This window comes from Castanea sativa, chromosome 2 (assembly GCF_040712315.1).
Source record: "Castanea sativa cultivar Marrone di Chiusa Pesio chromosome 2, ASM4071231v1".
Taxonomy (NCBI): Eukaryota; Viridiplantae; Streptophyta; class Magnoliopsida; order Fagales; family Fagaceae; genus Castanea; species Castanea sativa.
The window spans coordinates 49,208,050-49,352,228 of record NC_134014.1 but is presented as its reverse complement, the minus strand read 5'-3'; the positions used below and the strand labels follow the sequence as shown (position 1 = coordinate 49,352,228).

Sequence of the window (144,179 nt, the reverse complement as noted above, 5' to 3'; positions counted from 1 at the left end):
TACGGGACCATACTTTCAGCATAGGCTAAAGATGAATGGTCAGGCACACTAACTGAGACATGGGATCCACCAAAAAATAATTGTAATAATTCAGGTTAGGACTTTGACAAAAAACCATACCCGGTTGCAGCAAAAAAGGCCAGAGGAATCATCATCTCCCACCCATTTATGGTCATACTGCCAATTGCCAAACGAGACAAATTGCATTAATCCACAAATTGGCAAATGATTATTCAATAACAGAGGTGTGGTTATATATATATATATATAAACTGATCACTCATTACTCAAGACATTGATAAAATTTGATATAGCCTTCTAAAAGTGAAAGTTTTTTATTCATAAAAAAAAAGTGAGTTTTTTTTTTGCTTGAAAAAAGTGAATGGTAACTTATTTTAAAAATAATTGCAGACTAAAATTTTTCACCAATCATCAGACACAAACATAGTCTATTGCCATGTAACAGATAAAAATTACCATATGGACAAAGCATCCACTGCAATCTCAGCATTCTTCAGATTCCCTGTCATCAGTACAAGTACTCTGTAATACCAATTCTCTAAGCTGCAAATTTGAATTAATCTTTAGTTATTCAGCCAAAAGAAACAAAAAGCACACGATAGAATGACACGACACTTAAAAAGGGATCATTTTTTTATAGATCAAAATAAAATAATAAAAAATTAAATTAAGACCCATTTTAATTAAAAATAAAAGTGTTAAAAAAATATTATAGGATTTTATTATGTCCCGGTTACATTAACATGTGTTCTATCCTAAGTGTGTGTTTGGCAAGAACCGTCCAGTGCAAAAGGGCGCAAGACCCTTGCCCAAAAAGAAGAAACGAACGCTCGGGTAAACATGCAAAAAGGAAAAATGAAAAAAACCATATGATTGCAAAAGCGATTGAATCATTGAATGCCTAGTTTTGAGAGAGAGAGAGAGAGAGGTACCAAAGCATGACGCCAGAAGCAACTGAGAGTTTGACAAACTCCCAGAGACCAGAAAATGCTTCAATGGAGAAACCAGTCCATGTAAGGGGGCATCCACCACAGATAGTATAAGCGAGAAGCCCAAACACCAAAACCCACCAAGAAAAGTTCAAAGTAGCGGCAGTTCCAACCACACCCAGCTTAAGTTTATACACAAACAGCCAACTCACAATCACATGCACCACTAGTGCAAGCAGAGACACCCAAGCAATTACCCCAGCCTTCATCTGGCTCTGCAAGAACCTCTGCAGAGGGAACTGAAATGCAAAGCTAAAATGAAGTGGTATCATCCACATAGCCACCAGCCCCGATAGCTCCGCCACTTCTGGAGGCTGTCCTAATAGCTTCAAAAACGGAGAAGCACATAGATAGAGAGGCAAAAGCAGGACACAACACACGAACAAAACGATCCATGAACGCTGCATATATACACCTAACATGTAATACTTTTTGGCCCCAAACGCTTGCCCACATAATGTCTCTAAGGCGCTTGCCATTCCCAGCTGATGCACAAAAAAGTGAAAAACAACCATCACATAAGCAACGTTAAACTATCGAATTCAAGATGTTCTGCTCTGTTCTGATACCTCCCAAAAGTTTGACTGAAATTTGTGAATTTATCCATTTAAACATAATTCTAACAATATATGAAAGCTTAAAGTGCAATATATACCAAAAACGAAACCAAAAACCCAAGTGAGCAATACATACCAAGAGGCCAAAGTCGAAGCCAATGATGACATTAGTGGCAATGGAGATTCCAGCGAGTTCAAGGTCACCCAAGTGACCAGCAAAGGCTTGGGTGATGACCAACATGGAGTAGGAAGCGATACGATTGAAGATTGAAGGACCCACTACGTGCCACAGCTTCTTTGATTCAATCCAAAACCTCCTAGCAAGATATTGGTCTTGATCATCAACATCCTGTCCATCATTTGATCGGACGGTTGAAGCCAAATTATCCAGTAAGGGAACCTTGGCATCCTCTAATGCCCCACTACTAGACATCTTTGATCTTTCAATCTGTTATCTTATATTTTTGGCTGTACTGAATAAAGGCCTCGTTTATCTTCTTACGAATCTCGGTATCCAAACAGAGATGCAGAGAGTTTCAGCAAAAAACACACAGAGAGGGTTCAAACTTCAAAGAATTATTTTTTGGGACAAGCATTTGGCTTTTGGTTTAATTATTATGGCAGTTGGTGAATTTGTTTATTTAAGTTGTCAATAAATTTTGCTATATATATCACGAATTATTAGGAGGGAGGTCTTGAACCACATGTGTACTGACGACTGACGAGCCAAGAACGTGTGTTTGGAGAGTTGAATAAAAATCCAATCATTGAAAAAAAATAAAAAATAAAAAAAACAAATATGGTCTACTAGATATTAGTATTATAACCATTAAACACAGCTTAGATACGTAGTTTTTATTTATTTATTATTTTAATGGATAGATAGTTACTTTATGATTATATTTACTTTATGGTTATATGAATGATGATAAAAAATGATAGAATCCAGTTATACCTAAGGTCTCATAAAAAAAAGGCAGTAATAGCTAAGGTAATAATATTACACCATATAATAATTTTTTATAAGATTAATATATTGAAAGTCCAACTGTTTAATTATATGTTTTTAATGTTTTTACCGAATTTTATATTATTGGACCCTTTTGGATATACACTATTATTAGTTTTTTTTAAATTTTCTCTCTTCTCTTCTTGTGTGCGTGTGTTAAAATACTTAATATTCTAAAAAATATATTTCATTTGAATTTTTTTTATATTAATTGATCCATAAACTTATCTATTATGCATATTTTTTTAATATAAAAACTTAAATTTTATACATTTTATAAATGAAATAATTATTGATCTTTAATTATCTTGAAACTTTGCTTGTATAGGAAGAAAATATAATCAAATGGTAAATTTGTTAAAATTCGCTTCCTATAAGAAAATGTTTAGTGATGATACATTGTTTAACAGTTATACACCAAATATAACTTAAATCTATTCAAATAAAAAAAATTATTATACTTCAATAAACTTGATTGACAAAAATATTAGTAGAAATCTTTAATTAATTTAATAAACTAATTATTTTTATGAGGACCAAGACAAATAAATAATTTTTTAGAATAACTATAAATTACTAATGGGATTGTAATTCCAAATAATTAAATGAATACAAGAAACCATAGATATTCTTATGGAAATTATACATAAAAAATTTTATTTATAGATACATAACCATTTAAATTAGGATTTGGAGATTTTAAGTAAATACAATTAATTTATTTAAAAAAAATCAGGAAATAAAAAATATATATTTTAAAGAATTTTTAACTTATAAAAAGGGTCCATGACACCCCTGGCATGTGCGAGCTTTAATTTTCATAGTTCATCGTTTTGTAGAGCAACTTATATAGCCTACGTTCTTCCACGAAGCACCCAAACACAGGACATGAGAGATTGACTCTTGCCAATCTTCATTTGGAAGCCAAAACCAGAAATATATACTGATTAGTCTGATACAGATATGATGTCACTTCTTACAGAACAATTTTGTAAGCATTTGTAGCCTGTTACCAACCATACAATTATACAATTACTTTATCTAGGGCATATTGACAAAATTTGACAAGAAAAATGAGTGTTTGTATCATTTGTCACCAGGGGCGCGGTGTGTAATGATGGACAGTAATAGTTGCACATCGCTTATTGCACACAACTAGTAAAATTGTGAAATCGATAGAGCATTTACATCCAGTTTGTAAAAGAAAGTTCCATTTTACCATTTCAAAAGTTACTTTATCATTTATAAAGTACCATTTTACAACACACACACAACATCCCAAACTTTTTTTTTTTTCAACTTTATTTAAATATTTTTTTTTTACTATTTCTCTTATTCTTCCTCTTCCTCTCTTCCTCCATCTTCCTCTAAGCAACCGGCAACCACAACATCACTACCATCGCCACTCACATCCTAGCAAACCACCAACCACCGGCCAACAACCACCACCACAACCACAATAGTCCATGCCAACCACCAAAACCCACACACACAACCACCAACCCAAAAACCCACACAACAACTTGCCGATCTAGAAACCTAGAAACCCACACTAATCTCCACCATCAGAAACCCACAAGAACGCATCGATCAATCTAGAAACCCAGAAACCAAATTGATCTCTACTGTCAGAAACCCACAAGAATGCCCCGATCTCCATCTCCTAAATCCCACAGCCCACCACACCAATCCACCACAATCCTCAGCCCCAGACCCACCAAAATCCGATTAGCAATCCTTAGCCCCTTGACCACAATGATCTCGCCTAGAAAAGGTCATTGGCAATGCCATCGGAGAGAAAGGGTCATTGGAAGTGAGAGGCAAGGGGAGAGAGAGGCTCAACGGAGAGAGGGGAGATGAGCTCTGTGACTTTGAGAGGTAGAACGAGAGAGGATTTGAAAGACAAAGGATTGAAAGGAGAGAGAAAATAAAAGGTGAAAAAAGATTTAAATAATATATTTTAGTTTACAATTGTGCTACAATGCCATCATACAATTAGGATGGCATTGTAGCATAATTGCAAACTTTTTTACGATTGTAAGATTTTGCAAGACCGGATAGGGGATTTTGGAGTTTTGATACTAAATATTACCAACATATGGCATTTACAAGACTCAATGTGAATGCGCTTAAAATAGTGTGCAACAAGATAAGCTATGAGCAATAAGATTTATCGAATAAGATTTTTGTGTGATTTGACCTTAGGAAGATAGGATGCAAATATAAAATAGTGATTTTTTTTTTCTTCTGAGAAGACATTTTCGTATTTTGATCATTGAAACTTTGAAAGTGATTTCAACCGGATATAATCTATACTACTATTTAAGAGGCTTCTCCTGTTTGGATTCCTCATTTCTTAGTTCAAAAATGCCCCTACAGTCCTATATTTAAGTAGAGACAAAACTAAAGGACAATCCGGTAAAAATGAAACTCTAACTCCCACTAACACATTGCCTAAAAAATAGGACCACCCTCCTATTAATTTTTAAATTTCTTTATCCACTTCTAAATTAGATTTTCAAAATTAAAATTATATATATATATATATATATATATATATATATATATATATAATCTACAAAATAGGACTACTAACAAAAAAAAAAAGTGAAAAAATAAAAACTCTCCACAATCCCCACTTTCTCCAAAAAAAACCATCCCACCTTCTAAAAAAAAACCACCCTACGGTTTTCTATTAAAAAAATCACCTATCATAAGTTCGGTAAAAAATATAAAAATAAAACTACCCCACCTTTTTTTTTTTTTTTTGAGAGAGTTTTAACCTATAGCATCCGCTCCTGATGAGCGCTCTTTGTCATCATACTAAGACACCAATCAGTTTTTGGTGTAGACGGGAATTAAGCCCCACACCTCTTATTCAACTATCAGAGACTTTACCAGTTGAGCTAACTGGAACCCGCACTACCCCACCTTCTTTAAAAAAATCCCACCCACGGTTTCTTATTAAAAAAAAAAAAAAAAACACTGCCGCATATCACATCAAAAAAAAATTAAACATATTTCAATGTTATTTTGTGTTCATTTTTTAGAGCTAGCCTTATTTTTTGGCCATATTAGTGGTTCTAAATCTGCAATTTTTGTGAAAAAATAAGTCTCATCACACGAGCGGAGCACATGTGATAAGGCTAGTAATACTAATGATAATAGTGTTTAAGCCTATTCAATTGGCTCCATATGGTGAAGTCACAACCAAAGAGAGATGTGATGTTCTTATTTTTTTTATTTTTTTTTAGGAGAAAGCTGATGATTTTATTAAGTAACCGAAACCAAGTTGGCTTGAAATATAGCTAAGAGATTTTGTAGAACATAATTCATCCAAACCTTTGAACTTGTGACATGTAAAACATTTTGAGCAAGGTATAAGTTGTGCTATTCTTAGAGATGTAATAAATTGCCTTTGCATTTTAGGTATAAGTTTCCAATAAGATAATTCATATGGCTTTATGAGTAATTAATGGTCCGTTTGGATTGAGGAGGAGGGAGGGGGAGTAGAGTAGAGTAGATTTAGCACAAAATTAGCTTAATTTTAATCAACACTACTCTACTCCCCTCCACTCCCCCTCCTTCCCACCTCCATCCAAACAGGCCATAAGGAATGCTAACTGTGGCCATGTTCAACACCATCTATAGTGATGGGTAGGAATTCTATAAATTTTACTATAAAATAAAAAAATAAAATAAAAAATAAAAAAAAAACTTACAAACTTATATATCAATAATTTCTCCTAGAAAAAATCAAATATATATTTATTATATGTTGAGTTGAAGTAACATCAATTACATTATACATAGGATTCAGTTTGTTTAACTAATAAAGTCTCTAAAAGTTGAATTAGAGATTTGAGTTCAATCCCCACTTACACCAAAAACCAATTGGTATCTTGGTCTGATGATAAAGAGTATTATCAGCAGCGGACACCATAAGTTGAAAATCCCTAAAAAAAAATTCATTATTATATTACTTTATAAAACTTTTATATTAATGTTAGCATTTATTATATGTTGAAATAACATTTTTTTTTTTTTTGAGAAGGAAGACTTTTATTAAGAATACTAAAGAGCAGCCAAACCAGCCTGAACAAAAGGTAAGGTGCAAGATGGAACATCCTCCATCCACACCGTAAAACTTTGTGTTGTCAAAGCTAGCCTAGCTAAACTGTGAGCAACTTTATTCCCATCTCTCTTTACATGAGAGTATGACAATTGAGAATAAGAACCGGAAAATAAGGACACGTCATTCAACAACTAGCCGTAAGGAGTCAACCCGAATTCCTTGCTTGTTAGGGACTTAACTACCACTGCTGAGTCACCCTCAATAATGGCTCTCCGAATACCCAACTCACTGCCAAACTCCACAGCCTTACTAGTTGCCATTGCTTCAACTTCCACGGGTTGGTAAGCTTGGTCCAGCTGCTGAATAAGTGATGCAATGACCTCTCCATGACAGTCCCGAACAACAATGCCAATCCCACATTTGTTGTCCGTAGTGGAAAGTGCTCCATCGTAATTGATCTTATAGCTGTCAAGTGTAGGTGCCGTCCACAGAATCTGATGCGTCGGGCTTGAGCTGAAGCGGTTCAGCTTAAGATTGTGTCTACGAATTTCTGTCCAGCTATCTTCTGCCATCTTTTGCAACTCTTTGGTAAGGCAGCAAGGTTGATTCAATCTCAGTTTATTTCTTTGGTTCCATATGCTCCACACCTGAATAGCAAACAGTTTCAGCGGCTTCCCATTTTCAAGAACCCACTTGCACAACTCTTTGAAATCTGCAAAACGAAACCTTGAGCGGAAATTCCATCTATCACCTACCCATACCTCATTCAAACTCGTGCAACTCCATAAAGCATGCAAGGTATCTTCAGCTGTATCCTTTGCTTGTAGGGAGCAACGGTCACAACTGGGATTTTGTATGATTGTTCGCCTTACCAAATTCTGCTTAGTTGGAAGTGAGTTTCTACATGCCCGCCACAGCAGATTTTTATATTTGTTTGGAATTTCCATGGACCCAAATGCCCTTCCAAAAATTCTTGTCCTCCTCCGAGTGAAATAACATTAATCGCATTCATTATTATACTACTTTATAAAACTTTTGTATTAAGGTCAGTAGCAACTTTAACATTTTTGTAAAGATTAAGAAGGAATGAATTGGGTTACCAACACTTTGGTCGACCTAGTGGTAAGGGCTTAGGCTAACATGCCACAAGCCATGGGTTTGAGTTCCCCCACTAACAACGTATTGCGACTCCATATGCCCCACCCACAAGCTGTTCATCCCACTTATCAGTGACTGTGGTGTGGGGTCTTACACTCTTAGCCTAAGAGTGGTTAAGATGCTACTATATAATCACGTCTAAATAGGAAAGCCACACTAGTCACCCCCTCTAATCATTTTTTATTTACCAAAAAATAAAAAGAATTGGGTTCACTCCCACCATTTCATTTTTCCAGCTATATCAGCCATATCCTAGAAATTGTATATAAGGATACACATATTGAAGATAGAACCAAAAATTATTGTCTTAATAGAATGGGCAATTATGAACATAGGTGCATTATTTAGTTTAGCATATGTGTATCTCAATGGAATGAGTTTAGTGATATCAATTTCTATAATTTGTTCAGGTAGTAGTTTGCGAGTGATAGAAAAATAAAATTTGTGTTAGTGGTAGATCCACGGAAAAGCGACTATCCACCACTCACATTACGACATTTCAAACAATCATAGAAAAAATTGTACTATTAAAGTTAAACTCAATAAGCTATGCCAAAAATAAAAAATAAAAAAAAAATATGTGAATTTTTGGTACCCAGGAATACACACCATGATATTATTATTAATCTATATATCTATATATATAATAATATGTGAAGTTGAGAGAAATTCAAATTAAAATTCCAAATTAGAGTTCCAATTTTGCGCCATGTGTCCTAAATTATTTACTTTTAAAGAATTTTATTTATTAATTTTAGAATCAAATGTGGGAACACATCATAAATATTCATTCAAGTGAGTTATTAAGTGCAAAAATCAAAGAGTCTAAAATAAATGAATCGTAAAAAAAAGGGTTTCACAATAAGTTTTTTAAAAAAAGGACAATTTACATTTTATACCTGATAATATCCTTACAAATTTTTTAAAAAGTTAACGAAACGTAAAAATGACTATCAATAATATTTAAATTATATATATAAGAATTATATTATGTATCTTATTATATATTTTTAAGGGTATCTATACATATGTATGGCTTACAAGCTAGTAATATATATAAGTGAATTTTTGTCATCAAGATTTTAGACATGGATTAAAAAAATTGATATAACATATATAATTGAATAAAACATATATTGTAGGGGTATTGGGCCCAGTAATTTATGAAGGATGGTCCAACGAAGTCTTTTGGGCTAGAAACCCAAATCCGAAGACATCAAAATGATCTTGGAGTATCTAAATGCCCAAATACGTCCGAGGAGTAGATTTGTCCTCGGATTGTTAAGCCGAAGACATAGGAAGAGAAATTCAGTGTCCCCGGGTTATGTTATAAAGAATCCTACGACTATGGGAATACACAGTACACGTGGAGGACAATAGAAAGAGCGGTGGAATATCTAAAGTAAAGCTGCTACCACCGCCCATACATTAAAAGCTCTGTAATTGATACGCTGACTGTATAGATGGAAGGATGGGACCTGAGCATGGAGCTTGGAACTTGGTCCCTAATCCCAGCGGGCTTTAGGGAAGAATGGATGAGACAAGTATCCGAAATCAGGCTTGCAACCATAAAGTGGAAGATGATGAAGAGAAGGAAAGGAATATAAATAGAAGGGAAGACATACGAGGAAGGGGGGAGGCTTTTTCAGGAAGAAAAAGAGCCAATAGTATATGATAATCAATATTTGTATCCAAACTTAAGGAAATACTATTATAAATTATCCTCGGATTTCGTCCGAGGAGTAATTCTCAATCTTACTCTTGCAAACAACTCTTTAATTTGTCCCATTGGGCCCAAAGCCCGTTCTTTTCCTTATTATCTAAACCATCCTTGAAATCTAGATTACAAACCCATCCTCTACAAGTTTATTGTAAAGAAAGGCCTTTCAAACCCATCTACCTCCAGTCATAGTTTGGGAATTTGAATTGTGTCCTTACAATTGGCGCCGTCTGTGAGAATTTAGTCTTTAAGGAAGTTTAGGACATCATGGTAGGATCAGGACCACAACGCAGCGCGGAGTCCGTGGGCTCCTAGCGTGAGGATCACTCTTTGCATCCTGATCACGGAGAGAACCGAGAAGGAAGTGTACATACTATACACACCATCAGAAGTGCAAGTCATTCGCAAGGAGGAAGTAGAGTTCCTTATGAAAGAAATGTCAGGGCCATGCAGAAGGAGATTGACGGCCTAAAGAGGAGATTGCGTCAAGAAAGGCGAAGGGGAACTCCTCCAGTCTCTGACCCCTCTTCGAAAGGATCCGAGGATGACAATTACGGGCAGAGATCCAGAACTCCCCTAGGTGAATATTTCTCTTCCGAAGAAGAAAATCTGCATGGGAGGCATGGCAGAGACTACCCCTCTAGGGGCTTGGGAAATGACGCAATGGGAAGAGCGTTACACCAAATCTCCAGGTCACCCTTCACGCGCAGATTGGAGGAAGGGAGGTTACCTCGGCGGTTCACACAACCGGCCTTCACTATTTACAATGGTCGGACGGATTGACGGAGACTTTGATGATGTAGCAATAAGGACCTTCAAGGTCGGCCTACCAACGGAGCATGACTTGAGGAAGTCCTTAACGAAGAAACCTGTCAGAAGCGTACGTCGACTGATGGATAGCAACGACGAGTACAAAAGGGTTGAGGAAGATCAGCAGCAGGGAAAAGGCAAGGCGAAGGTTATCCCACAAGAAAGGAGGGATTTCAGGTCAGACAGATACAACAACAATAGGCCTGCACGGGATTTTTCCAGGCAGGCTGGTCACATACCCCCACAAGTGGTCAACACCGTCTTCAGGGAGCCGGTGCAGCAGCTGTTGGAGAAAATAAGGCATGAGCCTTTTTTCAAATGGCCAAATAAAATGGCAGGGGACCCTTTGAGACGCAACCAAAATCTCCATTGCCATTATCACCAGGAGAGGGGTCATACCACTGAGGATTGGTGCACTTTGTGGAATCATTTGAAACAATTGGTTAAGGAGGGAAAGCTGAAGCAGTTCCTGTACCAACCTAATGGACGAGGAAACCAATCAGGAGTAGCAAACCACGACGGCCCTTCGTCGAGACCTCCTATAGGTACTATCAATGTCATTTTTGCAACACTTGGAAGGACTGGCTCAGCTCCTTTCAGGGTAATGTCAGTGGCTCGAACATTGGCCGAAGAGTCACGGGATCAGCCGAAGAGGATTAAGGCAAGCATTCTGCCAGTCCTAAGTTTCTCTGAAGAGGACAAGATGGGGACCATCCAGCCTCATGATGATGCCTTAGTGATAACCCTCAGAATAGGGAACTATGATGTAAAGAGGGTAATGGTTGATCAAGGCAGTGGCGCAGATATCATGTACCCTAACCTATTTAGAGGCTTGAATTTAAGAGTTGAAGATCTTATGGCATATGACTCACCCTTGATAAGCTTCGAAGGGAGAGCTGTCATTCCGAAGGTACAAATTAGACTGCCTGTGCAATCAGGTCCAGAGGTGGTAGACGTAGATTTCATCGTGGTCGATGCTTATTCTCCCTATACGGCTATTGTAGCGAGACCTTGGCTGCATGCGTTAGGGGCTGTTTCCTCAACCTTGCATGTCAAAGTCAAATTTCATTCTGGAGACCAAGTGGTGGAGTTACTTGGGAGTCAATCTGTGGCTCGACAGTGTGTCACGGCTACAATTCTGCGTCGACCAGAACCAGACTCCTCGGCCTCGGCTAACGGAGAAGCATAGCAATCAAAGTCTCTTGCCGCAGCCAAGGTAGATGAAGCGGTATGTGAAGAATTGGAGAAAATTCTCATAGACGATGACCCTGAGAAGTTCTTTCAGGTTGGAGTTCAATTGCCACAGGAAGAAAAGACGGAGCTGATTTTATTTTTAAGGAAAAATATGGATGTATTTGCTTGGAATGCGTATGAGGCCCCTGGGGTTGATCCGAGCTTCATATGTCATCATTTAAAGGTCAATCCAACTGTAGTACCGAGGAGGCAACCACCTCGGAGGTCCTCCAAAGAACATTCTGAAGCCGTAAAAGAGGAAGTGCTCAAACTCAAGAAGGTAGGTGCTATCAAAGAAGTGTTTTATCCTAAATGGTTAGCCCATACGGTGGTGGTGAAAAAGAAGAATGGGAAGTGGAGAGTTTGTGTAGACTTCACAGATTTAAACAAAGCTTGCCCGAAGGACTCATTCCCAATGCCTCGGATTGATCAATTGGTTGACGCTACTGTTGGACATCCTCGGATGAGTTTTCTTGATGCTTTCCAAGGTTATCACCAGATACCTTTAGCCGTTGAGGACCGGGGAAGCATTCGTCACTCCTACGGGAAATTATCATTATAAGGTAATGCCCTTTGGTTTGAAAACGCAGGGGCTACCTACCAAAGGATGATGACGAGAATGTTTGAGGCACGGCTAGGAAAAACTATTGAGGTATACGTGGACGATATGGTGGTAAAGAGTGAAGTTTACGCACGTACGGAAGATGCGAGCAACACTTTTCGGAAGCTAAGAGAGTATAAATTGCGGCTCAATGCCTCTAAATGCTCTTTTGGTGTGGGATCGGGCAAGTTTCTAGGATATATGGTGACTCACCGGGGAATTGAAGTGAATCAGGCTTAAGGCAATAAACGACTTACACCCACCTCGGAATCCTAAAAGTACGAGAGGCTAACAGGTATGAATGCTGCTCTCAACCGATTTATATCTCGATCCGCGGACAGATGCAGACCTTTCTTTCAATTATTGAATAAATGGAAGGGTTTTGAATGGACCGAGGAATGCGCGGTGGCTTTCCAATAGCTTAAAGAATATCTCTCGCGACCGCCAGTTATGTCTCGACCAGAAGTTGATGAAATTCTGTTTGCATATATTGCAGTGGCTAACCATGCAGTTAGTTTGGTTCTTATCCGAGATGACAATAATATCCAGAGACTGGTTTATTATGTAAGCAAATCTCTGCATGAGGCCGAGCTGAGTTATTTTCCACTGGAGAAAGCTATCTTGGCGGTGGTACATGCTACACGAAGACTTTCCCATTACTTCCAGTCTTATACGGTTGTTGTTCTTACACAACTCCCTCTTAAATCGATTCTGCGAAGTGCAGATTATATGGGAAGAATTGCCAAATGGGGAACTGTCTTAGGAGCTTTCGATATCAAATATATGCCTCGCACCTCTATAAAGGGACAGGTCATCGCGAACCTTGTGGCAGAATTTGCTGAGCCTTCGTTAGAAGACTATCAAGAAGGCATGGGTAAAAAGTCAGTAGGCATGATTTCATGCGAAGGGCCTCCATTATGGAAAGTCCATGTTGATGGAGCAGCAAATCAGAGGGGATCTGGTATAGGACTAGTTTTGATATCCCAAAGGGAATTACTTTTGAGAAATCTTTGAGATTAGGATTCTCGGCCACCAACAACGAAGCAGAGTATGAGGCCGTCCTCGCAAGGATGAACATGGTTCATAAAATGGGAGGAAAGATGGTGCAAATGTTCTCAGATTCACTGTTGGTGGTAGGCCAAGTAGAAGGGAAGCTAGAAGCAAGGGATTCCAGAATGCGAGAATACCTAACCCAGGTCAAGTATATGCAATCTAAATTTGAGTCTTTTTTACTATTACATGTATCCAGATGTGGCAATACCCATGCCGACTCATTAGCCACGCTCGCAACGTCCTCGGCACAAAGTCTACCACGAGTTATCCTTGTTGAAGATACGTTGAAACCTTTGGGACGGATGGTAACTCCACTCAAATTCTTCAAATTAGGACAGGGCCTAGTTGGATGGATCAAATAGTAACATTTCTCAGAAATGACATCCTGCCTGGAGAAAAAGCTGAAGCAGATAAAGTTCGCAGGAAAGCCACTCGTTTCTGGTTATCCGAGGACCAGAAATTGTACAAACGTTCCTTTTCAGGACCATATTTGTTATGTATGCACCCCGAGGCAACGGAGCTACTTTTGGAAGAGTTACAAGAAGGGATTTGCGGAAGTCACACAGGGGGAAGGTCTTTAGCTCACAGAGCCCTTACTCAGGGCTATTGGTGGCCAAATATGCAAAGGGAGGCGCAAGATTATGCAAAGAAGTGTGACCAATGTCAAAGATTCGCTCCAAATATACATCAACCAGGGGGAGTCCTGAATCCTCTATCTAGCCCTTGGCCTTTTGCTCAATGGGGCTTGGACATTGTTGGACCCTTCCCCAAAGCAACAGGAAACAGACGGTGGCTCCTCGTGGGAACAGATTATTTTACCAAATGGGTTGAAGCCGAGCCATTATCAAATATCAGAGACATGGAAGCAAAAAAGTTTGTATGGAAGAATATCGTTACCAGGTTCGGCATCCCTCATACTCTCATTTCAGATAATGGTTTACAATTTGATAGTAAAGCCTTTCGGAAATACTGCTGTGATCTGGGCATCACGAATAGATATTCCACTCCGGCTTATCCCCCGAGGAAATGGGCAAGCCGAGGCTGTCAACAAAGTAATAGTGAGCGGACTCAAAAAGAGGTTGGGTGACGCCAAGGGGAGGTGGGTGGAAGAACTGCCACATGTCTTGTGGACGTATCGAACTACACCACGAAGATCCACAGGTGAAACACCCTTCGCCATGACTTATGGAGCCGAGGCAGTAATACCCTTAGAAACTGGGTTCCCAACCCTGAAGAAAAGCTCCTTCATTCCAGATAGCAATGATGATCTATTAATGAGAAACTTAGACTTAGTTAAGGAACGACGAGAAAACGCCATGGTTCAACTAGCTTATTATCAACATAAGCTCAAGCAGGGGTATGATTCTCATGTGAAACTTCGACCTCTTGGACCTGGTGACTTAGTATTAAGGAAAGTTTTTGGCACGACGAAGAATCCTGCGTGGGGAAAATTGGGGCCCAACTGGGAAGGACCTTATCGTATTACTTCGGTCGCAGGAATAGGGGCCTACAATCTGGAAGATTTGGACGAACGTGTTGTACAACGTCCCTGGAATGTAAATAATCTACGAAGGTACTATTACTAAATAAAAGGCACTTCGGCCGTTTTTTGTTGTAAACTACATTACGTTCATTATCTTCGTTCGTCTAAATTGATATTCTTTACTAAAGTGTTAAACAGAACCTAAGTTACGTCTGGTCCTCGGATCATCTACTTTGGGAAAATTAGCATTTCAATTTGTTCGTCTAAGTATCAAGCTGAAGCATGGTATGCCTAGATCCTCGGACCACATACCTCGTCTAAATTGATATTCTTTACTAAGTGTTAAACAGAACCTAAGTTACGTCTGGTCCTCGGATCATCTACTTTGGGAAAATTAACATTTCAATCTGCTCGTCTAAGTATCAAGCTGAAGCTTGGTATGCCTGGATCCTAGGACCACATACCTCGTCTAAATTGATATTCTTTACTAAGTGTTAAACAGAACCTAAGTTACGTCTGGTCCTTGGATCATCTACTTTGGGAAAATTAACATTTCAATTTGTTCATCTAAGTATCAAGCTGAAGCTTGGTATGCCTGGATCCTCGGACCACATACCTCGTCTAAACTGATATTCTTTACCAAGTGTTAAACAAAACCTTAGTTAAGCCTGGTCCTCGGATCATTTACTTGGGAAGAATTAACATTTCTTTTCTTTTTGTCAAAACATCAAATCTTTGCATACCTAAGTCAAAAGACCATATGCCTTATTTTTACATAGTTCAACTAGAGATCCAAAATGAAGAATCAATTACTTAAATGCATCACTTAATGCAGTTCTCAGCATATTAAACCTTCCTGGAGTATCAATTTTAATTCAGGTTATTGCTATTAACTTTAGTAAAGAGCAAAAAGATGGTACTTTTGGAGTAATATGATCAAAACAAAGCAAAAAAGTAAGAATCATCTAAACAAGGAAAACAACATTCGTACTTATATTAGATTCCAATAGTACTTTTGCAATTACACTTAGAAATTACACTTAGAAATAAAATAAAATAAAAATAAAAAAGAGAAAGGCAACAAGCAAAAACTATGGAGAAGCAGTCACTGTTTCAGCTTAATCTTCAGAGGGCCTTTGGGGTCTTGAGGAGATGGAAGTTGAACCGAGGACTCAACGGCAATTCCTTTGCCTTTGGGATCATCTATCAAAGTTATTGGATTAGCTTGATCACCCAACTCATCCTTTGAAGATTCCTGAAGGTCACTTGAGGGCTGTACGTCTTCAAGTGCCTTTTCTTGTGCTGGATCAACTTGTTTAAGAGCATCTTCAGGAAGAGTTAAGTCTTCAGCCAAATCACCTCCCTTATCCTCAGATGATCCTTGGGTAGCTTCTTGGGCAGTTTCAGGAGTGGTAGAAGTTCGAATTGCAGGAGGATAGTAGACATTTTCTGCTTTCCAAAGAGTGGAAGAGGCTTCAACCCCAGCTTGGGAAAGTGCCTCATTCCACACTTGAAGGCAGTAGTGCCTACACACCTCGGGAACCTGAGCCTTGAAGGTTTCCGTTATCTCCTTCACACCTATATCGTAACCTTCCTGTTCAGCTCGGTCCCTTGAGATCTCGGCCTCTTCCTTTGCTTTTTCAGCTCTTTCCTTCTCCTCAAGGGCTTCCTCTTTGCCCTTAATGGCCTCCTCTTTGATCCTCTCAGACTCGATCAAGTCTTTCTTGAGGTCCTCAATTAGCCTTCGTGCTGCAGAGAGGTTGTCGTCGGCTTGGCGGAGCATTAATCTCTGGTCCTCGGCCTGTTTAGTTGTCGTTTTTAAGTCAGCCTCTAAACCTGCCTTCTCACTCTCTGCCTTAACCAACTTGGCTGAGACCTCCTGCAACTTCTTCTTCTGAAGGTCCGAAATCTTCTGGGCGGTTTCACGCCTTGACTCCTCGGCCTTCAGGGATTTGTAGGAGTTGATGGCAATCTCTTCTGCCCTATGGGCAGATTGAACGGCCTGAGAACGAAGATACAAGACTTATACATACATATAAAAAAAAAAAAAAAACAAAATATAGCAAAATTTTAGAGAACAAAACTTACTATTGCAAGCTCCTTCTTCAAAATCATGAATTCGTTATGGTCCCTTTTTCTTCTAAGTTCACCTATGTCCTCAGGGAGCAACGCACCTTTCCCGTGCGTACGCGACGCATGCGGCTGTCCCCTAAATCGGAATTTCGATGGACGCATCCAAGGTGATAGCTTTGGTCATCCATGGACATATCGGGGAAGCCACGGGCGTGCACGGCCATCTGTTGTTTGATCCTCTTTTCGAGCTGATGCACGGCCGGGCACCTTACTACCCCTTTCAATCTCGGGCTCCTTGGGAAGAGAACCCTTCCCTGCCTCCACCACTTCTTTTCCTTTTGACTGATCCCTTTTCCTTTTAAGGTCAGCTGTGTTAGTGCGTTGGGTCTGGGAAGGAGGGGGAGGAGGAGGGAGCCTAGTTTCAGGGCCTTTATCAGCACCCTTTTCTTGAGTCCGAGGGCGCACCTCTTTAGGAGATTCTTGGACTCTAGGGCCTTTGTCAGCGCCCTCGAGGACATCTTTTAGGCTGGGCTTAATCTTACGTTGAATGCCCATATTGTCAGGTTCTTGAGTAGTAGCCTTTGAGATTTGTGTAGAGGTGCCGAGGATGGGAGTTGAATCTTCAGGAGAGTAGGGTTGATTAAAAACCTCAAACTCGTCCTCGGAATCTGATACCTCAACTATTTCTTCTTTTTCTTCCTTTACGGTAGGGTGGGAAGACGCAGCTTCACCAGAGATTGATTGTGTGGAGAAAGGGACTGTGGGAATCCCAACTGGAACGAATTGTGGTGGTTGGATTGGTTGGGTGACCAAAGTGCCTTAAGGAATGGTAGTCCCCTCCGGTAGCAAGAAACCTTCAACGGCAACGCTAATCCGAGGAAGGCGAGGATCGTGGGCTTTGATCACGCACTTCGGCGCCTGAAAAGCTTTGGATATCGGAGTGTAGCCAGGGATCGAATGAGCCGCTCGGAGTTGGCCGTCAGTATGCACGAAAACCTCAGCTTGTAGGATCCTATCCAACCGTCCGAAATCAACAAGATTAGGATGACGATCCGCGGCGTGTGGATCTATAGAGTTATCCAAGTAAAAGAGGGTAAGAATAAGTAAAAAGACAAAGGATAATAGTATGTAAAAGAAACTTCACCTGGAGTCCCTTCCCTTGTCGGACAGGGGAGGCCGTCGTGCCAATTTCCTGATACGATCAGGAAGTCGTTTTAGGCCCTTATTTGATTCGGGCGAGACATTGAATTAACCTAACTTCTGGGTATCTAGATTTTAGGTAATATTCGTCTTTTTTGCTTAGGTAATGGAGGTTATAAACCCAGTTCACGTCGTGGTGAGTGAGCCCTAGGTTCATCTTCTCATTTAAGGCATCTATGGAACCTAGGATCCTAAAGACATTTGGGGCGCACTGGGTGGGAGCTAATCTAAAAGCCCTAAGATAATCCCTAGTCACGGTTCCCATGGGGATTTTCATTCCCCCTTCGATGAACGCAATCATCGGGATTACAACTTCCCCGTTTTTCTTTTTGTATAATATTCTTCCTCGTTACAGTACCTAATAGATACATCCGAGGGGATTTTGTACTTAACCTTAAACTGCTCTATTTTTTTGTTTGAATCCACCAGGGACGCAAATCTACCCATCTTTGAAAAAAGAGGGTGTGAAGAAAACTAACAAAGAACTACGCCGAGGATGAAAGATACAGAGAAAAAGAGAAGATGGGAAGGAAAAGAAACAAAAGAAACAAAAAGCTGATAAGGAGGGAAAAGAGTATTGAAGAACTTACTTTTAAAAAAGAAGAAAGCACGGTCACCTCGGACAGGGTACTTGATAGAAAGAGAAAGTATGGGGAGATGGAAAGTGTGGCAGGTACGTTATGAGGTTACTGTAGTGTGAAGAATTTTGAAGAAAATTAGTATTTATATATCAAAAGGAGTTTTGAAGCGGGCGAATTCCCGCCTCAACACAGGAATCGCTCTCGACCGTTGGATATGTGTCACATCATTGAAACGTGGGAGACATAGAGGCGCCAATAATTAATTCGGGGGCGTTTCGCATACCGAAGCATCGGGAACACGCGATGGGTAATTCAGAAGTTATTTCCGTCAGCAATATTGCCAAGATTCTGCAGGGTAAAAAGGTCTTTTAAGTCGAGATCCTATTTTCCTCCCGAGGTGAAAAAATAAAGAATCTCGAGGGGCTATTGTAGGGGTATTGGGCCCAGTAATTTATGAAGGATGGCCCAACGAAGTCTTTTGGGCTAGAAACCCAAATCCGAAGACATCAAAATGATCTTGGAGCGAGGAGTAGATTTGTCCTCGGATTGTTAAGCCGAGGACATAGGAAGAGAAGTTTAGTGTCCCCGGGTTATGTTATAAAGAATCCTACGACTATGGGAATACACAGTACACGTGGAGGACAATAGAAAGAGCGGTGGAATATCTAAAGTAAAGCTGCTACCACCGCCCATACATTAAAAGCTCTGTAATTGATACGCTGACTGTATAGATGGAAGGATGGGACCTGAGCATGGAGCTTGGAACTTGGTCCCTAATCCCAGCGGGCTTTAGGGAAGAATGGATGGGACAAGTATCCGAAATCAGGATTGCAACCATAAAGTGGAAGATGATGAAGAGAAGGAAAGGAATATAAATAGAAGGGAAGACATACGAGGAAGAGGAGAGGCTTTTTCAGGAAGAAAAAGAGCCAATAGTATATGATAATCAATATTTGTATCCAAACTTAAGGAAATACTATTATAAATTATCCTCGGATTTCGTCCGAGGAGTAATTCTCAGTCTTACTCTTGCAAACAACTCTTTAATTTGTCCCATTGGGCCCAAAGCCCGTTCTTTCCCTTATTGTCTAAACCATCCTTGAAATCTAGATTACAAACCCATCCTCTACAAGTTTATTGTAAAGAAAGGTATTTCAAGCCCATCTACCTCCAGTCATAGTTTAGGAATTTGAATTGTGTCCTTACATATATAAAAGTACATGAGGTATATTACTAAAATAAATAAGTAATCTATATATGTTAAGTCAACCTTATTGTATTTCAAAATTTCAATATAGTGGCATATATATGTTATATTTGAATAATTTAGTAAAATATTTTTTTTTAAAGTGTAAATAAGGGAATGGAAGAAAAGAAATATTCCAAAATGATTATTTTGGTTTTATTCATTTCTCTCATCCTAATCCAATCAGAGTGTTATAGTCTTTTATAGTTTTAGGAGTTCTTTTTTTAAATTCAAAATGAAATTTGTTATTTGACATTTATGACTCTATTTCTAAATGAAGTTACCCTTCATTAATGGGGTCATTTTTGAACCACATAAAAGTCCAACTGAAAGTAGGGAATCCTCTTATATATAGTATAGATATATACATATAGACATACCTAGAAGTCTCACATGACATACAAATAGAAATCCATGTATGTTTTAAAGTAAGTTAAATTTCATTAATGAAAAATTTGATTGTGTACTAATCTTTTTTTTTTCTATAGAAAATTTCAACCTATGACGTCCGCTCCTGATAATAACTCTTTATCATAAAACCAACTAATTAAGACACTTATCTATTTTTAGTGTAAGCGGAGATTAAAATTTATCTAATTAGTAAAAATCTAACTTGATATAATATTATTAGAAAGTGTGAATAAGGGCTTCTACGTAGGTCCTTATATTGAATTTATAATCAATAAAGGTTTTATCGCCATTACAGATTAATCATGATGAAAGTCTACTTTGGTCCATATAGTCGGCTATCCTTGCTAATATATATATATATTGTGCGTACCCAAATTTTGCTTAATGAACCAGGCTTAGAATTGGACTCACAACTTATTTGTATGGTGGACTTGGAGTTTCCTACTAAGGGTAGTTCTTTACCAAGTATTTTACACCTCTCAACTCTCACGAACTTCCCTCTTCCTCTCTTTAATTTCCTCTCTTTAGATAGTAAACTCACTTTATCACTCTCTGTTTCTTACCCAGAATCAACAACCCTTTCTCTTTACTCCTTCCTCCTATTTATAGCTTAAGGTTGGTGGGGTTTCCATGATTAGCTTCTGGTCTCACTCGTGTGGGTGTGGTCCAATTTGATTATTCTTGATAAGAAATATGCTCTATTGGAAATAGTGGTAATGGCATTGGAACTGATTCCTGCCTCCAAAAAATTGCTCGGCAGCAATACTCCCCAAGGCAAAACCAAGCTACCGAGGGCATTGGCCACTCCGAGCAAGCGCATTCTCAATCAGGTCATATTTGACTGGCGTGGGCTTGTCTATCATGCATTTGAAACGAAATGGGCTTACTATGAGGTTTGGGCCCGGTTGTGGCCCTAAATAATATGCGGGCCAAGGCTCAAGGCCGAATGGGCCTGGGATCATGCCCCGTACATAACCCCTCCCCCTTGATTTGTGTCCAGCTACCAGGAACGAATCAAGGACCATCCAAAAGGTGTTAGAGATTCCTCGGGAAGCTCAACCGTCAGCCATTAAATGAACAAGACGGCTATTAATGCCTACTTAAAAGGAGCGTTATGTTAGGCTGTCAAGTCTAACCATAATCATGGCCTGATGGTTTGTGAACCGAGGCCACGCATGTGGGAGTTACGAAAAAGAATTTAAAAATATTTTCCTGCTTCCTTTTTCATTAAATGTTTTCACCCTATAAATAGTTCATTCTGACTCTTCAAACTACTTTTTACTTCCTCTCTCCTTCAATTTTCTCTCTGCCGAGCATACTCTTCCCATGCATAGATTCTCCAACCAAGATCACCAATTCCTAGAGCCCACAGTAAGTTTCTTTATTCTTTCCTTCTCTTTTTCAATTTTTTCTTTTTTCCTCACTCTAGAATTAGGAATGGGCTACTCACATATTCTTTCCACCGAAGCGTCCTTAGCCAATTTTAGGGCAGTCTATGAGATTCCTAGGGATGTGGATGTTGCTTATTGTCATGAGGGCTCTTCAACGACGCTCTGGTTCTAACGCAGTGTTTTTTCCTTTAATGGTCATTTTAGAGGGAGGGGTTAGATTTCATGTGGACCCTCTCATACTTAGTACCCTTAGGTTTTATGGTTTATGCCCCGACCAACTTCCCCCTAATTTTTACCAAGTCGTAAGTTACGTCAGCAGATTAAACCGGATATACGAGCTACAACTAAACCATCATGATATAAACTTTATGTATAACTTATGCGGTAATATTATAACTTATGCGATAATATTAGGTCTGACTACTACCTGAAGGCTAAGGATGTACGGGTACAGCTAATATCGTGCCTTCTCGATTCTAACAGAAATTCGACGGGAGAGTATGTCCGGGTGAGCGGCAATTGACTTACCGACGAGCTCACTTGCCCAATTTCGCCACGTGATGTTGGTCGGTACCAAGCACTTTTAACTACTTTAAATTTAGTGTTTTACCTGTGCTTGTTTTGTTAAAACAGTCATTAACTAGTTTTAATATTATTTGGGTGCAGAAAGCAAAAGGTTTAAGCCAAACATTAGAGTTGTGCACGTGAGAGATATAAATTTTGTGTTCCAGTCAGAGATATTTGTGAATTCTGACGGGCACCTCTAGGCATCCCATCTCATACTTGGTTGCAATCCAGTCTACTCCACTTGGCAGTTTTTCGGACAAGCCTTACTGGTGGACAGCCCTTTGCTGTTGTATATTGACGTGCGGCATCCTAATCTCCTTCCCCCAAACCTAACTGTAGGGAAAGCCTGGGGACTTCAGCCCCCAAATAGCTAGAGCGAAGTCATTAATCCCCGTGAGGGACGCTTCAGTAGATATTGTCTCCCAAAGTCATACCGTCCACAAACCCGTTAAGGAGCCCCAAACCCAAGTTCAACCAGCTGAGCAAGCAGCAGCCGAGTCAGTAAACTCTTCAAAAGCAGAAGCCAGCCACGGTGAAGAAGAAATGTTGGTCAAACGAACAATGACCCTTGATCGTTTTTTTCCCGACGCCCATCCGGCGGTGCAACAGTAACAGCCCCAAGGTAGGAGTCCGACTCACCCTCCTCCTTCTCTTGCCAACACCCAAAAAAGGTAGCGCACAACGGTCCAACTTCCCAAGGGCTTGAGGGATGCTCCTTCAAAAACTCCACCTCCCAAGGCGTTAGGGGAAATAGTCATCCGGGAGCCTGTTGGTGACACCTAGCCAACCATGCGAGTTGGGTCTAATGTGGCATCCTCTTCTCAGCCAAAAGTGGGTTGGCAGACCACCTTTAGGCTTGGGAATGATCCTCTTCCTGTGACGGCTAGTGTCAGGACCTAGGCACAAGGCAAAGGTGGGCGGATCGCCCGGAGTTTGGCGAGGGCCTTCTACTGCCTTAGGATGTGCACTTCTTCTCGGGCGGCACTGATGGCTCCTTAGCTGCCTAATTGCAATGGCATACTATAGCGATAATACACTTTATTTTTTTTCTTGCATAAATGTTCCCATATTTTTCCTCCTTTCATGTCTATCGCTATTGTGTTGTCAGGCCGCGCAGCTGGCTTATGTTATAGATGACCAGCTGAAAGAGGCTGTTGAAGACGCTGAATGGGAGAAGGCCCTGAAGGATGTTGTTGTGGCCACTGCAAAAGACAAAGGCAAGGCAGTCGAAGCTGCCGAGAACAAGGCGCAGGTGTCTAAGAAGGCTCGGATACTGGCAGAGGAGAGGCTGACAGAAATGGATGTGAAGCTGGGCAGGATAAAGCTTAAATTGGCAGAAGTGAAGAGCCTGAACTTGGCACTTGTTCAGTGATTAGGCTTGAACCGAGCACAAGCTTCTATCCTTAGAGAAAATAGATGCAAGGTTTCCACCTGTTCGGTGATTAGGCTCGAACCGAGCACAAGATTCTGTCCTTAGAGAAAATACATGCAAGGTTTCCACATGTTCGGTGATTAGGCTCGAACAGAGCACAGGCTTCTATCCTTAGAGAAAATAGATGCAAGGTTTCCACCTGTTCGGTGATTAGGCTCAAACGGTGCACAGACTTCTGTCCTTAGAGAAAACAAATGCAAGGTTTTCACCTGTTCGATGATAATTCTCGAACTGGGCACAGGCTTCTGTCCTTGGAGAAAATAGAAGCAAGGTTTCCACCTGTTTGGTGATTAGGCTCGAACCGAGTACAGGCTTCTGTCCTTAGAGAAAATAGATGCAAGTTTTCCATATGTTCGGTGATCAGGCTCAACCTTAGCAGAGGCTTCTATCCTTAGAGAAAATAGATGCAAGGCTTCCACCTATTCGGTGATTAGGCTTGAACCGAGCACAGGTTTATGTCCTTAGAGAAAATAGATGCAACGTTTCCATTTGTTCGGTGATTAGGCTCGAACCCAGCACAAGCTTCTATCCTTAGAGAAAAGAGATGCAAGGTTTCCACCTGTTCGGTGATTAGGCTCGAATCTAGCACAAGCTTCTATCCTTAGAGAAAATAGATGCAAGGTTTCCACTTGTTTGGTGATTAGGCTCGAACCGAGCACAGGCTTCTGTCCTTAGAGAAAATAGATACAAGGTCTTCACTTGTTCGGTGATTAGGCTCGAACCGAGCACAGGCTTCTGTCCTTAGAAAAAATAGTTGCAAGGTTTCCACCTGTTTGGTGATTAGGCTCGAACCAAGCACAGGCTTCTGTCCTTAGAAAAAATAGATACAAGGTCTCCACCTGTTCGGTGATTAGGCTTGAACTGAGCACAAGCTTTTGTCCTTAGAGAAAATAGGTGCAAGGTTTCCACATGTTTGGTGATTAGGCTCGAACCGAGCATAAGCTTCTGTCCTTAGAGAAAATAGATGCAAGGTTTCCACCTATTCGGTGATTAGGCTCAAACTGAGCACAGGCTTCTGTCCTTAGAGAAAATACATGCAAGGTTTTCACCTGTTCGGTGATTAGGCTCGAACTGAGCACAGGGTTCTGTCCTTAGAGAAAATAGATGCAAGGTTTCCACATGTTTGGTGATGAGGCTCAAACGGAGCACAGGCTTCTTTCCTTAGAGAAAATAGATGCAAGGCTTCCACATGTTCGGTGATTAGGCTCGTACCGAACACAAACTTCTGTCCTTAGAGAAAATAAATGCAAGGTTTCCACCTGTTCGGTGATTTGGCTTGAACTGAGCACAGGCTTCTGTCCTTTGATAAATGTAGATAAGGATGGAAATTCAACTTCTATATATTACATGCACAAACAACGTTCTTTATACAACTATAATACATAACTTTTAACCCATTCTATAGTTAATGGTAAAATCTTCTCAAATTGTAAACATTTCATGGCCAGGGGAGTGGCCTCTCATCCATGTCTTCCAAGTAATATGCTAGCAGTAACTCTGTAAGGACCCTCCTAATTCAGAGCCAACTTTTTAGCACTAAGATCCAATGTAGTCCCCACTGCTTTCCGTAGTACCAAATCTCCGGCACTGAACTCCCTACTTCTGACATCCTTGTTGTATCAGCGAGCAAGCTTCTGCCAATACTCGGCTAACCTTATGGTTGCGAACTCTCGACATTCTTCTAATGAATCAAGTTGCTTCACCATTAGCTCTTCATTCCCGGTAGGGACAAATCTTGAAACCTGAACACTGCATAAGCTTATTTCAGCCGGTATTACCGCTTCCCCTCCGTACGTCAACGAAAAAGGAGTTTCTCCTGTGGATCTTCTAGGGGTCGTCTTGTAGGCCTATAATACGTTCGACAACTCCCAGGCCCACATCCCTTTAATGCCCTCCAACCTTTTCTTCAACCCATTTACAATTTCTTTGCTAACAGCCTCGGCGTGACCATTGCTCTGCAGATATGCCAAGGTGGAATATATGTTTTGAATACCATGGTCACTACAGAACTTTTGGAAAGTCTTGTTGTCAAATTGCAATCCATTGTCAGACACTAGGGATTCGGGCACTCCAAATCTTGTTACTATATTCCTTCAAAAAAACTTTTTAACATCTACATCTTGGATATTGGCTAGCACCTTGGCCTCAGCCCACTTTGTGAAGTAATCCATGGATACCAAAACAAATATTTGATTTCCTATGGCCCGAGGAAATGGGCTAATAATATCTAGGCCCCATTATGCAAAGGGCCAAGGGCTACTAATGGGGTTTAAACTCCTTGCCGGCTGATGGATCAATGGAACATGTTTCTAACATTGTTCGGTAGCATCGGTAGCATCCTTGTGCATTTATGGCCCCCAGAATCCCTGAGTCATTGTTCGATGGGCCAATGAACGTCCTCCAACATGACTACCGCATATCCCCTCATAGAGCTCGGTCAAGAGCCCTTCAACTTTGCAAAGGTGCAAACATTGCAGATACAGTCCCCTAAAAGACCTTCAGTACAACATATATTTTGCCGATAACCAATACTGAGTAGCCATATGGTTTACTCTGTCTGCTTGTTTTGTATCGGCTGATAGTCAATCTTCGGCCAGAAAATTAATAACTAGATCCATCCAACACGGCTTAGATATTGCCACCACTGAAAGACCAACCTTTGTATCAACACTAGATTCTGCCACCACCTCCACTTTGATTAGCCAAGGCACCTCTTCCGTCAATGATGACGCCAAAGTGGCTAGAGAGTCAGCATGCTAGTTCTACCCCTTGGCTATTTGAACCACATGTACTTTCTGAAACTGGCTCATAATCTGTTTTACTAACCGTAAGTACTCCATCATCCTAGGATCCTTGGCTTCAAAGATACCCTGCACATGATTAACCACCAACCGAGAATCCGAGTAAATCTCCACTTCCCGGGCACCCAGATTCAAAACAGCTCTCAATCCAGCAATTAGGGCTTCATACTTAGCTTCGTTATTGGAAACCTTAAAACCCAACCTAAAAGAATGTTCCACCCTTATCCCTTCCAGCATGATGATGACAATTCCAACCTCAGCCCCTAGTGCACTAGATGCACCGTCCACATATACTTTCCACGGGTGAACTTCCACATGACAAACTATCTCCATCTCCCTTCTCAGGGAAAACTCTGCAACAAAATCAGCAATAACCTAACCCTTCACTGAACTCCTAGGCCTGTACTCAATGTCAAATGAGCCCAACCGGGTTCCCCACTTAGGTTTCCTAAGCATGAAATCAGACCTCTTCAACAATGACTGTAGGGGATACTCGGTTAATATGTAGACAGTATGAGCCTAAAAGTAATGGGGCAACTTCCTCGTAGCATGTACTAGTGCTAACACCAACTTCTCCAAAGGCAAATATCTTGTCTCGGTGTCGACCAAATTTTTGCTGACATAATATACTGGCTGCTATACACCTTGATCCCTTAATAACACAGCACTTATGGCATGCTCGAACACTAAAGATACATGAACAAATCCTCAGCGAGCTCTGGAGCTGATAACATAGGTGCCTACATCAAATATTCCTCTAAGTCCTGAAAAGCTTTTTCACATTCCTGAGTCCACTGGAATCCCTTCCATTTTTTCAAAAGCTGGTAGAAAGGGTGGCACCGATCTACAAACTTAGAAATGAATCGATTCAGTGCAGCTAGCATGCCGATCAGCACCTGGACTTCCTTTGGATTGCTCGGCGACTTGAGGCACTCTACAGCTTTGATTTGATCGGGATTAACCTTTATTCCTCGGTAAGTAATCATATACCTAAGGAACTTGCCAGTCCCCACTCCAATAGCGCACTTGTTAGCATTAAGATGTAGCTTATGCTACCGAAGTACTTCAAACACTTCTTTAAGATCATTAATATGTCCCAACTCCTTTTTACTTTTAACCACCATATCGTCAATATACACCTCCACTGTACACCTAATCTTATCCCTAAACATCCTCATCATCATCCGTTGATAGGTGGCTCCAGTGTTCTTTAGACCAAATGGCATCATGGTATAGTGATAATTGGCATCAAAAGAGATGAATGTTGTCTTTTCCTAATCCTCAGCAGCCAGGGCAATTTGATGGTAACCCTAGAAAGCATCTAGAAAACTTATTCTCGGATGCCCGTACGTTGCATCTACTAGTTTATCAATCTTTGGCATAGGGAAAGGGTCCTTTGGACATGCCCGGTTCAAATCAGTAAAATCTACACAAACCCTCTATTTCACATTCTTCTTTTTTACCACCACGGTATTTGCAAGCCACTCTAGAAAGAAAATCTCCTATATAGCCCCTACTTCTTTCAACCTCTTGACTTCTTGCTTGACAGCCTCAATGTGCTCTTTAGCTGACCTTCTTGGCTTCTGCTTCTTGGGAGGAAATAATGGATCCATGTTAAGCCTGTGAACTATAAACTTAAGGTCTACCCCGGGCACCTCGTACGGGCTCCAAGCAAATACATCTACGTTTTGTACAAGTAATAGCAACATCTCCACCCTATCTTTGTCTTCCCTGCTCCTATCTGGAATCTCCTATCCTCATCCAACAATATCTTTACTCTTATTAAATTCTCGGCACAGCTAGCCTCTTTTTCCTCCTGGGATCCTGTAATTGCTATAAAGGAACCTCCTCAACTAGTTCTTTCTGCTTAATCTCCCTGTTAACGGCAACCACCAAACATTGTTGGGCCACTTGTTGGCTCCCCCTTACTGTAGCAATACTGTGATCGGTATGGAATTTGACATTTACATGCAACATAGATGGAATTGCTCCCATTGCATGAATCCACGGTCTTTCAAGAATTTCCATATATGGAGAGAATAAATTGACCACTATAAAGGTCACCATCACTTCTTTGCCCTCCATATTCACAGGAAGTGAAATCTATCCCTCCGGGACTACCATCCGACCATCAAACCCAACCAATGGTGTATCATACTTTGACAAATCCTCATTCTTCAAACCTAGCCCCCTGAACAAATCAGGATACATTACCTCGGCACCACTTCCTTGGTCTACCAACACTCTTTTCACTATAACAATGTATTCGCGCTGTGACCACCAACGCATCGTCATGTGGCTGAGTTGTTCCTTCCAAGTCATCATCATTAAAAGTAATGGGCTCTCGAGTATACTTCATCTTCTTTTCAGAGGGCTGCTTGTCCCAGCTACTTTCCACTGGAACCACTGTCAATACCCCTTTCTTCCAGGTTACTAAGGTACCCCTCGAAGCAGCATAAATGACCTCTATCACTCCTAAGGGGGGCGGAAGAGGATTCCCTTGGGGTCGAGTACCTTATCTGGTCTTTTGGTTCCTTAGCTCCACAATAAACTCTTTTAAATGCCCTACCCTTACCAACTACTCCAGATGATCTTTCAACACCCTACATTGCTCGGTGGTATTTCCTTTATCCTTGTGATAATTGCAGTCTAGATTCTGATTTCTTTTCATGGGATCTCCCCCCATCTTATTCGACCACTGAAAATACAGCTCACTTTTAATCCGATCTACAATTATGTGCACTAGTTCCTTAAACATCATGTTTACTTCCCTGGCTTGAGTGCTCGGCTTGAACCACCTCAGAGCAATAGGCCTGAGCCTCGAGGGGAACACCTTACACATTAATGCATCATCACAACTATGCAAAGACATCATCTGAATGTAATGACTTACGTGTTCTACAAGGCCCATCTTCCCATCATAGGAGTTGAACGAGGGCCTGTAAATCTGCTTGGCATTGGCGCCCACTCAATCTCTTCCAAAAAAGGTGATCGAGGAGTTCTACGTAAAGCATTTCTTATTGTGTCCATTGCCGCATTTCTGGGGCGTTGCCCTTCTAGGGAAATCAAATCCCTATCCCACTCCCGAGACCATTCCCTCTGTCGATGGGAACCAAATTGATGGGAGGCCTCCTCATAACCACTTCCAATACTCACTGACCCCTAGACATGCTCTCCGTGGTCTCTTCTCTGACGCCTACCTCGTGCCTCTAACTCCAATTCTCTAACCAATCTCCATAGACGTTCAGGCTTTTCATCCCTTCTGTTAGGACGTTCGTGTCCAGATGCGCCAGACATTGTCTGTGTGTTTGAAACGACCCCTCTCTAAGACCAGACTATTCTTCCCCCTACTCATACACCCTATCTTCTAGCCTCTTCTGCCTTCTTTCCCGCCAACTAGATCCCCGAGAAAATCCTCCAGCGCCACTTTCATCATAACTTCTTGATTTTCTTTCATACATTTCCTTTGTGTAGGTCTCGGCAGAACTACAGCTACGTAGGAAATTCCCACAGACGGTGCCAATTATGTGTACCCAAATTCTACTTAATGGACCTGGCTTAGAATTGGGCTCACATCTTATTTGTATGGTGGGCTTGGAGTTTCCTACTAAGGATAGTTATTTACCAAGTATCTTACACCTCTCAACTCTCACGAACTTCCCTCTTCCTCTCTTTAATTTCGTCTCTTTAGATTGTACACTCTCTCTATCACTCTCTGTTTCTTACCTAGAATCAAAAACTCCTTCTCTTTACTTCTTCCTCATATTTATAGCTTGAGGTTGGTAGGGTGCCCATGATTAGCTTCTAGTCTCACTCGTGTGGGTGGAGTCCAATTTGATTATTCATGATATGGAATATGCTCCATTGGAAACAGTGGTAATGGCATTGAAACTGATTCCTCCCTCCAAAACATTACTCGGCAGCAATACTCCCCAAGGCAATATCGAGTTGCCGAGGGCATGGGCCACTCCGAGCAAACGCATTCCCGATCAAGTCATATTTGACCGGCATGGGCTTGTCTATCATGCATTTGAAATGAAATGGGCTTACTATAAGGTTTGGGCCCGGTTATGGCCTTAGATAATGTGCGGGCCAAGGCCCAAGGCCTAATGGGCTTGTGATCATACCCCATGTGTGTGTGTATGTGTGTGTGTGTGTGTGTGTATCACCTAAAACTTAATATCCAAACCAAGCTTTTGGTACTTGCTAAGAAACCACCAAGAGATGTTGCCAAGTCAAGAATCCATTGAAGATGCTATTGAAGAGTCTCAAATAGTAGTTGAAGCCATAGTTTACACAGTGGTATAGGTCAAAATATATCCAAGGAAAATTTTTTGATACAATACCTTCATACTCTCTTAAATTTCAGTCATATATTTAGTTAAAAGCAAAACTTAGGTACAATACTTTAAGTACAATTCCTTAGATTCCTCTTTTAAAATTTTGACATTTGTCCAATTTAACAACCCAGACAAACAGTGTTAAAACCTTTTTTCCCTTCTTTTATACTACAAGAGAACCCATAGCATCAAATCTATTTGTTTTCGTCTTTTTTTTCTCTCTCTTTTATCGTCTTTTTTTCTCTCTCTTTTATTCCTCTACCCTGTGAGAAAACATAGAAGGTTCTACCTAAAACCCCATGGCATTAGATCTCTCCAACTTCTTACCCTTAATCTGCACCAAATTAAAGCCAATAAAGGGTAAGAAGGCCAGTGGGTAAAGGGTAAGTAAAAGAAGGTAAGGGTTGAGAAGGAGAAAATGCAGTGAAGAAGTGAAAGTGGTCCTTGATTTTGGAGATTTTGAGGAGATTCAAATGTGAGTTTGAAGAGATTTTGCGGATCAAATACTGGTGGTCCTTGATTTTGATACAATACCTTAAATACCACTTTCCAGGACCACCACTTTTTGATCTACAAAATCTCTTCAAACCCACATGCGAATCTTTTCAAAATCTCCAAAATCAAGGATCACTTTCACTTCTTCACTTGCTTCTTCTCCTTCTTAACCCTTACCTTCTTTTACTTACGCTTTACCTACTAGCCTTCTTACCTTTTGTCGACTTCAATTTGGTTTAGATTGAGGGTGAGAAGTTGGAGAGATTTAATGTCATTGAGTTTTAGGTATAACCTTCTAAGTTCTCTCATAGGACAGAGGAATAAAAGAGAAAAACAAAAACAAATAGATCTGAAGCCATGGGTTCTCTTGCTGTACAAAAGAAGGAAAAAAAAAAAAAAAAAAGGTATTAACACCATTTTTTTTGGGTTGTTAAATTGAACAGATGTCAAAATTTTAAAAGGAAAACCTAAGGAATTGTAGTTAAAGTACTGTAACTAAGTTTTGTGTATATATATATATATATTACCTAATACTTAATATCCAAACCAAACTTTTGGTACTTGTTGAGAAACCACCGAGAGATGTCGCCAAGTCAAGAATCCATTGGTGATGCTGTTGAAGAGTCTTAAAAAGTAGTTGAGGCCATAGTTTACATGGTGGTATAGGTCGAAATATATCCAAGGAAAAAAATTTGATACAATATCTTAAATATCTCTCTTAAATTTTAGTCATATATTTAGTTAAGGGTAAATCTTAGGTACAGTACCTTAACTATAGTTACTTAGGTTCATCTCTTAAAATTTTGACATCTATCTAATTCAACAACCCAAACAAGAGAAATCTATTTGTACTGCAAGAGAACCCACAGCTTCAGATCTATTTGTTTTCATCTTCTTTTTTTTCCTCTTTTATTCCTCCGTCCTGTGAGAGAATGTAAAAGGTTCTACCTAAAACCCCATGGCATTAGATCTCTCCAACTTCTCACCCTCAATTTGAACCAAATTAAAGCCAACAAAGGGTAAGAAGGCCAACGGGTAATGTTGTATATATATAGGTATATACATGGATAGGTTGTAATAATGATGTTTGAGTTTGGAGAATATTGTATAAAGTGAAAATTCAAGTTCTGAAATTTTCTAAGTGAAAATTCAAAATACAGCTTTTTTGATCAGTCGAAATTTTGGCTCGATCGATCGAAAATGGTAAAGAAAAAATCCTAGAGTTTCTGGATGTCTCGAACATTGTTCGATTCCTGTTCGACCGACCGAAAAGAGCATTCGATCGATTAAACGTAATTTTCGACCGATCGAAAATCATGAAACAGGATTTTCTGGTGACTATTCAAAAATGTTGTAGAGGTTCCAAGCCTTGTTAACAGTTATATGAAACATTTTAACTCTCCATACGCGCCTTTTGATAAAATATAACCCTATATGTATAAATAGAGGCTTATGTTCACTTGAAATTCTGTAGTTATTCTCCAGAATTGATATCTATAGAACCCAACATCTTGGTTGTATCTTGGGGACAAATTTGCGATAACCCTTTAGGAACATGAGTGTGGGGGGCAAATATTGTCTAAAGAAAACGATATAAAGCCTCCAAGTTATTTATTTTCTATATGTTTTTTGTGTTAACCTTGTTCGTTCATTATTATTTTGTGTAATATCCCAACAAGTAAAGGGCAAGTAGAAGTAGGTAAGGGTTGAGATGGAGAAGATGCAAGTGAAGAAGTGAAAGTGGTTGTTAATTTTGGAGATTTGAAGGGATTCAAATGTGGGTTTGAAGAAATTTTGCAGATCAAATACTAGTGGTCCATGATTCTGAAATAAGATAAACAAATTAGGACTGAAGGAGTATTTGTTTTAAGGCTTAATTGGATGCCATGCAGCCTTCATTTATATATATATTTTTTTTAAACTATGATAAAAAAAAAAACCATCAAAGTGAACTCATTTTATTTGCTTCAAAGCTCTTTAAAAAAAATGATTAAAGCAACATTCGAATTTCATATTCATAGATAATTGTGGGCCCCTTTTTTGTTTTGTCCGTTGACTTTGACTAAGGCTTTTCAATTTTGAGAGAGTTGGGTCTGTTTCTCTTCACAAGATGGGCCTTGTTTAACCAATCTGTGTACAAAAAAAAAAAAATACTCCAAGATGCTAAAGAAATAAATTTAGATAGCCCAATGGTTATTAGTTCAAATATCACTAATCCCTATATTCAAAGAAGCAAGTAAATACACTAATGCATATAATACAAATATAAGTAAAAAGTGCATGTTGCTTAAAATAAACTAAAAAGGTCTCTGCTCCACCTCACACCACCTTATTGCCAACGAGGAACCATAAAGCGGTGTGGTTTGGAACGTGAGTCAAGATAGTCATTCTAAACATTGGGAAGTCTACAAAAGGTATGTATTCCTTACTGAACTATGCAAATTCTGGTGTTGTTTGTATGTGCAAATTATTTTTTTCTTCTTTTATTGTTATTGATTTAAGTCCAATGGTGCTATTTGCACAAGGGATATTAGAGTCGATGGTTTGAGGGCAAGTGTTCATTATTGAGTCCCACTTAGTAGAATGGGGAAGACTCTCATGCCTCCACTTGTGATTAGCTAAGGGTTCTACTAGTGGTGAGTCAAGATGATAATGTATTGGTAACTCTCGTAATTGTGCAAGAAAGACTCACATGTATACCGCATGTATGCATGGTTAACTAAATGGCACACTATTGATGATAGTGACGCGTGACACTTGGATTGTCAAGAAAAATGCTTCTATACATGGGAGATACTAACAAAAATGTCACAAGTGATTTGTAGAAAGTTTACACGTGAAGGAAAAGATTTGTTGGAATATTGAAGTGTTAATAGTGTGGTTGGTTAAATAGTGAAATCTCACATATTAGATCCTAATGAGAATAATGAATTGTTACTATAACATAATTGAGATCATACTCTTTGAGTTTAAACCCAAGTAGTGTCTCTATATATTATATTAACTAGTGTATATCCATAAGTACAATTAAAAATAATCACAATTATACAATTTATATTATATATTTTCTTTTAGAAGATATTCAAATTATACTTGGTAATACATTCCTAAAATATGTAATAGTTTCTCATTACACACACACACGCGATTTTTAATAGGTTTTAAACTCATAAATTTTTTATTCCAATAATTCACTTTCCACCAGGGCCAATCCTAGACATTTTAGGGCCTTAGGCAAGAACTAAAATTGGGCCTTTTTATATTTATGTATTAAATTAATATTTATTTAATTTTTTTATATTATAATATATTTCATTTAAAATCTATTTTTCTTGCCTTCTGAGATGCAAATTGACTAATTAAATTTTTGTATTCAAGTTCTTCTAACATCTCATTTTCAATCGATAGTATAGCTAATCCACTTAATCTTTCTTGAGACATTGTCGATCTTAGATATGATTTTATTAATTTTAATTTTGATAAACTCCTTTCTGCAAAAGCAACTGTAACAGGTATTGTTAGTAAAATTTTATAAGTAATACATGTATTTGAAAATGAATCTAACATTTTTTATATAGTTTAGTATGTCAATTAGAATATATTCTTTTATTTGTAAAATTTCTTTTAGAACTTTTAATTCTGAAAATAAATTTAAACCATCATTATCATAATAAACGTCATATTTGAGAAAAGATTCAAGTCTAAGACAATATTTTTGCAAACTACCATCATCTAGCTGAGAGAGAGAGAGAGAGAGAGAGAGAGAGAGAGAGAGAGAGAGAGAGAGAGAGAGAGAGAGAGAGAGAGAGAGAAGGTATGAGTAAATTTTAGGGATTTGAGATTTTTGATTTGTTTTTATTTGAGACTGCTTTGTGGGTAATATTTTAGACCGGATTTGCATTTTATTCGATTGATTTTTGATTTGTCTAAAGGTTAATGATAATTTTTTTGGGATAATTGATTTTGTTTAGACCCAAGAATTTTTTGGGATACCAATGTTTACAAGGATGTATCAGATTTTTTGGAGTTCTATCTAAAACTTTTTTTTTTTTCTACTACCCCTTCTTTTTCAAAATTTTAGGCACGTGGGATCTTAGGCAATGTCCTAATTGGCCTAGTGGAAGGGTCAGCTTTGCTTTTCACAAAAATCAAAAACTTAGATTGACACATGGCAAAAAATTAAACTTCAATTAAAATCCGATTTAGAATCTAATTGAATTTGGACTCTTCAATTTTTACACTCAATAAATTACTTTGCACAAAATTAAAAATTAAATAAAATACGTGGAAAAATATGTTTCTCTCTCCAACAGAACCTTAGTTCATGAATATCAAATTAGTCAAGTCACCATGGGCCACAATAGGAAATTCAGATTCCCCGGGCTTTGATTTGTCAGGTGGTGTCAAGCCAAGAGTCAAGAATGGCTGAGCTGTTTCTCTCTCCAACAGAACCTTAGTTCATGAATATCAAATTAGTCAAGTCACCATGGGCCACAATAGGAAATTCAGATTCCCCGGGCTTTGATTTGTCAGGTGGTGTCAAGCCAAGAGTCAAGAATGGCTGAAGCTCAATCAATCGAGTGGAGTTGAGCCCGACATCAAGGTAGCAGAATTTCGACTCTCTTGAGCAATTTTCTTGTGTATTCGATTTAGTTTTTCAACACATATTTTGACACTAAAAACTACGGATTCAAGTACATCAAAAATACATTATGACTCGGATTCGCTTAGCACATACATGTCTGACCATAACATTTAAGATTCTATAAGAACGTTGATTATAATATAATCGTGTCATGTTATCAAATGAATAAGAGAAAAACAATATCACCGTGCACCTTTGGTGTGGTGATCACTCTACAAGTATAAATATTTGTGGAGTGTGGGGGCAAAGGCCAGGGTTCAAGTATCCAAAAGGGAGTTTCACACACATATATACTTAAATTAGACTAGAGTAAAAACTCTATCTTGTGTCAAAGAAAGAAAAAAAAAAAAAGAAATACAATAATAATCATACTAAATCATCCAATTAAGACCTTGGAATCTTGACGACTGAAAATAGTTTGCTTAATCATCCAACGCATTGCTAAACCACGAACATCAAGCAAATTTTCATACATTAAAAATTACATATTGCATCTATTATGTTAATGTGGTTAAATAAACTAGTAAAATTCTCCCAAAACTAATTTTATTTTGACATGGATATTTTGTTCGCATAGTATATACAATACTTTTTAAAAAAAAACATGATAACTTGCAAGTTAATTAATGTCCAACTTGATATTCAATTTTGGGAAGAACAGTCCCCAAATAATATCATTATTACACAACTCAGAGCAGCACAATTAAAAAAAGCAGCACTTTGAAATCCCACGTAGAAAGCATTGCTATTAATGCACCAGTGAATACATTCCTCTAATTGATTCATTTGATTGTGGAACATTTACGCTAAAATGGGAAAGTTATTGAATATTTTGGGAGTACTATAAATGCGTACTCCCTCCTCTCACATGAATTATAAGTCTCACTATAAATTTAATTAGTAGGACCCATAATTATGTGAGATACCAGTACCCAATAATTACCTCTAAAAATGTTAGACATAACTTAGTAAATAAAGCAGATAAAATAGAATGTAGAAGAATCTAATAAAATAAGTAAGTAGCTTGATGTTTAATGCACAAAAAGAACAGAAAAAATAACAAAAGGTAGTTATTTTTGTCTACGTATATTTGTCTAACACGACGGAATCAAGTTCTTTTCAGAGGATGATAAGCAAAATCATAGCATGGTTGATGAAATGATAATCTTTTTGGAAGCCCAAAGCTAATGCGAAGCCCAATAATAAGTGTCCATGGTAATTAATTAAGTTTTTATATTTTATTCGTTTATTATAGTGATAAGGGTATTTTAGTAATTTTACAAATACTATATGTGGGCCATAGTTAGGGCTATGAGTTTTATTTTATTATCAAGTTCTCTATATTTAGTTTATGAGTTTTTATGTATACGTTTTGCTTTAATTTTATTAGGTTTAATTTTACTAGACAACTAGCCGTCTTAATAGTAGTAAGAATCCTATTACTACTAGTACAAGTAAAAGTCCTTAGTTATATTGTGTTCAATGTATTCAAAGGTGATAGAATGAGTCAATTAATAAAATTATTGAGCATTTGAGCAATAGGCACATTGGTCTTTGTTGGTTCATTCAATTCTCCTTTTCTCTTCTCTTTCTTTTCTTCATCTTCTTTTTCTAAAGTTATTGTTCATAAGTACTATTCACCTAGCCCCTGAACAACCCTAATTTCTCTCTAATTTTTTTTTTTTTTAATAACCGTAAAGAGAATGATGCAGCCAAGGAAGAGTTCAAGAAAAAACAAGATTAAATACCAAAAGAATCAAGATTTGTGGTTTAGTTTTGATGTCAAACTTTCTTGACACCTTTAATAGGTGTTGAGGTCCAAAATATCACAAGCATTGTATCAAGACCCAAAACAATACAAAATTGAAATTTAAGAACCATTTGGACTTTCAAAGAAGGGGCAAGGCTCAAACCCGCCAATTAAGGGCTACTTAAAATAAGTAGGAAGGGGTCCAAACCCATGAATGGGTAAGCTTTGAGCCGTAGGAAATAAAGAAAAAGGAAAAATGAAGCTCAACCCAGCCCTTGTGAGAGAAAATTGCTAGGGAGCTCAGAGAGGAAGTTGAACCAGAATACCTGAGGGTTCCTAAAAATTTGGGATCCTCAGGATATGCAAAAGAGATCAGCTGGAATTGAGACAACTCAAGGAAGCATGCCCATGAACATAAAGAACGAGGGTAGATATGTCTTATCAGCCGCCCATGATTCAGGAAAAAAAAAAAAGCTAATGACTTAAGAATCAGCACTTCATGAAAAGAAGTCTGGTCTTGGGGAACGCAGGAAGATGGACCATGAAGGAAGGTGGTTAAGGATCTTTCAGCCTGACAAAGAGGAATCTGCCTATTTAGAGAAAATGACAAAAGGTGAAGCAGTCAAAAGGTGGGATTGAAAAAGTAGCATCTAGAAGTTTTGAAAAAAGAGAATTGAAAGTCAGCCCTTAGAACCTCCTAAAAGAGAAAGGTCAGCTAGGGACTTTTAGGGGGGAAACCTCAAAAGGGAAAAATAATGAGAAAATGAGGACATTACCAGCCACCAATGTTGCTGACATAACATTGGTTCTGATACTCAGAGCAGCAAATGGAGGGAATCAATGGTACACCAAAAATCCTAGGAATGCACTATAAAAGGGAATGGAGGCAACAGTAAAAACCATTCAGCAACAACTAATCAGAGCTAAAAAACCCTTTGAAAGACTTCCTCAAAATTTGAAAAAGGAGAAAAGAGGGAAAACACCATGAAGGATCCTGAGATAGACACTAAAAGATATACTTAAATTCAAAGGGATTCAAACCTCACAAGTCTTAAAAGCCTAAAAGAGTTAATTAAGTCTGTGACTTTTGAACTTATTCGAACTTTGTAACATATCCTAGTAGAGAAATGACATAACATATTAAAAATTTAAGAAATAATGAAACATTATTTATCATTCTGAAGATCCCTAACGTTTTATTTACCCATTTTTTTATATTATTCATTTACTGTTCCTTACTGTACAATACGTATATATTTTGTATGTATGAATGTGTATGTATTGTAGGATCAATGTTTTGTGAGCAAATTGGTTCGAAATTAACCCAACATTGCTGTAATGAACCAAGTCTAGTCCATCAAATAACAAGTATCAGGCCTAGGATCTTTATCCTACTTGAGCCTGGGTATTGTCAAAAAAAAAAACCCCCATAATAGGTTATTTTAGTTACTATTGAGTCTTTTAGGTTATGAAGCTATTGGATCACTTTTAATTAACTTTACTAAAATAAGGGCAATTTGGTAATTCTAGATTTCTTTTTAAATGGGCTGTTTTTGGCTGTACCAAAGGCCAATGAGTCATATTTCATGTTTTGAGCCCTTCTCCTATTTATTTTAGGAGTTATTAAGTCTTTTTTTTAATAGTATTCCTATTCATTCTAAGAATAGGCTATGTACAGTCCAAGTCCTTCTAAGAAAGGGATTAACAATAGTCTTAATATAAAGGCTCTATTGTAATCAATGTTGTTTGAATACTAATTGATTAATAAAATGTAGTAACTTATTTTAAGTTTCAAGGGTGTTATTTCCTTATCCTTTCTAAGTGTGATTGCTTAGGATGATCTAAGTGTGATTGCCTAGTGTTTTATTTATTTATTTAAATTTTCTGTTTGTCCCTCATTTCAGCCTTAAGAGTTAAGACAACTATCAATATTCATTCTTTTCTAATCTAAAACTCTTAAACATCAATCCTTACTCAATAACTCATCAAGATACCTAGTGCAGAGTTGAATTCTTAAAGATCTTGCATCAAATGTATTACCACTAAAACCTTTTGTTAAGCCATAATCACTGAGTGGTCATGTGTATCAAGAAATTTAATACCTTACCTTATAATTAATCTAATCATCATAAATTAAATCAAGAGATATATTAAAGGCATCCTAAGTTTGTACATTCAATCTATGTAGGACCAACCTACCTATTATAATAATAATTTAAGGCTCAAAATTTCTGTCAATTATTTAGCAAATCATTTGTATGTAAAACCAAAGCTAAGAGAAAATCCAATTGTGCATCACTCAAATGTTTAAATTTCAAGTTTTTGTAGTACAAAATTATGCCAAAAAAAAAAATATATATATATATGGATCGAATAGTAAATAACATTTAATTGACACAAAATTTGATGTGTGTTAACAACATAAAAAACATGAAATCTAATAATTAGATTTTTAATATATGTATTCATGTTAATTTCTTTAGTGGAGGTTGTAATCTTAAACTACAACTAAGTTTGTATCCAAATTTTATCTTTTTCCAGTCGCTTCACTAAAAAGAATATATTTCTTTTGGTTTTAAACCTCGAAATTCAATTTTGAATTGACAAAAAAAAAAAACTTTTGGGATTATTTCACAATCTCTTCGAAATTGTTGTTTGTCAATGGGTTTTTGGTAATTGTTTTGAGGATTAGACAATGGTTTGTTTTATAAATAAAAGTAATGCACATTTGCACAGGTACAGGCTAGATTGAAATTAATGGTGGGAGTAAATAATTCGTGTCCACCATAATCACAACTGTGAGATTATTATCTACAGAGCAAAATAATTAAGAGCTTAAGAGAAATATTTTAGGGACCTCTTAGTGGTCGGCTTTTGTGAAAAGTACATTTTTCATGCATGTGTACATTCATATAGACATGTTTGAACGCCATGATATATTGGCTCGTTGAAGTACACCAATTTCTCTTGATGAAATTTTCAATAGACTGAATAATACCCTCTGAATGCCCTCTATGACTTTTCTCTTTCGTATTCAATGCAATCATGAAATAGGAGAGGAAGCTTTTAACGTTTAGTAATATGAATAAGAGGGATTGGAACTGGAACGGGATGGTTAGGGATTTCACTATCAATTTGCACTTCATGGAGAATGAAGATAACTAACATCATCCCTAACAAAAGTTTTCTCATAAATTTACTATCCATAAATAATATACTTTATTGCTTTTCTTATTTTGAAGTTCAATTCAAAATGATAGTTACAACTTCAACTATTGTTTTTTATATACAATTAAATGACTCTAAAATTTTGAAATCCACGCAATTTAATACATAAATTAAATATTTTTTCTAATTTTTTCCTCAAATAAGTGGTGTCTAAGAATTTTAACTTTTGGAAGAATGAGAAATTTTAAATTAATTGTTTCATAATTTAAGTAATGTCTTTTTGCTCGTATCATTAGATTTTAATATAATTTTTTATCTTCACGGGTCTATTTTCACAAAAGTAATGTATTGCTAATAAAATGCATGACATCTCAGTGAATTTGTATGGTGGAACGAACCAATGATCATAATATATTTGATCATAACTTCCATTTAAAATGTTTTGAAATAAGATATTGGTTCAAAGTGTAATAAACAAGCCATATTAAATTATATGGTGCCCAAATAACCTTACTTCTAACTCTCAAAAAAAAAAAAAAAAAATCTTACTTCTAGTTATGAAAAGAACATTTATTGTTAAATGCTCATGTATAAGACTGCTAAAAAAATGCTTGTGTTTATTGAAAACTTATAGAAAAGGAGAAATTATTGTATACTTCTAGTGTACTATAAATGCATACTCCTTCCTCTCACATTAATGGTAGGTCCTACTAATTAAATTCATGGTGGAACCCACCTTTCATGTGAAAAGGCTGACTATGCATTTCTAGTACTCCGAGAATACCTAATAATTTTCCATAGAAAATATGAATTCTTCAAAGGGGAAGCCATAAACTCTAGAACTGTACACGGTGTGGTGCTAATTTTGGGGGATGTTTTGCACCGGAAATGCAGGGGTGGTTTCCCTACACGTCTGACCACATTTTAATTGTGGAGGGGTGGAAACTAGCCTACACAAGGTATGGTGCACCATACTAGTCTGGTGTGGTTAGTTTGATTATTCCTCCATTTTCTCAAGACAAACACAATAAAGTCAACACCTCAAACCACATCATATTAAAGTATATGGTGCCTAAATAACCTTACTTCTAGTTATGAAAAGACAATGTTTATTGTTAAATGCTCATGTATAAGACTTAGCTAAAAAAATGCTTGTGTTTATTGAAAACTTATAGAAAAGATGAATTCTTCAAAGGGGAAGCCATAAACTCTAAAACTGTACACGGTGTGGTGTGGCTGATTTTGGGGGATGTTTTGCACCGGAAATGTAGGGGTGGTTTCCCTACATGTCTAACCACACTTCAATTGTGGAGGGGTAAAAAAAACGCTTGTGTTTATTTAAAACTTATAGAAAAGATGAATTCTTCAAAGGGGAAGCCATAATAAACTCTAGAACTGTACACGGTGTGGTGCAGCTGATTTTGGGGGATGTTTTGCACCGGAAATGTAGGGGTGGCTTCCCTACATGTCTAACCACACTTCAATTGTGGAGGGGTGGAAACTAGCCTACACAAGGTGTGGTGCACCATACTAGTTTGGTGTGGTTAGTTTGGTTATTCCTCCTCAAGACAAACACAATAAAGTCAACACCTTAAACCACATCATAACCATTTTAAATGCTCCAAATATTTCCACACACATAAAACAAACAAGTTCTCTATCTTTATATCAACAATCCCATTTCAAATCACAAAAACTCAAATAAAAACCAAAAACAAAACATAACTCATAAAATATTTTTAAAATTAATAATAATAACAAAAATGCACATGCAAACTTGGTAGAAAGCATAGTAGGAATTAAGAATCAAAACCTTCTCAAAAAATTGAGAATCAAAACCTTCTCATATGAGGGGGGGCTTTAACCCTGTCACAAAAGGTTTCAAATCAAGGATCTTATGGATATTGTGAGATTTTAAGAACCACTAAGCAACTCCTTAGAGTTATTAATATAATTGTATTAGAATCACTAAAGAATAGCCATGTATTATTTTCATAAAAATAATGAATTTGAGTGTGGTTTTTATACCATTTGTATAATCTATGTAATCTCATTATATTTAAATTAAGATAATATAATTTTGTAACTTATTTTAGTTCCACATAAGATTTTTTTTTTTAAGATGAATTATTTTTAAACATTTGGGGGCTAGATGGGCAAGGGGGACGGTCCCCCTTGCCCATCCCCCCTTGCCCATCCTTAGCTTTGTCCCTGACAAGCATAAGTTGGCGTCATCTACTCATCATGCAAGTGTCAAAGGAGGCTCATTGGAAAGTCAATTGGCAATTTGGCATTACTACACCCCATTTCACCAAAGAGCCTTCAATTAGCCTATGATTAATGATGTGTCATAATTTCATTAGTCTGAATGAGGACACAAATGAAAGATCAAACATAAGAAAGTTTAATTCTAATAGATAACTTGTAGAACTATGAGTCTTGTAACTTAATTAATTAGCATTTCTAACCATTTTAACAAAGATGTTCATGATTGAAGCCCCCCTCCTCCATTGTGTTTATTAAATTATTTAAAAAATAATTAGATCTCTTAGAAATAAGTATTTATTTAAAATAAAACACTTTCAAATTATCAACTAGCATTACCTAACCAACTAAATTTTAGGTCTCAAAGTTGAATTGTACTTAAAAACTTATCATAAAAATGTCAAATTCACTAAAAATTTGAAATAGACCAACTTGGACTCATTTTGTAAACACCTCATTTTATAACTCTTATTTAATCTCATCATATATCATAACCATCACATCACATCTAATTGCATTTCATGAAATAAATTTTGAAGTTATAACTATTAGAATGATAATTCATAAACCTTAATCAGGCAACCGAATTAAAAGATCTCATATTTACAACGTACTCCAAAAGATTACCAACTCAACGGTTACGGAAAAATGTTCTCCCAAAAATTGTTAGCTAATTGCTTTTCAATTATTCTGGTTTTTGACTGAATAAAAAAGAAATTTAAGGGGACCAATTTTCTTGCAAAGGTACCAACCTTAGTTAAGTGGGGGCACTTGTGATTAGTGGTGGTTCAGGTGGGGAGGACTTTTCATTTCCTAGTTTAGAGTCCAGCATTGGAAGTAATTTGAAACAAGTAACAACCATATATAGGTAGCTGATCTCAGATCTTCGGCACGTATTGAAAAGAAAAAACAACATTTGTCAAAAAGCAGCCGACGAAAGAAGAAAATGGAGGTTCATTTGTTCAGCAAAAGTCTAATGGCTCTAAATCCTTTGGAAAAATAAAATGTAGAATTTTGCTCCCGTAAAATGATAACAACTTGGATACCAAAATGTCAAATCCCAAAAGCAGCAATTATATGCCACATGTGTCATAGATCATTAGGTCATAGAAAAGAATGGCAAACTGTTTTATTCAACTATTAATTGATGTACACCGAACTCATCTACAAATGGATACACGTGTCAACACAAATCATCATCATCATATAAATGAATCTCCCAAATAGTCATCATCATCATCATACAAATCCGACCCTAGAAAAGAATGGAAAACTGTTTTATTCAACTATTAATTGATGTACACCGGACTCATCTACAAATGGATACACGTGTCAACACATAGCAAATGAATCTCCCAAATAATCATCATCATCATACAAATCCGACCCTAGATGTCAAACCCAATATTGAATGATCAAACACAACAACAAAAAATAAAAATAAATATCGGAAAATTGAAAAAGAACATTAAAAAAAAAAAGAAAAAAAAAAAAAGAGAGAAATAAATAGATCTCATCCGTCCATCAAAAATAAAGATCTATAGTCATGAGTCTCCACGTGGACGAAACCTCCCAAAAGGAAAAACCCCTCATAGTCTCTTAAGCCAACACCACAGCGGCGAAGAAAGTTCCAACAAGAGCTGTTCCGGCAATCACAGCTTTGCTTGTAGAGAAAGCAGCATTGGGTGGCGGTGGTACTGTGTCAGAAGGCGGTGATGGGGATGGGGATGAGCCGGGTCCGGCGGGAGGGGGTGGAGAAGAGGCTGATGGAGTTGGAGCTGAGCTTGGAGCTTTGGGTGAAGGCGATGGAGCTGGGGTAGCTGAAGGAGTTGGAGCTGGTGGAGTTGAGGTTGGAGCTGGAGATGGAGTTGGAGATGCTTTTGGTGATGGGGTTGGAGCCGGTGGTGTGGCGGTTGGTGGAGTTGCTGTGGGTGGTGAAGCTGTTGGTGCAGCCCCTGGTGCTTGAGCTATGCATGTAGAGGCCAAAAGGCCCAAGATCATGAACACTTGGAACTTAGCAAAACCCATCTTCATTTTTCTTTGCTAATTCGAAAGAGAAAGTGAGAAAGTTCTGCGCTTTGAGAGAGAGAGAGAGAGTGTGTGGATGGTGAAAAGTTTGGGGAGAATATATAAAAAGGAGAGGATATAAAGTGGAGTTGAAGTACAGCGATTGATCAATAATGCTTTAAGATTCCTCGAATCGTTTTAAATCTTATGCTCATGTACCAATGTGTTATATATATATATATATATAAACATACACATGCACCCACCGATGTTGTGTCTTGGCTTTGATGAGCTAGCTATAGCTAGGTCCACCCAAGCAAAGGCGGTGTGAAATATTCAATAATGGGTCACTATTTCTTACATTTTTTTTTCCGTGGAACTTTCTTCAAGGATTCCGATACAGATGGTGCACCTAACGAAACCAGTACGACACCTGTCCATGGAAAAGGTTATATCGGTAACTTAATCATTCTATAAATATGTTTAAGTACTTTTTTGTCCTCTTAATTACAACCACGCCATTCCAGATTGGACATGTGGCAGTTGCCCAAGGTCAGTGAGATGTCTTTGTCTGTACACAAGTGTTGAGTTTTTTGACAATACTAAATTGTGGACTTTGTCTTCACAGTCTGTCTTCCGCGTTAACCTTTTCAACAACTCTTTAGCGTGGTCGGTTGATATTACAAAAATGCCAAGTGTTGAATTACTTTAATTCTATGCACGTTCCACACAAATCTAGAGTGTGAATAGCAAGACCGTATGTAACCTTCTAAGCTAAGGACTCAAATTGAGAACGTAATGAAAGGGTAACCATTTTGTCTTTTTGATCCTCCATTGTGGGCAATCACGGACCAAGTCAAACTTAGGGTCAGTACACGTGTCGTTTTACTGTGCTTTGGATCAAGAGCTTTTTATGTATTCCGCTACAGAAGATGATGGCTTATATTATATTCTATTCCCATTAGATTAATAGCTGGGTTTGTAGCCGTTAGGTATAGATAATTGGGGAGAGAGAAAAATGAATAAATAAATTATGAATGTAACCGTTACAAATGGAAAACAACTAATTACATGTTCATTTCAATCAAGAAAATTGTGGTGCATGGCTTAAATATATGCATGTCTTCCTGTCGTGTTCTGAATATGGAATTGAAAAAAAACAGAGTTGATAAACATGAGCCCCAGTAGTGTAGGTGAAACAGAAACACTGCTTTACTTGGAAGACACGTGTTAGGGGAGAATTTTTGATAGACACGTGGCAGATAGGGGAAAGCCATTGTATGAATCTTAGGTGAACCGGTATTATGAACTAGAATGATAGGGAAATAGTGGGAATATTTTATACGTGTATAATGATACTTTGTAGTGTTTCTAGTTGTATATGTTTACTTGAATGAAGTACAGAGCTGGCAAAAGCTGGCAAGACTAGAACGTCAATGTTGTGAAAGGCTGTGAGCATGTGAAATCAATAGTATTGAAATTAGGGGGCATGATTGCTGCTGAGTGATATGGAAATGGCGTTGTGATATCTCCAAATAACAACAAAAATGATGCTTTGACTAAAATAAATGTCCAAGGGTTTGATAAGAAATGTTTAGTAACTTTGCTTAATCGTTATGAAAATACATATGAGTAAAAAAGTGTTGTGGAAATATATATACTGTTGTTTAAACAACACTACCAAACCAGCTGTAAATATTATTGAGGGATTTGATTGGTTCTGCATAGATTAAATTCATTTGTTCTTAATTTTTATCATACTTTGAGTATTCATGAGGACTAGATTCAACCTAACTGAAAAGTGGAAACTATATACAGTTATTATTATTTCATTTATGAGATACAATCGGCAGGAATCTACAGTTTAATTAACAATAAAAATAGGTTCACAACCAAATTTACTCTAGTAAATGCTTTAGTTGTTTAATAAAGTACATGTGATCAGATCTAACTTACATTAAAAAATATTTTTTTAAAAAAAATTTTTAAAGTTTTTTGTTGTCGAGTAAAAGATATATTATCAAATCTTCTTATTTAAAATAAAGAAATAAAAAATAAAAACTCATTTTTATATAACGACCATCACATGTGTAGGGATAAAGGACCCAAATAAGGGTATTGAGCCATGGGACGTGTCTGAGGACCTCAAGTAATTCGAGGACAGGTAATAATGACGTGGGCTTATAGCATAATGGTCTATGGAAGAAGTTTGGTCATGAGGAGTTGAAAATGTTGTCCGATGAGAAGTACCTCCTCGGTTGAGCAGGGTAGAGGTCATACGTCTGACCCTTCGTCAAGAATAGGGCAACAAATGATCATTCTGTTAAGGATAGACATTAGGAGGGGATAAGACAAAAGAGATTTGTGAAATATCTGAGAAGAAAGCTGCTGCCACTGCATTAAATGCTCTGCAGCTAACCCCCTGGTCGCATTAATGTGAAGGTAATACCTGAACAATAACATCCAACCTTACAGCTACCCACAAAGACTTCAGGAATGTGCTGATTGGACAAGTATCAAAACTAGCAATTTGATCTACATGTGAAGGGTTGAGATGAAGTAAGGAAGGAGAATATAAGAAAGGAAATCCTTATTATAAGGGAATCATCAGATAATTTAGAGAAAAAAATACTGTACACTCAAAAACTGTAATTGTGGTTAAGTGTAGGAGAAATACATAAGAACAACCTTCCTCAGATTTTTCCAATGAGGATTTTCTTTGTTCAAACTGTTTGTTTTATGCTATACATTATTAGCTAACTTACTGTGATCAGTAAGCACCTAACTCGTTGAAAGTTCAGTTTCAAGCTCACTCTCTACAAATTCATTGATTTGGGCTTTTTGGGCCATTAACCTTTCTTTTGGGGCTTTGGGATTAAACGTGTCCTTACAACATGTATGAATCCTTTTTTTTTTTGTAATAATTGTTGATGTGAAGAAGAAAAGATGAGAGAATACATGAGAGTTTACATGGTTTGACCTTATGGCCTACACCCATGGGATAAGAACCCAAGGGATTACATTTTTCACAACCATACACCTTTCTTGGTAGTACATTACAATAAAATCTATATCTATATTTCGTCACCGATGTATTTATTTATTTACTTCAATTTCAATAAATTAGGTGATGAATTATTTCGTTAGCAATTTTTGCTTATAGTTAGATATTGGTGATGAAAATTTTCATCACCAATATTTTTATTATTATTTATGTTCTTTACATTTACCTGTCATTACATTAACCTGTTCATTTCCGACCACATCCATAAACAAAGCATCTATTCATTTTCGACCACATCCATAAAAAAATCATCCATACAATTTAAAAAGGAAATAAAGAGTCATTATACTTTTAAAACCATTGAACCAAGTTGTTCACAAAGTAATTACAACCATTTATATATAAATGATGTCTTCCATACTTTACAAAAAATGATTTGAGACCAAGTAGTGCCACGAAAACTGTCTTTTTCCCACCAATCCCATATCTACACAAATATAAAGAAAAATACATCAATATCATAACTATGAAGATGCATTATCAATGAAAAATGAAGAACCAAATTAGAAACTTAAAACTCTCAACAACACAAAGGCAAATAAAGTAATTACCAACAACAACAAAAGATTTATAGTCCAATTTGTTTAGATTGCAAACCTATATTCCAGATGAGACGTACAACAACAACAACAAAAAATACCAATATTAATATCTTTAGTGACAAAATATTGATTTCATCATCGTAATAAAATATTTTATCAAAATCGATGACAAATTTTTGTTTTCCTCACCAAATGTTATCATTTAGTGACGAATTTGGTTTTCCTCACTAGATTTCGTCACCATAACCCACTTTTGTTGTAGTGATTTACAATGAAAATTAGACACAAAAGTCATTGGTAATTTGAATTTAAAATGCATATTGCTAATTGTTTCAATCCCACAATCTTCTCTAGAAATCAATTCCTTGATTTATTAACCAATCTTATGATTTTCTCTAGCAATCAATATCTTGATTTGGTCCTTAATGACATGGAAATGGACTATAATTCCTAATATTCTCCTTGAAGTTGTGCATTAATCTTTGATGAAATGCACAACTTGCAAAATTGAATCTAAATTTTCATCTCTCTCTCTCTCTCTCTCTCTCTCTCTCTCTCTCTCTCTCTCTCTCTCTCTCTCTCTCTCTCTCTCTCTCTCTCTCTCTCTCTCTCTCTCTCTCTTTATATATATATATATATATAGAAGTTTAATATATCTTCCAAAGTTTTGTAAGAGCACTCTCATCAGGCATGCCAAATGTGTCAAATGTCAAAATATGGCACATTTGGCACACCAAACTCCAAAATATAAGCTTCATTAGATGTTCCAAATGCCAAAAATTTTAACATATATGCACAGTACCATCTCAAAGATGAGACGGTACGGAGATATATGCCAAACACTGTTTGGCTTATTAAATTCGTTCTCTTTCTCTCTCTCTCTCTCTCTCTCTCTCTCTCTCTCTCTCTCTCGTCTACAACACATCTCTCTCTCTCTCGTCTGCAACACATCTCTCTCTTTCTCTCTCTAACCACGCCAATGATCTCTTTTTTCTCATCGCCGTCTCACCACGCCGATCTGCCATCGCCGATCTCTCCATCGTCAATTTCACCACGCCGATCTCGCCATCGCCAATCTCGCCACGCCGATCTCGCCATCGCCAATCTCGCCACGCCGATCTCGCCATCGCCAATCTTGCCATCGCCGATCTCGCCACTGATCACTAACCCATTTTGCGACGAAGAGGAACTCCAATGTGAAGGACACGATGGACAAAAGTGAAAACTTCCCTCAGCGACGGCGACAGAGGCGTGGGTTTGTGCTGGTGGTGGATGTGTGCCGATCTCTCTGGTTGTGTGTGTGTGTGTGTGTGTGTTTTTTTTTTTTTTTGAGGTGGCGTTGGTGGATGTGGGTTTGTGCTGGTGGTGGCTGTGGCCGTTGTTGCGGCGGTGGTGGTGGTTGTTGTGGTGGTTGTTGTTGTGGTTGTTGATGATGATGATGATGGTGATAACAGGAGGAGTTTTTTTTTCTTTTTTTTTTTCTTTTTTGATGATCAAGAGGAGTTAATATATATTAGTTTAATGTATAGTAAATATTATTTCAATGTATAGAACTGAAAGATAAAACATCTGATAAATAAGACGTTGTAAAATGATGTGGTAAAATGATAAAGTAGGTATTTGATGTGTTAAAATGACATTTTTTTTGAAACATCTGATAAGAATGCTCTAATATGTTTTTCAGAAGAAGAAAACTGACAAAGTGAACTTGGTACGAAACAATATAGGTGCTTCAATAGCACATTAAAATAAGCTACCATTAAAATGGTAACTCCCCTCAATGAGAAATCTGCAAGATATATTCCGATGAAGATGCCACTGCATTTTTTACGTAACAAAATCCTTTTACTATGATGCAAAGTATTAAGAGTAAGAATTGCGTAGGTAAAATGTAAAATCACTACTATGCATGAACAAGTAATAGTATTTTCTATTGAAAATAGGAAGAAAATAAACAAAGTAAACGATAATACATTGATGATTGACAATGAGATTCTATTAGAAATCACCAACTAGAGGAAAATCTAAGTGAAGAGATTCAAGCAAAGGACCGATCGACCCGCTTTGATTCTATATTGAAATTTGTGAAAGGTTGATAGAGAAAAAGAAAGACTTTTTTTTATGGGAAAATTCAAAATCACTCCATTTTTTATCAGCTAATAATTTAGGATTCCGTGCAATTAGGTGAGTTGGAGACACAAGTCACACAAGTAACAAACCCATTGGACTGGCAAAGTCATCTTTTTTCTCACAAATTTTCCTCTTTTACCATCGATTAATGTGATAAATCTTCACCACCATTCTAGAAGTTCTCACCCGATGTCGGTTGGAAGGATTCCCGGTGATATAATCTCGAGATCACGTGATTATAGCCTTTTTTTTTTACCGGTGAGTCATGTGGTTTTAGTGGTTATAGCTACTTTGACAAGTTGTCCGTAAAAATAAAGCTTTTCTCATTTGCCGATGGTGGGTAGGTATTTGGTAAGAAGGTTTGAGATCACTGGAGAGTCACAAGTTTTCATTTATGAGATTAGCGCTAATTACAAAATGTCAAAGGAAATAGCCATCGGGAAATAGTTTTCGTATTTAATTAATTTGCCTGGAAAGCTACGTACGTTGATGTATCAATTAATGTAATATAAAAAAAACCATTCTATTCTGGAATCCGAAGAGAAACACCATGAATTATTTTTTACTCCTATGATGATTTATGATAGAGACTTTTCATTACGGGTGCTTGATTTGTACTACTCGGAGAAGAAAAAAAAAAATAGAACTGTAGTACATCACAATGACAGGACCTTGCATGTTGTACTTTGCATACGTACTGCCAACTATTTTTGATTCAAGCCAAGACAGATTCTAAGTACAAAAGCATGAGAAACTGTCAACCCACATAGGAAAGCTTCTTTCTATCCGAGCCAAGACAAATAATAAATTCCCTCAGAGGAGCAGAGAGAATGGGACTGCTAATTAATCAGAACTATTCAAGCCTCCACGAATATCCGTGGATATATATAGAATATAGTAATAATCTGAACAAGTCAAGGAAGAAGAAGACTCGTATATATCTGAATGAATAATAAGTGAGCTTAATTGAAACTCAACCGGGCAAGAGAAACGATGACAGCAAGTTTATCATTTTTTTTTATTTATAACATTTTAGTTAAAGATAAGACTAAGTGAACATCTGCTATATTGTGTTTGAGAGTGGGGAGGGGAAGAGCTTTAGGGGACCTTAAAGCTGTTTAACAAAATTTGCCAAAGATGAAAAATAGTTTTAAGCAAAAGCTGAAATTAAGGTAAATATTTACGCTTATTTCTCAAAATAACATTTGCAGTTGTTTTGCAACCACACATCTCTTTGAATGTCAATTTATATATAAGCCCACTATTAATATATGGTGAAATATAATCAAATATTCAAATTGCAAGTTAACATTTAAATAAGATGCGATAAAAGTTCAAAGCAAAAAAAGTTGTGATAATGTGAGTAAGGACTCAAATTGATCCAAAAGCCCAAAAGATTTGGACAAAGGCTCATCAAGCCCATAACAATAAATTTGTTAGAGAGTGGTTTTAATGCTGAACGTTTAATAAGTCAAGTGTGAATCACTACGGGTTAGTTTAGTGTTGGAATGGATGAGAATAACAAGTTAAAAAGAAAAACAATCCTTGGTCAAGTCCGAGGATAGTATGTTCTTATATTTAGCTCTCAAACTTATACAAATATTCAAGTTCTTCATCACAACGCTTGTAATGGAATCATTTCCCATTTATATTCATTCCCCTCTTCTCATCTTAGCCTTCTACTTGTTGATCAAATAACTCATCTCCTTGATACTTGTCTCATCAAAGCCTTCTTGAAGTCTTTATGGGCAACTGTAAGGTTAGAGGTCACTGTTCAGGCATCACCTCCACATTAATGCGGCCAATTGGTTAGGTGCAGAGCATTTATCACAACGCATGTAATGGAATCATTTCCCATTTATCAAAGTCTTCTTGAAGTCTTTATGGGCAACTGTAAGGTTAGAGGTCACTGTTCAGGCATCACCTTCACATTAATGCGACCAGTTGGTTAGGTGCAGAGCATTCAATGTAGTGGTAACAGCTTTTTTCTCAGATATTTCTCAATTCTCTGTTGACTTTCCTCTTTCCGAAGCTAAAATGGTTTTCCTAAGTTAAAATTGTCATCTGCCATGAATATGAATTCAATGTTATTACTATGATTGACTTTAACGCTGATATGAATTGTATTCAAAAATGAATAATTCCTTCCAAGTATTATGAAAAATCCACTGAGAAACTGTTTTTTGCTAATGGTACTCAAGTGAAAATCAAATATGAATTAAATAATGCTCATGTATGCCATGACAATGTTTGTTTTAAAATTCCTTCAGCTCTTGTTAAAAACATGACAAACAAAGTAATTCTTGGTATTCCTTTCATAAATTTTTTATATCCTTTTCTTTCGGAACATAATGGTATCACTACTGACCCTTTTGGGCAGAAGGTCAAATTTAAATTTGCCTCAAGATTTGAAATTGATACTGATGCTTCTTTAAACCTGATTCATGCTAAAACCAAACATATAAATTTTCTTAAGCAAGAAGTTAGATATAAGAAGATTGTTGAACAACTCTCTGATAAATTATTACAGACCAAAATTGATAACTTTCATAAAAAATTGGTCAATGATGTTTGCTCTGATATCCCTAATGCCTTTTGGTATAGGAAAAGACATGTTGTTAATCTACCCTATGTTAAAGATTTCAATGAAAAAAAAAATTCCTACTAAGGCTAGGCCCATTCAAATGAATGCTGAAACTTTTGAATTTTTTAAAAAAGAAATTCATAATTTGCTTGATAAAAAAACTAATTAGGAATAGTAAGTGCCCCTGGTCTTGTGCTGCTTTCTATGTTTAAAAAAATACTGAAATTGAAAAAGGGACTCCTCGCCTAGTTATTAATTACAAGCCTCTGAACAAAGTTTTTGAATGGATTAGATATCCTATATATATATATATATATATATATATATATATATATATATATATATATATATATATATATATAACTGAAGCCTTTGTTGCTCACATTTTTACCCCTTAGCATTATTTAAATAAATAAATAATCTTATTTATATTTTTAGAACCTGATAATTAAAAAAGAAAACACAAAATCTAATTTTATATTTGTAAAATCCAATACATAAATGCAAACCCCTTCTCTTTCCCCCAAAACAAAGACCCACGGCCAAACCTGCTCCCCAAACCACCGATCTACACCTTCTTCCAAAACAAAGACCCACGGCCAAACCCGCTCCGCAAACCACTGATCTCCACATTTGAGAGACAAAATGCAAACCCTTTCTCCTTCCTCCACTACTCCCCTTCTCCTTCCTCCAAAACAAAGACCCACGGCCAAACCCGCTCCCCAAACTACTGTTCTCCATCTTTGAGTGCTGACAACAGCCATCAACAGACTAAGAAGACAACTTTTGCCATTTTTTGTGTATCTGATGCTTCCTACCCATGGAAAACCCAACCCAGCCCACATATGGAGCCCAACCCAACCCATCCAAATCTAATTTACGGTCTATTTTATGTCGGTTGGCAAAGGTAACTAAATTTGATTAGGAATCCATAACCATAATCAATTTTGATTAGGAATTCATAACCATATATTATATTGTCGGCAAAGACCAAAGTTGATTAGGAATCCATAACCATGCATAACCAAATTTGATTAGGAATCCATAATCCTATATTATATTATAAATAGGTTTTTTTAGGGATTATTTTTTAAATAAAAGTTGTGATAATGTGTATATCAATTTGAGGAAGAGTGTATTATTACTATAGTTATAAACATTGTTCCACCTGATTAAATTAAAAGTGAATTCAACTCAAATATAAAAATATAATACACTTTTATATATGTTGGGAAATTTATACCCTAGTTGATAGAATTAATAAGTTTTAAACCCAAGTTGTTAATTAAATTTATTATGCATAAAACTTGTTAAAACAAACAAACATCAATATCATGTCAAAATCATATGCAGTGGAAAAATAAATAAGACAATATATGATGACCTAGGAAAACCAATGAAACTAACTAGTTTCACAGTAAAAAAATTGAAGGGAAACCTTCCCGAAAAACAATTCACTATAGTAAAGAAAAGGTTCTGATCTAGTTCAAAACTTTTGTCCTTAGACTCTGCAATCCCTGTAGATGAACTCATAACAGAAACCTTCTACCGCTTCAGAACCTCTAAACTCTTCAATATATGAACGCTACCTTTTGATGCACGGATCCCAGCACGTGACTAACTCCTTTACATGAATCCTAGTACGTGACTCACTCACCAACTTGAAGAAGAAGAATGTTGGCTGCAAAATTCTTCACTTCATCGACAATGAAGATCAAGAAGTACTTAGTTACAAAACTTTAAGACGCAAAGACGTAGTAGCTTCTTTCTAAGAGAATAAGACTTTGGTCACCTTTTGCATATGTTCTCCTTGTATTCTCTTCTTTGACGGCCTCTAAAATAAGCTTTATATATGTCTAAGATTGTGAGAAAAAAAACCCTATACAAATACAAAAGTATGGGCCGAAAATCATATCTGGAAATCTAAATTTCTATAACCTCGATAGATATCTTGATAGATAGTATCTGTCGAGCCTCATTAAACCTCGATAGATAGATATCTGTCTGCAGGTGTCGAGCTATTTGTCCGCAAGTGTCTGCGGGTGTCAAGCTATTTGTCTAGCTTTAGTGAACACATTTTTTTCACTTGTTTCTTGGTCCAATCTTCATGGCTTTAATACTAGACTTGAACAACATGTTCTTCGAAGTATTAAACACATCCTAGATCTACCCAAATACAAGTAAAGTGCGTTTTGTCAAAGGATTAGTCAATTACATAAAATATGTCCTTAACAATATAGGGTTCGGTTAACAGAGAATGCTAGCAACTAATGCAGGTTTTGTCAAAAAATTTTAAAAAAATTGCACATATAAAAAAATATTTATATTAAGTTAAAAAGTTTTTAATAAGACCAATATACCCTTATCCCATTTCTCTCTCACTCAAAAAAAAATTCTATGTCACATTCAGCACTACATAGAGCACAATTCTTAAGGCCAACTCAGGCCAACTCAACACGTTTATGGCTTAAAGGCAAAATTTAAAGTAAAACCATTAATGAAGAATTATTAGTTTCTTCTAATATCTCAATAGTGGTATCCATTGAACACTTCTTTATAAAACTATCAATTTGATACCTTTTTTTTTTTTTACAGCTTTAGACACGAATGAATTTGTTTCTTTATACTAATACCACTATAATCATACCAAAATTATGAAATATTAACTATAAGAATGGCATGTTAAATGCATGTCATGCAAAATATAGTTGAATTGCTATAAAGATTTTTTTTATAAATATTTGTAGAGTATTTTAATAATAAAATAAAAGGTTTTAAAATTTTGTAAATTCTTAAATGGTTAACCTTGATCAAATTAATTGTTCACAAAAATAGGGGTTAGCTTAGGGCAAACTCAACACATTTTGGAGCTAGATGTAAATGAAAAAAATATATTATTAGTTAATATTTTGTAAGCGATACATAAATTAGAAAAAAGGATCCAACATTTTCATATAATTTAATATATTAATTGGACTATTTTCATTTATTTATAAAACGTATTTTAAAACTTTTAATTATAAAGTATCAAAACAATCAGTATCATAATAAATATCATATTTTAGATGGTCATTGTCTCTTTTGGCAATATTAGACTTCAGCTATTGAAAAATGAATTTCAGTAATGAATTTGTCTCGAAAAATATTAATTATAATTATAATTTTGGGAGATTGAAAAATTTTACACTCTTAAACTACCTCAAATATAGTAAAACGTATTAATAAAATGTTGAAGAATTGAAAAGAGTATAATATTTAAGAATAATAATTTTTATTAATTAAATTTGTGTGCCCTAATTAAATTTTTTTACATCGTAAGGTAGATAGACAAACATTCTATCCGCCAATAGAATATGTCTATATATATATATATATATAATCTAAGTAAGACCTTTCTTTTTTACTACAGTATTATTTTTGTGCAATACTATAATAATATACTAGTCGTTAACTCGTGTAATACACGGAAAAACTATTGACTCTGAAAAAAAAAATCCAACAATGAGTAAATAGAAATTTTACTAGTTATTATTTTTGAAAAAAAAAATGAAGAAATATTTAACTTCTATACTTTTCCATAGTTTAGAAATGCTGTCTAACACTGAACATTATTGAGTTGCAAATGCATAGTTACTAAAACCTACAAAGTAATTTACAATTCTTAAATTAATAAAGCAAAACTCTCAATAGTTATATATACACGCACACTCAAAACTAATATAAACTACAAATATATAAACAAAGACCATGATATGAGGAAGACACACCAAGTTTCAAATTTGAGTAACAATATAACTTTTTCATAGTAATAATAATATAGACAATTCAAAACATGGAACAATATCAAAATTATAATACCTAATTCCATTATCTTTTATGTTAAATCCAAATAGAGGTGTTTTATCTGCCATGTATAATATAAAATATAAAAAAATAGTAAAAATATCAACCCAATAACGAAACTCATGATTATCAATGTGTGTCTTTTTTTTTTCAACGTTAGTCTCTTTTTTTTTTTTTAAATCCTATCATAATTTTTGTTTTTATATAGATTATTAATGTTTGAGTTTGAATTTATATATATATATATATAAAGTCTCTGAAACTCTCACAATATTTCACATCAACACAACATTTAAATAAAATTACAATCAGATAAGTTACATTGCTCGCGTAGCCACTCACCTGGTCCTAAATATGAAGTTATGATCGCCGGAATTTCTAGAACAAAAACAAACACCTTGCACAGTTGGAAGTTACCAAGAAGGCAACAAGAACATGCTTTCCAAAAACAAGAAGAAGAAGGTAAGAACAGAATTTATGTTGTTCCAATATTAAGATCCCAATCCGGTGCTTGTATGACCAAAACGCAGATCACCAAGTTTTCTTTGACCAGATTAAGCAAACCTTGGCAGTTGGCACTGTCGATACGTGCATCATGCATGTCCTCCAGCTAAGGGAACCAGGATTTTTGCACAAAAATATTTTCATACTTTGTTCATACCAGTTGGTCTGATCTTTTATTCTTAACCCTCAGATGGTGTAAGCATATACCAACTAAATGAAGTGGAACAACCACCAGATTTCATAACCAAGTGACATCTCATGCCCTTTCAAGGATTTATATGAGTTAAGGATTCTCAAATGCTTGGGAATACAGATGAAATAAAAAAAACCATGAATAACACCATGCTTATTGAACTACAGAGAATGGTGTACTCAGTTCTGCAATTAAAGGTCCAAGCATTAGATCCTCTTCTGCATAAAACTGATTCCTACAAATGAAAGGATGTATTGCTCTAGTGATATCAAATTAACAATACCATGGCATCATAAAAATAAGATAAAATAAAAAGGTGAACAGAGATGAGCCTCCTTCATATACATTTCAATGAATTCCATCCATTTTAAGTTCATGTCTCAAAACGATAACCTTTTAGGCATTGGCTAACATATGTAAGATGTTTCAAAGCGTAAGACAAGCCTGTTGGAGAATTTTAGTAAAATGTAGATATTGCAAAATGGGGGATGAAAAGTCTTGAACCCTTCATAAAATAGAGCTTCATAACTTTAGCTGTAAAGGAGGTGCTACCATGCAACCTGTATCATAATACCTGGATATACATTGATGACTACAAAAGACCCTTTAAATTCACAAGTAGCAGCTCCTCTGTTTTAGTGTAAACTAGGTTCTCATCTTCTAGCTAGCTTGGACAATAGGTAGACTACACTGAAACAAACTAGTCCAAAAATAATCACTTGCAAGATATGATTTGAACTGTGCTGGGTGATGGTCCTATTCAACCTCCTCATGCCATTTTTCACCCCTTCCCCAGCTTGACCCATTGCCATTTGCTGTGTTAAAAACCAGAAGCAATTTGTCAGAATGCAATATATTCATCCCTTCACCAAAATGGCAAATACTTTTAAGTGGAAGACCATGGCTTCAGCTGGTTCATATGCATGCGTGTGGGCATGTGCAATTGTCTGTGTGTTTCCTTAATAGTCATTAAGTATTAGTGCAAAAGAGGAAAATCAGATAAGAAGCTTCAACAATGATCTCAATCAAGGCACCTGGACTAAATGTCCTTGTGACATTGGTTTAGGAAGTAAAGGTTCAACCGTTCAAGCTATAAGTTTACCAAGTCAGCGAGGATGTCATTCTGAATTCGGGTTTCTGCTTCAATTTCTTGAGCCACCTGCAAACCAATATATAAATAGGAGTTTACAAGACTGAGGGAGAACAAACTGAAACGTCAATTGATAGATTAAAGGAAATTTCCATATATAGTAGGACTATTTCTTTTCTTTATAAGAAAAAAGGAAAACTGCCATATATAATAGGACTTTTTTTTTTTTTCCTTTTTAAACACAATGTGAGCCTTATTCTCAGAGGCTCAGAGCAGATTGGCCCAGCTGGGTTGATGGAAGTCCCATGATCTCCCCTCTAATGGGAAGGTGACTTAATGAATCAGAAACAGAGCCATAGGCAAGTCAGCAAACCAAGTACAAGGCTTACATTAAACAACGTAGTTCCAATTTTGAAACAACCATTTAGTATGAAACCACTTGACCAGAAGCAACAAGAACAACTCAAATTCTTATGGACATGCAATTACAGAATTTATGGGTTTTATAAAACAATGCTAGTATCTCTATATAATGAAATGCAAGCACATCACAGAACTCCAAGAGGAGATGGGTATACTACATCACTTCTTTGGGAGCAACGTGAGCATTGATGAATGCCAGGTATAGTTCATTGTCCATGATCAAATTTCTCCATGACTTCATTTTCCATGGGAGGAGTTTATATAATTGGGGGGGGCGGGGGGGTGCTCCCCCCTTTTTGACATTGCACGTGTTAAGGCTAGGAGTTCTTCTTCATCTTCCTTGCATGATTCATCACTGTCAGAGCTCTATCAGTAAATTAGGACTACCATGAAGTTTGCTGCAAGTGCAACTAAATCATAATATTCAACTTTAAAGTCTCAGCCTTCTGTAGCGGATGACTCATGGCTTCAAATTATGACACGTCTGTCATTCCATAATCAGGGATGTACCCTGGGTTAAGAAGCAGTTACACTTCAAAACCCCAAGCATGTCCATCTTCGTGTCAAACATGTTGGGGACACTTCTGCAAGAAAGTCCTTATTGTGTTGGAAGAAATAAATAATTTTTTATTAAAAACAATCCTTGGATTTTAGATATGTTTTAAAAGTTTTTGACAGTTGTTATTTAGTTTGAAAACTTAAAATAAAAATAAAATATACCTAGAAGTACATACATACATACATACATACATATATATATATATATATATATATATATATATATATTAATTGTGGTATCTCCACAGTGTTGTTTCCTAATTTTTCAAGAACTGTCATGTCGTCATGTCTCATGTCATGTCAGCGTCCGTGTCTGTGCTTCATAGATCCCAAGCCATACATCAAAAAGCGAATAACCTCCCCTTCCTCTAATGCCTGCCTTTGTGCCTTTGTCAAGCCCCCTCCCTTAATTTCCTTCCCATTTTTTTGTCCAAAATGATTTTCCAAGGTAGCCCATTTTTTGCATTATCTTCTTAGCAATAATGCCATAGCTAAAAAAATCTGACCTCCCTTCTGTAGCACTAGGCTCCACCTTCAAAGCTTACGTTTAAGCTACCATGTTTAATATAATGAGGCCCTTGGCCCCAATCTTTGGTATCATGAAGATACCTCCTCCAGATTTCTAAATTGACAAGTGGAACACCATAGGTGACCGAGGAAGACCATCTACAGGCATTGCCTGGGGGCCTTTTCTTCACTATCAGATGTGATGCTAATAGTTGCCACATTAGATGAGCTATTCCTATTTTTAACTGTGGAATGTCCAAAAGGGCTTAGAGCTCAGTGTTATAATAAATTCATAAGGTATTTCAATTTTTCTTATGGAAGGTGACAGATACTATACTCTTTGGGCTTCTGGGGTACTTTATCAAGATTGTGTCAGGGTCGCCTCTTCTTTTGAAATAGAGTTGTTAACTGAGACTAGATCATAAAGTTAGGAATCTGCATAATAAGCTTTGACATTAGCTTCCAATTTGCAAAGAAAATTCTGTTTGTACTTATTTTTTCCTCACTAACATATTTGAAGCACTGATGGTGGGTCAATGGAACAACAAAGCTCCCATGTGTCCGAGGGTAACCAGGGGTAATCACCTTTATCTTCGATTTGATAAACCAAGAATTTTGTAGTCAAAAAACATTGTGATTGATACCTAGATAGCTAAAGAACTAAAACTACGGTTGGACTTCCTTTGGGGTGTAGTCTCAGTTCCTATTCTTTAGGTACTGAAATTGGTAAGCGTGATTACGATTGTGGTAAAATGTCTAAGGTTTCAAGAAAATATTAGAAGCACAAAGAATATACAAGCATTGGATAGAAATAACAATAAGACAAGTAAACAACCCATATAATAGAATTACAGAAAATTTATGTACAAGATGCAAAAACCGATAAAGATATTCTTTTTACTCCAAAAATAATTGTATGTTCAACTATGACCAATGATGTTCTGGGTCTACGGGTGTGTTTGAATTAGCTGTTGGAAAACTAGTGCAATGGTGAATCGGTTGATCATCTTTTTCTCCATTGTCCGGTTGCAATGGATATGTGGGCAATGGTGTTTGGATTGTTTGGAGTTAGCTGGGTGATGCCGCAATCTATAGTGGGGCTATTAGCATATTGGCAAGGCAGATTTGGTTGTCATCGAAATGGGTATATATGGATGATTGTTCCACATTGCTTATTGTGGTGTCTTTAGAGAGAGAGAAATAGCAGGTGCTTTGAAGATAAGGAGAGACCAATCTCAGACTTGAAGCTATTTTTCTTTAGAACCCTTATAGATTGGTTGACTGCTTTGCGGAACCAATCATTTTTATCTTTTCTTGATTTCTTAGATTCTTGTAATTTTTGTTCTTGATTGTTTAACCCTTGTACACTCCCTGTGTACTAGGGTGTTTCCTTTTTTGATATCAATAAACATCTTACTTATCAAAAAAAAAAAAAAAGCTGTTGGAAAACTATGTTTTGAGGTTAAAATGAATGGGAGAAACCGATTCAAGGCTGGCTGAAACTCAACATAGATGGCTCCTATAGTGGCAATACCAGCTTGGCAGGTTGTGGAGGGGTAGTTAGGGATGATGCAGGTAGATGGATTAGGGGTTTTAGTAGGCGGATTGGCATGACAAGCAGCTTTGCTGCTGAACTTTGGGGTTTAAGGGAGGGGCTTTTACTTTGCAGCAACCTAAACATTAATCTTAAAATTGAGCTTGATGCCAAGGCTATTGTGGATGCTTTAGGAAATCCTTCATATGTAAATAACATCATTTCTCCTTTATTGGATGATTGCAGGCTTTTGATTTCTTGCATACCGCAAATTTGTATTAAGCATTGCTTCCGTCAGGCGAATAGATGTGCGCATAGCCTTGCAAGGATGAGTTGATGTTTAGATGCTGATTTTTCTATTTTTGATAGTCCGCCTGTGGACTTAGTTGATGTTTTTGAGGATGACCTCAATGGGATGTATTTTAATAGGATTTGCAAAATAAATAAAAAACAATGAATGTTTGTAAAAAAAAAAAAATTAAAAAAACAAAAACAAAAACAAAACAAAGTAGTGGTTGCAAAATAAAGTTTTGGCTTTTAAAAACGATCTTTTAGAGCCTGTTTAGTAATGTTATTATAATAACATTATTTGTATCTTTTGAAAATACGTATAGGTAAAAAAAATGTGCAAAAATAAGTATAATATTATTTAAACATGGATAAACACTGAAAATTATTGTGTAAAATACACTACCAAACAAGCCTAACCAAACGGACCCTATGTAATGCAACATCAACACACAACCAAAGAAGTAGAATCAAGCTATGTAATCCTGATGCAGAATCAAGCCGCATCAGGATATTAATGACCTTGAATGGCACTTTATTTTGTGTAATTTATAAAAATTGTGATTAACCAAACTCAAAACCCATGACTCAAATAAAAAAAGAAACGAAACGTACGGATTTAAGTCGTCGAACTTGGGAATGAAGGCCGGAGATTTCCTCGTCGAGGTCCCCATGCACTGGATCAATCCTTAATTGGACTTCATCGGAATTCGCAGCTTGTCTCACACTAAGACCTTCCCTGCACAACCCACAACACATTAAAAGTAGAGTCAGATAGATCGCAAACGAGGAAAAGTACTAAAAACAGGGATTTTGGTTTGGTCGCTTTTACCTTGATCGATAAGGATTTGCCATTCGGAATTCGGAATTGGATTTGGAATTGAGAATTCAATTCCTAAATCCTAACCGTATAACGGAACGGAACCAGGTTTGGAAACTTGGGGATCCAGCCTAGCCAGGGCTTGTGTTTTGGCAATATGACGAAGATTTTATAATTATCGGTTTGGTGTTCTGGACTGGGCCGAACAAAAATCATCATGCATCTCACTGTTTGTGATGGGCTGAATTTGCTAAAGACAAATGATATATCCATAATATTTTTACAACAAATTCTAAGTGGTAGGATATTACTGGTTGTTATTGTTGGGACAAAAAAGTAATCTTAGTGTTAGGTTCAAATTTGAACCAATAACAACTAACCACCTATGATTTGTTGTAAAAATGTTGTAAAAATATTGTGGACGTAGCACCTCTCCTTGCTAAATGTGTGTTTAGCTAGCATGGGTTCTTTTTTTTAGCTACAAACGTGGGTTGGGGTCTACTACTAGTTGTCCATCATCCTCTTCGTTATAAGCGTCTGGGTTTGAATCCATTTAAACTTGGGTCGATGGGCATACGATGTGTAGGTATATCACCGAGTAGGAAAGTGATTAGCCCTATTGTTACCACCCATGTCATGACATTGTCCGTTTTGGCTACACAAGCGGCACAATCTTGTGAAAAAAGACTCTGAGGGGGGGACGAGGATCCAAATGAAATGAAGTTCATGTGGAGGTAAACTTTGGGAAACATAGGTGGGTTGTCCTCGGAAAGTTACACTTAACTTGTATTTAAGCTGAACAACCATAACTGGCGAGGATGTCGAGGACATCTATCTAACCTCGAAAGATCGAGGGTCAGAGTTAAAGGGAGCACGTTGCAATCCGAGGGGGGACAAAGGTAACTTGGTATTGAACAAGGAAGAGAAGAAAAAGGAAGGACAAAGTAGTTATCCCCTCCACATTAAATGCACTGCAACCACTTAGCTGGTCGCATTAATGGGGAAATGATTATGAATAATATTCCCACAGCTAATATCCTAGTGTAAAAACCTTCTAGCAAGATCTTGATGAAACAAGTATCAGGAAAGTCTAATCATGACCCTCCAAATGTAAGATTCAGATGCATCTTTGCTAAATTATATAAAGCCAATAAGCACCTAGATCAGAAATGGTCTAATTTTTGAGAGAAAAGAGAGAGAAATCATCCAATTGTAACTTCTTCCTCAAACCAAACCCAAGGACGAACACTTAGCCATTTTTAGGCTATTTCCAATTGAATATTAACCACTACACACATAGTTTTGATCTGACTTTCATCATTTGTCATATCATGAGTACTTAATGGTTGACCTTGCATCCCACCTCTATAAATTAATTGTGTGAGCGAATAGTAACACGATTAAAACCAACTAGATTTGTCTATTTCACTTTTTGTCCGTCACAAAGACTTTATGACAATTATGAATTTGATTACAAAATCTCACAATCTGATCCCAAGTATATATAATTATAATTTTATACATAAATAAATGTAGACATAAGACATAATATATGTAGGGATAAAGGGCCCATAAGTGTATAATGGGCCTTGTTCGCCTTGTCCGAGAACGTCTATTAGTCCGAGGACCAAGAGATAACAAAGAAGAGGTACAAATCAGAGCGTAACAAAGAAGAGGTACAAATCAGAGCGTCACGAATAGTCTTTTAATAGAGAGACTTGGAAAGGTAGTCCGAGGAGGAGTGCCTCCTCGACTAAACAAGGCAGAGATTAGAGGTCAGAGGTCAGAGGGATTGGTCTATCCTTAAAGGCAACATTTCGAAGGGTTCTATTGATAAGGATAAACATTAGGGAAGCAAAAGATAGAAGGAAGCTGAGAAATATCTAAAGGAAAGCTACTATCACCGCATTAAATGCTCTACAGCTAACCCTCTAGCTACATTAATGTGGAGTTGATACTTGAACAGTGATAAGCAGCCTTACAACTACTCCCAAAAACTTCAGAAAGGTGCTAATAGGATAAGGATCAAAGACAACAACTTAACCTACACATGAATGATGGAAATGAGGAAAATGGGGATATATAAGGGAGAGGAAGTCCCCTTTATGAGGGGTATCTGAAATTAGGGAAGAAAAACCATTGTAGTATTAAAAACTAGACTTGTAACCAAATTCAAGAGAGGCATATATATAAAATTCAATCTCCTCGGACTGTGCTGAGGAGGACAGTTCATTTCGTGCAAAATAGTTTCATTCTTGTTTCCTTTTCATCTGGGCTCACTACAATTACTATCTGATTCATTAAAGCTTGATTTTGTTTAACCCACTATTTACAAATTTATTGTATTGGACTTTTTGGGCCTGAATCATTTTCCCTTTAGGATTGGGAACCAAATCTAGTCCTTACAATATATTATTCATATTTAAGTATTAGTTTATGAACTCATGCAAATATTTGAGCTCAATTGGTTTAATATTCAAGTTTAAATCTGAGTTTGAACTTTTATTTTTTTGAATGATGGCTTCAACCTATGATATCCGCTCACTAATTGGTTATGTGTGAGTCAAAAAATCTTATTATGGAAATATGAGTATGATTGTCAAGAATTTATGCAAACAAAACATCTAAAAAGAGTGAGATCCTAGGCAAAGAATGGTAGTGCAAACACAAGCTATATTATTCACAACAGGTCCTCAAGCGTGCCGATGATGGACTTTTGAATAAATTAGTTTCACTCTTGCTCACTTTTTACACTCACCCTATTATTGAGAATTTTCGGATCCCTTGCTCTTAGGATTCTGCCTTTATTTATAGGAAATGAGGCCTCCTCCCTACCGTCCACCTATAGAGTAGGTGACGAGGAAGGAAGATACTTGTCTTGTCTTATTTTTCCCTTTCTTTTAAGGTGAACGTTGGTGGAAGCATTAGTGTAGGATATTGTTCTAATGGGTCATTTCATAATAAATGCGATTTGACTAGTAAGTAGAAAACATTTAATACGAAGGTGATGGTTACTAAGGCCTCATTTGAGAGAAAAGAATGTAAAGGAAATGAATGTAAAGGAAATGAATGAAAAGAAAAATTTTGGAATATTCCTTCTTTCACTTGTTTGAGAGTTTTAATGGAAGGAATGAAAAATCCATTCACTTGTTTGAAAATTTAAGTGGCAAGGAATGAAGTAGGTAGGAGGGAACACTCATTTCTCTCAATGCCCTTAAAACCTCAAATTTTCACTCCCCCCAAAATTAGGAGGAATATGAGGAAATAGAATTAGATTTAATGATTTTTTTACTAAAACTCCCAAAATACCCTTATATATTCAATCATTTATTTTAAAATTAGAGTCTAATAGTAATATTTTCATAAAATGATTCCATTCCATTCATTTTAAAATGTTAGTCCCAAACAAGATTACTTACATTCCATTCATTTTCATTCGTTTATTTTAAAATATCCTATCAAGGTTACTTAATTCCATTCTTTTCCCTTACTTAAATACATTCTATTCCATTTCCTTATAATCATTATATTTTATTCCCTTATGAACTCTCAAACGAAACCTAAGTCTGAAAGTTATCTCTCTTAGCTTTGGAGATGTACTCCTTTCAATCGAGCACCCTTCTAATCTTTTATAACCTTTAGTGAGAATCCTCGGCCAAATGCCGAGGATTAAACGGTATCATTGGCTTGAATTTCCCGGTCGGGCCCTTTATTGCCATGTTTCCCCCTTTTATTCTCGGATCTTTGGTATGTCTTATGAGGCTTATGAGCTGGGCTTGCTTTGTTACCACGCTTATTTTCCTTCCTTCTTGTCAATAAGCCCATGGACTTACTGTTGCATCAGGCCTAATAACTGAAACCCACAAATCTGAGTTTGAATTTGACTCATTCGTCCTTAAGTCGAGTCTAAACTAGTCACAATCACAAACAGCCCAGTTTTGTGCTCGACTCTTTAGAATATGATCAATAGTTCTTGAACTGCCTTAAAGAAAAAAAAAAAAAGTATAAAATATCAAAGACCTTTTGCAAAATACGCTGATTTGTTTCATTTGATTATTCGTAAAGAAAAATAAAAAGTAGGGCCGTCGAAGAAAAGATTGTGTGTGTCTCAATTATTCTTATATTTATAATTTGTCCAAATCAATCAATTCGACTGATTAAAAATTAAACGCATAAGGTGCGATGGAACTTGAAATTGCTATGCACAATCGAATTTTTAAGTGCAGTTGCTTGCATACATCGCACAAGAAAGACAAATATGACCTTTTCAATGTCCATAAATAATATGGTATGCATTGTGCAATTCATATTCATGAGCTGGATAATGAGATAAGGTTCTTCTTATTCTTCTTTCTTGGGACAACTCTCTCACGCTCTTTTCTTTTGATTTCCTCCAATTGCGATGGAAAGTGATTTATTATTATTATTTAAATAATGGTTTGGATTGGTATAGCCAATTTGTTAGACATAAGGTTTTAACGAATTTGTTATATAAACAGGAAATACAAAATAAAATAGAAACCAAAGCAAACAGAAAGTGTAACATGTTTTTCATTGGGAAAAAAAAAGTGTAAGTTTTTTCTATAAAAAAAAAAACCAATAAATATAATGATGATAAAGGAAATTTGTTCCATAAATCATAAATGTCATAGAAACACAAAACTCTTGGCAATAGAAGTGTAGCATTAGCAAGTAGAATTACAATTAAAAAAATAAATTGCATTGAGGCACATTGTCTTGTAATAGATAATTAAATGAAAAACTAAATGCGAGATGCTACGTCCATAACATTTTTATAATAAATCACAGGTAGTTAGTTGTTATTGGTTCAAATTTAAATCTAACACTAAGATTACTTTTTTGCCCTAATAATAACTGTGGGGAGTAAAAGGACCCAAATGGGCATATGGGCCTTTGGACTGTAGCATGAAGGGCCGACCTGCTCCAGAATTAAACTCTACGAATCGGCCCATATGCCGAGGTTCCGAGGGTACAACCGAGGGTGAATTCCTCCTCGGACCGATCCAAGAGAACTCAATATATCATTATGAAGGTCAAGGCACAACTCTGGAAAGACTAATGGTTAAAGGGGGACATCCTGAACCTTCTAGATGCACCAGCGTTAAAGAAAATATCAAGGGCAAAGGTTGCCACCTCCGCATTAAAGGCACTGCACCTACCTCCCTGGCCGCATTAATGGGGAAGTGACCCCTGAACAGTAGGGCTGAAACTTCTAGTCACTGTCCAAAAAGTGTGACAAAAGGAAGTATTTAAGGGGGATGGAGGGCAGAGAGGAGGGGGATCGGTAACTAAGAAAGAAATTAAGAAATTGTAATTTTTAAGGAAGAAAGAGAAATAATAAAGAAGTAGTCCTCGGCTCGAGTCCGAGGAGATCCATTTGCAATTATCGTTCGTTATTTACCTGTATTTGTTTATAAAAGCCTGTTATCAAGCTTCCAGTACTTCTAACCTAGGTTTCAAGCCCACACTCTATAAATTTTATTGTTTAAGGCTCATTGGGCTTGAGCCCGTGATTGTCTTTAGGTCCAGGTGCAATTGTGCACGTACAATAACAACTAGTCGCTTAAGATTTGTTGTAAAAATATTGTGAAAATATTGTGGACACATTATTTCTCAAAACTAATTGAATGTTAGTTTAGAATGCATTTTTAAAAAATGTTTTATTAGAAAAGAAAAAAAGTAATTAAATTAAATTTTTTAAATTTCTCATCAAACTATTATAAATTAACTAGCCTCATCATATGTTTGCACATGCAAAGAGGTTTTTTTTTTTTAGTATCATAATTTTCTAAATTTTTTATAATTTTGGATAAATTTATTTTAAAAACATAAATTAGTAAAAGAGTGTTCTATTTAGTAGGAATTTTAAGTGGAATTAGAGATATATATTTACGTATTCAAGTTCTTTTTTATCTTAAATGTAAGGTTTAAGATAATTTTTGAATCACAAAAAAATATAATCTTAAAAAAAAAAAAAAGTTATCTTATAAATAATATGGATTTATTAAACTTACATGCTAATACCCTCTTACTATTTTTTTTCTTTTCGTAAAAAGACGTGTTTACCCTGAGTACTACTTCGCAGATCCTTCGGCCTGAAGCAAGTTGTTCTTGGCGGTAAAAAAAAGTCAACATCCTTTCTATAAGGCCATTACCGTCCTTAATCCATGTCTCCACAAATATTCAAACGCTAAAAATAAGAATCCAATTTTTTTTTTTTTTTAAGGAAAAAAAAAAAAAAAGCCCAAACTCACTGGCACAGATCATTCAAATCGAAAAAAACTCATGGAACAGGCAAAGCCAGAGACGGAGCAAGCCACGGGAAACGACCCGAAGCCGAAACCCGAATCGAAGGGTTCGGATCACGCCCCGAATGGAGACGGTAAGTGGACGAGTTTCGTGTTAGGATCGGAGTCTCAAACTCAGAGTCAGGATCAGGTTCAAAGTCCGAGGGAGGGATCACTGGCCAAAACGGCGTCGTCTGGGGCGAGGAAATCGGTGCATTGGAGCCCCGAATTGGTGAGGGAATCGTCCACGGTTTCATCACCTCACGGATCCAACAACAACAACAACAACACTTATTACGTTCCTCCTTCGCCTTCTGACCAATCTTCGTCTTCATTCAACGTCAAAGGTATACTACTATCTCTCTCTCTCTCTCTATACGTATCCGTATGTGTGTATTATACGTATTCGTATATGAATTGCGTATTTTTGTTTGGTTTGGGAGGGCAGATACGATGAATAGTGTACGGAATGTTCTAGGAAGATGGGGAAAGAAAGTTGGAGAAGCTACTAAAAAAGCTGAAGATCTCGCCGGAAACACCTGGCAGCACTGTAAGTTTTTTTTTTTTTTTTTTTAAATTACAATTCTGTGATCAAAGATTTGAATTTATAATCGTTTCTCTTTGATTTGTGTTGTGTTGGAATTACCTGCTTAATTTATTTGATTAGATGTGGTAGTTTGAAATTCAAAGCCTTGAATAATTTTTTTTTATATATATATATATTTTATTTTTTATTTTTGATTTGAACGCTGGTTGTCTATGTTCGAAACACTAGGAGGTGACAATTGAGCTAACTTTAAAAAGTATGAGAAACTTTTGAATTTTTGATTTTATAGGCTGATGTGTCCGGGTTTGTCTAGTTATGAACTTTATATGACTTTCCTATGTTATGGTGGATATCATAAAATGCTTGGTTCTCGTTTTTATGGTTTTGGGGATTATTAGGAATGTGGTTTTTAAGGATGATTAGAATTATATTTATTGGAGTGGCGACTGTTTTGGCGTTTTTGTGATTTGGTGTTTGTGTTTCTGTGAAAGAGTTGGGCAGGTAGATGCATGGAAAGAATGAAAGTATTAATCATTTGGGTTCTATCACTCAAGTGAATGATGTTTACATGAATGAATAGGAAGGTGATAATTAAATAAAGCAGAAGCTTCTTGTTGTTCCTTTTGTTTTCCTCATTGAAGAAAAAAATAGACTTATTTTGGGTGATTAAGTATGTATGGAAAATCAATCAATATGTTGGTCGTGCTTATAACATTTGAAGATGTGTTAGTGTTCTTACAAAAATTATTGGATATCTCAAGTCTTTTTTACCTCACTGAGGTAGCGCAGCTTCTTTTTATGTGTTGGAAAAATTCTTATTTGTGAACACAGAAACTAGTGTTTTGATGTGAACAGAAGTTGTTGCACGCAGTAATTAATCTGTGTCCTTGTGAAATTTCAAATATTATGTATATATGTTTGAGTATAACTCTGCCCATGTCTGTACTTAGTGTCATATATTTTGTTCACAGCCGGTCCCAAGCCTAGGAGGAGGAGGAGGGTTGCGGTAGGTTGATGGCTGACGTAAATTTAGTTACTCTACTATGAATGGATCTACTACATTTGAGTATCTCTTTGCATACCTAAGCTTATAAGACTTATAGATTGTAAAGCTGTCATGAAAGTTAATAATTTAGGATTTCTTTTGTGTATAGATGGTGAGATTTGCTAGGTTTCTAGATGAGTATCTAATATGGTTGTTTTGTCTTGAAGTGTCACAGAAAATATTTAGTGCCCAAAAAATCTTTGGACATACTCAACCTATGATTAGGGAATGGTGGTCTAAATTTGGGATTTGGAAGAATGGGAGTCATTTGCACAAGTTCTCCATTATAATTAATTTTGGCATTAAAGTTTGTAATAAAAAAGGAGAGATCCTTGCAACCCTGTAACCCTTTTTTTTTGGGGGGGGGGGGGGGGGGGTTGATAATAGATAATTCAAATAACTTCTCTTATTTGCAATATTATTAAGCATCATATTGTATTCAGGCAGACATCTGTAGTTAGGGCCATCATGCTCCTTCCACAATCTTGGTTCATGCACTTCTCTTCAATCAGAACAATTTGTCTAGGTTTGGACATGACTAAACTATCTATGCTCACTTTTCTTTACTAAATCAAATTATATTCTTTTTTGTTTCATAAAGTATCATCGAATAGCTTCTGCAAATGCTATTGTCTTTCTAATCTCATCTATATGCTTAGGTGACTAAATGCGTAATTGTTTACATAATTTTATTACTGAAAGAATGATATGCTCTCCGTCAATAATTTTTTAAACACGCACAGACCTTTTTCAAATATTTATAACCATTTTCCACATGTGATACATGAAATTACTAGTGATGTCTCTTTCTTTGATAAAGTATTAAAGTGACCTCCTTTTGTATTAAATTAGTGAAAACGGGCCCTAGTTTTGCTGAAGCTGCCATGGGAAGAATTTCACAGGGAACAAAGGTCCTAGTAGAAGGTGGTTATGAGAAAATTTTCCGACAAACTTTCGAGACTGTCCCTGAAGAGCAACTTCAGAATTCATTTGCATGTTACCTATCCACATCAGCTGGTCCAGTCATGGGAGTTTTATATGTATCTACAGCAAAGCTTGCCTTTTGTAGTGACGATCCTCTTTCATATAAAAACAATGACCAAACTGAATGGAGCTATTATAAGGTATGTTTGCTGGAGTCCTATATCCCTGCATACTGTAGGAGAGTCGTAGTTTCTTTTTCTTTTTTTTGGTTCCCTTGCTATAACAGTTTTTCCAGCAAATTAATCATCGATGCAGTTGTCAATGTAGTCAGGATTGGAGCTTAGAAACTTTAACTTTGTGGTGGGAAGGGGGGAGAGAGGAGGGGGTGGGGGGTGGGGGAAGGGTGTTTGAGGAGAGAACAATTATTTAGTTGGATGGGGTTATATACAATATACTAATCATTGGAGGTGCCAAGAAGTTTCAGGCCAAATTCTAACTAATGTATATCATCTAATATGGATAAACATGAGAGCATCCCCACATGCTTAGCCAAAATTTCATCCAAATTTTAGCTAGGAACTCACTTTTTCAAATCAGTCCTCAACAAACCCTTTATTCTTTCTCTATTTCGTTTTAAATATTCTTTTTCTTTACCCTTTCCTCTGGAGGGACACACACAGCCAAGCTAATACACAAAAACCCAATCACCCAACACAAAACCCAAAAAAACAACAAACTTAAACCCAACACGAGCTTAGAATTCTCCAGGTGAGGGAACTCCTTTTGTTTTTTTTCTTCCTTTTTTGGTCCATCAAACCAACCCAAATCCCCATTGCTAAAGCAACACCACAAATCACCAGCCCACATCCATAAAACCAAACAGACCCACTCAAACGCATCAGCCAGCAAACCCAAGTCACATTTTAAGCTACTGTTGCCCGTAATTGCTACCACACTGAAGCACATTGCTGCCATGATAAGTGCAAACCACTCAACTGAATCACATCACCACCGTGCCAAACTTAACCCATGGTAATGCAGTCATGGAAGATTGATTTGTTATTACTTTGCAAATTCGCCTATTCAATAATTTTTTTATGGGGTCCATGTGTGAAGTCCAATTGAAGTAAAATTCTTGTAGTTTTCAAGGTTTAGGTATTAGTCTTTGTGTTAATTGATAAAAATATTGAGTGAATTGATTTTGGCCTTTGTGTGTTCTTCTTTCCCTTTATCGCCTCTCCTTTCGTATGATAATATTCACAGGCACTGTTCAATACAGCCCTTAAACACCATAAAAACATCTCTTTCCCACCCAAATCAAGCAATTTATTTTAACGATCAAAACCATAAAACCCCCCACATACTTTCTTCTACCAAATAGCCATCAAATGACTCATCACTTGATTCCCGCCACAATCCCATAACCCTTTCTTCGACAACCCTAATTATAGATCCACAAATACTGATATTGAGTGCATTGATGTTGGCCTTTGTGTGTTCTTCTCTCTATTTATCGCCTCTCCTTTCTTATGGTAATATTCACGGACACTGTTTATACAGCCCATAGCTGCGTAAAATCCTCTCTTTTGCACCACAAATCAAGCACTTTCTTTTACCTACCAAAACCCTAAAACCCTACATACTTTCTTCTACCAAATATCCATCAAATCACATTTTAATTCCTACCACAATCCCATAACCTCTTCTACAATTCTTAACTATAGATCCACAAATAATCCTATTCCTAAACCCACCACAAGCATTCATATTTATGTAGACAAAGTATCTAATTTGTCCTACGTCTTGTGAGTCCTACCCATGTTCAGTACTCTACCATAAATCCTCACTGACCAAAAAGCCAGCACCAAAGCTCAACCAAGGTTTTATTTTGAGTACTAGCCTCTCTATTCTTGGATTTTCTGTTTCTTCTTCAACAGTGGTTAAGCCAAATAGAGGTACAGAGAGAGAAACATAGAAAAGTGGAGAGCGAAGGATCAAGTGTGGGTGTCACAATGCAAAATTTATTGCGTGGGTGAAGATAAATGAGTTATGGTGTCATGTGCCTTAGCAGTGGTGATTGTAGCAATGAGAACAAATGGCTACTTAGTGACTAGCCTGTTGGAAGCTTGTTTAAGTCGTGCTCTCAAAAAAAAGGCTTTGGAGAGGCTGTTGGTCACCTTATTACAGGCCTTGGGCGAGGTGGTATCTTGTGAAGCTGCTGTATGCAGCTGCCCCATAAGGTAAATATCACCCTTCTACCCCCAAGTCCTTTGACAGTAGCTTGTACTTTAGGTTTGAAGCAGCATTCCATGTTAGACACGTGGCTGGCCCCTCCCTTCCCCCAAAGTACTCTGACAGTAACTTGTACTAGGTTTTGAATCAGCATTTAATGTTAGACACCTGGCCCCCCTGCTTCCCCCAACTCCTCTGAACAGTACCTTGTACCTTAGGTTTCAACTTTCAAATCAGCATTCATTGTTAGAGTTAGACACTTCGAGGAGAAGTTCTTTGTATTCTGCCAACTTGATGGTGATGCTCCACACAGGTCTTGCCAACACTGTTAGAGTACTAGACTTGACAATAGTGGGGTCAATTCACATGCAGGAGTATTGTTTGTTATGGATTATCGTACTAGAATAAGATGTTAGACATCTATTTAATGATTTCAAGTTAATTTCTATCATCATCATGAGCTGCTATGGACCTATGTACAATAATTACCGAGTCCCATCTTACCTTGCCTTTTGTGTACATATTTAATTGGACATGGTGATAATTTTATGATAGCATGGGGTGTTTGTTTAAGGGGAATAGAAGTTGCTATGAAGTAAGGCTACCATGAGGTTGCGTTTTCTTAGAGGTTCTCTATTTTGTGGATTGAAGTTGCTGTCTCTCTCCCCTCTGGCGATGCTCTGCATTTGTCCAGAAGATTTTTCTTGATATTTTTAGTCTTAGTGGAAATATATCTTCTATAGTTCTATTAATTTTATTCAATTTAAAGTCACTATAATGAATGAGTTATTGATTGCCTCATTAAACATAGATCCTCCCATCCTGGCTTCATCCCTAATGAAAACTTAGGGGTTGATTATCCTCAAATTTTTTTTCTTAGCTGATGGGACTGTAGTGTTAATATTTTGCTCTGAAATTATGTTATCCTTGGTCATCAAGATGGAATGATTCTTTTCTGTTCTATCAATTGTCAAGCTCAAATTTGTCTCTTTTCAACTTTTTTTTTTTGGTTGAGTTTTTTGCTGTAATTTTTGACAGTTTTTACCTATTCCCTCTTTGATGTTAATAGGTAGTTATCCCATTACATCAGCTTAAAGCTGTTAATCCTTCATCAAGCAGAGCCAACTCTTCTGAGAAATACATTCAGGTTATCTCTGTTGATAACCATGAATTTTGGTTTATGGGCTTCTTAAACTACGATGGTGCTGTGAAAATCCTGCAGGAAGCTTTTGAAGTCAGGAACTTACAATTTGCTTGATACCTGTTTTTCTGGCTCATAGTTTCACTATATTGTAAGATGTGCTTCATGTAACTTAGAATTAAATAGATTAGATCATTTTAGCTGTCTTGCAGCATCTGTTGATTGCACATTAATTGTGGAGAATTCTTTGATATTCCTGTGGAAATGAAAACAAAGTTCTTTATAGTGTTTATATTTTGGGAGATAAGCTACAATGGTAGTATATTTATTATTGTTTTTCAATTTTTCAATCCATATGGATGTAATTGCTTGTTACAACATAGTTTTTTCCCTTGCCGCAAAGGAAAGATTAGAAGAGGGGAATAAAAAAAGAAAAAAGGGGGGGAAGGGGGGCGTTGTATCTGTAGTTTGATATAATTGGAGTGCTTTGGCTGTATCTGCACTTGGGTTATCTGCATTTTCCTTACTGTATCTGCACCTAGGTCCAATTTTTGTTTAAGGTTGGAGTGCTTTTGCTGTAAAATGAACAAATCTTTGTAATATCATTTAACAAAATCCTTTTAATTCGGTGGTATGGATAAATTCTTGTCTACTCCTAACCTCTGCAGATGATTCCTTGATACTTTTATCAGCATTATTTGTTATCCATCAAGGATTTTGCTAAAGTATGCTCAAGGGCACACAATAATAAATCACTTTTAGAAATATTTTCTCGAAAATTGAAAAAATATTCACAGTTTTTTCAATTTTCAAGAAAATATTTTCAAAAATTGAAGGTTTAATGTGTGCCTAAGTAAGGGCACACATTAACCGGATCCATCTATCAATATGCAAAATAGTAATGTAACTGCAACAAAACAAGACTTAACAAATTAATTACCATAGAATGCTCTTTGCTGTGATGATCAATGTCAGCTGAATTTGGAAATGATGGCGTAACGTGTTCTTAGTCCTTTGCCGGTACAATTGTCACATCTTGTTGTTGACCTCTTTAGCCAAGAAACATTATTGATAGAGAGATATATATTTTTTGGTCCCTTGATCTTTAAGGGCACTTTTCCAACTTGTCATTTGATTGCAAATCTGTGTTTGTTTTTTTGTAAGCAATTTCATTAATAAAAATGTTTTCAATATATTTCGTTGATTTCTTTTATATTTGTTAGCCCAGAGAATGAAAGCATTTTAGGTTTTGTTTGTTTTGATGTAAACATTCTACGAAGGAAAATTATTGCTTTTATTGTGTGATTAAGACCTTGAAAACAAAAACCAACACAAACTCAATAATAATTGTGGTTATAGGAAGAGAGAGAAGAGTGGCGTAGGGGGGAGGGAGGAGGTTGCAAAAGCTTGGTTTGGAAAATGGTATACACTTTCTGTGCAAGTAAAATTTCGTCTTCATTCTTCACAAATAATAACTTTGTAGTTCCATGACATTACACAGTCTCTCTTACCAGGAAAATTAGTGATCGAATTATCCTTCTCGCTTGTTATAATAATTATTTTTATATAAAAAAATCTCCCCTATGGATACAAATTATGGGTTTTAGGTTGACTACAATTGTCTTGATGAAAAAATATTTTTTAGAAAATATTTCCATTTTTTTTGGTATTTGGTGTGGCTAAAAATCTTGGTAAACAAAATTTTTTTACAAAGTTAATAGGAAATAACCCAAAACTAAAAAACGCGGTTGCCATCGCCTTCATTATTACCACAACCATTACCATCAATACCACTACCTCCACCGCACCGCTAACACAGCCACCCACAATACAAACATCGCTGCTGCTCCCACACCACTAATGCCACCACATCATCGGTGTCAACACCACCATACAATTCTCGTTACTACGGCCTTTGTTGTCACCACGCCTATAAAAATATTATTAACTTTTCATGCAAGTTAAACAAGAAATGTTTTTGGGATTATTTTCACACACAAAAACAATTTTATTTCCACTATTTTTGCTGGATCAAATGGTTCCAATCTAATCCAGCTATTTCTAATTGCCCTAAACTTCACAGAAAGTTATTTCCAAAAAGGTTTTTATGACCCCCAAAGTAACAAAACTTAACAGTACCCAAATTACTCTCATACGTCGGTTTAAACTTTAAAGGAAGTTGAGTTGAACATCTCTCTGGAACCCACCAATATCTGACATTTTCATTAGGAAGAAAATGTATGTGTAGGCCGGTGCAAATAGCGCAGCTTTATTTCCTAATACCATTTATCTGCTTTGGAAATTGGGGGTTTTGTTTTGGGTCATGGCCTACACAAGAGTTATAGGTCATCATCTCTATCGGCCTGAGATTAGTCCTATAGACCCAGACAACATGGTTTTGATGGTTTTTCACTTTTATCCTTTGACATTATTGAAGCGGGCCATACATTTTTTCCTTTCGGCATGTGATTAAGATTTACACTAATCCTAGTTAGATTGTCTTAATCATTAACCTATAATGTCAAAATCAAAATGTTCTTAAAACTGTTGCTAAAGCATGCTTAAATGACCCACCAACATCTTCATTGTGCACGCGCGAATGTCATGTCCTAAGATTACACTTTATTAAGTTCATTTTACTGTTCAAATTATTCTTTTAAAAAAAAAAAAAAGTCTTAGAATGAAACCAAAGCAATGCAGCTATTTTATGGAATCAGAAAAATTCAACAATCCCTCTAATGACTTAAGGAAACAAAGATAGAATCTCAAACCGACATTTAGCTAGAATTAGAGGGCCCCTAGGTATGAGATTTCAGAAGCATCAATCAAATGATAATCCTTGCTCCCTATGAATTATAATTTAAGTGAAATTAGAGTCTATATCTTTGGCAAGTTGGGTTCCTATGATTTTAAAGTTAGCTCTTTAGATAAGCATTAAAGGCTGTAAAAGCACACCATTCTTGAAGTTAGAATATTGAAAATGATCATTTGAGAATTGAAAGGTGGTGCTTAAGATTTCATGGTTCATGTTATGCAATTAACCATGCAGAGTTTTTCTTGATCGAATATTAATAATTTATTGTAGTCCTATTAGATTTCACTAGCAAAGGAAGATATTAATATATATAATACTATATATTAGGCAAATCCAGGTATGTATTTTCAAACTTGAACCCCCTCCTTCCAAGGAAGTTTTATTTTAAAACAAATAATAAAATAATAAAAGGGAAACAAAAAGTGCCTGAACTACCCTAGTGTTGTTTATAATAATGGGGTCCCTTGCATTTTTTGTTGGAGCACCAATAATTTATTGTAACCTAATAACACAACAATTCTAATAATAAAGCCCTTCCCGTTGGCTTTGACACACCATTTTCAAGGTATGCAATTCTACTGTTCTATTAAATCATTGCCTTTCATAAAAACTCTTGTCATCATATTATATTTTTTATAATCTAACATGACATAAATATATAGTTTACTTCTCCATGACTCTTAGACTATATCTACGGGCGTGTCGGTGGCCTAATGGGCCTAGTTCTGATATAGGTTATCATGTTTCTTATATTAGCTTTAATGTCTTTCTGTTCTAAAATATACTCATTTCTGGCCCCATCCCAATTTTTTTTTTATTCTTTCTTAAATCAGATTACTTTTCCACTCTAGGCCACTTGAAAAACAATGAATTTTCCACGAGATGGAATTACTATTTCACAAAGAATAATGTTAATTGCACCTACTTATTTAATACAAACCCTCATATTAATTTCACCATTTTCTTTGATATATCAATTTGTACTTTTCTTTTACCTAGTACTCATCTTTTCTCCCAAAAGATCTTCCTTGTTCTCTTCGATGCTCTTCTCACATGTTCGTTTTGGTACTTTATACCCCTCTCGATGAAAATGCTTAATGATAGCTTTTAAAGCTGCTAAATTGATTTTTTATTAAGGCAAAAACACATGCATGCACCTATATACAGATTAAGGCAAAAAAAAAACATTTTTTTTTAGTTAGCCACTTACTATAATACCCACGTCCGACTTTTTATTCTACACTCTATTTCAGTTACATAATATTTCTTCTACTTTTTAGTCTATATTCTATTTCATTTACATATTATTTCTTCTACTTTCCAAACACCGAAACCCACTTTTCAAAAAATGAATAAAATATTGATTTGGAGAAGTTAGGGTGTTCTCTATTTTGGAGGAAGAACTGTAATAAATGTCATTTTTGCTAATGTTTAGGGAAGTTAATGTGGGTATTTATTGGGTTCATTTCCTATATTAGGCAATTATGGTATTTTAGAGAACACAATGAATGCTCTAAAGCTGTGATTTTAACTTCCATACCATTAGAATTTAGATTTGAAATATCCATTGAAAATGTAATATGAAAAGGGTTGCAATACTTTGATCATTTGTTCAAGAACAAGTTAGGATTGAAGCTGCTCGAGAAAGTGAAGCCTGTAAGAATTCTCTTGAGCGACCCTTTATCTCACTCGAGAGAAATGGTAATCAAACTTAAGCAAACCCCTTTTTCACTCAAGTGAAACAATAACTCAACTTGAAAGTTTATTACTTTTTTTTTCTAGGTGCCATTTGTTTTTTTTTTTTCTTCTTCTCCCCCCCCCCCCCTCCCCCAAATCCTCTTATGCACGTATAAAAAACTGCCTTTGCGCTTTTTTTTTTCGAAGTAGAGTAGGCTGCCACAGCATGCTATTGAAGAGTAAATCTTGTGCCTCTTTTTCATCGAGAAAATTGCAAAAACCTATATAGTTGTTTGCCGACTCTAGTTGTGATCCCAAAAGAGTGTACGAGAGATTGGTTTGAACCATGAAAAATCTTTTAAAAAAAAAAGAAAAAAAAAAAGAGGTTCACTGCCTCAATTCTTAAAGTACTTGAGGTTTTAGTTTGTTGACGAGAAAGCAAGCAGGGCCTTTTGTGGAGGTTATAATAATGGGTTTAGTTATACAAAAGTCTTGTAAGCATATCCCACTGTTTTTCCTTTTACATATTTTCCACAAGATTTCTTCATAAAAATTGCAAAAACCTATATAGTTGTTTGCCAACTCTAGTTGTGATCCCAAAAGAGTGTACAAGAGATTGGTTTGAACCATGAAAATTGATAAGGGTAAAACCAATATGACGGTATGGCTGGTATGATTGCAATAAGGTGACGGGTAATATGACTTAAAGAGGACGGATGGGTGGTAGACGGACAGGAAGAATTCATGCGTCGCTCTCCAGGCTACCTCAAACCACGCTATGTGATTAGGGCTGACGTGGCCCTGAGTGTGATTCACGCAAACATGAATACGAAGAATTCTTGCACTACACGTTAGCCTTAATCAAAGGAATTTCATAAGGAAATGAATTCTTAAAGGTATGAGAATGGAAAGAGTTTTAATCATAAAAGGAAGGAGCTTGATAATCAAGGGATGGAAATCGACTCTACCCCCTATAAATACATCCAAAACCCCCATGACTAAAGGTACGCACATCTGACTCAACTCTAGCACTTTAGGGTTGAAAAGAAATTCTAACTTGACATTCGGAGGGTTTTTGGCCGGTACCACACCGGTGCTCTCTTTTAGGTCTCTTTGTTTTCTGTTTGCAGGTTCGATTCAAGTTGGAGAGTGCTCGCAACTTATTGGTGATATTTTCGACATCATCAAAAAATTTAAAAAAAAAAAAAAAAAAAAGAGGTTCACTGCCTCAATTCTTAAAGTACTCGAGGTTTTAGTTTGTTGACGAGAAAGCAAGCGGGGCTTTTGTGGAGGTTATAATAATGGGTTTAGTTATACAAAAGTTTTGTAAGCATATCCCACTGTTTTTCCTTTTACATATTTTCCACGAGATTTCTTCATAAAAATTGCAAAAACCTATATAGTTGTTTGCCGACTCTAGTTGTGATCCCAAAAGAGTGTACGAGAGATTGATTTGAACCAAGATAAATCTTTTAAAAAAAAAGAAAAAAAAAGAGGTTCACTGCCTCAACTCTTAAAGTACTCGAGGTTTTAGTTTGTTGACGAGAAAGCAAGCAAGGCTTTCGTGGAGGTTATAATAATGGGTTTTGTTATACAAAGGTTTTGTAAGCATATCCCACTATTTTTCCTTTTACATATTTTCCACGAGATTGTGTGGGTTTCCAAAAGGGTTTTGCATTGAAGAGGTTCTTCTTTGGTTTTGCACTTTGTTACCAAATCTTTTATTTGTGCTTTTACTGTTTTTCTTATATTGCTCATTGATTTGGTATTTGCATAAATGTGTTGGAATATATATACAATAACTTGGTAATTGCTAATATATCCATTATTCCGATGTATAAATCATATACGGGTCTAAAAAAGATTTTTCATGTCTTGTTTATGAAAAGTGGAGATAGTAGTATTTACCCCCCACCCAAAAAAAAGTAAGAACATACTATTTAGTTTATGGATCATCCACATTATTCATGTTACTATACACTACTACCAAAAGAGGAATTTTGATTGTGTTCAGTTGGTTGGTAGGATTTTAAGGCGAGAATTTGAAATTTTTGAGAATTATTCAAATTATGGGTGGTCATGAGTTGAGTAATATTGTGTGAATTTTTATTCTAGAGATATATTATTTCCTACAATTTATAAGATTTTAGAGTCTCACCTAAAAGTTAGGAATTTTAATATTTAATATCTTAAGCTTCTTAAAACGGGAAAAAATCACAAGTAAAACTAGATAATATTTATTAGAAAAATGCTAACGAATGCCTTTAGGGCATTATTTAATAATCTATTTAAAGAAAGTTTTTATGGAAAAAAAAAAAAAAGTAATTAATATTTTGATAGTTTTTTTCTTTTCTCATAAAAATGATGTTAAAACTTTCTTAAAATAGATTATTAACGAATGTCCGCATGACCCTATTTATTATTAGGTCTAATATAGCATAATGGTAACATGAGTTACCCCCATTAAATATAAATTAGTTTATAATCTCATGCATATTCATAGATATATTTAAGAATAAACATAATTAAATGCATATTAAAATTCATAGACAAGTTAAATGCAATTTATGGTTGTAGTAAGAAAATTTGGATTAAATTTAAATATATTAGAGATGGTTTTAAATGAGATCTAAGTAGAATGAGCTAGAAGTTGTTTTAGATGGACTTAATCTATTTTTAAATGGATTTTTTAGAAGTTTTTTTTTTTTATATATATAAATAAGTTGAAAGTATTACACAAAATTTTACTTCGAAGTATAATATAATTTCAATTGGTTTTTTTTTTTTTTTTTAAAGTTTTTTCATGAATCTTCAAGTAAAGACACTTGACACAAAATGAGAGATGGAATGACACTTGACAAAGGGGATTGCATGGGTCAGGTTGGAATTATAAATTCTCAAGAAGATAATGAAGAGGCCTTAAATTAAGAAATATAGAAAGAAAATTTCCAAAAATTCACCATATGTTCTTGCCAAATGAAAATATTGTGTGATATGTATATATAGCCATAACAAGGGAACAAAAGTAAAATTTCATAGACTTGAGGGACAACTTGCTGCAATTGTCATAAATTTAGCGATTATCATGATTCAGAGAGGGATGGGTTGGGTTTTCGTTGCACGCAAGAATTAGTGAATAGTCACTGAAAAGGAATATCTTCCATTTAGGTGCATGCTGGGTGTTAGTGGAGGAACCATTTGACATTGTCAGCCCAAATATGGAGTTTATTGATATCTTTAGATTCAGCTCCCCTAATAAAAAACACTAAAACAGGGCCACGCTTTGCCCCCAAGTCTTGCCATTTAACATTTAGTAATATTTTTTTTACAATATTTGTGTACAAATTCTCATCTAAACAGGTCATTGATATCACTTTTTAATTTTTATTTTATAAAAGAAAATGCATAGAAAATGAGGTGATCTTTACGCGTTTAGGGCAAACGATGGTCATCAATGCACTCGCTAGTAAGAGGATGCTTGAACTCAAAACCAGAATTTTGTTACTCCAAGTCTTTTATTATTAGGCCACTTGAGTCGTTGACGTATTACTTTTTTAATTTACTTAATAATCTGTCACATCAATAATTATGAAATATTTTACCAAAATTTTACCATCTTTGTTTAACATTAGCCTAAACAGCCTTTTTTTTCTTTTTAATTTCTTCCCACTTCACTCACATGCAACCAACCATTATTGAAATTTGACATCAAATGCCCTCTGAAATTATTTTGATCATGTTATTTTATGGCAATATTTTAATTATTATTATGATGATAAGTGTGAATATATATAGAGGGAAGCTAACTAGCTAAGAGATAAAGAGATAAAGAGAGTAACCTTTATCCTCAACACACCAAATGTCAACCAAACCATTGGTTGTGGGGGTGGAAATGTCAGGCACACACATAACCTCTCTCTCTTAGTGTGTATGTGTACTGTTTAAAAATCACCCATGTAAGCTTTTATTATCCCATCCAAAGTGGTCCTCATTATTATAACCATTGATTCTTTCATTCAGAACCATAATAATTCTTGGTTTCTCAGTAGTTTACAATCATTATTTTTTAACTGGTCGAAATAAATTAATCCACAGTAAGCACCCCCCCAAAAAAAAGACCCATTTCAGTGAATAAAGAGAGAGATGATGATGAATGAAAAGATATATCATTACTTGAAGAAAACAGGAAATGTGTTTGTCCCCTTTATCTTTAGCACCAATGAGCTGTAAAATCGAAGCATGAATGATAAGAAGTAAGAAGAGGGAAGAACATGAAATACTTGGGATATAACAAGCAAAAGAAAACAAAGGAGAGTGGTTTTTGTTCACTTGTTGGTGGTGTGATGGTGGTGCAAGAAGCAAAGCTGGGGGCCACTGTTCTAAGAGAGAGAGAGAGAGAGAGAGAGAGTGAGAGAGCAAAGAAAATAAAAGGCTGCAAAAGAATATAGAAATGGTAATCACGGTCGTTCCACTCTTTTTTTTTCACGTCCCGTCACTATCTACCTCTCTTTTCCCCGCAATTCTCTCTTCTTGTAGTAAATATTTGCACTATACATGAAGCCAAAGCTAGCCCAGAAGGGAGAGTTGTGTTGGCTTTTTCCGTTCCGTTTTTTTCTTCACATGAGAGGAGATTCCCGTTACGTTAGTATTGCTGAAGCAATAAACACTTTTACTATTTAACACACACAAAAGTGGCTGGGCAGAGATGTGTGTGTGTATGTAAGAGAGAGAGAGAGAGAGAGAATGGTGGGGATGACACAATAAAACTGTCCTTTCTCATTCTGTGTTCTTGTACTATATTATTTGGCGGTTTCCCTCCAACTGACATACAAAGAGATTTAACAATCTCTCTCTCTCTGCATTGCATGTCAGCTTGTCCCGTCAGACGTCTCTAGCTCAACCAGGGTTGGCTGTTTTCACGATTCACATGTAACACTACTTCATCCTTCATTAATTGTATCATACCCGGATCATCAACTTCAGCCCTAATCTTTTTTTCTTTTTTTAAATAAATAATTCCCACTAAATGGATTGTTACCATTTTTTAAAAAATATCAAGAAGAATATAAAGAAATAATCGATGTTAGATGACATCTCTACTTGAATACGGTCATAGCAATATCTTATTTTAAAGAATCAAGAAGGATATGAGGAAATAATCGATGTTGAATGACATTTCTATTTGAATACAGTTATAGTAACATCTTATCCGTTAAATTTAGCGAGTTATATCCACATAAACTTCACAAATTATGTTTTTCTTTTTCTTTTTTTTTAAAAAATGGCTAAAATAGGCCCTTACAGAATAAAAAAATAATTGCATATTAAAGTTTTCTTAAAATATTTTGTTTGAGGGAGCATGGGGAGAGGTTAGGGATTTAAATAATGGATGTTTCTCTTAAAAGTACTAAAAAATATCATTAGACCTAAAGATGCTACAATGTCATATTTAAGTGTAAGGGTTTGATGGTCATCCACACATATTGGGTAATGGGAAAGGTAAAATAGTTGAAGATCTCATGAATATTTCATGAAGTGTATAGAGTACCCATAGACATAAATCAACTATTTCGTTTTATGAGATTATTTTGTTGTACAGCAAATTCGATTTCTATCTCTTTGCCTTTTGCAGATAACATCATTTCTAGGAAAGTGAATTGAAGTCACGTATATGTCTGTTCCTGGTACCTTGATTCCACAATGCGTACAAATTTTTAGGAGAATTGGAGGTGAAAACAAACAAGATTATGAAATAATTAATGTAATATAGTGACATCCTGTTCAATTTACAGTATTTCGGCTTAAATTTATGATTATCTACTTTAATTTCTGTGCTTTTTGTTAATGGTGAATCGCTTATCTTTATTCAGCAACAAATTTTCAGACAATTAGTGGACTTAATTTTCTAACTCCTATTATTCTAACCTTACAATCCTTTACATTATTATAGACACATCACAGTACATGTACATGTACATGTACTAAACCCTACACTTTTAGTACAGTTTCTCTTTGTTTCCTTAATTTTCAGACCGACAGTGGAGATTCATTAATGAATTCTCAAGGGCATGATCAATGATTCTTTTAGCATTACGTTTCCTGGTTATGTCAAGAGCAGCACAATGTACCCTTAGAATCTTACAGGTTTACTGCATCTACATACATATTTTGACGTTTGTCTAGTGCCTACAATCATATACAGGAGAGCTAGTCCTATATAGATACAACAAAATTCAAGGTGCAAGGCTAAAATTTTTAAGGATTGTGTGAGAGATTGAGTTCAGTTCTCTCATGGTCCCATGGACAATTGCTACATGACTATGAATGAGACCCTGACTGTTGTGGAGCCAATCTGAAATTGGAAAAGGAAAAAAGACAAACCAAAACAAATCTATGTCCGAGTAAAGGTCTTTTAGTTTTGGTAATACGTAAGAAAGTTATTAATAAATAAATAAACTGGTAAGCATCATGTTAAGTGTTAACATTGACATTAAGTTATTAAAGTCTTTACTTCGTTCCCCATTAGGACTCATCCAATTTTTTGGATGATATGACAGGACAATTGACACACATACATATGTATATATATGAAGTACACCTTTATGAGAGACAGCCTTGGCCTATTTCATAATCCGTCCAAAATGTAGCTTCTATTTCATGGGTTAGGATGTATTTCAATTATCAATTCATTAAAAGACAAGAAAATTTTAACCAATTTTTTAATTAGATGTCATAAGTTGCACCTGGAAGGTAAAGACGACAGAGAGACCCCTATCTTTACCAAATTTTGCGAATTTTGCTTTTAGTGGGTTCGAATTACTTCAAAGAGGACTTTCCAATGTTAAAAATAAGAAACTAATAATAATTATAAAAAAACAAAAAAACAAAAACAAAAGTTGCTTGTATTAGTATAATTTAAACAATATAATCTTTGAAAAGAATCCTTGCTCAATGGATCAACTATTGCAACTATCAAACAAATTTCTGTTCTATGCCTAAGGAAAGGGTACAACTACTTCTAGGATATAAAATATAAGATGTTTTAAATGATTTGTGCTCCTTTTTCATTTGTGTCTTCTTCTTCTTCTTTTTTTTTTTTTTTTTAATTTGCGAGTTCTTACTATTATTTGAATTGCTAGAAAACCTATTCATTTCCTTCAACAAGGCAATGTCGGGTTTTACGTTTTTTTTTTTTTTTCCTTTCCTCTATTGTTCTTTTATACTTTTATTACTAGTAAAAAAACTAATGCTTGTTGCAGTTTCGCCTGCAAAAAGTGAGAGCTATACATTAGGTATGATTTTTTATTTTCTTGCTATTTTAACATCCTCAATGAGAATATATGTTGTGTTGATACTGTTAGGTTCTAAGACCTTTAGGTTTAAATGTATTAGAACACTAATTTGTAATATTAACAAACCATAATCAAAACATTTTTGGTCTTGTTTAAACTGCTCAAAATATGTGTCTTTTATGTAAAATTAGAATCGAGTTGCTGCAGAATTTACTGTGCAATTCTGCCTGGCTCGATCGATCAAGAATTAAACTCGACCGATAAAAAGTCGTGCAGATTGTTTTTCTGCAGAATTCTCCAACTCAGCCCAAACCCGTTTTACGTGTAGGGTTTTATGTTTTGCCCTAAGTATAAAAGGGAAAACTCTAGCCACGTTTTTAGAGGTTGTTGATGCTGTGTGTGTGAATCTTCTATAAGATCTAGAGGTGTTTGTCTTCACACATACTTAGGGTTATCAAGGATCAAGATTATGTCAAAAACTTGATGATCATTCAATTGCTGCATTAAGAGCTTAAAAATATACAAGCAGGAGTGCTTGTGCTTGCTGGGAATCCAAGAAAGAAGTAGTTCATGGACTCGGAGTTATCACGTGGTCGTGGTAGTAAGTTTCCTACTCGAGGTAGCAATACGATGTTAGTGGTCTAAGTCGCTATTGTGTAAACTTCAATTCTTTTATAATGGATTCAGTTTTACCTTGAGGATAGCTAGGTTAAATTCTCCCTAGGTTTTTTTAACTGTTTGGTTTTCCTAGGTCATCATATCATTGTGTTATTTATATTTTCGCTGCTTTGCATGATATGATTGTTTTGTGTTAACTTAGATCTGCATAATTTACCTAAGTTAATAAGCTGGCTAAATAACTAGGTTATTCTGGTTGTTTAAAGGGGTCTAAAAATGTACAGATACCATAAAAAGAAAAGTACTTACGTTTAGGTTCATATATTTTAAAGTTGTCAAACCGTACTAAATTATATGTCTTTCGTTAATTATTGATGTGTTTTAAAGTAGTAATTGAGTATCAAGTTGAAGACACAAAGTTTGCTGAGGAACAATTCAAGATAAGTACATTTCAGTATGTCTCAACACTAGTCTCTATAGTAGCCGATTGATTTAACCTAGAAAAGCCTAGTTTTTTTTTTTTTTTTTTATCCTCGATAGCAAGCTTGATCGATCAAGACACGTAAATCAACAACGCTAAAAAGTGCATAACTTATATGCTTTAAGTCCAATTTGAGATCACTTTTTTGCGGCATTTAAAGGACTTTATAAGCCATCTCTAGAGAGGCTCAAGAGAGAGTGAAAACCATGTTTGTGTAGTTAGGGTTTTTGTAACCAAGTTTCCCTCAGTTTCACCATACTTGAGAGTTTCAAGTGAATCTAAACATCAATTGGTGAACAAGCTAAAACTATAGCAACCATTATAAACTTGCTACTATGAAGAATACCTTTAAGAAGTTCTTGGAGTCAGTCGGAGGTTCCAATCATGACGCGGATGTGTCATCCATGAAGGAGTTCATATGTTGAAGAGTCTAGAGGTTTTGAAGCGGTGGAGGTTTCTGCAGTAAGTCATCTAGAGTTGTAGAGTCTATTTAAATGCTTTACTTAGATTATAAACTTTTCTCAATACAATGGATTGTCTTTTGGGAAGGTTTTTACTTTGTGACAAGTTGTTCCGTTGGTTTTTCCTAGGTTACTATATTGTGTGTTCTATTATTTCTATTTCTTTTACTTTTATACAAAATTGGTATTGTTTTCTTAATTAATGACTATTCATTATTTAACTAATTAATCACTTGGCTTTATACACAACCGGGATTTAAATTTCCCAACACCCACAACAACCTGTGAGGGGAGGGGAGAAGGAAAAGGTTTTTGTTAATTTTTGAATTCAAGTTTTTTGTTTGCATATATGTACAAGATAATTTTACATGATTTATTGATTCTTCAAAAAAAAATTTACATAATTTATTGGTTTACCTCCTTTTGGAGTTCTAACACAAAGGCACACTATAAATTTTATCAAAAACCATACTAATTATTGATTTAGTATAGGGTAGTTGAATACTTTGCTATTGATTATCCTTAGAGAATAATTTTATTTTTTTAGATTTGGAATTTGGGCAAGGAAAAGACAAATTTCAAGATAAAATCTTCTCCTATTTAAGTGAACTCTCTCCATTTTTCAAGGTAAAGATTATATTTCTTGAATCTGATAATGTATAGGATGCCACATTGTTTAAAACTTTAAATAAAACTAGCCCCATCACACGCACTTCGCGCGTGCAATGAGGCTTTTTTTTAGCAAAAAAAAAAAAAAAACTCTGTGTTTTTATTTTATAGATATAATTTTTATTTTGAGAATTTAATTTATAAGTGGATAAAACAATTTGAAAATTAATAAGAGAGTGGTCCTATTTTTTAGGCAATGTTTTAGTGGGAGTTAAAATTGTATTTTTACTAGATTGTCCTTTAATTTTGTCTCTATTTAAACATATAATTGTAGGGGCATTTTTGAACTGAAAAATAAGGAATCCAAACTAGAGAAGCCCCTTAAATAATAGTATAGATCATACTAAATATATCTTTAAATTTATAATTTTTAATAAGACTATGATATCAATTCATTTCATATAGAAGTTATCCTTCTATAATAGAAAGCTATTACACGAAATAGGAATGAGATTAGGAATCTTTCAAACAAAAAAGGTTTCACACAAATTAAAAAAAAAGTCCCAATAATTATCGGATATTGAATTGTAATTGAGAAAAATGAGGTGGGTTCGCTAAAAACATTATCCGTGGTTGAAAATTTGATGCAATTTTTATGTGTAATTAAGAAAATTTAAAAGTATTTTGATTTGTAATTGAGAAATTTGATCAGTACAAAAAAAGGTTTCAACTATGAAACAAATATCGGGTTTGACATTTAGTGCAATAGTTAGAGCTATTGCATTGTGCAATTACACTTTCAAGGGTTGATACCACTTATTGAGAATATAAAGCCTTGGGGAGCCTCCAATTGAGTAGTTAATATAACATGTAGGGACAACATTTGACCCAAAAGACTTAATCTACCAACCTTATCTTTAAAATCAATCTTCTAGCTCTCTTTTTAGAGCCTTCCCAACTCTCTAAAAATAGAGAGAGACACCGTCATTCCAAAGCACCCCACCCCCAGTCTCTTAGAGGAGCTAGAAGCTGCTTTTGCACTTTGTTCTGCCAAGATGCTTGGTGCAATGAAGCAACACTTCTAGTTCGTCTCTAAGACACTAGAACTAGTTTCTTTAGAGTATTAGAGTAAGCAACAAAGGTAGGAACCTTTGATCATTTTCCAAGGTGATTGTGGGGAGTAAAAGGACCCAAGCAGGCATTTGGGCCTTTGGGCTCTAGCAAGGAGGTCCGACCTGTCTTTAAATTAAGAACTTGTCAGTACTGCCAATCGGCCCATACGCCGAGGGTCCGAGCACACGTCCGAGGGTGAATTCCTCCTCGGATAGACCCAAGAGAATTCGGAGATTCACTATGAAGGTCAAGGCAGAAAGCCGGAAAGACTGTTGGTTAAGAGGGGGAACCCCTGAACCTTTTAGATACACCAGTGTTAGAAAAATATCATAAGCAAAGGCTGCTACCTCCACATTAAAGACTCTGCACCTACCTCCCTGGCCGCATTAATGGGGAAGTGACCCCTGAACAGTAGGACCGAAACTTCTAGTTGCTATTCAAAGTACTAAGAGAAGAAATATCTATGGGGGAGGAGATGAGAGCAACACGTGGATAAAGCACTAAGGCAAGGAGTATTTAAAGGGGGATCAGGCAGTAACCAAGAAAGAAATGAAGAATTGTAAACCTTTAAGAAAAAAAGAGAAATAATACAGAAGTGGTCCTCGGCTTACGTCCGAGGAGGCCAATTTGTCATTATCATCTTCTATTTACAAGTATCTTTACACCGTAGCCTGTTATCAAGTTCTTAGTACCTCTAACTTAGATTTTAAACCCACGCTCTACAAATTTCATTGTTTAAGGCTCGTTGGGCCTGAGCCCATAATTGTTTTTGGGTCCAAGTGCAATTGTGCACTTACAGTGATCAAGCGTCTCTAGGCATCTTCTTGTCTCACTCATCTACGCCTTTAAAGGAATTTTCCCTGGTTTATAATATTATGTGTAAGTACTTGTTTCTAATATTTTGTTTATTTCTTTGTTTGTGTATTTGTATGCTTGTATGTGTGCTCAAATTAAATTGCTATGTAAATGTCATGCGTGCATAAATTAATTTAATCATAATTTTACCATGCTAGTTAGGATCTAAATAGGAAAATGATGCATGTTCCTTGATTAAAATCTTATGTTAGATCTTAATTCTTGGGCAATATCATTTGTGATTTCGTTTGGTCTTAGAATTTTACACATGTTCATAATATATTCTTGACCTTTTGTTTGTGCCAGATCCATAAGTTTAGTTGAAGTTATAATAAAATCTTTTTTTTAAAGTAAATTTCATTTTGTACATAAATTAAAATTATTTTTAAATTCAACTATAAATTTCAAACTTAAATTCAAATTTAACATCAAATTTGATTTTCAAACTCAAACTTCATTTTCAAACCCAAAATCCATTTTCAAGTGCAAAATAAAAATAAAAATCTCAAGTTCTCAAATAAAATTCAACTTCAAATTTTAAATTCTAATCAAACTCTCAAAAATCCAATTTTCAAAATTCAAATTCAAATTTTCAATTTTCAAATTAGAATAAGTTCAAATTCCACACTTTAATGTATGTGCATGTTACAATATGTTCATATGATAATTTTCAATTTCAATTTTATTATGACATATGTTATCTAATTGTTTGACATGATAGTATAGAATATTTAATTGGCTACCATTGTCTAGGAGACCAGTTTTACTGAACAAAGTGGGTGTCTAACACATTCCCACTTTATAACTTCACCTCTGAACTTAGATCAATGGTTCTAGATAGTACCTTATCCGTGTAATTTTATAATTGGTAAAGTGTAATTAGAACCAAAGCTATTTATTTTTTTCCTAAATTGTATTTGAGACTATAGTCTTGTAATATTTCTACCAAATGTAAATTCATATTCAATGAAATGCAACGTGATTTAATTTATTATATTTTTTTTTCTTTTGTAATAACATAAGTAATGACTCTATTGAAAAACCCTCAATTTAGGAGAAAAGATATTTCACATAGATTTTTAACTTTGAGGGACAATACCAGGGATTGGGCTGAGTTATAAAATAATATATTATACTCCAATAAATTAGTAATTTTTTAGAATGTAAAATGTGATTATTGTTAAAAACAAATGAATGCTAATTCTCTATGTCAATTGTCAAGAATCTTGTGGTCAAATGAAATTATTTTGTACCAAGAATAATATTGGAATCTTTCTTGGACACTTCACACTTGTAACTAGGGTTGTCCATGGGTCAGGTCAGATCGGGTTTTGGATTGACCTACACCCGACTCGATTGGCTCGAGTGAACATAAAATGGACTCGCAACTGATTGAATGTTTGGGTCGAACCCGGCGGCTCAGGTCATTGATTGAGCGGGTTGAAGCCGTCAGGTAATTTTGGCTCTAAAGCAAAAAAAGAAAATTGAGAAATCACAAACCTAAGAATACAGAAATCAAAACCTAAAAGAACACAGAAACAGAGAAATCAATCCAAAAACACAGAATCAACACCAAAAGGACATAGAGAAATCAATCCAAAAGGACATAGAGAAATCAAAATCGAAAAGGACAGAGATATCAACCCAAAGAATACAAAGAAATCAAAACCCAAAGCACACAGAGAAATCAAAACCCAAAGGACACAAACCCAAATACAAACTACAGAAATCACATAGCACAAACAAGACATTAGATCTATGGACTAAAATGAAGAAAGAAGCGAGATATAACACTAAATCGGCACCACCACCACTTCCCTACCCCATCATCACCACATCCATCACAAGATCAATGCGAACTCCAAAAAAAAAAAATACATTTTTTAGTGACCCACCATTAGATATACAAGATCAAAGGATATTTGAAGCAGATTAGAGAAGGCTTTGAGAGTTGGGTGTGAGGAACTTGACAGCGGTAGGGCGACTGTAAGAAGGGGTTAGGGATTTGAGAGAGAACAAAGAAGGGGAGAGGGAGCGTGAAAATATTGTTTTGAAGAATTAAACTAAATGGGTTGGATTTTTTTACTTCTCACATGTCGAGTCAATTTCTACGAGTTATGAGTTGTGGAACCCAAAACTGAACCGAAAACTCAAAATTTTATCTTTAACCGGCCCACACTCGATCCATCTGGGCATTCAAATCTGCCTGTGGGTCTTCAAGTCAGACCAGTTCGAACTAGTGGGTTGGGTCGGAGTCTGAGTCTGACAAATTGATGAACAACCTTAGAGCATTCACAGCAGTGGAGCTAAATAGCTATATTGCTATTTTAGCTCCACTCAAACCACAAAAACCCACATGCAGCAGTGGAGGCAAAGCTAAAAAAATTTAGCTTTGCGCTACAGTGCTCATGTATCAATACATGAGCACTGTAGCTGAAAGTTATAAAAAAAAATATATATTTTATTCGGCAGGTGATTAAAAAACAATACTTCACTCCTTTCCCTTTTTCATTTCACGCTGACCTCTTTTCTCTTCATACACTCCGGAAAGCATCTCCATTTCTCTTCACAGTCCCTCTCTCCATTTCACTCTCTCCTTCTCTTTCTCTTCACAGTCCCTCTCTGAGCTCACCGCCACCGCCGCCACCGCCGTCTTCTCTCTTCAGTCACTCCGGAAGTCTCTCCATTTCACTCTCTCCTTCTCTTTCTCTTCACAGTCACTCTCTGAAGCTCACTGCCGCCGACGCCGTCTTCAACGTCAGCTGAGACCCACGCCGACGCCGTCTCAACTCTCTCAAGCTCACCGCCGATCAACCTCAGCCCACGCCGTCCAAGCTCTCAACTCTCTCAAGCTCGCCGCCGCCGGTCCTTGCCGTCTTCAACGTCACCGTTCCACCTGGTAAGACCCACCGCCGATCCACTAAGACCCACGCCGATCAACCCTCTCGGCCTCAGACCCACGCCGTCCAAGCACTCAATTCTCTCAAAACTCTCTCAAGCTCACCGCCGATCAGCCCTCTCAGCTCACCGCCAATCAGCCCTCTCAGCTCACCGCCGATCAGCCCTCTGTTTCACTTCAGGTCAGTTGAACATTTATGAATTGACAGAACGTATTTGTATTGGACAGAATGTATTGGGAATTTTCTGTGTGCAGGGTAATTTTCTGTGTGTATGGAATTTTCTGTGTGTACAGAATGTGTTAGACTGAATCTATTTGTGATGAAATGTATTGGGAATTTTCTGTGTGCAGGGTAATTTTCTGTGTGTATGGAATTTTCTGTGTGTACAGAATGTGTTGGACTGAATGTATTTGTGATGAAATATATTGGGAATTTTTTGTGTGTATTGGGAATTTTCTGTGTGCAGGGTAATTTTCTATGTGTATGGAATTTTCTGTGTGTACAGAATGTGTTGACTGATTTTTTATGTGTACAGAATGTGTTGGACTGAATGTATTTGTGATGAAATATATTGGGAATTTTTTGTGTGTATTGGGAATTTTCTGTGTGCAGTGGAATTTTCTGTGTGTATGGAATTTTAGTAATATTATGGTTATGAAATCCATATAAAATCCATCACATCCTACACAGTTTCTAGAATACACGTTTATATAGAGAAATGTTGGTTGACTGATTTCATCTCTGTCCATCAACTAGTACTAAAAAAGAATTTAAGTTTTGATATAAAGATTAGATTGGGAATTGTTTGTGTGCAGGGAACTTTAGCCAAAATTTTTTTTTTTTTGGCTTTTAATTCAGAGCATTTATGAATAGACAAAATATATTTGTATTGAAATGTTGTGGGATTTTTCTGTTTGCAGGAATTTGTGGTGTGGTTTTCTTTATTAGTGGGATTAAGCTACCGTCAAATTAAGTATTTATGCATAATCATGTTCTATTGTTATGATTTTAAGTATTTTAAGTTTTGATATAATTATTCGATTGGAAAATTTTTGTGTGTAAAAGGAACTTTACAATTTTTTTTTGTCTAATTTTATGTAGTCACGTAGAGACATGGAGTCATGTAGAGACCTACCATATTACAAGGGTATCATGAATGGGGATATAGAAATTGACTCACAAATTTTAGGAACATCTCAAAATACTCCTGTGTCAGTTTCTGATTCTCCACCTGAAGTTGAGAATGCCTCTTCTACAAAAGGAAAACGGGGTGCTAACTTTAGTGTAGAGGAAGATCAACTCTTAGTGTCAACATGGCTTACTACTAGTGTTGATCCCGTAAGCAGTAATGAACAAACACAAGCTACATTTCGTCAAAAAGTTTGGGAATACTTCACGCAGTACAATAAATCCGGTAACACACGTACTATTACCTCCTTGTTAAGTCGTTGGGGATTGATCAGTGAAAGGACAAATAAGTTTGCAGGGTGCATGGCTAAAGTTAACGCACTTCATAAAAGTGGTATAACAGAACAAGATCAGGTATAAATTATATTGCATTAGTGTTAATATACACATTTATCAATAGTTTGAAGATTCTAATAATGTTATATTTTTTTTTTTTAGATTATCAATGCGAAGGCTTTGTTTTTGGAGATACACCAAAAACCCTTTCTTCTTGAGCATTGTTGGCTCATGTTAAAGGACTAACCAAAGTTTGCCACTCTTAATGGAAGATCAAGAGCATCCGTGCCTCCAACTCCAGAGTCAACATCTATTGGCGAAGGGGGCGAAGGGGATTGTGGGTCCGGACTTGGTGACGGTTGCAATCTTGAGAGGCCAATTGGTAAGAAGGCCGAAAAAGCCAACCGAAAGAACAAAGCCACCGGAAAAGATGTAGGGGAATATTTGACTAAGAAAATGAAATTTATTGATGAGGTAACTCGATTGGAAGAGGAAAAAATGTTTATTGAGAGGGAAAAACTTACAATTGAGAAGGAAAGAAGTGAAGAAAAACTTAAGATTAAGAAGGAAAAAGTCATGATTGAGAAGAAAAAATTTGAGATGCAATATATGTTAGAGGAGGAGAGAATCATGATGAAAGATACAAGCGGCTTGACCGGAACACAAAAAGCTTTTTATGAACAACTCCAAGAGGAAATCATGGCAAAACGAAGTTCACATAATTAATGGGTTTAATTGTATTTTGGATGTAGCTTAGGCCTTTATGTATTTTGTAGTGGCTTATGTAAGCCTTTAAGTATTTTGGTTGTAGGCCTTTAAGTATTTTGGTAGTAAACTTTTAAATTTATGGTATTTTGGTAGTATTTTGTAGTGCCTTAAAATTTATAGTATTTTGGTAGTAAACTTTTAAATTTATTGTTTATCTTGTTTTGCTTTGATAGAAATGAGAGCAAGTTGTTGTTGTTGTTTTGCTGAGTTGTTGTTGTTGCTGCTAATGCTTTGATAGAAATTAGAGCAAGTAAAATTTAAAGTATTTTATAGTATTTTGGTTATATTCAATTTGTTGTGGCTTATGCGTAAATTGGTTATATTCAATATGTCACTTGACTTTTTAATCTTGCATCTATAGTAATAATTGTTTTTCAATTGTCTTGAAGGTTGCATCCATGAATCGCTCTTTGTTGTACAAGTTGACTCTTGATGACTCAGATGAGGATGAGATAATTGAAGAACTTGTTATGGAAACATCACAACCTAAACGTCGTCGCTCTATTCGACGTAATCATTTGGCAGGCCATGAGAGGCTTTTTTTTTATTACTATGCTCCCACGCCAGTATATCCACCCGCTTTATTTCGTAGGAGATTTCGGATGAAGCGTTCTCTTTTTCTCCGTATTCAATCTAAGGTAGAAGCTCATGACTCTTACTTTGTCCAAAAAAGAAATAGTGCCAGCAAACTTGGTTTATCTTCATTACAAAAGATAACTGCTGCACTTAAAATGCTTACGTATGGAGTATCGGGGGATTTGCTAGATGAATATGTGTGGATTGGAGAAACTACTGCATTAGAAAGTTTGAAAAAATTTGTTACTGCGGTAATTGATGTTTTCTCTGAGGAATACTTAAGAAAGCCAAACAATGAAGACATTGCTAGACTGTTAGCTCATGGCGAACGCCGAGGTTTTCCAGGTATGTTAGGTTCAATTGATTGCATGCATTGGAAGTGGAAAAATTGTCCATCTGCATGGAAAGGTCAATATTGTGGTCATATTCGTGAGCCTACTATTGTTTTGGAGGCAGTAGCATCATATGATCTTTGGATATGGCATGCATTTTTTGGGTTACCTGGGTCAAATAATGATATTAATGTGTTAGAGCGGTCTCATGTATTTAATGAACTTGCTGAAGGACGTGGTCCTGCAGTACATTACTCAATCAATGGTCATGACTACACAATGGGATATTACCTTGCTGATGGTATATATCCAAAGTGGGCAACATTTGTGAAAACAATCTCATCTCCACAAGGACCTAAGCGAAAATTATTTGCAGCAACCCAAGAGGCGCATAGGAAGGATGTTGAGCGTGCATTTGGAGTGCTTCAAGCACGTTTCGCAATTGTCTGTGGACCTGCACGCTTTTTCCATCTTGAAACACTCCAAAAGATCATGAAAGCGTGTATAATTCTCCATAACATGATTGTTGAAGATGAACGGGATGATAATGAAGTGGTAAACTTGGATTATGAACAAATTGATGGAGTGGATAATCCTCCTATGCAAGTGTTACATGAACAAAATGATGAATTTCTGTCATGCATTGAGAGGTATGGACGCATTAGAGACCAAGACATTCATTTTCAACTCCAGAAGGACCTTGTCGAACATTTATGGCAATTGCATGGCGAGTCGTAGGAACTTGTGCGAGTGTGTGAGTTTTATTGTAATTTAGTTTGAGTTATGTATGTGAGTAATCTATGGACTACATTGTTCCAGCTATAATATGTGTTTTATTTTATATGTTTTATTATAAAGTTCCTCTATTTCATAATTTAGTTTGAGTTTTGTATATATATAATTTGGAGTTAAAATAATTTGGGCGGTGGTGGAAGGGTTGGTGGCGGCGGCAGCCGCGGTGGTGGAAGAATCGGTGTTGGTGGTAGTGGTGGCGGTGGCTACGGCGGTAGCGACTGCGGTGGTGGTGGCGGTGGCAGTTGTGGCGGCGGTATCGGCGGCGGTGGTGGTGGCGGTGGCAGTTGCGGCGGCGGTAGCGGCGGCGGTGGTGGCAGCGGTAGCGGTGGCGGTAGTTGTGATGGTTGTTTATTGTAATGAATATATTATTTTATTGTAGTAGATATATTATTTTATTGTGATGTTTATATTATTTTATTGTGTTGAAAGCTAAAATAGATCCACTGCTGCAGCATGTTTTGTAAAGTGAATAGGTAAAATAGATAAAGTAACTTTTAGTGGAGTTAAAAAGTTAAATTTTTAGCTCCACTGCTGTGGATGCTCTTACTTTTAAGTTTTAACAACTAAAAAAGAAAATAGTATTTCAAAAAAAAAAAAAGTAATAATAAATTTTTTTTTTTTAAATGGAAGCACGTAGTAGTGGAAGCGCGTAGCGTCGTCTGTTTTACGGACAGAGAAAATATTAAATGCATGTTGACGCGAAGTGCGCGTCACGCATGTCGGAGAAGAGCGCACGTAGGCAGTAAGCAGCCTTAAATGCCAACAATTTAATTTTTCCTATGTAATTCCGTGGCCGTCTCCATGTTCCCTCTCCCCAACACTCTCACACTCTCACTTCTAACTCCGTACATTTGCTCTCTTTGTTCCCCTTTGCCTTCATCATTCATTCATACATATCGCTCTCACTCAGCACACCCCCACTCCCTTCCCCCACAATAGTACCCTTTATAATTGTCTTCTTTTTAGGTTACGTACTGTTCTTTATCCACAGATTTTCACGCGCCACTCTACGCGCCACTCCACTGGGCCCCACCTCACGTCAGTTAGTTTCAGGTACGGGAATGCGTGCGGGCTGGTTTGACATGACTCCCAGGGCTTTTAGTGTCGTTTTAATATATTATATTATTATAATGTGGAGGTTTTTAAGCGCGTGGAGTTTCAGAAACAAAGAAAAAGAGTATGCTAATGATACTGTTATTGTTATTGTTATTGTTAAGTAGGTTTTTTCTTCTTCTTTTTTTTGGATTCCTTTTTTTTTTTTTTTTTTTTTCTCTTTTGTGCTGCAGACTGTAGTACTGTACCACCACTCCACTTCCTGAATTTCACAGTCACAAGCACCTTCCCCACAACCCCTTCGAATTTTCACTGTCTTTAGCTTTTTACCTCTCAGTAAAAATAAATTAATTTAAATTAAATTAAAAAAAAAAAACCGGTTTACCGGGTATAGCGGGTAGAAAGGAGACAGGATTGAGGCCCAATTAACTGGGTTTCAGAAACGGGAAAGTATATGAAGGACTTTGAAGAAGGACAGCTCTTTTTGCAGAGAGAGAGAGAGAGAGAGAGATAGCCAGGTAAACAAAAAATTCATGGCCACACTCTCTCACTCCTCTTATCTTCTCTCTTCTGCTTAAAACCTTTTTTAAGCCCCCATAACCAAAACCCATTAAATCCCAAACCAAACCAAACCAAAAAAAAAAAAAAAGGTGAAAACTTCCTGTAAAAAAAAAAGTTCTTGCCTTTGGTGGCAGTGGCGGTGATTTCTGTTTATTTGTATTCTTTTTTATTTTTATTTTTAAATGGAGTTCGAGGATCAAGAAGATCACGATGAAGAGATGGAGCTGGGTGGGGCGAGTTACGACTCGTTGGGGAACTCGGGTCGAGTCAAAATGCAGAGCTCTGGTGGAGTATTAGCAGCATCAGGAGGAAGTGGAGGAGCTGAGGCTGTGACTCAGCCATCGAGGAAGCCGAGGTACCGTGAGTGTCTGAAGAACCACGCGGTGGGTCTCGGAGGCCACGCGCTCGACGGTTGTGGGGAGTTCATGCCAGCTGGAGCTGAAGGCACACTCGATGCGCTCAAATGCGCAGCTTGTAACTGCCACCGCAACTTCCACCGTAAGGAAGGCGAAGGACACGGCGGAATCTCGACCTCCCCTGCCTCCGCCGCCGCCGTGGCCTCCGGCGACGCTTACATGGTTCCACACCACCATCAATTCTCGCAGTACTATCGAACCCCAGCTGGGTATCTAGTGGCGACCCAGCATAGGCCGTTGGCTTTGCCATCGACTTCGGGTGGTGGTGGGGGACATAGTAGGGACGAGCAAGATGATGTGTCGAACCCAAGTGGAGGGAGTGGTGGGTATGTAGGGACGGCTTCGAAGAAGAGGTTTAGGACAAAGTTCACGCAGGAGCAGAAGGAGAGGATGATGGAACTGGCTGAGAGGTTGGGTTGGAGGATTCAGAAGCATGATGAGCAGGTTGTGCAGCAGTTCTGTAACGAGACTGGGGTTAAGCGTCATGTGCTCAAGGTTTGGATGCACAACAACAAGCACACACTCGGTAAGAAGCCCTAGCTAGCTAGCTAGCTAGCTGATTTTTTTATAAAAAAGATTTGGAAGAAGAAGAGCAAGAAGAAGATGATGATGATGATGTGTTTCTCTATTTTGTAGCTAAAGTCTAGACATTGAAGAGAGGAGGGGGCTGGTTTTGGTTTTCTCTTTCTGTCTGTTATTAATGTCTATTCTTTTTTCTTTTTCTTTTTTTCTCTTTCTCTATCTCTCTATCTAGCTAGCTAGCTCAGTGCACTGAAAGAAAGATTGGTACGGGGATGAAGGAATTGGAAGTGGGAAATTGTGTTGCTGCTGACTTTGCTGAGAAATTCTGCTGCTTTTCTCGGGATTTTAGGGTTTGCTTTTCTTTTCTTTTTTTCATTTTTTTTTGGGGGGGAGGGTTTTGTGTTTAGGTAGTACTGCTGGTGTTTTGGATGGGTATTGTCAATTTGGATAAGACTATTGTTGATGGGCTAGCTAATTTCATTTTCATATTTCAGTGCATGCAAAATCTTTGCTTTGTTACATTACCTGCATATATGCTCCGGTAGTAACAGCGCTAGCAAATGGATGCTCTATAGCCTATATATATGGTACCGGTAGTAGATATTAATGGGGTTCAAGGGTTTTTCTTTTTCCTCCCTATGTATTATATAAGTCTTTGTTTCAGGCTTTCAGCTGTAGGAATGAGGACTTTGCATTATTGGAGTTGGTAGTCTGGTTCGTTTATGTTAGAAGTCAGAAAATTGACCTCTCATTCGTAAGTTTGTTTCATCTCAGGCACTTGGAATAGGAGCTCTCTCTGCACCACAAACGTGTGACTACCTGCATTTTCCGCTTTCACCTGTCTTTCTACGTGTGTTCAAGTATCTGTCTGTCATTTATTACTATCCCAACTTTTCGTTTCAGTCCTCTGTGAGAGTGAGAGTGAGAGAGAGAGGGTATGGGGCATTTATGTTAGAAGCATTATGGATAGTAATGCATGAGTTTACTTTTCTTGCTGCTTCTTGTTTATCAACAGAGAACCTTCAATGTGGATGCACATGCTTTGGGCTTTTACATGATGTTTTCAGAACCTTTGCTTGCTTTCATTTCTTCTTCTTCTTCTTCTTCTTCTTCTCTTTTTATTCATCTTTTCTTCTGAAGGTACTTTGGCCAACTTTAAAACATCATTGAAGAAGCAAAGTTTAATTACTGTCACCACAGAGACCCCATTGTCTGATCTGTATCTGTTGCCAAGTTTTTCCTCTTGTATACATTGCATTTACTTTTGCAGTCATCACTGCTCACATTGATTGATCTTTAATTTTACTTTCTTTCTTCTTCTCCTTCTTTTTTTCCCCTCTTTGCTTTTATCCTCACTGTATGAATTATATAGTTTCTATTTTAATATATTACATCCGTTTAATCATATGATGGACCTCCTGTTAAGGGGATGGTAGAACCCAGATGTTTACTCATTGAAGGGGTCAGTCACCTTGGGAAGGAAATAAAAGATATGAATCAGAAGGGTTTGTTTTATTACATGTGAAATTTATCTAATTTTTTTATTTGTCAATGTTACTATTTTTTTTTTGGGTTGAATTTTTTCAATATTACTAGTTTTGTTGTCTTGGGAAAGAAAATATATCAGCAACAGCAGTACTTCTCTCAAGGACACTCAAATCCAAATGTGGGTTTATAAGTTCATGCTCAAGAAATTCTATAGATCCAAAGCTTGTTTCAATTTTCTTTTTTCTTTTTTTTCCCTCTTTTAAGAGTCTATTTCAAAGGGAACATGTGGGTACTTCAGCAGTAAGAAAAATTCTTATAAAAATATATCAGAAGGCCACACAGCTTTTGTCTGCAACTCCTCAACTCTTGAAGATTCCGCTTTTGGTGAACTGAATCCATTAGAGATACCAAGAATCTGTTTTGATGTTGTTCATCCTCATTCATAATACAATGGTTTACTCATTTGTTTTTCTTATTAGAAAATTACACAAGTATAGCAATGATAATAGTTTATATTAAGCATCATCCACACCTATTTTTGATTTTGGTTCGGTTCCTTATAACAACAAGATTGGTCATTCAATAGTGGGAATTTAGTGGAAGCTAAGGTCACTTTCCTCGAGTCACGGTTCAGTCTGCTTGATAATGCTGGACGGGTGGACCTGCTTCCTTACTTGCGGCAAAATATGGAGAGAGAGAGAGAGAGAGAGAGAGAGAGAGAGAGAGGGAGAGATGTGGCTAAGGCCTAAGGGGTCCTTAGTTCTATGTATGGGGTTTGATGTTTCATTTTAACTAGCAAGAGATATACTTTTTTTGATTGATTGCCTCTTCTGGAGTCCAAGCCCTACCCACAAGAAATGCTCTAATTAAAGATGCTTTGCTTCTTCGGGGGGTATGCAGTTAAAGCTGCAAATAAGTGATGTGGTCCACATTCGGAAATATTGGTCAAAGGTTAGCTGGATCGGACAGTTTGTATAACCATCCTGTTTCTATGAATATACTTAATCTGATCAATTCATGGATTGTCTTTATACTTTGGCCATTGAAAAGAAAGTTCAAAGTAAAGGTTTTGAGTTCAAAAGTCATCTCAGCTAGATGGGAGTAACAACATTTAAAGTGAAAATTAAAAACAATGAAGGTTGAGGTTGCTTATTTATTTCTACAGTAACCCTCCTAGCTAGGATGTAATAGTTTGAATTAATGGGTTTCATCTTATTGTATATATAATCCACTAATCTGCCATCCATATCCGCTGGTTATACTCTGATTATGAAGTAGGCTTAATTTCTTCAACTTTTACTTCCATAATACTGGTTTGGTTGCCCGTGTATGATGGAAATGACATTGATAATCATCATCAACCAGACCAGCAAAATGATAAACTCAAAGACAGCAGTAGTAATCCATTTTTTGGGTTAGTTTTCCACTCATCATTTTTGCTAGCCTTATCATTATTGTTACCTCTTATGTCTATCTTATAAAGCTACTTTGTGAATATGAATACAAATTCTGCACTACACGTAGGCAGATTACAAACAACAACCCAATTCATTATATGACCAATAGTTATATAGTTTGAGTTTCCTGCTTGGCCAAAGATTTGATGTGTGAACATCGAAATTTACATTAATTTAACTTCTAGCAAAGCCCGTAATATACCGAAAGAAGAGAAAGTAAATATAATTTGTCTTGTATTAACAAAATCAGATGCCTTATCATTATCAATGAGTCATTTCAGTTTGACGCATTGAATTGAAGTAAGCACCTTTTTCTATTGTTTTCGCATGAGTATCGCACTTTGGGTCTTCTATATCGTTTCCTGATTTGGACACTAAAAGATGTATGCCAAAACCAAAACACTTGGAGCTAGCACTAGTTACAACCTTTGTTTTTTGTATGCTAATCTAATATCAAAATTCAGGCGCTTGTGATATTTCTGTTTGATAGTCAAGAAGATCACAAACTTGTTCGGTTAGTCGCCAACATTGCCAATCATGGTTTGATTTCACTCGATTGATTTCAGTCTAGGCATGGTACCACAAAATAGCAATTGCTTATTTTGGAATTTTTATGTACAGCTCATGGAAATCATTATTCTTTTTGCGGCTCATGTCTTCTCCATGTTTTTTTTTTTTTTCAAAAGCTTCTCAATGGTTATCTTCTTAACTTTTCACCATTCTTAAAATTTTCGAATATATATCTTTTTAAGAGGAATATTTTTTTTAGTTCATACTTTTTAAGAGGAACATAGTTCATATTAATATAAATTGAACTTTTTAAATATTAACAAAATTAAAAAGTCATCATAATTTGGGAGAAAAGAAAAAATATTTTACATTATTTTTGTTATTGTTCTTTTGGTTCTTTGAGAGTAAAGACAAATCGTACTTGCGATATAAAAAGTAAAGATTGAAGACAAGATATATGTCAATTAAGCTACAAACCCACTAGCCTATTTTACGACTTTCATGTCATTATGTATTATTATTCACTTTTTGGAGATCTGATATGACTTGGGCAGTAATTTTTCCAATAGATATCTTCTTCTTTTCTTGTTCAAAGTATAAAGAAACTATTATTATCCAAGCTTATATGCTGTGTGTGTTAGACTTATCTAGTTGCTTTGCATATAGGTTCATATATGTCCCAGATGAGTCAAGGTGCACATATGACATTGAAAGAGAAGGGGGGGGGGGGGGGGGGGGGCCTCATAAGATTCGTTTGGATGATCAACTTTTTGAAAGCAAACTTGAGGATTGGAAGGGAAAGGTTCGAAAGATGTTGGCTTTGGCACCTTAGATACCTTTTTGACAGTCGAAAGACCAGGACGCTTGAATGGCACTCCAATTGTGAAGCTGGGGCTGACCATAACATCGTGGTCCACTACTTGTCCCTACTCAATCCAAGGTCCAAAGGGGTGCAAGTGAGCCTTTTTTGTGATTCCAATTGTTATACTATGTGATGCCACAAGCCCACAACTTCATGGTGCTTTGAAATAAATGCTTGTCTAAGCAATTAGTTTGGACATGGTTTACGGGTGATCCAACCTTAAAAGCAATCAAATGCTTTGAATCCTTACAAATAATTCAAACTTAGAAATAAAATGCATCATTTTAGACATTTGATATTGGATAGAATTTCTTTCCAAATTAATCAATTTGGAAGTTTTCCTAAGTTATTAATACATAACGAGTCAAATGAGTATTCACGTTTTATTTAACTGTATGGTTTAATTTTTTTTTTTTTTTGATAATCAAATAATTTGTTTGAATGACTAAAAATAAACATGTGAATGGTCATTTAAAATGACAAATGCTGAGAGAAGAGATCCCTTTGATCAAATTTGAAGAAATTTTTTGTGTTTTGATATTTAATTAATAGAATCATCCCGCAATGGTTTATAGTGACAATAACTTCTTTCTAAAATTTTCCTAATAAGAATAAAAGCAAAAACAAAAAGTAGTGAAATGTGAATGACACTCAACTTAGGGCGATCTTTTGGCCCACTAGTGAAGGCACCTTCAAAGTCTTTAAGGTACTTCCCTGGAGGTCACCATTAACCCTATCAAAGGTGCCATTAAAATATGAGGTGTCCTGCATAGAGACCACCTTTAGTCCATTAGCAAAGGCACCTAGACTAGTAATGCAGCTTCATCATTTTGAGATAAGTGTTAAGAGAAAGTATCTCAAAAATGTTCTTCCTCTCTCTAACACCATATTGATATCATATGATTGTGAGGATCACACAACGTGAGAAGGATGACTCATATATTCAATATACGAAGTAATAATTGAAGTGTATTAAAGGGAAACAAATTGAGGATTCATATATATATATATATATATCACCTGCTTCATGATAATTACTCTTTATTATCAAGCTAGGGCACAATTAATTCTTGGTGTAGAAAAGTTTTGAACTCAAATCTCTTATTAAAAAAAAAACTTTACTAGTTGAACTAATTGGAACCCATAACTTTATTAGTATTTGGTTTCAATAGAATTATTCATTCATTAAAAAAAAGTAACAAAGGGCAAAAGAAATTAACGATTATTAAGAAATTAACAATTTTTTTTTCGAACGCAAAGTGTAACTCTTGGCGTGATATTCAAAATTATTCATTCATAATATATATTAAAGGGAAAAATCAAAAGAAATTAATCATCCTTGTTTTTGAATGTTAAGTGTTTTGATAAAATTGGTAAAAATGTAACTCTTGATGTGATATTGATGTGGTCCAGATTTTTTTAATGTGGGTGTTTAAGTCTTACAACATTGACTAATCCACTAAATGAGTGTTATCTCTTGTCTCAGACATGTCGAATAATTACAGGGAGAAATTCCTTTGACTGACCCCAAGATGAGTGTAAAAGGCTTGAATCAAGACCTATAATTCTTCTAAAGCTTAAAAAAATTATTTGGGGGGGGGGGTGTGAAACAGGTGGAGGTAGGGGGCGGAGCCAGAGGGGCGAGGAGGGGCACCGCCCCCCCCCCCCCCCCCCGACCCCACCCAAAAAAGCCCTTTATATAGTTCATTTAAAAAAAATTATAATGTTCTATTAGAGTAGTTCTTTGCCCCTTTGACTGCTAAAATACTCCCTCTGTCCCAATTTATTTATCTATTTTCAAAAATCAAACATTTTAAGAGAGCATTATTTATTGTCTTGTCTGCCTTAAAAAATGTATAAGTTTTCAAAATTACCCTTAAATAAATTTATCAAAAAATAAGAATATTAAATTTGAAATTACAGGCACAAAAATCTGCTCCTTACCACAATATTTGCATTTTTGAAATTACATAGTACAAATTGTAACTTATCCTCTTAATCAAATTTGAAAAATCTACAACTACCACAATACAAAAACTATTGGGTATTGGCTCCAAGCAATTTTGGATTACTTCAAATACAAATTCTAGTTTATCTTTTTAATCAATATTGATTTTTAAAAAATACTTGTTGGTTTTTTTTTTTCAAATGGTTTTGGAAATAAAGTAGGGACATAATAGGAATATTAGTAAATTAATGACTTCTAATTTTAGAAACTGGGCAATATTTTGGGATATCTCAAAATGGAATAAAGGACAAACAAATCGAGACGGAGTGACTATTTTCTTTATACATAGACTATACCATAACACGAAAAAATAAATAAAAAAATGCATTTTCCATCTAAGAAAGTCTAAAAACACAACAAAATTTCGCAATATTATTACAATACTCGTGTTTTTAGTTGGGCAAGATCATAGAATAATTTATTTTATTTTATATTGACCTACAATATACTAACACCTTAATATATTGTAAAAATATTGTGAAATTTTGTGGTGTTACTAAAAGAATTACTCCCACTTTTATCAATTAGCCTAACACTGAAATAAATAGCCACCAACTATCACCTTTATTTTTTAAGTTAAAGCATGTGTGCACTTTGACCAATATTCAAGAGTTTTTTTTTCACTTATCCAAATTCCTTTCTTTCACTTCAGCTACAACCTGGGGAACTCAAACTTTACACATAATAATAATAATAATAATAATAATGAAATGTCTTGTGTGGTACTAAATCAGTAAAGCATCCATTATTTTTTTCACCTCTATTTCTTTTCTTTTTTTCATAGTTTCCAATTTTGAGTTTTAACCATAAATCTATAATTTAAATAATTAGAAAAATAGAGAATGAAAGTTGAAAATTTATTTTCTCAAATTATTACATGGAATCAAATTAGATGTCTAAAATTTGTGTATATAGATTAATCTCTTACTTTGCTTGTATGAATGAGTTGTTTTACAATTGTTTATTTTATTTTACAGTTGTTTAAATTTTAATATATTTTTTATAACAATTACCGTTATTTATACTTTTATTAGTAATATTGATTATTATTATTATTATTATTTTGTCTTTTGATCTTGCCTCCCTAAACTCGCCACTGGGTGAAGGGGAATAGTGGGTTACATTTAGTTGAATTAATGATCCTCCCACAACAAAATGAGCATGACAGTTTTTTCTTTAATAATACATTGATAGTTGGGGTGAGGTGATTTGAATTTTGAATATCTCCACTAAGAACATCAGAAAATGTCAATTGAATTACAAGACTCCTAGAGAATGTGAGATGTTTTAAATAAAAAATTCAACATAATTTGAGGTGAACCTTCTCCCACCTTTGTACTTTGGAAACAAAATATCGACTTGGGACTTCCAAATGGCACCAATAATGTGATAGGACTTTGGCTTTCCAAATTCCAATTGTAATGAACATCGAAAAAGCATATATGGAATACTATTAATTAAGCCTCAAAACCTAGCATTATAGGGTGGAGTTGAACCCTTTGAAATAATACATATCCGGTAGTTTAAATGTACATCTAAAGTGATCATGAAAAGTAACAAACGGTTCATTGACCTAGTCTAAAGGGGAATTGAGTAATATCATTGAGCTATAAGGTTCTTGGCCATTAATAAATTACCCTTGAAAACTTAATTTTCCAAACCAAAACAATTGCTTGGAGTTGAAGTTGGTCATCCCACCATCATATGGGCCAAGATTAAAGACAAAATCCCCAGGCTCTTTGGCAGACAAGAGGTCCAAAGTAATTCTCAGGCGTAGGTCCACACCCCAAATAATTTTCAAGCCCACGGCAAACCAGTGACTGCCATAATAGCTTCCCCAGCTCATCTTTTGTCTCATTAATTTTTGCTCATATGTCACATTATTACATGTTGGTCAGAGGCCAACAACAATCTCACAATTTTGTCACCTTTTTGGTTTGCCTTCCTTTTTCTTTTTATGAAGCTTCTAGAAATTCCTGCAGGCCTCTTAAATGTCTGCAAGCTTTGGAAAAAAATAAATAAATACTACTATGTTGGGATTATTTAATGCCATTGGGATTTGTATGATTAATTAATGTTATGAGACTCCACTTTATATATTCTTCTATTTTCTCCTATCTTCACTGCAGCCATTATGTGTCATCAATATTTTAATACAACTTTTGCCTAACGCTTAGATCACAAATTCACCAAAATATACAATTTATTATTTACATAGAAAAGGTCAGCTTAACACCCATATTAAAATAACAATACAATAAATCCCTTTCATAATCAACAAACACTTTACAATAATTCGCAAAACAATTCATCGAAGAATATATTTATTCCCAAGTCAGCAATATCATGACCCATAATCACACGTAAATTATTAGTATCGTTATTGCTTTTCATATCAGAAAGTACAAAACGATGTCAAACTTTCCATCCTTGTTCACGTATTTTGTTCTCACCGCTTGCTTTGATCTTGAGCAGCCCAGAAGCACTAGTGCAATTTCTCCTAACAGTGTCAAGGCTAAGATTCGGGTAGCGGCTGTGGCCATTGCTTGGGGTTCTAGCAAGAGTTAAGCTTGCATTATTTTGTCTGTTAATAACAAAAGGACCTGCATTGGATCGAAGAGTCTTCGCCCAATCGAACTTTTTGGTCTTAGGAGCCATTAGTACTGCTTGCATATTTTCTGATCTTGAAGTCCCTGGCCTACCCTTCTCAGGAGCTTCTTTCTTATTGCTCTCTTTTATTTCAATTTTGGTTCCTCCTTCCATTTTTATGCTTATGTTTACCTCAAGAAGTGTTTTGTTATTGTTTTTTATTTGTTGACTTTGTGTCTCAAATAATGCAGATACTTTTCTTTCATTCCTTTCCCTTCGCTGCTGGTAGAGCCGGTGCAACCTGATGGCATGATGGTATATCCCATCTTTAATTTCTTGCTCTAAATCTCTTTCTATATCCATCTCAAGCTCACTGCGAATTTTCAGCTCCTCTTTTGACAAGGAAGCCCCCAGTAGGACTTGCTTGTTCCGAATATTATTTCTTGAATGTGCTTCATTAAGATCAGTCTGTACCACAGTAAAAAAAAAACTAATTTAGGGTTTGTTTGGATAGAACTTATTGTTGAAAACTGAAAATTGAAAACACTGTAGTAAAATAATTTTAAAATGTGTGAATAGTACCGCGAGACCCATTTTTAATGAAAAAGTGGCTGAAAAGTAAAATTTGTGGATCCGTGAACAGTGCACGAATGCACTGTTCACGGAAAACTTGGTCAACAACTACAGCTGGGAAGGAAAAAAAAAAAAAAAAATTTGAAGGCTAGACGTGGACGTGGACGTGGACATGGACGCTGGACGCTGGATTCAAACACATTCTAATTGACCCCAATGTTCTAATTAACTGATAAATTGTTGTTTTTGTACCCAGAAATAATAATTTAACAAATATCATAACACAATGTAATATAAAACAATAAAAAGGACGTACACAAGAATTTTGGTGACGAAGTAAAAAAAGTTTTTATAAAAGAAAAACCACTCCAAAGACATTTTATCCATAGAATTTTATACGAGTGTGTGTAACAATTTTTATCCATATATAAACAGAAATAGTTTCGATACTAGCATTAGTAAAAGAATGCCAAAATCACCATATATCGGTAATTAAAAATGAAGAAAAGAAACAGGTAATAGGAGCTGGAACTTTATATTTATACTTACCAAAGAGCCATTCCATGAATCGCTATGACAATTCAAATGTGATTGCTCCCCTGATGACAGAACAGATAAATCTGCAAAACCCACAAAGGATATGAGAGTTGAAACTAAAAACTAATGAATTGAGAAATAAGAGTTTAATTCTACTAACTAGGAATTGAAACTGATAAACCTAGTATATCAGCATTGGTGCATCTTCCTGCTTCTTTGTCCATCTTGATCTATATTATATGTTTTTTCACTTGTCCTGCAAATACAACCTCCTTAAATCCTAGTAAAATTGATTTGGACTGTTGGGAACGGGACCATGTGACACAGCCGCACATTTGGAATGAAGAGGACATAAGAGAGGATGTTTAGGGAAAGAATGACCGTTAGAGACGTTATTTCTGTTGGCTTATTCAAATTTAGGAGCCAAATATCTCAGCCTGAAAATGGGAAGTAATTCATGTAAATGTTGGATATAAGAAGAGAGTTGTTTTCCATAGATAACTAGTTCTTTACGTGGAAGGAACCAAGAATTTGGGTTGCACTTAAAGCACAATCAATACCCCACATGTTTGATGTGTGTGGCTACGGCCTATATATGGATAGTTTACCTTTCCACTGGGCTAACAAGGCTTGTTGAAAGAGAACTCAGAGTACTGCTTAGCTTCGTCTTGTTTGGACACCATTTGGGCTTAATTTCTTGGCCCATGTCAGCTTTTCTTTTTCCTCCCTATGTATTATATATAAGTCTTGGTTTCAGCTGTAATGAGGACTTGCATTATTGGAGCTGATTAGTCTGTTTCGTTTATGTTAAAAGGTCGAAAATTGACCTGCCCCCTACCTCCAAAAGCTTGACCCTCTTAATTTTTTTTTAAAAGCCCAAATGATAACAAAAATGTGCTCAACAATAAAACTTTACCAATCTGAAAAATAAAGAAAAAATTAGCCTAATTAACAAAAATCATCAACAAAAACTTAACAAATAGGCCCAGGTCTATCTTTCACTAAATTCAAAAGAAAAACCCTAAAATTATACAAAAGAGAGAGTAGTGAACTGTGAATCTCTTCCACCTCTAGAACTTTATGGCTTGTTTGGATTGAAGGGGAAAGGAAGGGGAGTGGAGGGAAGTAGAGCAGAGTTGGCTAAAAATAAGCTAATTTTAGGTCAAATCTACTTTACTCTACTCTACTCTCTTTCCGTCTCCCTCAATCCAAACAGACCATAAGGCAACTAACGTTGACTAAACTCAACATCCATGAAATGATAAGCCATCGAGATTGAGAGAATTGGGAAATTTTGTTTGGTCACGGTTTTTAAGGGGAGCGGCAAAGCCCATGGCCACAAAGAAAAAGAACCAAATTTATTTATTAGATATATTTATTATAAAAAATGATATAGTATATGGCTCCACTTTCAATAATTTAAAAGTTTATGGTATTTAAAAAAAAATAAAATTTAGTGTTTAATTTGAAATATTCCCAAATTAGAGAAGAATTATATAATTTATTGAAGTCTTTAATAAATGACAGTGGCCACTTGACTTTAGAGTTTGTTTGGCCAGCTCCTTGCATTTCTAATTTTTCCATCAAATGATGGGTTGCAAGATGAATCAAATCATGGAGAAAAATATGATATTTTTCTCTTCTTTGGACAGGCAAAACCACTTTTCATCCATATGGGCATATTGAACATACCTTTAAAATTTGGGCTGTTGTTGAGACCATGGAAAAGCAAAATTGAAACATTGCTTTCGTAGTTCTTATTCTCCATAGTACACTACTATGTGATCAAAGCATTTGAGCGTAGCCAAATATGATTAAAAAAAAAAAAAGGAATAATAACATTATAAATTTTACTATGCAAGAAAATTGATTTTTAATCACTTAAAGCATAAATAAACATTACACAAATAAAAACTCTAACATAAATAGATGCAATTTAATATTATGAACATGAAACTAACACAAATAAAAATAGCTATTTGGGAATCAGGGAAACATTACAAATAGGGGTGTTCAAGAGTTGATCCGGACTGAGTCACCAAGTCATATATATATCCTAAACTCATTGCTTCCTCAATCGAATCAATCCAAATCTACTTATTTTTTAGCCAAATCAACCCAGATATGCCTCTCATTTGCTCCTTAAACTTTGAAGGTGAGACACTCACAACTCCACTCTCCTTGTTCGGATTCGAGAGTGGGTTTTGATAAAATTCTAGATCTTAGGTTTTGAGTTTTATTGTAGTTGATTTGTTATGGGGGTAATGGATTTGAATCCTTGGAAGATCTCTCTCTCTCTCTCTCTCTCTCTCTCTCTCTCTCTCTCTCATATGTGATGGTGGCCGCCGACTACTGCATCGATGGAAGCTGCCACCAAAGTTGCAAAAATTCAATTTAACTATCCTACAACAGTTCTCATTTTTAAGAAATAGATGCCAATGGTGTGACCCAAAAAACCCTTTCAAAACTAGCTACACCAACCTATGAACACCCCTAATTACACCAAAAAAAGAAAAAAGAAAAAAAATTTGATCTTAAAGCTAAAAGGAATGAACAAAGAACAACAAAGAAATTTTGAGAGAAATAGGTGAGAGTGTGAGTAAAAGTTGATAAGAATAATTTAATTTAGCGACATTCATAACATGCATGAATCAAATATTGGTAAGGGAATGTAAAGAAATTTCTGAAATCTTAGCTTGAGCAATGTTTCAAATCGTGCTTAACATTTTACATGGATAAACTTTCTTTTTTGATTTAGGGTTCATTTGGTTAAGCATTTTGGGAGGAGCTTAAAAAAGCATTTTTAAAATCTAACAATCCATTTTGCAATAGCAACTCATCATAGCTTTTTTTTTTTTTTTTTTTTTATAAATGCTTATTTTAAACTCAAAACATAATTTTGCAAGAGCTTATACAAACACACCCTTAAGATATAAAAGGTTTTTTTTATGCTTTATATCAAGTTTTCTTTTTTCATTTCAAAAGATAAGAATGAAAGAGAGGATAACAATTGAGGAAAAGAGACAGGCAATGGAAATTTGTGTTGGCAAGGAAACCCCATAAATAAAAAGAGTACATTTGTGTTGATTTAAGATCTCGGATTGATCCTATCAAAAAAAAAAAATCTCGGATTGGTTCCTCAAAAAAAGAAAAAGAAAAAAAAGATCTCGGAAAAGAATAGATCCCGAATTGTCTCCAAGACTCCAACTATCATCCACTAAGTGCATACGGCCTGTAGAGTTTGTATCGTATTTAAAATTTAATTTTGTTAGTGTCTTTGTCAATAAAATATCTGGTGGTTCTATTAAATAAAACCATCAAATAAAAAATATAAAAAAACTTATATTAAAATTTGATAAAAACAATTAAAAAGAGTTGATAATCATAAATAAGATAATACTAGTAAAAGTTTGATAAGAAGTAGAACCACTCCAAAAAGAGAATAAGGGTCCGTTTGGATACCGCTGATAACTGAAAACTGAAAACACTGTAGGAAAATAATTTTAAATATGTAAATAGTGTCGTAAGACCCATTTTTAATAAAAAAAAATTGTTGAAAAAAAAAAGGTTTATGAGTCCCGTGAACAATGCACGGGACCCACTAAAATGCACTTCTCAATGAAAAAAATGAAACGCAGACGCACTGCGTTTCAGCAATATCCAAACGGATACTGAGAAAATATTTTGAAAGTACATATAAGTCAATTGTAAAATGATGATTAAAAATCAATAGAAGTGGCAATTATGTGAGATAGTCATTTGGCACACCTATAATTTTTAAAAACACAATTTTTATTATGTAGTATATAATATTATAGAATCAATATATGATGTTTATTTTATAATGAATGTTCTTCATTATTATACTAAGATATCGATTGATTTTTTTTTTTTTTAAGGTGAGGATAAGATTTTTTATTTTAGCTGATTAGAGAGATGAAAATTATGTTTGTATGACAATATTTGATTTAGCCCCTCCATGTGGTGGCCTCTGATTGGTGATGTACATGGAAAGCTACCAAAACCGTTCCTTGAGGCAGCGTGGAGTCTGCAGAATGTAGAGGCCAGTCAAGTCAGAGTAGCACAAGAATGGACCACAAACAAAAGTCCATTCTTTACACGTGGGAAAAGAAGTGAAGCAAAATCGGACCAGCCGAGTTTAATCAACCAACAATGCCAAGACCACCTCAATTAACAGGCGAGTCGTAAGTAGTAAAGCTATAAATCTATATAAACCAATAAATATTTTCTCCCCTACTTATAACTCGTTATTAGGTGATAAAAATGATGCCACGACGCTCTCATTTTTCAAGGTCATTATATCTGTAACCAAACAGATCATTAAAAGTCTTTATGCCTTAGCAGTTAGCACGTGATTAAAATATAAGGTATCAGTGAGTGTGACTTGGAAAGGAAATGCGAATCCGATGCTTGTGATTCTGTGTAGTAGGTAAACCTTTCTTTCCAACTGAAACAAGCCAGTAGCGGCAGGTAGAGATTGTTTTCTTTGTTAAGAAAACAATAGAGAAAAGTCAACTACCTACAAAATCTACTCTCTTTTTTATTTATTTATGAGATACAAAAATAGTATAGAACCCAGATGTTGTTTGTTGAAAACTTGAAATATAGGAATGCGTGATCAGTTTGCACGTTAACACCGACCCATAAGATCTATTATACCTATTTTGAATTGCGTGACGATGCCTATGAGATCAGACAATGTCTTTTTCTAATGAGTTGTATGAATTTCTTCAGTTATGTGAATTCCCACTTTGTTGTCTTATTATGGAGGCAATCATGGCATAATGGTCTAAAGTTGGAGGTTTGCATGTTTTATATCGAACAATCTCTATTAATTGTATATTAATTTTTTTTTTTTATTCTAAACTAAACAACTGAATAAATTATTATGATCACCTATGAGGGAAAAAAAAAAAAACTTGACATGAAGTGGTAGAGTAACAATATAGAATGGAGACCGATTTTACTCTTTTTAAGGAAATAATCGAAGGCCTTTTAAAATGAAAATGATCAAGTTCATGTCAATATTAGATAAAAGAACATTATATATATTGTTCACATTGCCATTAAGTGTATGTCTAGTCAACAAATTCGATACAAACAACAATAGTAGCAATAATATATCAAGGTAGGTGGTATGATTTTAGGTGAGGGTGTTCTAGTAAATGGAGGTGGAGATCAGTAGCTCTGAGTTGGAAGCTTGAGTGATATGGTTCTTGCATAGTAATGAGCACAGTACCAAACTAGGCGGTATGCTACAATTGTGAGCATTCCAAAGCTTAAGAGTTCGTTTGGTAATGTTGTTTTAATAACGTTATTTAAGTATTGTGAAAATACGTGTGGATAAAAAAATGTTATGGAACTGTTGTTTAAACAACACTACCAATTACACCCCTAAGTTAGTGAAGTTTCAAAGAGGTTTTAGCTAAGCTTAGTTCTCGAGTGTGAAGCATACCTCTTAACGGACAAGAGGAGGGGGGGGGGGGTATTTATACTTCCTTAAGCATGTGTTGGTCCTGAATCTACTGATGACCATCATAACTTACAATGCCTTGCCTTGCCTGTTTGGGTGGTCCCTTCTAATTAGTTGGAAATTTCACCAGAGGACAAGTCACATCGCATTTAATGCTGAGAGAAAAACTCAGTGGTGATAGGTTACACAATTTATGCAATTATTATTGATGTGACCCCTTGCACGGTGTTTTTGAGCAACGGTGCCGTTCATAAGTATGATACCATATGTAGTATTATCCTTGACGTGTGAGGGTACCAAGATGCCCTTGGTGTTTTTGAGAAACAAATAAGTTGTTTTATTCAAAATAAATTATGTAACATCAAATAATACAATACTATATCAACAAGTCTTCAAGCCATACCTATGCTCATCACATATTTTTACCTTTCTAGATAAAGCATGAGCAACGGTTACCATTGCGTTTCAAACAAGGTAGTGAATCTCATACCATACCGGCCGGTATGACCTGTAATTTTCGTACCGGCACCTACTCCGGTACAGAAATGCATTTGTTTCGTGCCGGATTAAATACCGGTCTTACCGGGTTGATTCGGTCATACCGGAGCAAATACCGGATTCCAGCCGATAAATGCATACCGGACCGAAACAAAAAAGAGTTAACTATCAGATCTAAAACTAAAAGTCGCTCTCCCTCCTCTCAATGACTTACTAGATTAGCGTCGATCACGTTGCCTACGTAGTAAACATGCTTCTTTGTCACCCTCACCTTGTTGATCTATCTCTCTTCTTCGATATCGTCTTTTTCTTATTCATTTGCTCTGCTCCTCTGGTTTATATTCTTCTTTATTTTTGTTTTACATGGGTCTTAATTTAAGTGCTGGTTGCTATGTGAGTGTGTGACTGGCAGACTCACTGACCCCTCACGTGATGGGTAATTATTTTTGAATTGAAGTGAATGGTTAAAAAGCTTTCTTGGAACTATAAGAAATTGCACAAATAGTCAAACATTACTCCAATAGCTGTCCGCCACTCTTGTTTCATGGGAAATTGTTTATCATTCAATATCAATTCTGTGCTTTGAAAGTTTTATTGGGTAGTCAAATAAAATATTGGGCTTGGATAGAGGTTTAAAATAGCTTGGACATGGGCTAGTAGCATAAACAAAATAAATAGGAATTTAAGTTTTAATTAAATATATTAAGTTATGTTTTAAGATTAATAAGTTCTAATTATTTATATAAATTCATATATATATATATATATATATATATATAAATTGCGGTAAATCTGAAACGGTACACCGGTATTGACTGGTACCCGAAATATATCGTACCGCTGGCCAAACCGGTACAGCCTCCGGTACGGTATTGACTTCCTTGGTTTCAAATGGAAAAACTTACATTCTCTTAAAGCAGCAAAGTAGGATATAAGATGTCCTCTATCACATGTCCAAAAATAGATTAATTATGATCATTCTTTAGCAGAGCTTAAATAACCACAACATCATCATCTTCAAAAGACACATCTATTAGCCTCATTTCAATTGCAAATTGCATTACTTTACAATAGTTGAGTTGACATGATTTTACAAATTCTTATCTTGACTCGCTATTTATATAACTTTTTTACTTACTACTAACAATTTGTCATATCAGCGAGGTGTGAAATTTTTTGTGTCTATAAACTTTCTCTATCTAACGCTTGGGATCATTTCAAGAATTCGTTAGTAACTATTTGATGTTCATGTGTGACAGCATGAGACGGGGACTATATTCAATCCAAATATTAGTCGGGTTTTCTAAGCCTTGAATGGCAAATCTAATTCAGCAACACCAAAAAAGGGTGCAACAACGTCTTAATTAGCCCGTGATGTTTTCACCTATCTCTGCGCTTTTCCAAGCTATAGGTAAAAGGCATGGGAACAATGGAGCAGAGATCTACATAGTTTCCACCAAAATCTCTAATGCTATAACGGTATAACCAAGAATAAACTTGTACAGCAGGCTAACCTCAAACTTGGCAATGCATTTACATTCAATAATGTCAGGCCTTAACAAACTTAGCATCATCAACAAATTCAACAGTGCCAAACCCATCAATCAGGATTGTTAATTCATATGTCGAAAATGTCGACGGGGAACCAGTCAAAACTGTGTTGAACCCCTCGGCTTTGGCTGTTGTTGATCAGTCTTGGCCCGGTAGTTAGTTAGGTTTTTTTTTTTTTTTTTTTTTTTGGGTTCCAAAATAATGTTGAGGGTTCAATGAATCAATTGTCAACTGTTGATTTAGAAAACTAATTGATAACCGACCAAGTGACATAGATATAACCATGAAAAAAAAAAGTGACATAGATAGTCTCACTCTATCTATAAACTAATCCATAAATTATTGATTTTTTTTTTTATACAAAAAGTTGATAGTCTCTCTGTATCAAAATTTCACACCCTTCCCCTTCATCCTCTATCGTGTTGGATCCAAATTAACAATGATGGACCATCAATAGGACCGAGAGGGGCCTTGCCCCCCCCCCCCCCCCCCCCCCCCAAATTTACAAAAAAAAATTAAGGAATTTTTTTTAGGGAATTATCCTAAATAATTTGAAATATATATATATATGTATATATATATATATATATTTATATATATACACACACAAGAAAGTCTAAAAACAAACATGACTTCCATTTATATAAAAGAATAATACTAGAAATACAAATTATTTTACAAAAATAAGAGATTAGCCATATCATTATTTTGTAAAAATATTGTAAAATAGAATACAATCCAATAATATATATGTCAAAAAATTACAATAATTAAACATTCAACATCTTTAAAATGAACACAAAGTTATTTTAACAATTACCTCAACAAGTAAAAGGGGAAAAAATTCTAATTTTCATTCCAACACATTTAGGACTTACTTGTACCACATCAGTAGAAAAATTGAAAGGTCAATAGCTTTGTTGATTTGCCGCACCACCATGTCCCCCATACAATTGTAGGAAATTTTGCTCACAATGCTCTCACAGGTGACTCTCTCTCTCTTGCTTTCTCTGTCTCCATTGGCATTTGCCTTTTTTTTTTCTTTTCAATTTTTTCTTTTTCCCGCTGCTGCCACAATTTTGAGTTTACAATATAAAAGTAAAGGTTCTGTGTGACTAGACTAGACAAAAAAGAATGAAAGACAAGCTTAAAGCTTCCGTAAGCCCCTCAACCCTACATAGTGCTCCTGTGTTACTTTACTTTTCATTTCCTTTCTTTTTTATTTTCTTTATAATATATTATTTGTTATTATAATAATAAATATATTTTATATACTGCATGGAATTATAATTTATAAAATGTACTTGCATAGTTTATTAAAATATATAGTATATACTACTATATTAACATGTATTTAGCACTTCAAAAAACAATCACATGCATTTAGTTGTTGTTTACAACACATATTAAGTTATAAAGTATTGAATATTACTATTTTAGATTTCATACCCAAAAAATATATATATATATATATGGCTCCCACAAAGATAAATTTTTGGCTCCGCCACTGCAAATTAATGAGACAATGGGTACGTTTAGGAACAGCTTTATTTAGCTGAACTTGAAAATTTTTTGCTGAAAATACTGTAAAGTTAAAAGTTAGTTGAAATAGTACAATAAGACCTATGAATAATACCAAAAAGTGCAATGAAACCCATAAATAGTATAAAAAATAAGCTAAATAGTAAAAGAAGTTATCCAATATAAGCTTATCCTAAACGCAACCAATGTATATATTTTTTTTTGAAGAAAATGATAACCAAATAAGTGAAGTTTTATTAAGGTAAAAATACAAATTACACATTTTAAGTTTGATCAATTATCATTTTTTTTCTTATAAGTTTTTTTTTCATTTTGATTATGTAATTTCACACTTGTTGTCAACGTTAATACTTCCTCCACTCCATTAAAAAAATTGCGATGAGAGAAAATGTAAACTTACAAGACTACAATGACAAAAAAAAAATTATAAGATCAAAACTATAAATAAAAAAATAAAAAAAAGAAAAGAAACTTACGAGATTAAAGTGACAATTAACCAAACTAAGAGGACGTTATTATTATTTCATTAATTATTGTTGTCTATAGCTTCTTACACATGATCATACACAACAGTGTATATCATATACACAATGCATAATTATAACCGTGCACCAGATTAGTACAGAAAATAATCCCATAAAAATAGTCCCAAAATGTCCTAGAGGTTTCGAACTCAAAAACTCATAAATTACGCCAACCCCTTCGAGTTGAGAAATTATTATTTACACCAGAAGGATTGCTAATGTTCTCCCTAACCAATGAGATAATGTCATCTATGCAAATATAAATGTGAGCTTCCTAATCAACATAAAGAATAAAAAATAAAAATGATCAAATTATATTACATTTGCATAAATAACAGTATGTTAACCTCATAATTTCTCCTTTTTTTTTTTATACAATATAGAATTTACTTTAATTTAATCTAAGTATATATGTATATGAAACTTCTTCCTAGAAACTTGAACTGGCCCTTACCCTTATATCCTACAAACACTTATACTTGTAAAGTAATTATTGCACTAAAAATATATGGTAATCTCGTAATTTGCCCTTGAAGTCGTCCTTGTCCCGGTAGTATTGAAGAGAAAGAGAAAAAGGCCGGCTTGGGTCCCATTCCGTAAATTGAGGTACACGCAAGGTTATTTTGGTCATGAAACTCTGTTGAACTTTGACAAGCCTCGTGGCTCGTGGGTTTTTTTAATTCAAGTCCAACACAACACTTCCCTCATGAGTCATATATTCACTTTTGTCTCTAAAGTCTGTCCTCTCTCTCTCTCTCTCTCTCTCTCTCTGGAAAGTAGAATAGTTCGATCAACCAAAAAAATAAAAAAACAGGAACGAGTATTCTTGGTCTGCAAGAGCAAAGAGCAAATAGCAAAAAAAACCTCTTCACATTGTTCGAGAGGCTGATCGCAGTTGGGTTAGCCTAGTGATCTCTTCTCCGGTATTTTGATGGGCACTCTGTCTCTGTCGCATGCGATCACTCCCAAACTCGCTCTTCCCGCCCACGACTTCTCTTCTTCTTCTTCATCATCTTCTTCTTACTATGGACTTACCTTCCCCTACTTGAATTCCCGTTTTCAGGGATCGAGTTCAATAACCAGACTCGCCAAGAAGCTCCGCGTGTCTGCCGATTCCAGAAAGCACAGCCCCGCCGTTGATTTCAATGATCCAGACTGGAAATCCAAGTTTCAAAACGACTTCGCGACTCGCTTCAACATCCCTCACATCACTGATGTCTTCGACGACGCCGTTTCCATTCCCTCCACTTTTTGCCTCAGAATGAGGTCTGCTTCTCTCTCTCTCTCTCTCTCTCTCTCTCTCTCTCTCTCTCTCTCTCTCTATTTTTATTCAGAAGTTGTTCATCTAAGCATACTTCAAGTAGTTCAATAAGCTTTAGTGATTGTGTTATCATAGCAAAATTGCATGCTATGTATTAATTCGAACATTCCGAAAATCTCTGGAATTTTTGGTGCATTGCGTTGCTGATGCAACTAGAAAAAAAAAATTAACATTACTTCGTATTTTGAAAATTTAACTGCAACAACTTGCAATTTAAACAATTGAGTGATGACATAACTATTCATCTTTGATCTTTTTAAAATTTTGCAAGCATGAAAGATATAAGAAGAAAATGTGATCCAATAGTGGATTTGTTGTTGTAGCCTTGACTACAACTAAGTTTGTAGTCAAATTTTGTCCTTCATGAATGTGCTTTGAATTTTTAATTTAATTTCAATTATTGTATTTGTAATATGTGTTGACAGGACACCGGTATCAAAAGAGTTTGCGGGAGGTTACCCATCAGATGAGGAGTGGCATGGTTACATAAATAATAACGACAGGGTACTTCTTAAGGTATATTTTTTTTATTTCCTATATATTAAGTATTAACGTTGTAGCCAATAGCCTTGTAGCTTAATTGGTACCTTTGATGATTTCAACGAAGGCATCCAATTCAGGGAACCCCCATCTATTGAATTATCAACAAAAAAAAAAAAGTATTGACATTGCATGTTAGTCATTAATTAATCCTAATAACATTGTAATTTGTAATTTGATTTTGATGACCCTAAATTTTTACTTTTGGCAAATATACACGTTTTGGTCCCTAAATTTAGAGTCAAGTTTTATTTTAGATCCTAAAATATGAATGTTAATTTTTAGTTCTCAAAAAATTGTAAACTTTCAAAGCTAGTCCTTTCGTAAATTTGCCATTATAATTCTTGCTTATATGAAAACATTTGGCAAAGCCACGTGACACTCTGTTGTAACAGCATTGTTATGGAAGGACTAACTTGGCATGTTTACTTCTTTTTTTTTTTTTTTTTTTTTTGAGGATTAGAAAAGAACTATTCAAAATTTAGGCTATAAAATAGATCCTGACTCAAATTGTAGGGACCAATCATATACTTTCACTTTTTTTTTTTTCTCAAGAAAAAAAGTTATATATGATGCAGAAGATGCTAGTTGTGTAAGATGATGTATAATGGGAAAATTTGAAATCAATGTTTGTCACATAGCTTCAATATATCTATAAAAAGATGAATAGTTTCAAGAAATCAATATGAGATTTGATTTCTGCAAAGTATTTTTGACAGAGGCAAATGGACTAATAACGAATGCAAGTGTAGAATCCAAATTACAAATTTCAATTTTTGGAAGTTGAGGAACTTCATTTTTTCCTTTCATTCTTGCTATGTTTTTAGGATATGATTGCCCTATCTTTCACTTAGATGTTAGTTTTTTAGAACTTGCTAAATTTTAGATGCCACCTCTTTGTTCATATTTAGGGCAACAAGAACATGATTTGTATATATTCCCATGCAAAATGCTAGGGATGTGATATATTTTCTGTCAAACTATTTACTTCTACTTTTGTCATAATGTTCCTTTTCATTCAATATTGCAGGTCATTCACTACTCATCACCTACATCTGCTGGTGCTGAGTGCATTGATCCTGATTGTACTTGGGTAGAACAATGGTAATTGTCTTTCCTTAACTCTCTTATAGACGATTTTGAAAATCCAGAGTATGCATTTGGTGGCAATGATTAGAAAATTCTTTAAACACTCAATGTTGCTTTCAGAAAAATATGTGATATTGTTGATATACTAGTATAACCTAGAGTGAATGGAGATCTATAGAGGCTTGCCAATGATAAGTTTTTTGTGGACATACAGCAGTAGTGATGATGGGTGGTGGTTTGGCTCTCATGGCCTAGGGGTTCGCAAAATGCAAAGACACTATGAGAAAGGTGGGAGATTTACATGAATGTGTAGGTTTTAACTGGGATCAAGCTAGGATAAAGTTTCAAGAAGGCTCCTTTTTCTTTTCTTGGTGAGTCATCGAGTAATTACCTGTCTTTGTTGTCAATAGGCAATCATGGAGGGGTATTATGGCCTAGAGAGGCAATGCAAAGGGATTTTAGTTATGTGAGATGATTCCATGATCTAGAATGTAGGTTGCCTTGAGAATTTTCTAAAGAAGTCAATGAGCTATAGCTCAAATAACACTTCCTCTTCCCACAAGAACAGGTGAAGGATGAGAACATGGGTTTAAAAGCCATTGAATGAGTGTGTAATTTACCTATAAAAAAAAGTTACCATAACTTGTGGCTTTGATTCGACCGACCATCTCTTGGAATTTGCAGAAGAAAATGTACTCTTGGATTTCTGTTGAGATATGTGTGATTCATAGAGTCTCTAGGGAGTTGTTACCACAGTTAAGTTGGATTTTCTCTCCGAAGGAGTTGCAACACACTGACTTGGCGTTTCTGTAATTATCATGCTGACTGATAACAGTTTGATACATATCCAGTAGTTTCTTCCATTTGTAAATTTAAACTCATTCTAGAAAGAACAAAATATAAGCAAAGCATGTTGAGAAAAGTTTCCTGCAATGAGCTTTCATCAGTATTGAAAAGAAGTGAAATGTCACATGTAGTCATATTTTAACTTTTTACAAAACTCTCTCAGGAAATTGACATGTGTGTGTGTTTGGTTTATGCAATATCAGATTTCGTTTAAACTATGAATTAATAATGTGATGCATTGGAACTTGGCAGGGTTCATCGTGCTGGGCCTCGGGAGAAAATATACTTCAGACCAGAAGAAGTGAAAGCAGCAATTGTAACTTGTGGGGGGCTCTGCCCTGGTCTCAATGACGTCATCAGACAGGTCATTGTCATGACTCTTTTGTGGCGGTCATTCATTACATTGATTATAGTTTTACCCTCATCAAATTTGCAATCTTGTTTGAATAAATTATCATTTATCATTTAGATTAGTCTCAGACATTGTGGAAATCATGCAGCATCTTAATTTGTATTGTCTGGTCTAGTTTCTGGCATTTCTTTGTACTTCAACTAAACCTTTGCTTGATAGCATCTCTGGAGCTTAACAAATTTCTGTGCTTAAAAACAACAACACTAGAACCTATACGAAGCAATTATATTAGCAAGTAATATTCCTAACATGATTATATTGCTATATATTAAAAATTCCCTTGAGCATAATACTGCTCTAAATGAAAACTTGAGTTTAATCTGCATTCTTAGAACCTTCTTGAATACAATAAACATGCACCCAGCATTTTGACGCCGTAAGTTTGTAACAGCTTACTCTGAATTCTGGCAACGGTGGTGCCAAATATACATTTGAAGTTACATAAATTGAAAAAAAAAAAAAAAAAAAAAATTGATTGGTGTATAGCATTTTCAAAATGTATTTCTTTTGAACCCCCATGTGGGCATATCTAGTCAGAATGCCTACGATTTTTTTTATTTATTATAACCACTTAAATCATATTCTGCTGCAGATTGTCATTACCCTTGAAATATATGGTGTAAAAAAGATTGTAGGTATTCCCTTTGGTTATCGTGGATTTTCTGCCAAAGAATTAAATGAAATGCCAGTATGTAATCTCTCCTTTGTAATATTATAAACATTAATTGTATCATAAAAAATTTTCTATGTATTTGAGATAAATGCATGCTTTTAATCTCTGAAACTATGGTTAGAGTTGTAGATTAATTTGTTTAGGTTTTGACTTTGATCATCAGCTATCAAGAAAAGTGGTTCAGAATATCCATCTTTCTGGCGGAAGCTTGTTAGGTGTTTCACGTGGAGGACCTAGCATTAGTGAAATTGTGGACAGTATGGAGGTGCTCATTTAATCTTTCTTAACGGTTTCAAAATTGCATCTCAATTCCTGGAAGTGATAGAAGTCATCTGATTTATATTTTGCATGTTAATGCCAGGAAAGAGGAATCAACATGCTTTTTGTTTTGGGAGGGAACGGCACGCATGCTGGGGCCAATGCAATACATAATGAGGTTGTTAAGCCTGTACTTTTGCACTGATTTTGCTCACCACTTGATTTAGTTTTCTCATGCATTATTAAGATATTCTTTCCAAAATGAAATCTGCACAGAGAAGCTTTTCCAAATGCAAAATATTGCTTCTGAGTTGTCTAGTTCCCATTACAAGTTCACGTTATAAAGTCAATTAAATAAATGAATAATATTAACAAAATAAATAATGTGAACATGCATTTGAATGCAATATACTGTAAAATATCAGTGTTGTCTTCATCTTCAAGGCTAGTGGAAATGAGATAATGATGTACTGCTACTTATCCAAAAAAGAAAAAGAAAATAATGTACTGCTACTTGACCCCAACAAAACATAATGTACTGCTATATCTTGAAGATAATAACATCAAGAGCCAATGAGCTCTCACCTAAGTGGCACCTCCTCCCCTAGTGAAAGCAAGGTGGAGGGTGAGGTCATGGGTTCAAGACCCAATGGATGTGTAACTTACTAATAAACAAATCTTACAGGACGTGCAGTTGTGGCTCCTTCCTAAATTTGTCTTTACAAGTTGCTAGTGCTTGCTCTATTTCCTTCTAGGGGCTTGCCTTTTATCCTTCCTGAGGTCTAAGTTCATATATCTTCTGCTTTCAGTGCCGTGCACGACGGATGAAGGTGGCTGTAGTTGGTGTGCCAAAAACTATCGACAACGATATTCTGCTGATGGATAAAACTTTTGGTTTTGATACTGCTGTTGAAGAAGCACAAAGAGCAATAAATTCTGCATATATAGAGGTACTTCACATGCATTTTAAGTTGCCTTTGCATATATTTATATTTCTCTATTAATGTTTCCGTCTGAATTATTTCCTGGTGTTGATCCCCTCATGGTGAAATGAAAAAAAAATTTGGCCTCAATCTTGTTATAGGCACACAGTGCTTATCATGGTGTTGGCATTGTGAAATTGATGGGCCGTAGCAGTGGATTTATAGCTATGCATGCAGCCCTAGCGAGTGGACAAATTGACATATGTTTGATTCCTGAGGTACTTTTTTTTCAATCATATTCCCAAGGTACTTATTACTAGTGATCATTTGGATGCTTATTTTTGTTAGCCATTACTAACACTGCTTATATGCACATTTAAGGTACCTTTTAATTTGCATGGGCCTCATGGTGTTCTGCGACATCTGAAATACCTAATTGAGACAAAGGGTTCAGCTGTTGTCTGTGTAGCAGAGGGAGCAGGACAGGTAAGTTGCATAAGGATTACATATTTTTGGTTTTAGGTTGAATACTATTACTGATCAGGTGATGGTCATTGTGCAGTCCTTTTTTGGCTTCAATAAAAACTATGATGAACCATTTTTGTACATTCCACAACATCACATAAATGTTATAACTTCTTCCTGATATCTTTCCCCCTAAGACAGAGTAAAATTTTTCATTCTTTGTTTTTTCCTGATGCAGAATTTTCTTGAGAAAACTAATGCTAAGGATGCATCTGGAAACGTTGTATTTGGAGATATCGGTGTACACATTCAACAAGAGGTTGGTGGTTGTGTTTTGACTTATTTCTTGTGATCTTGATCTCCATGACACTAGAGACAACTGAAGTCAGTTGGTTGATGAGCGATGAGATGACTTGACTGAATGTCTAATGTGTTAGATCAGTTGATATGTGTTGCATAGTTAAAAATGGATTGCTGTTTGACCTTGTAGTTGTCATTTGTCAGAGCTAAAAATATGCCATTTTCAAGCCTTCAGGATCTAAGTTCTGTTAGTGTCTTTTGCCAAGACTACATTTCGTGAGTTGACTCCTTTGATGTTATGTGCAGTGAACAAGACCATGTGCTTCTGTACTTTAGCTGGAAATAATTGGTTATCCTCCCTTTTTTTTAATTATCAGAATTGGAGATAATTTTATTAATTATTACTGTTCATGTATTTTAAAATATTTAGCCCACGTTGCATTTGTCTACTGCCTATCTCATTATTTCTCAAATTCCCTCCCTCCCTCTCTCTCTCTCTATCTCTCTCTCTCTCTCTTACCGTTTAAAATTCTGTTTTCTTGATGGATATGTTGTGAGAGGCTGCGTTGATATCTCTGAATTCAATCATGAAAAGACTTGGAGGTTCTATTCTAATTACTCAGATACAATTTTGCCTAAGATGGCATCTTGTGTAGCTATGATGATGTACCTAAGTTTCAATGATGATGTAGCTATGATGGCTATCTTGTGTTACTGAATCTGATAGCATATATTCTTTCAAATATTATATATTGAACTTAATGTTGTCACTTCTGCATTTTCTACCATATTAAGCAATATTTCAAAAGGCACAGGTGCTTTTGAGTCAACATAATATTTTATTCTGTTGTGTATAATCTTTCTTGCTTCCAAAGAATTACCAGTATTCTGGGCAACTCTTTTTTTTTTTTTTTTTTTTTGAATCCTTTCATGCGTACTCTACATTCATTGGGCTTACTCTATTTACTGGTATCTAATTACCATTATTTTGTCAGATTAAAAAAGCTTTCAAGGCGATTAGTGTTCCAGTTGATGTGAAGTTTATTGATCCCACATACATGATCCGAGCATGCCGTGCAAATGCATCAGATGGAATTCTATGCACTGTACTAGGACAAAATGCTGTGAGTCTCTCTCTCTCTCTCTCTCTCATAGTAATTGTTAAGCTTTGTCTAAAAAGTTTAAGCTAATAAGAATAAGTGAATTTGATCATTTAACGATTATTCTAACACTCCCCATCATTATGGGTCCAAACTCTGCTCACTGAGTGGACTCAACACGTAATTTGTAAATTTTTAAACAAGAGGTAAAGTAGAGAGTGCAAATGCATCAGATGGAATTCTATGCACTGTACTAGGACAAAATGCTGTGAGTCTCTCTCTCTCTCTCTCTCATAGTAATTGTTAAGCTTTGTCTAAAAAGTTTAAGCTAATAAGAATAAGTGAATTTGATCATTTAACGATTATTCTAACACTCCCCATCATTATGGGTCCAAACTCTGCTCACTGAGTGGACTTAACACGTAATTTGTAAATTTTTAAACAAGAGGTAAAGTAGAGAGTAGAGACAATGTTCGAACTCAAAGCCACATGCTTTGGTACCATGTTAAATTACCACTTGTCCCAAAAGATTAAACTGATTGGGAATGGTGAATTTACTCACTCAACCATTATTCTAACAGTAATATATAGTCTCTCTACTGCCTGGATATGTAGCAGTTCACAGGTGTAGGATTTCAATAGTGATGGCCAGAGACTAGCCTACAGCTTAGCATCTCTTACTTGGTAGGTCTGGGGAATGTAATCAAGGGCTTCATCTTGTTTAAACCCAATTCACAAGAATATCTTAAGTAAAAACATAGGACCAAGAAGCAGTAAATGACATTTCTCAACAACCCTACTATCAACCAAGCCCTTAGTGGGGACTGCAATGACATTGAAGCTGGGCAAGTAGATCACCTGAGAAAAATAAACATCTATTGTTTGGGTTATTTACAATGTGATGAGCCAAGATCAAGACTTTCATCGCAAAATAGGATGCTTTATCATAATCAAGGGTGGACCAGTTTTCTGGGTTTGGTTCAATAATAATTGGTGGTACCAGTGAGGTTTTTGGCAAACCAAAAAACTGCTTAAATTCTTATATAAGCTGAACAAAAAATAAAACAAGTTCAAAATTGAATTGGTTTTACATCCAGTATGTCTAGACTTAAGTTAGAACCAAATAAAACAAGTTCAAAATTGAATTGGTTTTATATCCAGTATGTCTAGACTTAGAACCAATCACGGTGGGTTATGTATGGGAAATGCCAAATTTAAAACTGATTTTTAGTGGAAATGTGCATGTGAAACCTAAGAAGCACAGACATGACATGACACGAGACACAACAGTTAATTAATTATTCATTTATTTATATTGTTCTGAATATTTTGTATATTTTAAAGCTTTTTTTTTGTTTGTTGAATAGTGATAATAATTAAAATTATTGTAACTAACTATCAAATTAAACAATAAAATAAAATATTGTAAGCATGTGATAATAATTATAAATTTTAAGTTTTTAAGTATTTTAACAACATCCCCTTTTTCCATTTAGCTAGAGATTTAGAAATGAAAAGCATTAATTACATTGTCAGCCCGGTCTTTTTTAAAATAAAAAATAAAAATGACACAGTAGATGGAGGATGACAGTAAGCAGCGAGAGCAGGTGGGCTTAAACCATTAAAAAAAAAAACCCCACTATGTGCGTGTGTAACATAAAATTTTTCTAAAAAAATAAAAGGTTTGTTACAAAATAAAAACTGAAGTCAGTAGAAGTTCTTTTCAGAAAAGGATTGAAACTTCACAGTTTCCAGTTAGGATCTTTATTTTTTTTTTTTAAAGTAATTGAAAATCTTTGTTGAAGAGAATAGCAAATAAAGCATCCTGTGTACATAGGAAGTGTACTAGGCTTGCTACGAGCATCATCTAAAGTTGCACATATATAGAAATTCCTTTGAGTTAGAAAAAAAGTGACCACTTGAAGCAGTCATCCAGTCATACACAGTGAAATAAAAAAGTCATAAATATAGTTAGGAAATTTTATCTCTTGTTGACATCTATGGACCTGGTAGGTCCAGCTGTGAACTTTGGTCCTGTTCAGAAATTGGTTCAGCAAATATATTGATTCCAGGGTAGGATCAGAAATTGCCTTTTCTAATTGCATCTATGCTCAATTTGGCTGGGCCATGTAAGATTGTGGCTTGATCAGGGCCCTATTTAACTCAACCTCAAACTTGCCTTGTTTCAATAGGCAAGCCTATGAGAGCTCAAGCATGCCTGAGTTGGCAAGCTGAGATCTGGCAGTTTCAGCGATTGATCAAACTTAATCATTTTGACTTGGGCAAAGTTCAAGTGAGCATCGCTCAAATCACCTAGGGTTTGCTAGTCATTTCATATATAGGGTTGTTCTTTAAGTGCCTCTTTCACTTGTTTTCAGATTTCCTTTAGCGTTTTCAGATTTCCTTTAGCTTTTTCAAGTCTTTTGAGACGGTTCAGTCCTGATAATGTCTATTCAATACGGATGTGTGGGTTTGGCAGGTTCATGGCGCATTTGCTGGATATAGTGGCATTACTGTAGGCATATGCAACACTCACTATGTCTACCTTCCAATTCCTGAAGTCATTTCTTATCCCAGGCTGGTGGACCCCAACAGTAGAATGTGGCATCGATGCTTGACTTCAACAGGCCAGCCTGACTTTATCTAATAATTTTATTTAAGTTATAAGACTTGAAAATATATCTATATAAGCTCCCAAAGAGTAGAGTCTAGGACAGATACCAGCATCAAAAGGTTTTTTGTTAGGCTGGTCACCGCATTGCTGTAGAAGAAATAAATATCAAAGGATTACATCCCTCTACCAGGCAAAGATGAGGGAATATTTTGGATTCATTGCTCTCAGATTTCCTTGACAATAAAGTTCCAGAGGAATCATCTGGAAATTTATACTTTAGATTTAATGTTTATTACAACAATTTGTACAAAATTTGTTGTTACTATGAAATATGTCAGCCACAGTTAAAGACAATTCAAACTAGACCCTTCCGTAGTTGTCTAGCTTATCAAATTTAGTTGCATTTTTTGGATCATGTTTACTTGAGTTTAGATTATCAGCCTTGAGACTCCAATAAGTAATGTTATATTTGAATGTTGGGCTATTACGAAACATGTTCATAACATGCTGTGAATGAAACAAGAATATATGGATAAGTAGAAATATAAGAAAAGATAGGATGTGGAATGAAGAAATAAGATTAAAGATAAAGAGTCGGTGCCATTGGTGAAATGATGTGAGAGTTTTGTTTTGATGAATAAGCAAATTTATTTTAAAAGAAACGTGTGTATCAATACAGCATAAAGACACTAAAAAAGAACCAGCTAGGCCAGCCAGCATCTCAAGACAAATACAAAAGCAAACAAGGATGGGAAATCTAAACATTCAACCATCTACAAGGAGGGCACCTAAGAACTGAGCTAGAGATGCCCCATGAGCACAGCTCTGCTCTGTTCAGCACAGATGCAGAAACCACCTGTTTTCACCCTTTCTTTAACTTCCCATTTAACACTTTTGATGATAATCTCTTCAGAATTTTTTTGAGAATTCAATAGATGTATAATGGGAGAGGAGGATTTGAATTGTGGATGTTTCTGTTAAAAACATCAGGAGGATTTGAATTGTGGATGTTTTCATTAAAAACATCAGGAGGTTCCAACCAGTATATATGTAAAGTAAAAGGGCTGATAGTGAGACCCTTGGACAGAGGGCACTCAAAGAAAAGATGCCCCTGTCCTCAATTCTATTTCTGCAGATTCCACAGCTAGCATTATTAGCACATGTACCTAACTTTAAAAAGCCTCTCTTTTCTCAACAATCTATTTTAGATAGCTAGCCAACCAATGAAAGCATATTTAGGAATTGCACCCTGGAACCATATTAGTTTCCACCACTTGACCTCGAGATTTTTCCTCCTTATATAGCTCCAGGTACTAAAACAAGATTACAAACTAGACTTTGAAGAGATCCAATAAGGCCTATTTTCATCCACCAGCTCTATAATGGGAGTTTACTTTGCATAGTTACTAGGTCTTCATATTTAGCTGGAGGCCAATGCCAACCCTAATCCTGCAAAACACTAAAAACCATAACATTCAGAGAACCGGCTAAAACATGCACTAAATAACTCTATTGTCTATAAATCTGATAAAGGACACCATCTAGAAGCCACCACTCGCGCCAAAGAGAATTTTGGAGGCTGTTCCAACTTCAAATCTGAGCAGCATCCTTTCTAAGTTTTAAAATCTTCCTTAGAGCGTTTGTATAAGTTCGTGCAAAAATTCATGTCTATTTTAGGGGAAAATATATCCTATTATGGGGTATGCCTCCTATTTTAGCATGAGAACCTACATTTTTTATTTTATATACTTATTTTTCAAAACACCTCACATTAGATTATCTATTTTATATACTACATTTCATTAAAATATTAATTTTTTCTTGATTTTTTTAATTGTTTCTCTTTCTTCACATATAATAACCACCATCCACTCTCTTCTTTCATCATTGAGATACGTAAAAAAAAGAATAAATAATTAAATGAAAAATAAGTAGTGTTATTGTAAATTTACATAATTACTGTAACAAATTTATAAACTTACCATAATTATACATGGATTAATGTGAGTAATTAATTTTTAAAAAAAACCGTATAAATTTTACATATTTTTTTATTATACACAAACTGATATGAATGATCCCAAATTCACATGCAATCCCGGGGAATATTAACAATCCAAAAGCTACTGCCCTTTAAGAGATTAGCTTGGGCCCAAGGAACCCAAAAAGATCCAGCCTAAGCAAACAATGACCAAATATAACCTCTGATAGCTGTCTTGATCCAATCCTCAATCCTCTTTAAGCCTAATCCTCCCTCACTTTTTAGATTGCACAGCAAATCCCAATTTATTTTGGCACCAATTGCGAAGCTAACTAATTAAACTATTCCAAAGAAAGCTACTCAATCTTTGTTCCACGACTCTAAGGACTTTTTTAGAGAGAATAACATTCTAGACCAGTAATTTTGAAAGCTAAACAAAAATGATTGTATTAATTAAAGTTTTCTGGCATAAGACAAATATTTCACTGACCAAGAACTAACTTTGGCTGTGATTTTGCCAACTAAAGCACTCTTTCTAAGACAATCTCCGCGAAATAAGTGGAACACTTGTAAGGTACCTGACAGGAAGCTTCCTCTTTGAACTGAATGATCACAATAATTTGCATCTTTATTGTGAAGGCTTAACTTTGAAGCAACAAAAAGAACTTAACTTTGAAGGCTTCTAAAGCCGTTTGTACCAGGCTTATTGAATGGATATCTGTAGCAGAAAAACTCATCAAATTATTGGCAAAACAAAGGTGAGTTAGCCTTAAACTTTTACACTTTAGATGAAACTTGAACTTTAGTGAGTTATGAATATAGAGTTTAGTTTGGAAAAACCTTCCATTACCAAAACAATGAGATAAGGGGGACAATGGATCCCCTTGCCTCAGCCCCCTTCTACCATTGAAATAACCCACCAGCCCACCATTAAAAGATATAGAGCACTTTGGGGTGGCATACATTATTTGGCCCAAGAGAAAAACTTTGGAGGCACACTAACAGCAATGAGACAGTGAAGAATAAGTCCTGCTCATCCGAATCATATGCTTTAATTAAATCAACTTTTTAGTGTGATTGTGTGAATCTAGCCTTGCCCTTGTCTTTATGATAGTCTCGTTAAATCAACTTTTAGTGTGCGCCTTGCCCTTGCCTTTATGACAGTCTCATTAAATCAACTTTTAGTGTGCATCTAACCTTGCCCTTGTCTTTATGATTTGGTTATGTGGAAAGAAAATAGTGATTGATGTAATAGTGAGTAAAGTGATTAGATTCAAATGGAGGGAACAAAAATACCATGAATAACACTAATAGGAGTAATTAATGACTTGTTATTTCCTATATGAAGTTTGTCATTCATGCCAGGATGTATAACATAGTGGAGCCATTACAATAACAAAGTTTTTCTTTCTTCAAATTGGATTGGAGACCACCACGCACCCTTGGTGCGGTGGTCACTCCACAAGTATAAAAACTTGTGAGGTGTGGGGGGTAAGGGCCGGAGTTCAAGTCTTCAGAAGAGAGTTTCACACACATTTACACTTAAATTAGACTAGAGCAGATTTTTATCTTGTATCCAAATTGGATTGGAGGATCTCTTCCAAAATATTACTTGATAATTAATAAGACTATTCATATGTATTTTAATTACATAACTCATTAAATCTTTTAAACAATTCTCATAATTATTAAATATGTCATGTAATTAAAAATATATGTGAATGTCCATTAATTTGAATCATCACACAATGAATTGGAGTTAACTTCATCCTTAATATCTACCAACTTGTACTAAAGTTGTTTGATCCCATCATACATTGATCATGTGCAAAAAGTGTTGCCCATAATATGGTGGTAGTTATAGCTCTATGAATCATAAGAAGTATCTTATGATATAACATGTGTATGTAAAACTTCTCTCACTAGAAAAAAGAAAAAAGAAAAATCTTATATAATATTCCTTGGTCCCAAATTGTTTGGTCTGTATGCCATTTTGGGCTGTTCTAAAATTATGTTCTGTTTGAAAAGCCAAACATCAATAATTTATTAACGTTCCCTTTATGCCCTTCATTTATTTGTGGGAGCATTTTTTTAATTAAAAAAAATTAAAAACCTAAATTTTGAAATCCACTATACACAGCATCTTTATCCGCTATAGCTTTAGTAAAAGTACCAAAGCTATTGATTTACCACCAGAGTTTTTAATCTACCGAATTAAAAATTGATTTAAAAATAAAGATTGAATTTGGATTAGGCTTGGTGGCTATAGAATTTGGATTTAAATATAGGTTTACAAATTGTAATAGTAGTACACTAATAGAATTTGAAATCTACAATAACTTTGAAAATTGCTCAATACTAGATATGTTTTTTTTTTCTTAAATAATTTTTTGATAAATTTGCTTAAGGGTAATTTAGGAAATTTCTAACTTGTTTTTTTTTTAAATAAGGCCATTAATGATGTTTCCCTAAATAATTGGGTTTTTCTAATTAGGCCAAACAATTTGAGACAAAGGAAGTACTTCTCTCACAAAAAAAGTATCTTATATTACAGGTGTATGTAACATTTTTTTATGTAAAATTCACACGTGTGAACCTCATATACATGTGAAGATGATATTGTATATACTTGATAGTTGATACATAAGGCACCACATCCCTCGTATATGTACTAGGAATTCACATTTATGTACCACGCATGAATGCAAGAATATTGATGTATATATCCTTTGTACAAGTTATCACCTCCTACATATCCTAATAATCAAGCTCGTCCCTCCTTTTTGCTTAACATTTTTGGGATAGTGTTACTGTTTGTGTACAAACACACACCAGGGAATCACTGTACGTGTTGGTGATGATAGTATAGGAGAAATCTGAAAGTGCTCCTAGCCTGGCTAATAATGCACATGAAAGCAAGATTAATACGTTCATTCCTTCTCTCTTTCCCTTTTTCTTTTTTTTTAAAAAAAAAAAGATGTATGCTTTGCTCGTACAAAGCAATCACTGTGTTCTTCACCAATAAAATAGCTGTATTTTTCGTATGGCTCATGCACGTCAGCACGTGACAACATGAATAACTCGTTAAACTAAGTTCACTGAATAATACTAATATTACTGACTGGTCAAAGATCTTACATCAACTCCCCAGTCAGTAAAAGTTTGAATTTTCCTTACAAACTCGTACACGTAACCGAGTCCATCTAAATTGAGAATAAGAGTCTCTCTGTCACTCTCCAAAATGAGCCCCATTAAGTTAGCAGAATAAACAGTAAGTCGGTAATAATCTATATGTATCAGATATGATTTCAAGGTTTTAAATTGGAGATAGAATATGATTGACCAAGCCCCAAGGCTAAACTATGGAACTTTAAAAACTTTTTGTATTTGTACTTTTCTTTTTGTCTTCCCTATGTCAATCTGTTATGCTGTAACTGAAAGATCATTTTCCTACCATTAAGCTCTCATTGTGGAACTGGACAATATTAATTAAATGCTCTCTTTACCATCCAAAGCTATTGACAAAACAAAAGGGTTATGATTCTCGTGAGAGCTCTGGCCAAACCCTTTTTTACCCATCTTCCATATTTCTTTACATAGTGATATATTTAGTGCCATCTCTTTCACCAGGACGCCCACCTTTGTTTTTGTTTTTTTGTTTTTTGAAAATCCACCACGCACACTTAGAAAAGTTCTCCACTGGGTCTTGTGTTGGTGTGTGATTATTTTTGGAACCTTTTCTTTTTGTAACAATATTATAAAATAATTTATACTAGTTAATGGGTGTCCTCATGCTTCAAATGAATCTCGTATATATTAGAAAGTAACAAAAGCTAATAAATAAATGTGTCTTAAATTAAAAGTGACTCGACTTTTTATAAAAAATCAATGAAGAGCGTGGTAAACTATGTGCACAAAGCAACTTTACCCGAAAAAAGAAATCTTTGGCAAGGAAAATGTTAGTACTTGGATCACATTAAAGACAAGTACCTCAACCCCCCTTTGTTTATATATATTTAATTTGGAGTAAGAAGGAATGAAAGGATGTTCACATTCACATTTCGTAAAGATGATTTGTAATTGTCGCCCTGTGTTTATATATATTGGTTCTAGCAAGTAGCAAGAGACAATTTATACCAAACTAAAATTAAGAACTTCAGAGAAATCAATTTAAATATCTCTCAGTTAAATACAATAAGTCACAGCTGAAAATTTTGGTACCGAACCTCGACTAATTTTGCAGTGGCACTGACTCACTGAGCATCTTGTGTTCTCCCCATCCCCGTACACAAATACACATGGAGAGAGTCAGAGAGAGAGCTGAAAAATGAATAAATAGGAAGGTTTTAAAATATAAAAATTGGTACTCAAAGTTTAAGGCTGATCGAGTCATTTTAGTTTAATATCTATCTCTGAGTTGGTCTCTTTTAAAGTTTCAAGGCAAATTGCCTTCTGTAACTTACTAGTCCTGTTGGTTCGTCACTTCCATCTCATATCATATGACATGTAAATATAAGTTTATATGCTATTGGGATCCTTGATAGTACATAATAGTAGTCTGTTATAATTGGCTTAATGTTAATTATAGAATTGGCAGTGCTTAGCTGTTGTTAATCAATTAAGGTTTTTCATATTATAATGCTGTTTTCTATTTTTGACTGTTTGAGCTAGTGCTCGTTTACAGTTGCAAACATTGGTAAACAGGTAAAGGTCACACGTTGGATAGGTAATTATATTTTTATATGAGAGAGAGAGAGAGAGTGATGAAAATGTCACTTTTTGAGAGAAAATTTGAGTTTTCATGAATGAGTTCGTTTGATTAGGCATTTTGACAGTATAAAAGAACGTTTTAAAAGTTCAAAACTCTATTTGGCAACTACAACTCTTTATAACTTTCTAACAAACGCTTATTTTAAACTCAAAACACTGATTTTGAAATATCATACAAACAAACCCCTAATGGGTGAAGTTAATAGAGAAAGCTACTTCAAAGTCTTTTATTTATCATAGTCATGAGTCATGACACTGAAATTATTAGTTTTAACCATCACTTGAAATTAAAATATATTAACCATAATTGACATATAATCTCTCTCAGTATTATTATTGTTATCATTTTAAATCTCCCACCAACCGGTTCGATTATTATTTTTGGACAATAACTTTACTCCTGTCATTGTCAAAAGTGAGAAGTTAGCTGCAACAAAAGCTATAATTTCTTAGAGGAAAACCAACATATATAGTAAGAAATTATTACCAGCATTACTATGGAGTCAAACCTAGCGGTAATAATTTCACTTTTCATTGTTTTGTTAGTAAAAATTTAAAAAAAAAAATGGCCCACAATAAAAGTATATAACTACTCTGCTTTTTAAAATAAAAAAATTGACCACACGTGCCCATCAGTTCATCTCAAGTCTCACTCTGAAACGCAAATGACATGTGTCCACAATGAATTAGCTTTGTACACTACACACTACAGTGCATTCCCAAGGTTTCTTATGCTACCTTTTTTTTTCATCATTATTACATTAGACTTAACAGGATGGGTGCAGAGCAAGCCCAGATGTTGACCGGAAACAATCAAAACAAAAGATGGTTGTGGACCTGGCTGGGCTCAGGGCTGGAGGGCCCAGCTTGGCCATTTCCAATTCCAAGAACAATAAACAGACAAAATACAATAATTATTACCAGAGCCAAAACGACATCGTTTAATCTAATTTGTCATCAATCCATATGGGGCACGGTAATATTAGAAGTATTAAGGCAACAACCATGGTTCTTTGGTTCTTTTGTTAAGGACAAACTAATTTCTGTTTCAAAACTTGATTGATGGATATTTTTCTATTTCTCATTGGAAGAAAGAAAACAAATTTAAGAAATATTCCCTCTATAATATCTCCCTCACTTCCTTCTCTCTCTCATTTGAAATGGAAGCTACAACAAAAAGCTGTATTTTTCTAAACACATACTAATCCACCAGGACAACCACCACCATTTCCTAATATAAAATGGCTGTCTCAGAATTTGTGATTATAAACAGCTAATGACTTTCTTTCTCATGCAAGAAGTATGACACCTCCTTAATTGCTTTCTACCTTAATTTATTTATTCAAAACTCTTTCTTTCTCTCTCTCTCTCTCTCTCTCTCTCTCTCTCTTCCTTTGTAACAAAAGGGGCACTTCCAAAACCACACCAAAAATCCCATTCAACCAAACTGATTGGACTAGGGTGTGAAGGATAAAAATTCACATGTCATGACTTGAATTCTACTTTAGATGGTCTGTCTGGAGTCTTCCCCTTGTATCTGGACTATTATGTGAAGAATTTGCACATGACCCAACTGTTAATTCATCACTTTTATAGCTCAAGCAAGCAGCATCTAAAACCCCAACAGGGCTTTGGGGCACAGATGAAGCTAAGTTACTTGCCACATTAGCAGAGCCACTAATCAATGACAAATCTTTCATCAGTTCAAGAATCTTCACCACCCTTTCCTGCAAAATCCCACACATAAACCAAATTTCTCATAAGCTCATCAAATTGGAACAAATATAAAAGGTCAAATCTTTTTATAAGCAAAAGCAGATATGTCCTGTCCTGGATTTATTTCAGTGGGCACCACCAGTTTTACCTTTTCTACATGTTTGAAACAAGACATGGCCTTATCAATGTCCACTTCCTGAATTTGCCTTGAAATAGAAATGGCCACTGCTGCAGCAATTTCAGAAGGCCTGAATTCCAAGAAGTCAATACCTGCAATCAATTCCCACCAAGCACTGCATCAAACCAATTAATTCTCAAGAACATCCAAGTACAGAATGTAACACAACAAATGGGGACAGACCTTTGATTGTGCTTAATATGAGTTGTACTGATCTAGAAATGGATAATATTGATGGATACTGAACTTTGTTAATCTTGCTTAGAAAGTAATCAATGAATGAGCAAGGGGTAAGAGCTTGCATCCTCCAACCCAATGTGCCCAGCACCAGAAGCTCCATTCTCTGTATAGAATTAGCTCCAAACACAAACTTAGGTTCTCCCACCTGCACACAATCACACATCACAAAGGCAACCAGATCGAATCAATACCAAATTCAGAACATATCAAATTGCCAAATCAACAACTTCAAATTATTGTGCATGAATTTTATACCTGTAAATCTACCAATTGAGGCACTTTAGTCTCCTCCATTTTGGCTGCTAATGACACACAGGCTACAGCTAACAATTGCACAGCCCAACTTTTATCTCTCTATATGCCCAAGAAAAATGGTAAACAAACATCAAGGATAGAGATAATCAATAAGGAAACACAATAATAAGAATAAAATCAAAGAAACAAGCATACTTGCTTTCTATGTCCGAACTTACTGGCAATTCATTAATTGATAGGAAGCGATCCAAGTAGTTCATGGATAGACACACGCTTGATGGTCCAAAACTGTAATGATCATAAGCCTGTTGATCACAATGAACAAAACCCAGTCATTAAGAGAAGTGACCCTCTCATGAATCAAGAAAGAGATTATATTTGATGAACAAATTATCAATCTGACACGAGAAACAATAAACCAAGAATTTGTCAAAATGGGAATGAATGGCAAAGATAGAAGGAAAACTCAAATCAAACTAAACAATCCATTCAAGTTACCACACAAAACTCGTTAAGGAATAAACATAAGATTCATAGACAACTTAGAAATTGATTAAACAAGGTAAAGCACAGAAAACACATTTCATAAATGAAGATGAAATTCTATTATGAGAAAATTGAACATTGTTAAGAAATTAGTCTTGGTAATAACACCATAACATGTTCTTGAAAACAAAAACACAGTTGCATAAACCTGAAATACTCATAAAAACCACAAGAGAATCAAAGGCATTATGAGTGGAACCGACAATCAATGGGATAAAATCCAAAAACCAATTTGAGAAAAATCAATTAGACCAACCTTCCAAATCCAATCAAGAGCCTCTCTCCTAACACTCAAGTCCAAGTCCCCACAGCGCAGTCTCCCGAGATAATCATCTCTGGGTAAATGCTCTCTCTCCCTCTCAACCATCTCCCTCACTCTCTCCTCACTCTGCAATGGAAAACCCTCCAAGGATTCGGATCTAATAGTGTCAAAAATCGAGTCTTTATTGTGTGTGTGATTGTTTTGGTGGTTCCAAGAAGGGGAAACCCCAAACCCATCTGTGGCATTGCCATCAACATCATCAAAACAAGTATTGGTGTTCTCAGCACAGAGAAGGCTTGAGGTGGAACAGTCATGGCTTTCTGCCATTGAAAGGACCTCAAAAATCTCTCAGAACCCAAGAAAATCTCATCAAAAGAGAGTTCTTGAATAAGTTTTTATCAAAGATTGTGGCTTGCAAGGGTGAGCATTTTTTTTTTTTTTTCTCTCCTTATTGTGCAGTAAAGACTATAAGAGAAGAGAGCAAGTGAAGAGTATAAAATAGAGAGTGAGATTGGGGGGTGGGTGAGGATGAGACTATGAGAATGACAAATGAAGGAGCTTTTTCTATATGTAGGAAATGAAAGTTTAAGTCTTAGGGTAAACGAGACATTTTGGGTCGATATGGTTGTGGATTCATATTTTTGTAGGCCATAGAACCCAAAAAAAAAAGGACAAGGAAAGTCCATCACAACCAAAAAAAAGTTGGGATGAGGGGGCTGACGGCAAGGAAATAAAATTCCCAATAATATACGCAAGTAAATATATTGAATTAAAAAATTATAAATATTTTCATAAAAATATAAAATAAAATTTGGGTGATTATTAGCCATGTGTGTGTGTGTCATGGACCTCATGGTGTGTCAATTTTATCTTTTGGGTGATTAATAATGAATAAAATGAGTAAAGTTATGGTGGATGATTAATCATTAAAAAATGCAACAAAATATTTAAGAAAATGTATTTTGGAGGACATTTAAAAATACTAGAAAAAGTGTTAGTGAAGGTGTTCGGAGGGGGAGCAAATATGAAACTTGCAACGAGGGCATAAGCATAAAACATAAAACATATATAGATATATAAAACAAAATACAAAAAAGAGTAAGATAATTATGCGGGCATCAAAAGCCTTGCAACTCACACATTTTAATATTTCCAACAAAGATATTCATAGTTTAAATCTTTTATCTCCTATTATAATTATCAAATTATATATATATATATATATATATATATATATATATATATATATATATATGATGAGGGTGATCAAATTGTCATGAAGTATGCAATATTATTTATGTGACATGCCGTGACAACAAGAATCTCTATTCAATCCAGCTCTCAATCTCTCAGCCAAAAAAAATCCAACTCTTGATCCAGCTCATACTATAAAGAACACAAAATTCGATTGTACATTTCTACTGAATGGTGTTAATTAGAACAATAGTACACCTCAATTTTATTACCCAAAAAAAAAAATGATGCAACTGTGTTTTCACTAGAATACAATTATATTTAAAACAACCCTAAATAGCATCCCATCCACTTATTTGGCGCGTATATCATATTTTGGGTTGGAGTTTTTGCTTAGAGAGTTAGTGTTTTGCAATAAAAATGCATAATAATTGATGAGAAGTCAGTCATTTATTATTATTATTATTATTATTATTATTATTATTATTATTATTATTTTGTTTTGTTGAGAGACAGTCATTTATTATTTTGTTATTAAAAGGATGAGTATTCTTGAAAGCCATTCTAAGAAATAAATAAGGCATAGCAATATAATTACACGTGCACCATTATGTTTCATGATTATAATAGCTAATGAGCTGTAAAAATCCAATATTCCATCCAAAATTCAAACAAACAATAGAAGGTAGTTGGAGTCTAATAGACACAGAGGCGGAGCCACCTTATGGCCCCCCCAATTTTTTTTAAAACCTCTCTAATTATAAGTAAAATTAGTCTACAATCATTTTGAGTTAAGAGCTGGCCCTCACAAGATTAAAAGATTGGCCCCCCCTCCAATGCATCACTCATAAAATTCTCCCCACCCCAAATCCCAACTGTGCAATGGTAAAAATTAACTCCTCTTGTCTTTCCCATTCTTCTCTAAAGCATGATAGCCACGTCCATATTTTTCTAATTTTTAGTTATTCAATTTTTGTGAAAGGATAATACTGAGAAGTAGTACTTTAGATTACTTGATTAAACTCATATGTATTGAATTTCAGTATCCTTAAAAATAATATTATTGTTTGTATTTTATTGGACATGTTAAATATGTGCTTGAATTTAATTGAAGAACGTAATGTATTACATTTAGGATATTGTATTTAAGTTTTACACTTTCTCAAAACTATTACAATATCTCCTTCCACTTTACAATTCCACAAAAGACTCTCCTCATCACTTGGCGTTCTCTCTTCAGTTTCTCTACATTAATTCTTCCATAAGATGCTCTCACGTAATCATATTTTCATTAGTTTCTCCCACTTCCTTGACAAAGAGTTTTCTTATTTAAAGCTAAGCAAATATTGAGAAATACCAACTTTTTTTTTCTTCTTCTTCTTCTTCTGCAGTTTTGTTGTATACTTATATTTGATTTCTATGAATGTTATGGACTTATGGATTTTCAAAAAAATAGGAGAAACTCAAGAAAAAAAAAGACTTAAGATGCTTAATTGGTCAATTAACTTGTTAGTATTTTGATTTTTGAGTGCTATAGAATTACACCGACAAAAAAATTCTATCAACAAGCTTGTGTTATAAATATACTGTACTTTGAGTTTTTCGTTGAATCAAAATGATAGTTTTACGTTAGCCCCCTCAAGCAAAAATTCCTGGCTACGCCCCTGAATAGACAAATAGTTCATGGGGACTTTTTGTATAAATGATTATCTCCCCCATGGGGATTATGGGGACTAAAAACCAAATGGAAAATTTCGGGGATGAGGACTGAGTAGAAGTGTCCATTAAACAAAAAAACAAATACAAGTTTTTTTTTAAACGGCGCTTAAAATTGTCTAAATGCTAAGAATGTGGGTTAATTTTTTTTTTTGGATGGATGTATGATTTGTGCATTTGATTTCACAGATGATGCAATTATGATTTTTTTTTTTTTTTTAGATAGATGTAATTATGATTCAATGAAATAGAGAAGAGAAAATGGGAGATTACATATTTAATGTGTGAAACATAAAGATGTAGCTTAAGCTACTCACATGTCATTTATTGGGGACATGGGTTCTCCTATATGCCCCTTAAGTTTGACCATAATTTCAAGGGATGGCCTCAACTACTTTTAAAATATAAAAAATTAAATTTAAAAATTTAAAATAAAAAAAAAAGGAAAAAAAAAAGAATTAAGCACTATAGTTAACTGTTT

The 144,179-nt window shown here is 35.5% G+C and overlaps 8 protein-coding genes across 13 annotated transcripts in view; 3 read left to right on the top strand and 5 right to left on the bottom strand.

The window, feature by feature from the left end:
- LOC142626356 (protein DETOXIFICATION 27-like) overlaps positions 1-2,365 on the bottom strand; it is a 7,202-nt gene extending 4,837 nt beyond the window's left edge. Inside the window, exons 1-4 of the mRNA XM_075800178.1 lie at positions 1,704-2,365; positions 954-1,495; positions 478-564; positions 121-177 (exon numbers count right to left, since the gene is read on the bottom strand). Coding sequence (XP_075656293.1) covers positions 121-177; positions 478-564; positions 954-1,495; positions 1,704-2,000 — 983 coding nt within the window. The 5' untranslated portion in view covers positions 2,001-2,365. The remainder of the gene's footprint in view (positions 1-120; positions 178-477; positions 565-953; positions 1,496-1,703) is intronic.
- Positions 2,366-6,842: 4,477 nt separating this feature from the next.
- Positions 6,843-7,598, bottom strand: LOC142625459 (uncharacterized). Its single transcript, XM_075799111.1, has one exon. It carries the CDS (start codon positions 7,596-7,598, stop codon positions 6,843-6,845), a length of 756 nt encoding a protein of 251 aa, XP_075655226.1.
- Positions 7,599-58,247: 50,649 nt separating this feature from the next.
- Positions 58,248-63,313, bottom strand: LOC142623134 (bet1-like protein At4g14600). Its single transcript, XM_075796531.1, has 4 exons — positions 63,174-63,313; positions 62,957-63,080; positions 59,044-59,100; positions 58,248-58,756 (listed from the first exon to the last, which is right to left on the bottom strand). Exons 1-4 carry the CDS (start codon positions 63,194-63,196, stop codon positions 58,595-58,597), a joined length of 366 nt encoding a protein of 121 aa, XP_075652646.1. The 5' UTR covers positions 63,197-63,313; the 3' UTR covers positions 58,248-58,594.
- A 6,050-nt stretch (positions 63,314-69,363) lies between these two features.
- On the top strand, positions 69,364-75,650 carry LOC142625994 (GLABRA2 expression modulator). The gene is made up of 4 exons (XM_075799751.1): positions 69,364-69,816; positions 69,918-70,019; positions 71,914-72,185; positions 75,287-75,650. The coding sequence occupies exons 1-4, from the start codon at positions 69,468-69,470 to the stop codon at positions 75,473-75,475; spliced, it is 912 nt and encodes a 303-aa protein (XP_075655866.1). The 5' UTR covers positions 69,364-69,467; the 3' UTR covers positions 75,476-75,650.
- A 15,621-nt stretch (positions 75,651-91,271) lies between these two features.
- LOC142623392 (zinc-finger homeodomain protein 1-like) lies at positions 91,272-101,719 on the top strand. Of its 4 annotated transcripts, none has more exons than XR_012842135.1 (2): positions 91,272-91,287; positions 101,441-101,719. XR_012842135.1 is itself a non-coding variant. In XM_075796797.1 (2 exons), exons 1-2 carry the CDS (start codon positions 99,911-99,913, stop codon positions 101,479-101,481), a joined length of 801 nt encoding a protein of 266 aa, XP_075652912.1. In that variant the 5' UTR covers positions 99,645-99,910; the 3' UTR covers positions 101,482-101,719. The 4 variants fall into 4 exon arrangements, 3 of the variants coding, with proteins under 3 accessions (XP_075652912.1, XP_075652914.1, XP_075652913.1); XM_075796797.1 differs by lacking the exon at positions 91,272-91,287 and adding an exon at positions 99,645-100,670; XM_075796799.1 differs by lacking the exons at positions 91,272-91,287; positions 101,441-101,719 and adding exons at positions 99,645-100,670; positions 100,899-101,164.
- Positions 101,720-109,232: 7,513 nt separating this feature from the next.
- Positions 109,233-110,939, bottom strand: LOC142626474 (uncharacterized). Of its 2 annotated transcripts, none has more exons than XM_075800303.1 (3): positions 110,872-110,939; positions 110,703-110,773; positions 109,233-110,048 (listed from the first exon to the last, which is right to left on the bottom strand). In XM_075800303.1, exons 1-3 carry the CDS (start codon positions 110,912-110,914, stop codon positions 109,407-109,409), a joined length of 756 nt encoding a protein of 251 aa, XP_075656418.1. In that variant the 5' UTR covers positions 110,915-110,939; the 3' UTR covers positions 109,233-109,406. The 2 variants fall into 2 exon arrangements, with proteins under 2 accessions (XP_075656418.1, XP_075656417.1); XM_075800302.1 differs by having other exon boundaries at positions 110,851-110,931.
- Positions 110,940-121,048: 10,109 nt separating this feature from the next.
- LOC142625807 (ATP-dependent 6-phosphofructokinase 5, chloroplastic) lies at positions 121,049-131,260 on the top strand. 2 transcript variants are annotated; one of them, XM_075799529.1, is made up of 13 exons: positions 121,049-121,565; positions 122,046-122,136; positions 123,191-123,264; positions 124,348-124,459; positions 125,100-125,195; positions 125,344-125,445; positions 125,542-125,616; positions 126,248-126,388; positions 126,523-126,639; positions 126,743-126,847; positions 127,065-127,145; positions 128,122-128,250; positions 130,706-131,260. In XM_075799529.1, exons 1-13 carry the CDS (start codon positions 121,231-121,233, stop codon positions 130,871-130,873), a joined length of 1,626 nt encoding a protein of 541 aa, XP_075655644.1. In that variant the 5' UTR covers positions 121,049-121,230; the 3' UTR covers positions 130,874-131,260. The 2 variants fall into 2 exon arrangements, with proteins under 2 accessions (XP_075655644.1, XP_075655645.1); XM_075799530.1 differs by lacking the exon at positions 125,100-125,195 and having other exon boundaries at positions 121,093-121,565.
- A 7,371-nt stretch (positions 131,261-138,631) lies between these two features.
- LOC142623969 (cyclin-D4-2-like) lies at positions 138,632-141,326 on the bottom strand. Its single transcript, XM_075797460.1, has 6 exons — positions 140,783-141,326; positions 140,199-140,285; positions 139,981-140,079; positions 139,669-139,870; positions 139,456-139,577; positions 138,632-139,318 (listed from the first exon to the last, which is right to left on the bottom strand). Exons 1-6 carry the CDS (start codon positions 141,113-141,115, stop codon positions 139,091-139,093), a joined length of 1,071 nt encoding a protein of 356 aa, XP_075653575.1. The 5' UTR covers positions 141,116-141,326; the 3' UTR covers positions 138,632-139,090.
- Between the last annotated feature and the right edge of the window lie 2,853 nt (positions 141,327-144,179).

What these genes read in the sequence shown, in the direction of transcription:
- LOC142623134 (XM_075796531.1), bottom strand. Translation starts at nt 63,196, where the DNA reads ATGGCAAATCCTTATCGATCAAG. An exon ending in GCAAATCCTTATCGATCAAG is followed by an intron (nt 63,081 to 63,173) that starts GTAAAAGCGACC and finishes TGGGTTGTGCAG; the next exon opens with GGAAGGTCTTAGTGTGAGAC. An exon ending in AAGTTCGACGACTTAAATCC is followed by an intron (nt 59,101 to 62,956) that starts GTACGTTTCGTT and finishes ATTGGTTTGCAG; the next exon opens with GTGGCTCAAGAAATTGAAGC.
- LOC142625807 (XM_075799529.1), top strand. Translation starts at nt 121,231, where the DNA reads ATGGGCACTCTGTCTCTGTCGCATGCGATCACTCCCAAACTCGCTCTT. An exon ending in TGTACTTGGGTAGAACAATG is followed by an intron (nt 123,265 to 124,347) that starts GTAATTGTCTTT and finishes GGAACTTGGCAG; the next exon opens with GGTTCATCGTGCTGGGCCTC. An exon ending in TAGCAGAGGGAGCAGGACAG is followed by an intron (nt 126,848 to 127,064) that starts GTAAGTTGCATA and finishes TTCCTGATGCAG; the next exon opens with AATTTTCTTGAGAAAACTAA.
- LOC142623392 (XM_075796797.1), top strand. Translation starts at nt 99,911, where the DNA reads ATGGAGTTCGAGGATCAAGAAGATCACGATGAAGAGATGGAGCTGGGT. An exon ending in CAACAACAAGCACACACTCG is followed by an intron (nt 100,671 to 101,440) that starts GTAAGAAGCCCT and finishes GTTTCATCTCAG; the next exon opens with GCACTTGGAATAGGAGCTCT.
- LOC142626474 (XM_075800302.1), bottom strand. Translation starts at nt 110,914, where the DNA reads ATGGACAAAGAAGCAGGAAGATGCACCAATGCTGATATACTAGGTTTA. An exon ending in TTTATCAGTTTCAATTCCTA is followed by an intron (nt 110,774 to 110,850) that starts GTTAGTAGAATT and finishes TGGGTTTTGCAG; the next exon opens with ATTTATCTGTTCTGTCATCA. An exon ending in ATTCATGGAATGGCTCTTTG is followed by an intron (nt 110,049 to 110,702) that starts GTAAGTATAAAT and finishes ACTGTGGTACAG; the next exon opens with ACTGATCTTAATGAAGCACA.
- LOC142625459 (XM_075799111.1), bottom strand. Translation starts at nt 7,598, where the DNA reads ATGGAAATTCCAAACAAATATAAAAATCTGCTGTGGCGGGCATGTAGA.
- LOC142623969 (XM_075797460.1), bottom strand. Translation starts at nt 141,115, where the DNA reads ATGGCAGAAAGCCATGACTGTTCCACCTCAAGCCTTCTCTGTGCTGAG. An exon ending in TATCAATTAATGAATTGCCA is followed by an intron (nt 140,080 to 140,198) that starts GTAAGTTCGGAC and finishes TTGGGCATATAG; the next exon opens with AGAGATAAAAGTTGGGCTGT. An exon ending in CATATTAAGCACAATCAAAG is followed by an intron (nt 139,578 to 139,668) that starts GTCTGTCCCCAT and finishes AATTGATTGCAG; the next exon opens with GTATTGACTTCTTGGAATTC.
- LOC142625994 (XM_075799751.1), top strand. Translation starts at nt 69,468, where the DNA reads ATGGAACAGGCAAAGCCAGAGACGGAGCAAGCCACGGGAAACGACCCG. An exon ending in CGGAAACACCTGGCAGCACT is followed by an intron (nt 70,020 to 71,913) that starts GTAAGTTTTTTT and finishes GTATTAAATTAG; the next exon opens with TGAAAACGGGCCCTAGTTTT. An exon ending in CTGAATGGAGCTATTATAAG is followed by an intron (nt 72,186 to 75,286) that starts GTATGTTTGCTG and finishes TGATGTTAATAG; the next exon opens with GTAGTTATCCCATTACATCA.